General features: G+C 60.4%; 5 protein-coding genes and 1 long non-coding RNA gene across 12 annotated transcripts in view; 3 read left to right on the top strand and 3 right to left on the bottom strand.

Annotated features, from left to right (window-relative positions):
• CHST12 (carbohydrate sulfotransferase 12) overlaps nt 1-7,197 on the top strand; it is a 10,835-nt gene extending 3,638 nt beyond the window's left edge. Inside the window, exon 2 of the mRNA XM_075527603.1 lies at nt 4,859-7,197. Coding sequence (XP_075383718.1) covers nt 4,934-6,205 — 1,272 coding nt within the window. The 5' untranslated portion in view covers nt 4,859-4,933 and the 3' untranslated portion in view covers nt 6,206-7,197. The remainder of the gene's footprint in view (nt 1-4,858) is intronic.
• Nucleotides 7,198-31,588: 24,391 nt separating this feature from the next.
• On the bottom strand, nt 31,589-56,968 carry GRIFIN (galectin-related inter-fiber protein). Its single transcript, XM_075528196.1, has 7 exons — nt 56,939-56,968; nt 53,042-53,125; nt 52,899-52,978; nt 52,701-52,720; nt 32,373-32,487; nt 32,110-32,269; nt 31,589-31,756 (listed from the first exon to the last, which is right to left on the bottom strand). Exons 1-7 carry the CDS (start codon nt 56,966-56,968, stop codon nt 31,589-31,591), a joined length of 657 nt encoding a protein of 218 aa, XP_075384311.1.
• A 7,734-nt stretch (nt 56,969-64,702) lies between these two features.
• LFNG (LFNG O-fucosylpeptide 3-beta-N-acetylglucosaminyltransferase) lies at nt 64,703-71,894 on the top strand. Its single transcript, XM_075527607.1, has 8 exons — nt 64,703-65,095; nt 68,784-68,832; nt 69,107-69,206; nt 69,520-69,673; nt 69,814-69,899; nt 70,148-70,313; nt 70,626-70,711; nt 70,817-71,894. The coding sequence occupies exons 1-8, from the start codon at nt 64,703-64,705 to the stop codon at nt 70,881-70,883; spliced, it is 1,101 nt and encodes a 366-aa protein (XP_075383722.1). The 3' UTR covers nt 70,884-71,894.
• Nucleotides 71,895-76,739: 4,845 nt separating this feature from the next.
• TTYH3 (tweety family member 3) lies at nt 76,740-99,996 on the bottom strand. 2 transcript variants are annotated; one of them, XM_075527595.1, is made up of 15 exons: nt 99,740-99,996; nt 89,012-89,181; nt 88,605-88,716; nt 88,302-88,522; nt 87,819-87,914; nt 87,349-87,421; nt 87,045-87,120; nt 86,245-86,300; nt 85,659-85,751; nt 84,806-84,898; nt 84,545-84,681; nt 82,302-82,475; nt 81,343-81,418; nt 80,732-80,833; nt 76,740-79,164 (listed from the first exon to the last, which is right to left on the bottom strand). In XM_075527595.1, exons 1-14 carry the CDS (start codon nt 99,860-99,862, stop codon nt 80,753-80,755), a joined length of 1,581 nt encoding a protein of 526 aa, XP_075383710.1. In that variant the 5' UTR covers nt 99,863-99,996; the 3' UTR covers nt 76,740-79,164; nt 80,732-80,752. The 2 variants fall into 2 exon arrangements, with proteins under 2 accessions (XP_075383710.1, XP_075383711.1); XM_075527596.1 differs by lacking the exon at nt 80,732-80,833.
• A 365-nt stretch (nt 99,997-100,361) lies between these two features.
• Nucleotides 100,362-105,816, top strand: LOC142422156 (uncharacterized). Its single transcript, XR_012779054.1, has 3 exons — nt 100,362-100,497; nt 100,672-100,768; nt 105,701-105,816. It is a non-coding gene; the product is annotated as an uncharacterized LOC142422156 (long non-coding RNA).
• A 2,113-nt stretch (nt 105,817-107,929) lies between these two features.
• Nucleotides 107,930-135,795, bottom strand: IQCE (IQ motif containing E). 6 transcript variants are annotated; one of them, XM_075527589.1, is made up of 22 exons: nt 135,647-135,795; nt 131,705-131,758; nt 130,814-130,859; nt 129,836-129,967; nt 128,322-128,392; nt 124,796-124,909; nt 124,659-124,709; nt 121,111-121,181; nt 120,751-120,823; nt 120,602-120,651; nt 119,413-119,579; nt 119,238-119,293; nt 118,796-119,001; nt 117,717-117,866; nt 116,842-116,932; nt 114,653-114,835; nt 113,064-113,087; nt 111,731-111,841; nt 111,267-111,373; nt 110,730-110,866; nt 110,110-110,205; nt 107,930-108,187 (listed from the first exon to the last, which is right to left on the bottom strand). In XM_075527589.1, the coding sequence occupies exons 1-22, from the start codon at nt 135,680-135,682 to the stop codon at nt 108,063-108,065; spliced, it is 2,151 nt and encodes a 716-aa protein (XP_075383704.1). In that variant the 5' UTR covers nt 135,683-135,795; the 3' UTR covers nt 107,930-108,062. The 6 variants fall into 6 exon arrangements, with proteins under 6 accessions (XP_075383704.1, XP_075383707.1, XP_075383708.1 ...); XM_075527592.1 differs by having other exon boundaries at nt 117,717-117,845; XM_075527593.1 differs by having other exon boundaries at nt 117,717-117,818.
• Between the last annotated feature and the right edge of the window lie 1,916 nt (nt 135,796-137,711).

Here is a 137,711-nt window from a genome sequence, read left to right as displayed (position 1 = left end):
GGCACGGGACTTCCTTAGTGGCAGCCTCGGGAGAAGACTTAAAAACAATCACTACCGTACTCTTGGCATGACAGGTCCCTTGGTGCAAGGCCAGAGGTCAAACCCATCAGCTGCCCCTGGGGAGACAGATGAGACTGTCTGCCCCCATGAAGAGCTGCAGTCTCAGAAACCCCCGGGGCAGTTCTGCCCAGTCCTGGAGGGTCCCTGTGAATCAGGACCCCGCCAGGGCAGTGGGTTCCTTTTTCTCAGAAAAGACCAGTGTGCTCCAACAGAGAGTGGACAGTACAAGGGACATTCAGGAGCCAAAGCGAGAGCTCTCGGGCCTCAAAACCCCAAACTCTCTGCCCTTGAGGCAGTGCCGACTCCCAGAGAACCTGCAGGCCAGGGTAGACCCGCCAGTGGGGGTTTCCAAGACTGACTCTCTATGGAATTTGAAAGCCTCATCTTTCTCCTGAGGCACTGCTGGTGGATTTGAACTGCTGACCTTGCAGGTCGCAGCCCAATGCATAACTGCTGCACCACCAGGGCTCCTGTTCTCCCAGTTTGTTGGTGAATGAAGAACCAGAAAGGTGTCCTAGGGAGAGGCTTTGTTCCAGAGGAAGGTGAGACAAGGCTGCTGCCTGAGGTGCAATGGTGCCGGTGAGATGCAGAAATACCCAGAACCCACAGATCTTCCCTGGGAGACAGACCGTGAACAGGTCACCAGGAAGGACCCGCCCCTGGATAAGGCCATCACGCTTGGTAAAGCAGAGGGGCAGCAGCAAAGAGGAAGACTTCGATGAAGTGGACTGGCACAGTGGCCGCAGCCGTGAGTTCAAACTTAACGGGTGTGAGGCTGGCCCAGGCTCCCCGGCCAGTGTCTCATGCTGTCTGTGTGGGGTGGTTGAGTCGGGACTGACTTGAATGCATGGTAAACAGAGGTTGGCCACCGGCACCCAGCCAAGCAATGGCTGTCCAGAGGCCCTGGGGTTGACGTGTCCCTGGGGCACAGAACCTCTGGGGTGGCGATGGGGGCCCTTGGCAGAGGCAGGGCCGGATCCGTGATAAGGACTTGGAGCTCCAGGCTGCTATGCCCAGGGAAAACACGGCGTTGGGCGGAAAGAGAAAAATAATTACCGGGTGCTCTGAGCTCAGCCGTGAGTAGCCTGGACACAAGGATAATAATTTAGGTAAACACAGTGTGTCTCCCTAATTGGAGCGAGAGGACCTTGGCTGTGTGGAGAAGGTGTGGGGAGGGGGAGGGGCCGCACTGCCAGCCCTCCCTTGGCCCTGGCAGCGACCCTGTCCGGCAGAGGAGAGCTGCCCCGGAGCGCGTCCCAAGGCTGTCATCCTGCCAGAAGCCGACTGTCACGTCATCTCCCTCCGAGTGGCCCATGGGCCTGAGTCAGCTAAAGAGAATTGGGGAGGGGGACGGGGAGAGGGAAAGGCAGGCCCAGGACGTAGGTCTTGCGAGCTCCATGCAGATGTATGTCTGACGTTGATAAAAATGGCAGAGTCCCAGATAGGCCCATCCAGGGGGAGCAAAGGGGTGCAGTGGAATCAGTACTGGGCTGTGAATGGAAAGGTTGGCAGTTCAAGCCTACCGGCCATTCCGTGGGACAACATTGAGACAGTTGGTGTCCACAGAGGAAGGACACCCCTGCTCTGTCTTGCAGGCTGGCCACCAGCTGGGCCCAGCCCAGTAGCAGTGGCCTGGTGGTTGGGTTGGTCAGCTGGCTGAAGGTCTGGCCCTCAAAGTGACCTCACTGACGGAGCCTCTGAACCCTTGGAGACTAGCTGTGCTGTGCCGGGCAGCAGGCTCTCCTGTCCAGGATGGCTGAGCCAGCTCACGGGCAAGCCTCTGTGGTTGGTCATCAGGGAGGACTTCCAGCCCCGCCTTCCTCTCCACCAGTGCCATTGTTCTCTCCTGTCTCCTCATACTGCTGCCATCTGCAGCCAGTTTTTCTCCTCCTTTCACTCCGGACAAAGGCGTGTCCAACAGAGAGTACTTTAAGACCTGCCTGACCTGTCGTCCCGCTTCGAAGACAACCACACTGGAGGGGGTGTAGCAGCCTGGCTTGTTGTGCTCTGTCCCCGTAACAGCCGCTGGGCACATGTGGGGCACCTGTGACTTAGAGCTGATGTGATGGCCGCTGGTCTGTGCTGAGCCTTGAGAGCGTAGCTGTCGCACATGGCCGTGTGCCTGCCCTCCCAAGTGCCCCGTATATCGAGGTCTGAGTCTATGCCAGTCAACACACACACACTGCCATCAGCTGCTGTGGACACACGACCCTCCTGTGGGACAGGGTGGGACTGCCCCTGTGAGTTTCTGAGACCGTGACCATGGGGGTGAGTAGAAAGCTCCGTCTTCCCGCTCCAAGAGGCTGTTGGTTTCAAACTGCGAGCCTCCCTCAGCACAGGACTGTCGACGATTAAGGAGCCAGGACACAGGCATAGTGGGCCATGCAAGGGGCTGCTGCCCACAGGTCCATAGTTACAGCCTCGGAACCCCCCAGGGCAGCTCCCCTGTATCTCACAGCGTCAGAGTCTGCTGAGTGGCAGGGAGTTTGCTGTGAGTTAGGCCTTGGTCTGCTTAACTACAAGGTCAGTGGTTCAAACCCACCAGTCATTCCTCGGGCTGCGAATGAGGCTGCCTGAGTTCCCTGGACAGCGCTGCTTCTTTCTGGCCCTCCAGCCCTCCCTGCCTCCCTCCCCCCAACTTTCTCTCCATACCCCTCAAGCCCTGAGCTCAGGAATCCTTTCGGAAGCCACTTTCACCAGGCCCTAGGACATCTTTGTCCCCATGCCAGCCAGCGGCCTGCCCACAACTGTCAGTTATGTGGCTTGTTTGAGGTGAGAAATGACACGCGGGGGTGTCCTTGTACATTGATGCTAAAAATGCACCCAGCCGCTCAGGCTCTGGGCAGCTGAGCCAAAGCTGGGCCACCCTGCTTCCAAGACCCAGCCCCGGCCCAGGAAGGCCTCTCTCTGCCTCCGGGCACTCTGCACGACCAGTCTTATTCCTTTCAAGTTCAGGGTTGGTTTAAGCCACCAGTCATCCCGCCTGCTCCCCTTTTGGGGACGCCTGTACGCGTGAAGGCGACTGGGCTCCGGCAGCAGCTCTCCACCAGCCCTCCAATGGGCCGAGGTGTAGCTAAGCACCCTTTGCTACTACTGTGTCTCTTTAAAACTGGAAACTGCCTTTTTTATAACAAAGCCACCAAATTCTCAGTGTCAGCAACCTTAAACACAGACGGCCGTAAAAAGGTCAGCTAAGCTCACAACTTGCCGCTGCCACCTGGCTCTGACACTGGAGCTGCTGCCCGGTGCCCCCCAACCCCAGGCTGCACGTCTCTCATCCTGCAGAGCAGCTGCTGGGTTTGAACTGCCCACCTTCAGGTTATGTGACAGTGACCGTCCTTCCAGAGGTGGGGACTCTGACCTGCCAGGTGGTGGAGAACTAGAACACGTGTGGGCATGGGAGTGTGTGTGTATCTGTGTTTCTGTGTGTCCCTCTGTTTCTTTGTGTGTATATGTGTTCATGTGTATCCCTCTGTGTGTCTCTATGTGTATCTGTTCATGTGTGTCCATGTGTGTATCTGTGTTCATGTGTGTCTGTGTATCTGTGCTCGTGTGTATCTCTGTGTGTATCTGCGTTCGTGTGTGTGCCTGTGTTCATGTGTGTATCTGTGTCCCTGTGTATGTGTATACGTGTACATATTCATGCGCGTGTGACTGATGCCTCACTGTGACCTGTGGGCCCTTGCTTTCACAGGGAGGCATCGCTCAGTCAGCTGCTAGGGCTGTCGAGTCGCAACCGAAACTCGGCCTGGTCCTGCGCCCCTCGCCATTCTTGGCACGTCTGAGCCCCTGTTGTGGCCGCCATGCCTGTCCACCTTGCTGAGGCCCCTCCTCCTCATCGCTGCCCCTTCACTTTACCAAGCACACCTCCTGCTGGCCTGGCCTCTCCTGCCGGACTGGCCCCGTGGGCGAGGTGAAGCCTGGCTGGGCTTCTGCCAAGACAGGCGCGTTCATTCTGCCAGCAAACCCAGCATCTCCGTCCTGTTTCTTGTGTACGCCTTGGAACGCCCTGGGTGTTGAACACGCTCAGCCGGCACCATTGTCGGCAGTGCCCCGGCCTGTTTTGCTCTTCCTTCATCCTTATTCTCGGGCGCCTGCGGGCAGAGTGGCTACGTGCCGGGCTGCTGACCTCAAGGTCCGTCGGAGGGAAATGAGGCTTTTTCCTCCCATAAAGAACCCCAGTCTGGGGAGCCCACAAGAGCAGGTCTGCCCTGTCCTGTCGGGGGGCTGAGTCACTCGATGTCCTCTGCGGCAGACTGGCCTGGTGCAGCATGGCGTGGGTGGGGCTCTTGCTTGGAAGGAGACCCAGGACTACCCCTGTCCTTTCTCCCCTTTTCTTGATGGTGCTGACTGGGCCCCTTGGGAGGGTCTTTGTCCTCTGTGTGTGCGGGGCTGCTCGACCCTGGTCGCTCTCGGCAAGTGCTTGGCAGGCTGCCGGGGGCACTTGGGTCAGATTTTGTAAGAAGCCACGGACAAGCGCGCGACCGTGTCTGGGAAAGCATTCTGGGAGCGTTGTCGGCCCGTACCCACACCCAGAGGGTGTGCTAAGAGGGCAGAAATGCACTCCTCTCCACACAAGTCCCTGTGCGCTGATGGCAGGGATCCTGTCCACAGCCTCAGTCACCTCTGGGCCTTTCCAGGTAGCAGCAGTCCTCCCTCCCACAAAGGCTGTGAGTAAGCTCCCCCAGGTTAGCTGCTGGCCTGGACAGGGGGACGGGCGGGGGCGGGGAGGCAGGAAAAAGGGCCCTTGAGAAGCCAGCCTGACACCTCTCACTCCTTACTGTCTCCCCCCCCCCAGGTTCCTGGAACACCATGGCCCGCCCGCCCTGGGGCCTGAAGTGAGGGTCCGGGCGGCTGCGCCCACACGCACAGGATGGCAAAGGCGCGACTGGTCCGGTTCTGGCTGGCCCTGGGCTCCGTCTTCATGATCCTGCTGATCATCGTGTACTGGGACAACGTGGGCACTGCTCACTTCTACCTGCACACCGCGCTCTCCAGGCCGCGGGGCCCCAAGCCCCTGCCCACAGGCGGGCCTGAGCGGGCCCAGGGTCTCCAGGCCGACAATGCAGACGCCTTCCTGGACGTGCTGCTCGGCTCAGGCCAGACACAGAGCAACCCCATGACTGGCAAGAAGAGCCAGCCACCACCACCGCCTGCTTCCCATGGGCCCCCTCTGAGCAACATGGAGGAGAAGGTGAGGGGCTACGACTGGACGTCCCATGCAGCAGCCACCGAGCAGAGCCAGGCGCAGGCCACACGGCAGGCCCAGCGGCAGCGGCTGCTCAGGGACCTGTGCGCCAACTCGAGCTTCGTCTTCCCCACCAAGGAGCGCGCCTTCGACGACATCCCCAACTACGAGCTGAACCACCTCATCGTGGACGACCGCCACGGCGTCATCTACTGCTACGTGCCCAAGGTGGCCTGCACCAACTGGAAGCGCGTGATGATCGTGCTGAGCGAGAGCCTGCTGGACGGTGGCCAGCCCTACCGCGAGCCGCTGGCCATCCCCCGCGAGCACGTGCACAACTCCAGCACCCACCTCACCTTCAACAAGTTCTGGCGCCGCTACGGCAGGTTCTCCCGGCACCTCATGAAGGTCAAGCTCAAGAAGTACACCAAGTTCCTGTTCGTACGCGACCCCTTCGTGCGCCTCATCTCTGCCTTCCGCAGCAAGTTCGAGCTGCAGAACGAGGAGTTCTACCGCCGCTTTGCTGCGCCCATGCTCCGCATGTACTCCAACCTCACCAGCCTGCCCACCTCCGCCAGCGCTGCCTTCCGCGCCGGCCTCAAGGTCTCCTTCGCCCACTTCATCCAGTACCTGCTGGACCCGCACACCGAGCGCCTGGCGCCCTTCAACGAGCACTGGCGCCAGGTGTACCGGCTCTGCCACCCCTGCCAGATCGACTACGACTTCGTGGGCAAGCTGGAGACGCTGGACGCCGACGCCGCCCAGCTGTTACGGCTGCTGCAGGTGGACCAGCGCCTGCACTTCCCACCCAGCTACCGCAACCGCACTGCCCGCAGCTGGGAGCAGGGCTGGTTCGCCGGCATCCCGCTGGCTTGGCGGCAGCAGCTGTACAAGCTCTATGAGGCCGACTTCGTGCTCTTTGGCTACCCCAAGCCGGAGAGCCTGCTGCAGGACTAGGGGCCTGGACCCCCAAACAAGGCCGGAGAGCTTTCTGCCAGGCCAGGAGGCTTAGGGGCTGCCCCTGAACCCAGGAACATGGCCGCAGAAGCTGCTGTAGGACCAGGGGGCTTTGGGGCTGTCCCTGAACCCCCAAACATGGCCAGAGAGCCTGCTGCTGGACCAGGATGCTCAGGAACTAGCCTTGAACCCCCAAACAAGGCCAAAGTGCCTGCTGCAGGACTAGGGGGCTTAGAGAACTACCATGAACCCCCAAACATGACCAGAGAAGCTGCTGCAGGAACAGGGGCTTAGGGACTTCCCCCTGAACCCCCAAACATGACCACAGAGCCTGCTGCAGGGTCAGGGGGTGTGACTGGAGGCACTTGTATCAACAGCATCAGTGGTGCAGCCAGTTAAGCACTCAGCTTCCAACCGGAAGTGGACAGCCCCACCCCGGGGCTCCCTCCATGCAGCCTGCTGGCCGCACCTGCTATCAAGTGTTATTGTGACTTAGGACAGGCCGAGAGTCTGTGGAGCCTGGGACAGGCCCTCCCACCTCTCACCCAGCCCAGGGTCACCCGCTGGGAGTGCCAGGGGAGCAGCCCCACGCCGGCCTTTTGAGCACGGCGGGCTTCACCATCCTGACTCCTGGAGACTACCTGGGCTGCTCCCTCTGGCACTGTCTGCGAACTGCCTTTCTAAGATTAATATATTTCAGATATTTAATATGCTGCCGGTGGGAGTTAAACATGCTCTGCCGTCAGCCCTCCTGGTTCTTAGCAGCAGTGCATGGGCTATGGGGTCCCAGCGAGACCCCCACCTGACCTCTGTGACAAGGACAGGCACCGTCTGAGCTGTCTTCACAGAAGAGAGGAACCCACATTTCACCTCGGGCCGGCCTTTTTCTTAAACAGTGTTATTGGTTTATTGGTCTCATATCCTACAATTCCGTAGTTTGGTCACACAAAGACTTGTACCATCATCATCATGATCCGTTTTAGAGCATTTTCCTCATTCTTGTTCTCAGCATTATTAGCTCCCCTTTCCCCCAGCCGCCCCCCGCCCCCCAGTACACCCACAAGGAGATCTGGGCCCACCACACTGGGTAAGCTCTGGCCTGCTGCTGAGATTGGCGTGTACCTTCCCCCGCTCCATTCCCCACCCCCAAGTCCTGGAAGGAAGCCCTGCTGGTCTCCCACAAAAATGGCAGCTGAGGGACCTACAGATGCAGCCTGCCACGTGGGGTGCCACCGGCTCAGAATTGGTCCCTGAGGATGCCACTGGGCTGACAGGCCTTCAGGCTCTGCTGTCTGGTAGCAGGTCTGAGCCTCAGCCCCTCCCTCTGGTTCACAGTGGACTTCTCACCCCCCACTCTATCCGGCTCTGTCCCCGCCCATCCTCTCACTGGGAATGTCTTTGTAGAAACAGGGGGAAGGGGAGAATGTCAAAAAAGTTTGTGGAAAATTTCCTTATCTCCCGGTTCTGTCCCATGACCGTCTCAGACCCCCCTCAGAGTCCCAGCTACAAGACAGACCCTCCTAGGAGGCCCAGCAAGGGACCGCTGCAGGCGTCTGTCCCATCCTGCCCTGCACACTGCAGCTGCCGCCCAAGAATCCCTTCCAGACCTTGAGCCCTGGCCCTGCCACCCCAGGGAACAGGAGTGTCTGACACTTGGAGAGATGCTGCTACGAAGTGTCCCCTCCCTGCTGCTCCAGTCCCATGGCCATGACCGCTGGGCCAGACTTGGTGTGAGGCCCACACCGTGACCACACTGCTGCCCCTCTCACCCTGCCTTCGCCCAGCCCCCACTCCCCTTCATGGGCCTAGGCCGGGCCTTCGGTTATTTAAATACATAGAAAGCAGAACTGGAGAACCAGAACTGAAAGTAACACGCCACCCATCTGCCGCTGCCGTGTTTTGTGTGGTAACGCGAGCACCTGAAGCTGGGACATGCTGGCTCCTTGTGGGAAGCTGGGAGCCCCAGCGGGAGCCCTGTGTGGTCAGGGGCTTTCGGAGCCAGGTGGGCTGCACAGCCTCCACTTGGCAGGCTGGGGACCACTGGAGGCCCTGTGGGGGGATGTGGGGAGGATGATTCTTGAGAAGGAGAGTTTACAGTGCCGATGAGTCGGTTTTGACTCAGCACCTCCTGCGTCAGGACAGGACTGCCGGCTGGACATTTGCACCCAGTGGGGCCCACAGGCAAGCCAGTGTTACGTCCAGCAATTCACACCCACACGACCCCGGACACGCTCACCCCACCCATGGCACCCCTTGCTGTGCCTGCATGCTCCTCCTTCCTCCCCCCCACCCCCCAATGGTCCATTTGTCTGTCCCTGCCCTCCTCAACCCCTTCTTGTCTTCATGCACCAACAAATGGGCCTTTTGGTCTCTAATGGAGCAGGTGGCCCACCAAAGCCACCCAGTGTGTGGCGTTCCGGGGCTCATTACAGAGGCCTCCACAGTTGTCCCAGAGCAGCCCCTGTGATGGAGCCAAAGGGCCCAGACCTGCCCCTGATCTTCTGGCACGTGTGCCCACCCCTGTCTCATGCCCCTGCATGTCCCGCTCCTGCCCACCTCACCTTCTCAAGCCCCTGCATCCCCTCACACCACCTCATATCCCCGTCATGTCCCCTCACACCTCATGGCCCTTCACTACTCCTCATGCTCCCCTGTACCCCTCACCCCTGCACACCTGCCAGACCCCTCAAGCCCCTTACATCCATGTGCCTCCCAGGACATGAAGCACCCACCGAGGGGCATCATCCAGGGTCTCCCCTCCTGTGGCCCTTCTGGAGGGATACTCCCACCTCTGCTCCCTAAGGGGAGAACTGGACTCTGTCCTCATGTCCCCAGGCCTGTCCCCATGGTGATGTGGGTGACCTCAGACCTGAGGACACTGGCCCCATGTGAACCCCAGGCCAAGTGGACTGTGTGGACACTGTGCCAAGCAGGCCATGGGCCGACCCCCCCCAGAGGGGTCCCGGGGTTGGGGGGACGTGTATGGTACTCATTCAGGGACTGGATGAGGGACATTTGGACCAACCCAGGAAGCTCAGGGGTATATGCTCCCCTCAAACTAGAACACCAAACCCCTGCCACAGGGTCAGTCCCCCCATGAGCCCCAGCAAAGTGTTCACAGGAGCAGCCCGTCTGCCTCGGAGCTGCTGCTGGGTTTGAACCGCGGCCTGTGAGCAGCCAAGGCTGACCCGACAGAAGCACCACAGACAGGTGGCTTTGAGGAAGAGAACTTGACCTTGTCACGGTCAGGAGGCCAGGGGAAGGCCCTGTCTGTCCATCATCGTCTGGGATGGCCCTGGGCTCTGAGCAGCTGCCTGCGGCAATACTCTTTGCCCCACTGCACAGGGGTCCTGCGTCTCCTATCCAGTGAGTCTCACGGGTGATTGAGGGCCTGCCCACCACACGTGGCTTCCTCCTTGGGTGGGTTGGCTGGAGAAACACCCAGGGACACTCATCTGCTCGTCGGAAAGAGCTTTGTGTCCAGAAGTAACTGTACCAAGCCAGCCCAGCCCAACTCAAGTCCATGGGTCCGACTGATTCTAGTCCCCAAGACCCTCTTCCAACTAAGAATGCAGGAAGGCCACGGGCCGGTGGGTGCAGAGACCGTGGATCTAAGGTCGATGTGAATGCTTTCAGGTTTGGGTGCCCCACATGGGGCCGGTCCTGGAGGCAGCACCGAGTCCAGTGTCCAGCAAGGAGGATGCTGTAGGGGCAGAGAGATCATCTCTGTTCTTGCTCTTACAGAAAGGCTCATGACATCAGGGCGGTGTCATCAGGCTGCGACTTGATTGACAAGTCTGACTCCACCCCTAGCCAGGAGTGTGCTTGAAGAACCCCTAGCCACACAGTCTCCCTGCCCAGCAAGCCTGGCCTGTTCCCCCGAGGGGTCACAGCCACAGGCCACAGCAGCCCGACACCTAACCATGATGCCACCAGGCTCCTAATCAATCGGTAATCATCAAGTCTATTTTATCATGATAAAAGGAATATAATCCATTAATAAACTCAAAAACCAAACTCACTGCCATCAAGTCAGTGCCGATGGGGCCCCGCAGGCCAGGGCAGAACTGCTCTGAGAACATGGAAGTAGACACCTCCTCTTTCTCCCCAGTGGGGCTGCTGGTTTTGAACTGCTGACCTTTCACGTCACAGCCCAATGCATAGCCACTAAGGCACCAGCGCTCCTCTGGGGAAGTGTGTGTGTGACACAGGTCACCCCGCTAGCCATTTCCTGGTGTAGCAGGAGTCACATTGACCAGGTTGCAAGTGAGCTTCATGACCCCTAATGGTCACTTCCGCTCCCTTCTGCCTAAGCCCTTGTCACCGGGCATGTGCCGCAGGGGGGCTTCCACAGTGCTGACCCCCTGAGCTGCAGGCCTTCCGTTCGGGGCAACTGCCCATGCTGTGGACACTTGCGTGGTGCCCACCCTTCATCATGGGCTGCCCCGCCACTCAGCTCTGTGGGCGGTGCTGTGTTGACCGCAGGGTCTCACGTCAGGTCACAGCAGCCTCACATCACCACGTGACTACCACGTGACGTCACTGCGTAACTGCCAGATGACATCGCTACGCAGTAAGGAAGATCGAAGAGGAGGTGATGGCTTTGCGTGGCAGTGCTGGGGAAGCATGTAGAAAGTTCCAGAACAAACACATCTGTCTCAGAAGAGGTGCGGCCAGAGGGCTCCTTAGGAGCTAGGGTGGCAGGCTTCCGCTCACAGACTTTGGGCGTGTCGCCAGGAGAGACCAGTCCCTGGAGAAGGACCTCGTGCCTGGTGAAGTGGAGGGGCACAGGGAGGAGAAAGGCCCTCGAGGAGATGGACGGACACGGCGGCTACAGCAGTGGGCTCCCACCTGTGGCCATTGGGAGGGTGATGCGGGACGGTCGAGGCTTTCTCCTGTTCTAAGTGGTTCTCTGAGTCAGAGCAGACTCCCCGGCACCTGGCAGAACCCACTGCCGAGAGACAGCATCACACAACTTCTGCAGCTGTGATTGCGTAACTGCCCAGCTGAGAACTCATACCATTACACAACTGCTGGGCCCAGCCGATGACACAGGACCTTCATATCCCAGCCACGCACATCTTGCACCTCCGTGCCCACTGCTGCCAGTGGGCACCGTGAACAGGCATAGCCCTCAGTAGACATTGCCGGATCATGAGGTGGACCATAAGCGAGCTGTGGCAGTGACATCATCTCCTGTCAACTTAAGCGAAGGGGTGGAGTCTGGCCTGTCAAGCAGGTCATAGCCAATCATACCTCTGTGTGGTCATGGCCTTCTCCTGAGGATTCTGGGAATTCCTGTCTTCCTCCCTGGAGCCGGGAGACATTCCTGTTGACAAAGCCACATGGAGGTATGCTGATGGAGCCAGAGCCCTGGAGCTAGAGGAGCCATGTGGAGACCCACGTAAGCTCTGAGATGCTTCCACCACCACTGGATCCACAAGACCCGCTGGTCTGTGATCTTCCTGCATTCAGCATCATTGTATGTGCTGCATGAGTCTGAAGAGGAATTTATGGATTGGTATCAGGCATATGGGCTAATATTGGACTTATGGACTAGACCTAGACTGAGCTGGGATGTTTTCTCAATATACAACTGCTCTTGGTTATGAAGCTCTCTCTTATGCACACACCAGTCTCCCTGGATTTTTTTTCTGTGGTCCACCTGGCCTCATACACAGGGAGTCAGCTCTGACCAAACCCCAGCCACTGAGTTGATTCCAACTCACAGGGAGCCCCTGTCAGGGAGCAGTCAGCCTCGTCCTCCTCCCTCGGAGCCGCTGATGCACTTGAACCACCACGTTTGCCTGTCCCTCGGCATGAGCTCAGGGGACATGGACGTGGCTGCTGCGAGTCTCACGTGAGTGGGATTCGTGCTTGAGCTCTCCTTGTCCCCATTCTCAGTGCCCATGCAACCACCAGTCTCTGGACTGTCCACACCTCCTGCCCATCAACCACCCACGAGAGCCCTGGCTGGGGAGGGGCCACACTTGAGGCCGGAGACGTGGGCCCCTCCCAGTGTCACAGCAAAACAGGAGGTCATTCTGCGCCTTCTGGGAGCCAGGCTCTGGGGCAGCAGGGACGGGGCAGGAGAGCAGGTCTTCCTGCCTTCCCAGACACTCAGGTGGAAAACTGTCCCCCAGAACCCCGTGTGGGCCTGGCCATCTGCTCCCACATAGAGAGCACCCCAGAAAGCCCTGTGGGCGAGTTCAACTGTGTCCCACAGGGTCACCGTGAGCCAGAGCCGACTCCCACAGCCACAGGGGTCCATGACGGAGCGTGGGGTGCATTCAAAGGAGCCCTCGTGGTGCAGTGTGCTAACCAGTGGGCCGCTAGCCACAAGGCCTGTGGTTCAAACCTACCAGCCTCTCCTCAGGAGAAAGATGAGGCTGTCTGTGTCTGCTCCCATGAAGACTGACAGCTTCAGAGACCCCGGAGTCAGTTCTACTCTGTCCCTTAGGGCAGCAGTGGGTTTTGTTTGGGTTTGAGGGGCTGGTGGTGTTTCCAAGGTCTTGTGCTAAATAAACAGCGTCCAACCCTCAAGCGTGAACAAGGGAGCTAGCTCCACAGGGTGGCCTTCCGTGGTCAGTGCAAACCTCCTGGCAAAACCAAAGCCAGCGTGCTGAGAGCCTGAACCAGCCACAGCCGAGACCCGGTCCCACACGTGTCTGTCTCCCTCCGCCCAGAATGGGAGCACTAGATCCAGCACACGGTGGTGACTCATGGGGACGGTGGGGGAGTGGCATCAAGGTGCATGCCAGCCCGGGAGGGGGTGTGACCCTGTGGCCACAGCACTGAGCTCTGACAAGCCCACAGCCAAGTGTATCACATTCTGCTGGTGCTGGTCCACCGTGAGCCAGAGTCGACTGACTGGCCAGCAGCGGACAAGAGGGGTGGGAAAGCAGGACGGGGGGGCCCTGCCTGCTGACAGATTGGGGGTATCAGGACCCTGCCTTGCCCCGGCTCACTGAGCTGTCTCAGCCTCCCCCTCCCATCAGCAGCCTGGGGCTGGCACCGTCCTCTGTGGGCAGCTTAGGCAAAGACACCCACCACCCTCGCAGCCCTTGGGTCAGTGCGGATCCACCAGGGCCCCACAGGCAGCTCAGCGGGCTCCCAGGCTGTGCAGCTTGGCGGGAGCAGCAGCCTCCTCTTTCTCCCAGGGAGCAGCTGGTGAGTCCATACCCCTGACCTTGTGGTTCCCCGCCGAGCACTTGAACACTGAGCTATGAGCGCCTCCACAGGCTTTGCGCTCACTCACTGCCACCCAGTGGACGGGGACTCCCAGCGACCTCACAGGACAGAGCGGGGCTGCCCCGTGGTGTCCTGGTGTCTGAGAGCATCACTCTCTACAGGAACAAGGAAGCCCCCTCTCTCTCCTGAGGAGTGGTGGATGAGCAGCCAGCGGGGAGTGGGCCAGACCAAGCTTTGTTTACAGCTTGGTGGCCGCTTCCTGGGAGATGAGTGAGGCTTATGGGAGCTTTTCCAGCATCAGGTAGTGGGTTGGGTGGGGTTGGGTGGGGTGGGGTGGGGTGGGGTGGGGTGAGAACACCAGGAAAGTCCTAGGGAGACACTCTCACATCGGCACGGTCCCCACACAAGCTCTCAGTGGGTGGTGACCCTGAGTCCAAGCCTCTGACTGCCTGCTGGGCCTCCTCCAAGGTGTGTGCTTCCAGGATGTCAGAGAAGGCTCTGGCTCCAGGATGTGGGTTTGGAAGGTGCTGGATTTCAAAGGAGGCTGGTCCTAGAAACGTCTTCTAAAATGTCTCAGAAACGTGGCCCACTCCACAGAGTTGCAATATTTGGGGGCTGCGCACGGCTGGGCTGGGCTAGGGCTAGGGCTAGGGCAGGGACTCATGTAGGGTGAGGCTGGGCTGGACATGGCAGGGCTGGGCAGGTCAGGAGCAGGGTTGGCACCTCCTTAGAGGCTGTGTGGCAGGCCCTCAGTGGGGGACCCCGGAGGGCACGCCCTGGCTCCTGCCGGCTCTGTGTGAATGAGTCTGTGTCTTCAGAACTTGGCTATGGTGTCATTTCTCCCCAGTGTCCCTTGCTGAGTGCTCGGACAAGAGTCCTGTGTCTTTGAGGAGGCCGCCGCCTCTCGCTCCTTTGCCCCCCCCCCCCCCGCCTCGCCTGACCTCAGCCTGCCCTGGCTGGCTGGTGCCTGTCCACAGTGCCACGCTTCAAGCAGAAAGCAGGTGTGGGTCCACCTGGACCACAGAACCCAGGGAGAGCTCAATGGGAGGCAGAATGGTGGGAACACATTGGAATGGGCACCATGGGAGTAGCCTCGGAGAGGGGGTGGATGCTGGAGGAGATGGACACTGGGGAGATGTATGCCGGGGTGATGGACATGGGGAACAGGGATGGATGCTATCAGGATGGACTCGGGGTGAAATGGACGTTGGGGCAATGGGTGCTGGGGGGAATGGAGCCTGTAGCATCTCGGGGAGGAGTTCTTTGGCCCCGCTTCCTAGATGGGGAAGTTCTGGCCCAAAGATCCTGAAGAACTCCTGCAGCAGGTCCGGCCCCAGAGTCTTTCTCCAGCCCTCCAAGACCCAGGCACCGGGGTGGTCTAAACAGTTAACACAAGTGGCTGCGGACCAAATGCCTGGCCAACCTGGACCGAAAGTTCTACCCTCTGAGATGGGGGTATGGCTACCCTCTGACCCTGAGGCCTCCAGGAGGCACAGTCAACTGGATGGCAGCTGGTCTGTCCAAGGCCCCCTGCCATGAACCTGGCATCAGACCTGGCCCCTGGCCCTGGATGCCTGCTGGCCTGAGCAGAAGGGGTCTGTAGGGTCCCGCTCCACTTTCTCGAGGGCTGGTGGCCAGGAGCTGTGGCCAGGCGGAGGACAGAGGCGTGGCCCTGTGTCTGGCTGGGGCTCAGGGATGTTGGCGGAGGGAAAGTGGGGAGGTGGCTCGGAGGGCAGCCTGCTGACAGCCCGCCCTATGTCCCCGGGTGGGGGACTTGGGAGTGTCCACCAGATGGGTAGAGAGGCTCTGCGCCAAGAGGAGGAAAGAGGAAAAATCCAGCCACGTAGGAAAACATCTCCAACCAGGGAGGGGCCGAGCCCGAGCCCGAGCCCAACCCCACCATCCCTGCAGGAGCTGCCCTGCCCTGGGCAGCACCACGTGGGGGTCAGGGGACAAGGCCATTAGCTACAAGGGGGCTGGGAGCTGTTGGGCCAGGGTCTTGTGCTGCCCTGGGAGCTGGGGGTGCAAGGGCTCAGCTCTGAATTCCTTATCTGTCCAGGAGATCTGTTATCCCAGACCCTTCATCTAATGCTCTGCAGACCTGCGAGCTTGGAGCAGGGGCATGTGCTGGAAGACGGTCCTGTTTTCCAGATGGGGAAGATGAAGGCCCAGAGAGGTGAGGCCACTGAGCTGCCGGGGTCCGGGGTCCCGAGCCCCTCCCCGATGTTGTTTCTGACACACAGGACCTAGGGCCCCATACCATGCAGACTGCCCAGAGCCACAGAGACAGGGCAGTGGTGGGCACCCTGACCGCACCTTCAGCCCCTCCTGTCCCTATAGGGAGTTAAACATAGCCCAAGTGCCCAGCAGCCACTCACCAAGGCCTGCCTCAGGGCCACCTGGCCACTTACTTTGAGCTGAGGTCCATCCCTGACTCTGGGGCACCTGGCATTGGCCTGGTGGAACGCTGGGTCACTCCCGACAAACAATGGGGTCCCAAAGATGCTTGCTCGCTGAGCCCTTCTACCCAGCCCCCAATGGCCCACACAGGCCTACTGTCTCCCAGGCACACCCCCAGTGTCTCTGGTAAGGGCTACCCACCCACACAGGAAGTCCCTGTCCTGCCCCCCACACCTGGGTTCCATGCTTCAGCCTGCCTGGAGGCTCCTGTTCCCAGAGCCAGGAGTATGCTCAGAATCATGGGAAATTCCTACCTCATCTTAATCAACAGCTGGGATGTACCCGACACACCTCGGAGCTCAGGGAGAGGTGGAAGGTCCCAGGCCCCCTGATGCTGACCGGCCGGTCCCCCTCTCTCTGGGCATCGGCAGAAGAGGAGAGTCCAGGGGCTGCCCCCCCCCACCTAAGTCGGCAGTACAGCCCCTCCGGGCCCCATGCACAGGCCCCTCTGTCAGGGACTCAGCTTCTGTGGCCCATGAGGAGGGCACTGTCCCGGCCACTGGTCCCAGGGACAGGATCCTGTCTCCACTGACACTCCAGAATTCAGTCCCCAGTGACCTGTCCCCTACCATACCCCTTGCTCTGAGTTCCACAGGTCCTCTCCACGCCCAGCCTCATCCTCCCCTCGCTCAGTGGAGGGGGCTACCCTGCCCCAAAGCTGCACAAGGCGGCTGGGGCGGGGTTTTGCTGATGATGGGGGGTGGTCCATGTCATTCCTCCACCCACAGGTGGCATCAACTCCTGAGAGCCTCAGCCACAGCTGGGTGCACAGAACCCCTCCCCGCCCATGGCAAGCGTCCCAGGAGCTTCCCCGTGGCTCTCATGGTGGCCTTGGCTGAGCTCTGCTTGCCTCTCCTCTCGGCAAAAGCCCCGTGAACCGCTGAGACTTTATTTGACTCCCATACAGTGGGTCGTCCCGCCTCCAAATACTTGGGGTTTTCCTGAGATCGATCTCTGAATTGATCTTGCCAGCTGGGTGTCGGGGTGCCATGCAATCCTGAGTGGGGTGTATCGCTGTGAAGGCCCCTGTGAGCTGAAGAAGGCTCTCCTGCTGCTGACTGGCATCCTGGAGGGTGAGGGAGCCCTGCCCATCTGTCCTCACCCATCTCCCTGGCTGCCAGCCTTGCTCCTGCTGGTGGTGCGGGTGCAAGGTCAGTGGTTCAAATCCCCCAGCCGCTCCTGAGGGAAAGATGAGCATTTGTTCCCGTCAAGCTATGCAGTCTCAGGACCTGCGACAGGGGTCACAGGGCATTAGAAACCTCTGGCAGGGTTTTGTTTTGGGGGCCCCACTGCCTCTCAAGGTCAGGCTTTCCCCCGCACCTTCATGGTGCCAGCCCCTCCAGGAGGCCCCTCTGGTCTCTCTCAGGCCTCTGCTCTTCCAGCTGCCACCTCACTGCCCTGTGCAGTTTGTCTGCTCGGGTGTGGTGTTGACTTGTCCTGGGCCATTGGATCCGGAGCTGGGATGCCACCTCTCTATCAGCACTTTTATGTCTTTATTCATAATCATTTTATTGGTGTGTCATCCACATATCAAACAGCACAGTTGTCCAATCATGTCTAAAAGAGTTGTATGATCATCCCCAGTTGACTTTAGAACCTTTTCTTCTTTCTTATATCACTGTTATCAGCTCTCTGTTTCTCCCTGACCTCCCCTGACACCCCCCCCCCAATAAACCACCAATCCAGGACTGTCTTTAGATTCACCTATCCTGGACAGAAAAATGCACCAAAAGGAACAACAACAATAGCAACAAAGCAAAGCAGAGGAAAATCTTAAGCAAAAAGGAACCAAAAACACATTCAAAGTTAGAAGGAATTTTAAAAGGGTCGACAGGGAGATCCAGTGATCAGGTGTTGAGTCGTGAACTAACGGCACTTGCAGTAATCCACTTCCTGGCGCACTGGGCGGCAGCCCGGCTCGCCCCAGCCCTGTTCTGCAGACAGAGGGCCCTCCCTGGAGTCTCCACCCACGGGCATGTCCCCTCCATGGCTTTTCTTAAATAACTGAGTCAACTTACAGTGGGCCACAGGGGCATTGTGTTAGTCTGGGTACTTTAGAGAAATAAATCCACAGAAACTCATGTATAAGAGAGAGTTTCACGTAAAGGGTAAGTCCATATCAAGAAAACACCCCAACCCAGTGCTGCCCAAACCCACAAATCAAACATTAATCCATATGTCCAACACCAATCAACAAAGTCCTCCTCCATCTTACAAACCAGGCACAATGATGCCGACTGCAGGAGGAAAGCCGAGTCAGTGAATGAGTAAGCATTTCAGCGCTGGCAGGGGTCTCCACATGGCTGCTCCAGCACTCAGGGCTGCATCAGGGTAGGTCCATGTGGCTTCTCCTCAGGGATGTTTTGCAGGAAGTGAGCCTTGCCAGCTGAAGCAGGGAACTGCAGCTGCACCCTGGTGCAACCATCACAAAGCAAGAGACCTGAGAACTAGAAAGGCAAGGCTCACTGAGCCATTTATCCTTCCGCCCTTCAATTAACCCCACTTGTGTTTATCAGCCAGGTTGGCACAATAAACTAACTAACTCAGGCATAAACTGCTTACATTGTAAACTAACTGCATCTGTCGTCACCAACTTTACAATGCTCTCTGAGAACAAGGCTGCTCACACCCCTGGCCCATGGTCAGGGGCATTCACTGTCCCCATGGGGACCCTGCAACTGGCTTTGAGGCTTCTGCTGCCGTCCACAGTCTTCTACAAACCAGGTGTCCACAATTTCAGCTGTCACCAGGTGCTTTTAGATGGCATCGCTTTCTGGAATGGATTCTATAACTGTCCCCTGCCCCCAGATTTCCAAAGCAACCTTTATTTCTTTTCATTAAAAATTGTATGGGGAGAGGGGGAGGGGGGAAAAAAGGGAAACCGAGCTGATTCCAGGAACCCAAGTGGAAGGTGAATTTTGAGAATGACGAGTGCAACAAATGTATGAGTGCTTTGCTCAATTGATGTATTATGGATTGTGATAAGAGTTGTATGAGCCCCAATAAAAAGATTTATTAACAAAAAATTGTAACAGTTTTTTGGTATAATTCACACACCATACTATCCTGTGGCTTAAACATATTAAAAAGGAGCCGAGTCATCGCCACAATTAAATTTAGAATCTTCTTCCTTCCTGTATTCCTTATCATAGCTCCCCATTTACCCCAACCTCCCCCGCGGTAATGCTCAGAAACTATTAATCCAATCATTAGCTCTATTCTGGAGTTTACGGAAAGAACATACCCCCAAAGGCCAAACCCAACAGAAATGACAAAACAGGAAGACCTCAATGGAAAAGAGAGCAGCAAACACTAGAAACTAAAGCAAATTTAAAAGGCATCAAAAGCAAGAGCAACTGCTAAAAGGTTACATTGTAACCTGCCCACATCTGCAATAATCAGTGTTACATTGTAACCTGCCCACATCTGCAATAATCAGTGCTACATTGTAACCTGCCCACATCTACAATAATCAGTGTTAAATTGTAACTGACCACATCTGCAATAATCAGTGTTACATTGTAACCCAACCACATCTGCTATAATCCACCTTCTGGGACGCAGTCTGCCTGACAGCAAGGCGGCTGCACCCACAGAGGGACCCTGCAAATAGTCTGCAAACCAGGTGCTCAGAGTTTAAGCCTTAATCCAACTCCTTACTTCTGATTGGGATCACATTGTTTACAACCTTGGAGTACACATGCTGGTGTGCTTCTTCCATGTGGACGTAGCTGACGCCTCACTTTGATGACTGCTGTTTTAAGACGAGCCTTTAAGACACACACACACACACACACACACAGCCGGTCACCATCTGGTTTCTTCACCACACTTGGCTATAGCACCCTTCTCTCCGGTGATCTCCTGTCCCATGTTATGGGTGAAGAATCAGGCTCAGAGAGGCTGACATCCGTCCTGAGGAGGCCCTGCCTCAGTGTCTGTCCCAGGCAGCGGACTGCTCAGGCCCTCGGATTCTGAGCCCATCAGCTGTCCCCTGGCAAACTGCCCCCACTCTCCCCTGACCCTGCCACGTGTGCAGGGAAAGCGAGGGCCAGTCAGGCCTCCCTTGCAGCCCCGGGAGCCGGCGCCAGGGGGCATCCTTGGCTCAGGGTTGCGCGGGGAGCACCCACGCTGGCCGGGACCCAGGTTCACAGGAAGGAGAAAGGAAAGGATGTCTTCTCGCCGTCTCCCCTGCGCGCAGTTGGTGGTGGTGCCACCTCGTCGGGTCCAAGCTCTAGTGACCCCTGCGACAGCTCGCAGACCTGCGCAGGAGTGCATGCGCGTATGCGAGTGAGCGAGCATGTGCGTGTATGTGTGCGCCCGCGCGAGTGTGCGCACGTGTACTGACACATACCTTCTCCATTCAACAACTTAGATGTACACATTTCCTTCCTTTCGATAGCCACTCAAACTGTGTTTAGGTCTGCAGTCCGGTAAGCAATAGGCAGGGTTTTATTATTTTTTTAATGAGTATTTTATTTGATTAAAACAATTTTTTGATCATTTTATTGGGGGCTCATACAACTCTTATCACACTCCATACATACATCAATTGTGTAAAGCACATTTGTACATTTGTTGCCCTCATCATTCTCAAAACATTTGCTCTCCACTTAAGCCCCTGGCATCAGCTCCTCATTTTCCTCCCTCCCTCTCCACTCCCCCTCCCTCATGAACTCTTGATAATTTATAAATTATTATTTTGTCACATCTTACACTGTCCAACATCTCCCTTCACCCACTTTTCTGTTGTCAGTCCCCCAGGGAAGGGGTTATATGTAGATCCTTGTAATCGGTTCACCCTCTCTACCCCACCCTCCTTTCAACCTCCCCGTATAGTCAATCTCAGCACTGGTCCTGAAGGAATCATCTGCCCTGGATTCCCTGTGTTTCCAGTTCCTATCTGTACCAGTGTATATCCTCTGGTCTAGCCAGATTTGTAAGGTAAAATTGGGGTCATGATAGTGGGTGGGGAGGAAGCATTTAGGAACTAGAGGAAAGTTGTATGTTTCATCATTGCTACACTGCACCCTGACTGGCTCGTCTCCTCCCTGCGACCCTTCTGTAAGGGGATATCCAGTGGCCTACAAATGGGCTTTGGGTCTCCACTCTACACTCCCCCTCACTCACAATGATATGATTTTTTGTTCTGATGATGCCTGATACCTGATTCCTTCGGCACCTCGTGATCACACAGGCTGCTGTGCTTCTTCCATGTGGGCTTTGTTGCTTCTGAGCTAGATGGCCGCTTGTCTACCTAATAGGCAGGGTTTTTAAGGCTGTGGCCTGTCCCGTTCTCTTTCAATTGATGTTCTTCGTGTTTATTACAGTCCCCTCTATGTGGAACGACGGTACTGCTCAGGTGAGCGACTGACCTGAAGAAGACTGCCCTGCACGCACTGTCCTTTTTAAAGCTCTGTTGACATAATTTGCCCCACACTGGTTTCTTCCCCTCGGAGCCCCGTGGGCTCCCTGAGGGTCAGGGGACAGGCTGCACTTCACTGGGGGTTTGTCAGAGTGTAGAGACCTGCCACAGGGCTGTAGAGGTCACCAACCCAGCCAGACCTTCAACCAGACCTGCCCCCAGCCCCCTGCCCCGCCATGGCTGGATTTGGGTCCCCAAAGGGCAGTGTGTCACCCACCTGTGGGAGTAGAGGTTCCTGGCTACGTTTGTCCCCTGATCCCCAAGTGTCCCATGCCTGTCACCTTTATGGGACCAGACACTGGAGTCTTCCTCTTGGGGAGTTGCTGGGGATGGGGGTGCAGCCTTGGTCAGCAGCTGAGCACTCCACTGTTGGGCCAAAGTGAGCCCACTGACGTCGAGTTGATTCCACTCCTGTCTGCCTGCGTAGGCTTCTGGAGCCTGGACATCACTACGGGAGCAGACAGCCTCGTCTCTCTCCAGCAGGGCAGCCGGGGGTTTGAGCTGCCAGCCTCTCGGTGATAGCCCATACCTCCTTACCCACGGTGCCTACATGTGCCACGTGACACGAGGCGAGTGATTTGCTGATTTTATTATAAGATGATAAAATATATAAACGTGATTGTGTGTACACAACTCAGTTTAAAAGCGGCTTACCCATGAACCACCAAAGAAGACTTGGTGCTCTAGGGCTGTTTGGGGTGATGATTGTACAACTCTTCTGGCTCCAACTGGGCTGGTGACATGTGTGCTGTGTGGATGATGTGCCAATAACACTGTACATAAGTAAGTAGATGACCTGGAACAGCCTTGGGGATAAACAAGTTCATCTCAAACAAACAAGACGAGGACAGTTGCCACGTTGGCCACTTTTCAGCGTGCAGTTCAGCCGAGCCCATCACATCGCCGTGTGGTTTGGTTTCAACTTTTCATCTCGACCGGGGGAGGTTGGAGTGCACACTGGCTCTCTATTCAAACGGCTCGTTCCGGTTCCTGTCCTTGATTGCAGTGCACACAATGTCACAGCCCCCTGCCCACTCCCCCCCCCAGCTTCCGGCTTTTATTCATCCTCTTTCCTGTCCCGTCTGCCTCTGGGCCCTGGTCCGGGGTGGGAGGAGGGGGCCTCCCTGGCGTGACTGCGCACCTTTCAGACCTGTCTTTACCTTCCGCTGACAGCTGATCCCGGGAGTGGCGAGCTTGATCCCAGGCTTTGGGGGTGTCTAAGGGCCAGAATTCTCAGGGTCCCACCTCCATCTTGATTGGGCCAGGAAACCTGTGGTTCTTACCGATTGAGTTTGGGCCCACCCTGCCCAGGAACCCTTAAGGTGATCCCACTCAGAGCAACTCACCCCTCCGAGGAATCCCACCATCTCCTAAGCCCCCTCCATTGTCATCCCTGGGAACAGAACTCACCTTCCTCCTTCTCCTCATCCTCCATTCTCCTCCTCACCCCCGCTCACAGCCCACTTGCCATCTCTGCCATCTCGGATCTGAAGGGCCCATTGAGTGTGGCCAGACGGCCAGGGACCGCTGGGGTCCAGAGTCTTTCTCTCAGAGCCGTGTTTCCAAGGTCCATCCGAACCATGGCATGTCAGGGGTCCTTTCTCTCTGTGCTGGGAAAGTCCATGTGGTGGGAAGGCCCTCCCGGCCGTGATCTGTCATCTGCTATGGGCCCGTGGGTATGTCCCCCCTCCCGCTGTGCTGCTGTGAACACTACAATAGTCCCTTCCAGTGTCCAGCTCAGTGCCGCCCTGTCGTCCTCTGAGTGGCACGGTCTCTGTGGAGGGGCTGTGGGGGCTGGGCTGACTAGTGCCCGCTCTGACCAGTGCGCACACAGGTGCATTTGCAGAACCCTGGAGGTTGGAGCTGAGGGGCCCATGGTCGAGTTATCTCACACCCTGCTCTCTGAGATGCTGCCCGACACCCCAGAACCCAGCACAGGTTGGCTGGGGGACCAAGCTTGTTCTTGACAGACATCTGGAGTCCAGCAGGGCTGGCCAAGCAGGGCACCCCCAGCAGGCTCAGGCTCCAGCAGGTGCTTCTGGGTGTCCTTGTGGGAGGTTGATGCCCCGGAAGGCCCACAGACCTGTTCCCCAGGGCACGGTGTCCTGGGGGCATCCTCTCCTCTGGGATGACCCTGATTGATAAACTCGAGCAGCCAGCCCTGCCTGGAGCCCTGCCCTTAAGTCCCACTTCTTCTGCTGAGCCGGCTGCTGAGGGTCTTCCTGGGGAGGGAAGGGAAGGGTCCTTGTCAGAGAAAAAGGCTCCTCCAGCCTGGTGGGGGTGGGGTGGGGGCAGAGCTGTGCCTGGTCCCAGAAGTGCAGCCCCCCCAGTGCAGATTCATGAGTTCCACTCTACAAACGTCTTCTTCTGGAATATTCTGTGCCCCCATGACCCATAGCTCCAGAGGTTTGTGAACCCAGCTTACCCACAGATGGCTCCTGGACTCGGGGCTGCCTGCCCCTCCTCTCGCCCCACCCCACCCTAGGCAGCCCTCCTCCCCCTGTAACTGCTGGCTGCACCTGAACCTCCCTCCAAGAGCCCCCTCCCCGAGATTCGTGACACCTGGCCTAGAGGGTCGGCATCACTGTTCTGAGCCCCAGGAGCCTGGTTGGTGCGGCTGTTTCTGGTGACGTTCGAGGCTTTGAGGCTGTCTACGCCTGCAACACCCCTTTTGCGCAGAACCTCCAGAAGCAGGAGGCCCAGCAAGAAGCCCCCCACCCCGAGCTGGCACTCTAACTCCCCAAGTCTCAGTTGCAAGAAGCACTGATGGCCAGACTTTGGACGTGTGGCCCCTGAAGAAGGACATCATGCAGGGGCGGTGTGAAAGAGAGGAAGGCCCTCGACTGGCTGGATGGACACAGAGGCTGCTGCAACCATGGGTCCGGGCTGGGCAGTTGCTATGGGTGAGGATTGACTTGAGGCCCTACCCACCACCAGTGGTGAGTGAGGGAATGGGCTTCTGCTTGTTAACGCCTGCCTCCACCCCCACCCCCGTGGGGCAGCTGTGTTATAGCAGCGGCTAAGAATCATGGCCCACAGGGGAGCCCAGGCCACATGAAATCAACAGTAGATGGTTCCCCAACTCTATGGCCGCAGTAATCAGCCTCCCCTTCCCCCTCCCACCCAGCCACGCCCTCGATCTTCCGACCATTCAGGACAGTGTCGGGGTGGAAGACCAAGGAGAACCCCCTTGTGGTGACATTGGCATGGATGTCTCTGTTGATGACAGATGGTCCCAAGACCCCAATGGAGGGGTTTCCCAGTATTAGCAACCCAATCCATACTGCACACACTATACTATACACAATCCCAAACTCTCCGCCACCCAGTGGGTGCTGACTCACAGCGCCTCTACAGGACAGGTGGAATTGTGCCTGGGGGGTTCTGAGACCAACTCTTTGCAGAAAGACAGCCTTGTCTTCCTCCCATGGAGCGGCTGGTGGTTTTGAACTGCTGACCTTGCTGTTAGCAGTCCATCTGTGAGGACCCACCTAACTCCCTAACATGCATCTTCCCCGAGCTCAGTTTCTCCATTTGCTGAGGCCGGTCTTGTCCACCCTCCTGGGGCCACTAGAGGCTGGATTGTGGGAACTCACTGCACCTGCACCCAGGCCAAGACAACTGTGCTGCCAGGGCTTGGGCCCGACCACGCAGAGGCGCCCAGACAATGCCTGGCTCTGAGGGTGGGCACTTGGTAACCATGGCAAGAGCCCTCCTGGCAGCGCTTGCCCAGAGCCGACTGCCTGCCTGGGTCACCGGGCCTGCAGCCTGGTTACCGCTTTGTCCCCTAGCTGGAGCCGGTCCCACACTAAGGGGCCCTGAATGGCTGTGCTCAGGAGGGGCGATGCTTACCACCGGGAAGCAAGAAACGGGGCTCATGGAGAGAGTTTGGGGCGACAGCAGGGCAGTGGAGCTGTCTGGGGTCCTGAAACGGAGCATACAGGGACTCTCCTTGTCCATGTCCCCCGCCTAGGCTCTGAGTGTCCCCTGTGGAAGGCACAGACTTGGTCCCAAGAAGGGGCAGGGGCCCTTGCTCCAGAGTTCCGGATGTCCCAGGCAGGTGGCCAGAGCACACTGGGACCCTCCTGCTCTGAATACCATCCTCCAGCCTCGGCTTTGCCCGCTCCCATCATCCTGTGGTGCCCCCTCCATTGCTGGACTGGGCATGTGCAGGGGTCTCTTCTGGGGTGGACAGAGCTGTCTGTGGGGGTTACAGTCTGCCCCAGAATCCTTTGAGCCAAGCCAAGGCTTATAAGCTCAAGGCAGCATCAAAAATTAACAAGGATGGTGGGGGCAGCAGTGTGAAGTCCTCAGGCTCCCCTCCAACTCCTGTGTCCCAGCAGGCCCCCTCCAAGGGAGCCCTTACACCCCATTCTCCACCAGTCCCCATCATCATCCTGTGTCCTGGTCCCCACCATCTCTCCCCTGTCCCCAGTGTCTTAGTCCCCATCCCCTGAGACTCAACACCTTACTGTCATTCTCACCTCCACTGCCCTTCCACCACTCTCTGACCTCTAGTTCCTGGGCCTGAACCAGCAGCCTGCTGTCTGACCTGCAGATCTGGACCCATGGGGCCCTGCTATCATGTGAGTCAGAGATGCCTCCAGCCTGATGCCTGGCCCATGAGTTTGGGACTGCCCAGCCTCCACCACCTACAACATGTGAGCTACCTCCTGGGGATATGTCTGCCGTCTGTCTGTGTGTGTGCACTTGCTGGTTTTGCATATCTCTAAAACCCAGTCTAAGACATTAGAGAAAGCATTCTCCTAGACATCTAGCCTCCTAATCTGTGAAAAATAAACCTCTGTTTATTGGAACCACCCCCTTGTGGTACTTCCGTTGCAGCAGCACCAGATGCCTGAGACCAATGCTCATCTGTCAAAACTTTGAGGAATGGGGAGTGGGTAAAAACGAGGAGCTGATGCCAGGGGCTTACGTGGAGAACAAATGTTTTGAGAATGATGAGGGTAACGAATGTACAAATGTGCTTTATACAATTGATGTATGTATGGATTGTGATGAGTTGTATGAGCCCCTAATAAAATGATTTTAAAAACTTTGGGGAGCATAAAGGAAAGACACAGGCTTTGCCTGTGGTCCCCAGCCCCCCTCCTGGGGACTTTACAGGGAGCCTTGGCAGCCATTATGGAGACAGAAACAGGAAATAGGTGGCCACAAGGTGACAGTCCTGGGGTGGTGGTGTGCACGCAGAAACCCTGGGGCACAGGGAGCTCTTGTAGCCTGGACGGATGTGGACGGTCCACTCATCATCTTGTTGAGGTGTCACTGAGGGATCCTCCCCAGCCCGCACTGTGAGCGACGCTGTCCGTCCGTCGGCCCCTCGGTCTGTCAGCCTGATGTCCTGGAAGCGGGTCACCAGGTCTTTCTTACTCTGCTCTCTCATGCAAGGTTTCCAAGGATGCAGACAGCCATGCCCTTCTCCCTCTGAGAACTGCCGACCTTGCTGCTGGAAGTCCAAGCCTGACCCCACAGCACCAAGGCTCCATCTGGAAGCTTCCAGGGAAGATGGGGGGCGGGAGGGGGCCTGCGCACGAGGTGCTCCTGTGTGGAAGGCATTAGTTTTTCACCTGAGCCGGTACCTAGGTGCCTGGTGATGCTGACAGCACCCTGCTTTGGCTCCCCTCCATAGCATCCCTGCCTTAGCCTCTGACCCCAGACCCAGGCTGCCCTGTGGAGGCCCAGAACACAGACCCTGGGGGATGGTGTAGGGGCTTGGGTGTTCAGAAAACTCTCTGCCGGCCAGTCTGTTCCTCACAGGCCCCAGCAGGCCTCAGAAGGAACTGGACTCTGGGAAGGGGCCCCCACCAAGAGGGGGAAAGCAGAGACCCTAAAGGGGTAGGAGCTGGCTACAGTCCCAGGGGACAGGCACCTGCTGGCTGGCCCCTTGCCAGCCTCTCAGAGTAGCCACCAGTGTTACAACAGGTCACAGACAACAGTGTGTTCAGACTTTTTTCAATCAGAAAGACTTGCCCACCTGGGACCCCACGTTGTGTGCTCAGAGGTGGAAGTCATTGAGGGGTGCGGCCCACACTTTCCTCCTAGCTGCCAGTCCCACTGGGCCCTCATGCCCTCCCCTCTGAAGGTCCCTGGGCCTGCCCTTGCCCTCCCACCCTCCACCCTCAGGTGCTCCATGGGGGCTGGGAGTCCACAGGCCCGGTGCGCTGGGGATCATGTGAGTGGTGTGTGTGGATGTGTGAGCACTCGCACATGTGTGTGTGGATGTGGCATGCATGCATGTCTGGTGTGTGTGTGTGTATTTACACGTAAGACTTGCATATTTGTGGGTGTGTGGTGCATCTGTGTGCTGGGTACATGTGTGCATTTACCTGTGAAGATGTTGCACACTGATGCATGTGGGTGTGTGTGTGTGCATGTCCGTGTGTGTCTTACACAGGGAGAGTGTGTGCACGTTTCTGAATGTGTGCTTGTGTGTGTGAACATGTGTGGTCTGCCAGACTAGGGGTTGGGGACAGCCCTCCTCACTTGCCGAGTGGCCTGGGCTGGTTCCTTAGTCTCTCTGAGACCTCTGGTTCCACTCCTGAAAGGCAACGGAGTCCTGGGGGTAATGGCCCCCTTCAGTAGACCCAGTCACCCCCAGGCTTGTGGTATCACACCCCTACTGTGTACAGGAAGGATTGGCTAGCATGTACCCCACCACCACGTGTCCAGGAGGCTCAGCCCCAAGGAAGGGGGTTTTTTACCTGCGAGGAAACGGAGGCCCAGCTGGGCCACAGGGCCACACAGCATCCCACCGCACTTGTTGCTGCCACACCGGGTGGGAGCCTTGCCTGAGCCCATGGCTCCCTGGCCGGCCCCCAGCCCTTCTGGACACACAAAGGCCAGCCTTGGGAAGGCTCCTGTGCCAGCTGGGCCATGGGCTCTGGCGGGGAAGTGAAGGAGACAGGAAGGAAGGCCCGCACAGCTGGAGTCTGGGCCCATTGTCTCACCTTGTCTGCCTAGACCCCTGAGGGGTTCTGCAGGAGGAAGGGGGAAGGGCCCTCAGCCTGCCTCTCTGTGCCCCAGCCTCAGTTTACTGATCTGTGTGACCTTGAGGTGAAGCCTTCCTGGGACATCAGCCACTGCTCCAAGCCCTTCCCCTGGGGTGATTCACTTGAGCATTTGACAGCCTATGAGGGCAATGAGACCCCCCACCCCCCGGGGTTCATTAATCCCTACTGTGGTGAGGTGCCACTTAAGCCTCACCCTAAAAGATGACACCATCCATTTAAGATAGATATACAGAGTAACACAGACACACAGAGGGTCAATATGCATAGATAACAAATAGATACACAGTAACATAGCTAGGTAATAGCACAGATTCATCCATGGTAACATAGATACATTGTAACACAGATAACTGGAAACATAGTAACATATATAGATAGTAATGTGGACCAATAGACACCTGAATGGTAACATTGATAGATACATTGTCACGTAGATAGTCACCGATGCGTGGATAAATAGATAGATAATAACACAGCTACTTGCTGCCACATACCAAAAAGAGCTAGTGGACATTCCACCATTTCAGGAGGTACCAGGAGCAAGAGCCAATGGGGCTGAAGGACACAGCCCACACTGCACTGAGTGCGTTAGCCACACACAAGGCTCCAGGGCGTGACAGAGTCTCTACTGAGACGTTTCAGGACGCTGATGAAGCACTGGAAATCCTCCCTCGTCTGTGCCAGGAGAGTTGGAAGACAGCTACCTGGCAACCGACCAGAAGAGATCCATATCCGTGCCCATTCCAAAGAGAGGTGACCCGACAGAATACCCAGCGTGCAGGACCATGTCCTGGATATGGCGCACAAGGACAACGCTGCTGACGATCCTCCAGCAATGGCTACAGCAGCTCACTGACGGGAGCTGCTGGAAGTTCAGGTCGATTCTGACGAGGACGTGGAACAAGGGCTATCCTTGCTGATGTCAGCTGGATCTTGGCTCGAAGTGGAGAATACCAGAAAGGTGCCTCCTTGTGTTTCATGGACTAGGCAAAGGCATTTGACTGTGGGTGACCCTGAGAAGGATGGGGTTCAGGAACACTGTATGGTGCTCACCAAGCCCTGGTACGAGGATCGAGAGGATTCTAGCCCCCGTGTGCATAGAACGAGGGAATCCTGCCTGGTTTAAAATCAGGAAAGGTGGGTTGTACCCGCTCGTTATACTTGTTCAATCTGCCTGCTGAGCAGATCATCAGAGAAGCTGGATCACATGAAGAAGAGTGTGGCATCCGGAGCGGAGGAAGGCTTGTTAACCTGCAGCAAGCAGAGGACACAGGCTGGCTTGCTGACAGGGAGGAAGACTTGAGGCGCCTGCTGGTGAGGATCAGGGATCTCAGCCTTCAGCGTGGATGGCAGCTCAGTGTGAGGAAGGCCAACATCATGATAAACAGGGAAGAGGCTGAAGTGGTCCCGGATTTTTGTCTTGGTTGGCTCCGTAATCAATGTTCGTGGAAGCAGCCGTCAGGAGATCAAACAACGTCTTGACTTAAGTGACTCTGCTGCACAGGATGCCATTGTGAGGACACAGCCCTGGCCTTCTCCACTGTCTCCTGTGCACGTGATAGTGGGGGACGCGGGAATGAGGAGACCGGAGAAGAATGCGTGCGTTTGAACTGTGGCGCTGGAGCCGGATCAAAGGACAAACGGATCTGTCCTGGAAGAGGACGGCCAGAGTGCCCTTGAGGGGCAAGGGTGCCAGGACTTCATCTCACAGACTTTGGCTGTGTTGTCAGGGGAGACAGGGTCATGCCTGGTACAGTGGAGGGGTAATGAAGAGAGGAAGGCCCTCATCGAGATGGACTGACCCCGTGGCCGCAGCAATGGGCTCAGGCAGAGGAACGATGGCGCAGGACTGGGCAGTGCTTCCTTCTGCATAGGGTCACTATGGGTTGGAGCCCAATCAGTGGCATCCAGCAACATCTCACAGCGACCCTACAGGACAGGGTGGAACTGCCCCTGTGGGTTTCTGAGACTGGCACTCTTCATGGAAGGGGAGAGCCTCCTCTTTCTCCTTCAGGGAAGGTAGTGGCTTTGAACTGCTGACCTTGCTGTTAGCAAACCAATGCACCACCACCAACCACCAAGGCCACTCCTATAGTGCAGATGGCACCACAGATAAATAGCAACCACCCCGTGAGACAGATACATAAAGGCACAGAAAGATACACAGATAATAACAAAAGACAGTCCCGGGATCCTGTCCATTCTGTAGAGGTGAAACTGAGGCACGGCCAGCTAAGGGTGTGTGGCAGGTCTTGAGGCCAGTGAGGGGCAGCTCCCGACCTCTCCCTACATAGACTGAGAGCCCAGCTCCTGCCTGTCCTTGCCCTCCGAAGGTAGGGATGGAGGGAGAGGCCTCCAGGTGGGACGGGAGGATGCTGCCCCTACAGGAAGCCAGGAGAAAAGAGAGAAGCTCAGGTCAGCAGGGAGGCTGGGGGACAGGGCACACAGGGCAATGGGCACCCACAGGGGTGCAGCCTCCCCCTTGCAAAGAAGGGCCAGCCCAGGTCAGGGACCCTCCCATCACCCACTACCCTACTGACCCAGTCCCAGCAGGCAGCGTCTGTCTGCCCTGCTGCGTGCAGGAGTCAGAGTGGGGGCAGTGCCAGCCTCTTCCCCGCACTGCCCTGTGCCAGTGTATCCTCCCCAGACTGGTGGCCCGGGCGAGTGGGCTCAGATAGCCCTGGGCCGTCCATCTCGGAGACTCCTACCACAGCCCCAAGGTGTGTGCCCACACACCCCGCCCAGCCCACAGCACACCGCCCCACCCCAGACACCGCCCCACCCCAGGCCCCGCCCACAGCCCCACTTCACGATGCCCCGCCTATGCTCACAGCCCCACCCACGGCGCCCGCCCCACCCAGGCCCCGCCCATTTCGCCCCCGCCCACAGCCGCATCCCACTGTTCCCTGCCCCACCCACGCTCAGAGCCCCCACGCTGCTGTTGACACTTTATTGAAGGTGGAGCTGGGGTGGGGCGCCAGTGTCTAGTGACCCCTCTCCCTGGAGCCTCGACGTGCAGCGGCCTTGGCTGAGGTTCAGCTCCGGGTGCGCAGCTCTGCTCAAGGCGCGCCTTCCCTGCAAGCAAGTGGCATGAGCCTCAGTCGCGCGCCCACGCCGCGGGGTGCAGCCTGAGTTGCGGTGGGGCTGGGGCTGGTGGTGGGCAGTGGACCCGGGGGCAGAGAACGGGCTCATAGCTGTACACACGCACGCACGCACATGCACGCTGGTCAGGATCCTGAGGTACTGGGGGCGGGGGTAGGGTGGGGGTGGGAAGCCTCACCCCCAGCTGGAGCCCTTGGAGAGCTGGATGCCGGCCAGGCAGTTTCCACTCAGCACCTGAACCCGGGTGACCTCCGCCAGGGGCCAGTGGCGGTGCGGGAACCACAACACTGGCAGCGCCTGGGCCTGCACGTGGAAGCCTGCCACATCGGAGTGGACCTCCAGCTGGGGGGGCAGTGTGTCCACGTGAGCCCAGGAGGCCCAGCCTAGGGACATGACTCCCATGATGATGCTGTGCCCTAGTTGGGGACTCCCTCTCTCCGAAGGGACTCCCCAGACTCAGCAGAGAGCGCTCTCTTGGGGAGCCCTGCCCCCACTGCTGCTTAACACTCCCCCACCCCCCCTATACCTCACCCCCCTGCGTTCCTGCGAGTGGCAATTCCCCCACAGACAAGCTGCATGTGGGTACTCCTGGGGTCTCCCTGTAGATGGGTTCCAGCACCTTCCATCTCCCCTTTGACCCGCCACAGGCCCTCCCTGCCCCCAAGGACCTCCCCCATTTCTCTGGACCCCATCACCTCAAAGGGCTCCCCCAGGGTCAGCGGGAAGATGCTGGACACCTCCTCGGGGCCCCAGTGGCCGCCCTGGCATGCATTGGCCACCACAGTGGAGCTGGAGAACCGGGGCTTCACGTGGAAGGTGATATCCCCCGACTCAGCCATGAAGTTGATTTCAAACCTGGGGCGGAGTGGACCATGAGGGCAGCATGTGGCCAGTCCACCCCCACCCTGGGCCTGGTCAGCCATCAATCCCCACCCCCACCCCAGCACAGAGCCCTTACTTGTCCTCCGCGGAGTCCTCCTGCCCCTGGACCTGCAGGCTCCAGCCGGGCACCAGGCCCCCCGAACAAAAGGCTTCAAACTTCAGCAGAAGAGTGAAACTGCAGCTGTGGCCCCCTGCCCAAAGGGCCCAACCTGCCCGGCCCCACTGCACCCCCTGTGTCCACGCAGAGCCTTGACCAGAGGGGACACTCCCTTCCCAGTGGCTGAGGCTGGCTAGTGGTCCAGCTGGCCAACTCTAGGCCCTTCCCAAAGCCCTTTCCTTGGGGGGAGGGGGAAGGAAAGGGGGGTGCTGAGAACATGGGACCCACCAGTCCACCTCACCCCACACCCCCCAAGTCCTGTGGAGATATTGCTCCTTCACCCACCTGCACAGACATCTTCCTGGCTACTGCCGGTAAGATGGGGCACACCCAGGGTCTGGGCAGTGCAGGCTGGGCAGTGTGGCCCCACCCACAAGGCGGGGTGGGCTGACAAGGTCTCACTGCCACCCATTCCTCTCTCCATCCTCCAGCTCCGCTGCCAGCTGGTTCTCCAGCCTGCCCCCTGTTCACCTGTCCCCCTGCATGACCTCACCTCTTAGAAGCTATAGATGGGGGGAGGCGGTGGGGGGGGGGGGAGGCGGGCAGCCACTCCCTAAACTGGCTAGAAAGGTTGCTCAGACCAGGCCTCTCCCAGGGGCCCAAGCCTGAGTGTGTGTGTGTGTGTGGGGGGGGGTAACCCTGCTGCTGGGGGTCTTTTCTGTCTGTTCCAGCCCTCAGGGGTCACTAGCTTATCCCCTGCAGGCTTGAGTCAACCCACCCCCAGCCCCTCCTGCTCTGCAGGCCCCATGTGCACAGGGGGATTAGGCCCAGGCCTCTGTCAGCACATTCCAGGCTGAGTGGTGGGGAAGGACTTTTCCCTCATGGACACCCCCTGGTGTGGCACCTCCCCCTCTCAGAATAGGTGGCAGGGAGGGAGGGGGCAGCCAGGCTGGGTCCCTGGCATGAGTGAGTGGGAGGGGGCCACATACTCTCTGGCAACTGCAGGCTGGGAGCTGGTTGGAAGGGAGTATTGGGGGGCAAAGTGTGTGTGTGTGTGTGTGTGTGTGTGTGTTGTGTGTGTGTGGTGTGTGTGTCATGAGTGTATGTGTGGTGAGTGTGAGTGTGTGTGTGTGTGTGTGTGTCAGGAATGTGTGCGGTGAGTGTGCAGTCAGCCTGTGGTACATGGACCTGGCCCCCTTGCCTGTGGCGCTTTGTGTGCAATTCAAGGGGGGCGTCCATCCAGGGTGGTTCCAGCAGGACTGCCACTGGTCCACCAGCCCCTAAAGCTGCCCCCAAGGGGCTCCAGTCAAGATTCTGATCTCCATGTGCCCTGCCCTGTGTGTCCACTAGGCCCACAAAGTGTCCCTTACTGTGCTCCAAGCCCGCCTGGCCAGCCTCTCCCGCCATCCTAGGCTCTGTGTATTGGGGTTAGGGCTGACCTAGCAGGGTGCGAAGGTCCTGGGGGCCTCCAGATGGTCCTGACTGTTCTCTGGGCCCTGACCTGCAGCGTCGCCCCGACCAGTATGGCCTGCAGGGGGCAATGCTACACAGCAGTGGCTCAGCAGGGCTGCCTGTATGGGGAGGGTGGGACAGGCAGACCCAAACAGTCTGAGTTCTGCTGGCTTCATGGCTTCTCCCACCAGGTACAGCAGCCCAGTGGGAGGGGCATCCCGACCCCCCTGTCCCCTTCCAGTGGGAACACTACTGGGGTCAGGACTGGCTTCTTCCAGCCAGTGACCTTGAGCTGTTGGCCTCCCTCCGCCCAATCTTGGCCCCTGTATACAGGGCCCTGCGATGCCCATATCCATCCCTCAAGCTGCTTTCCTGGTGGCCCGACCCAACGTCCCCTCTGCTCTGTGAGCACTAATGCAGTGGCCTCGGGTGGAGGGAGCTGGTGTCCGGACCCCAGCCAGATGGAGCCCCCGCGCTATGGCCTGGGGGCCAGGTCCCAGGGGTGGAACTGGCTGAGGAACCCCTGTAGGGCAGCCCCATCTGTCTGCATCCCAACCTTCTGTCAAGGCCAGCAGTGGGGGAATCTGGGGGCCCAGCCTGGGTCTCCACTGCTCTGGGAACCCTGGTCAAGCTGAGGCCTCGCTGTGGACCTAGAGCCAGGACTGGAACTCCCACCTCCGGACAACCAGTGCTCCTCGCAGCGGTCATCTGCTCAGGGCCTCGCCTCGTCCTCCCCCAAAGCCCTCCTCAGACTCCAAGGCCTTCCCAGAAGCCTCCCCCGTCCCGGCCACATCTGGAAGAGCTCCCTGGGCAGTGAAGTCAGTGCGGAAGTTATGGGCCCCCTGGGCCCCAAGAGGTGTTGGGTGGCTTCCACGGGGAGGGGTGAACGCTCGACCCCCACCAGCTGGCTGGGGCCAGCTTTCCCCTCTTCCCTGCCCACTCATCTCCTTGGTCAGTCCTGGGTGGGGCCTGCTCGATGCATCAGAGGGCACTGGAGCCCCGCACAGAAGGGTCACTGCCCTGCTGACCCCGGGTGTGCAGAGAAGTGGCCCTCCAGCCTCCAAGGCCGTGCCCTCCAAGGTGGTGACCTTTGGGAAGCACACAACCTGGTCTTTCATCTGCAGCACCCGTGGGCTGATTTGAACCTCCAACCTTTCAGTTCGTAGTCCAGCACCTGACCGCCCTGGAGGGAGTGAGGTTTTGAAAGCCTCCTGTCACCATTACATAGATGGGGGAACTGAGACCCAGAGGGGGACACTCGGAGGTTGACCTTTGAGACCCTAAGTAGGACCTTGGCAGGGTGCCCACCTCCAGGAGCTTCCTCACCTGTTCTTTTTCCCAATGCCCTCACCCACCATCTGTCTCCTTATCCTGGCCACATGAACCCCGTCCTCTCCAGCTCAAGCCGGGGGAAACTGAGGCCAGCCTTCATGCCAAGAGCTGCCTGGGACCCTATGGGAAGGAGGCAGCTTTTTCCCTGGTAGGGGTGGCCCTCCGTCCACCTGCCCACACTGGTGGGTGGGGTAGTGCAGGGGGCCAGTCCATCCTGACCACTGGACAGCTGAGCATCTGTTGTGTGTGCATGGCACTGGTCGGGGGCCCCCATTCACCCCTTTGCAAGGGGAGTGCTTTCTCACACTGCTGCTGAAGCAAGCAGCCAGCTCCCATTCACTGCCCCCTGGTCCCAGGGCTGGTGGGGGACAGACAGACGGACAGACCATGTGCTCACATGAAACAAATGAGCCCAGTGGTCCCCCACAGTCAGATGGAAGGTCTGGGCCTGCTCTGGAGTCAGGGAAGACTTCCTGGAGGGGCTTGCACTTGAATTCAGTCTGAGAGGACGTGGACATGGAGGACTGGCCGGCTGGAGGGTATGCCATGGCCTTGATGGAGTGGAGAAGCTGCCTGACCAGTGCTACTGGGACTCAGGGGCCCCAGCACCCTGCAGATTCTACCACCACCCGGGAGGGGACGGACCAGGACCACTGGCCCCGCTTCAGCCCTCCAGTGCTGCATTCCAAACCGTGACTCTGCGATGTGGGGTCCTGGCTCAACGTTCAGTGACACACCAACACTTGCTTGGCGGACTCAAAGCAATGTCCCATCCACTCTCTCCCTGCAGGGGGAGGTCATGCGTTCCAGCTATGACAGTGGGACTCTGTAGGGCCATGGAGAGGTGAGACCAACCCCCGTGGGTCTTGCTGAGCGTAGGACTTAGGAGAGTGTAGGAAGCTGGCCACAGGGGTGCCTGGGAGACTCCTGAACCCTGGTTCACTGTTTGGCTGCTTCAGAGACCCAGGCAGGGTCCTGTCTCACTGCCCTGAGAGGGGGCAGGGGGTGTGTGTGGCAGCATTTGCTGGAGGGGGCTCGGAATCTCTTGGGCCCTGACCCAAGCTGGCAGCCCCCTATGCAGAGGCCTATGTACTGTAGGCCAGGGCTGGGGGCAGGCAGAGCACAGCCAGGACAGGGCCTCGGGTGGGGCAGAGGGACAGTCAGCTGACATCTGTGTTGCTGGGGACCTTAAAGGCTTCTCCAGATGGATGCCCATCTCCGGCTGCCTCCGGCCACGGAGCTCACCAGGTTTATAAACAGACAGGGCCACAGGCTGCAGGAAGTCCTGGGAAGGCCATCAGAGGAGCAGCGGTGGATGGGACCAGGGTGGATGCAGCAGAGGATGGACCCAGGTGGACCCAGAGGCCCTTCCTTCCTGAGCGCTAGAGGCCCGGCGGTGTCAGAGGGAACATGGGTCAACCGGCCCAGCCCCCCATACCCTCCTTGTGACGTAGACCCCACAGGAGGCATTTCAGACTCAGAAGCCTCCAGGACAGAGCAGAACTGCCCTGCGGGTGTCTGAAAGCGTAATTCTTACTGGGAGTAGAAAGCCTGGCGGTGGTTTTGAACTTCTGACCTTGAAGTTACCAGAACCCACTACGCCAACCAGACTCATTCCTATAGACCCCTCCCATGTCCTCAACACCCCTCTTCACCCCTCCACTCCCCATCTAGCAGGTACCTCCTGCTTTATAAGGGGCCCTGGTGGGGCTGTGGGTCCCATGCTGATCAGTGATTTGAATCCACTGGCAGCTCCACTGAGAAGCGACATGCTGGAGGGGGACTTGTGTGACCAGGCTGGGTGGGGGCAGGGCAGGGTCTGGGGGCATGAGCTGGTGCAGGCGTGCCCCCGTCACATTTCTGCTTCCTGGTCTGCTGTCCTGGAGGGGACTCTCAGACACAGGGCGCGGGTCCCTCTGTCCTACACACTGAGCAATCAGGTTGTGTCCCCGCCACCCACCCGGACACTAGAGGGGCCTGGTTTCAAGTGCTCCCGCCAAGACTGTTGGGAAAGACCCAGGGGAGCCAGCAGCTCCCAAAATAGCCCTTCTCCTGTTCCAGGCCATCTGTTGGGGCAGACTCGGGCCCTGGGGAGGGGGTGGAAGTGGGGTGTCAGGGGCAATCAGGGGGGACCCCAGGAACCAAGAGCTGGAAGAGACTGGGAGACACACAGAGGGGCACAGAGAGATGGAGGGAGGCAGACAGATATAGAGGGGCACAGAGAGACAGAGGCACAGAGAGACAGAGGGGCACAGAGAGACAGAGGGGCACAGAGACAAAGGGAGGTAGACAGAGACAGAGGGAGGCAGACAGAAACAGAGGGAGGCAGAGGTGTGGAGAGACAGAGATGGGACAGAGACCCGAGGGAGAGATGGAGATAGAGACAGAGAGGGAGAGAGATAGAGCAAGCACACCCCAGCTGGGCTCTGCCCCCCTCGGAAGGACATCTCCCTCCAGACGCCCCAGGCCAGTCACTCCCTGAGCATGGGGAGGAAGCAGTTGGGGGTCTGGTGGGGGGACAGTCAGAGAGATGAGGCTCCACAAAGACCAGGTTTCAAGGGCCCTGCCCGGTCACACTGTACCCTTCTGAGAGTTGGGGTGCCTCTGTTCTGTCAGACAGGAAGCAAGGCTCTAGGAGGCTGGTTGCTAGGCTGAGCAGGGACACAGCCTGGCGGAGCCCCTCACACAGTGGCCCCACTGATCAGCTGGCCGGCCAGCTCCACTGAGGGCCCCTCCCCTGGCCTGCTACCCCAGGCTTGGGAAATGTCTTCAGACGGGTCAGCGGGGGAGACTCTGGATGCCTGACCAGTCACAGCACTCCTGGGCCTAGTTCAGCCAGTGTCCTCAGTCCATGGGGCCAGAGTTCAGCGGGAGGCAGTGGGGCTGTGGAAGGCTGGGGACCTTGGGAGCTGTTGGGTGTGTAGGCGGCCAGAGGGGGGCCATGTGGAGAGCTGTTGATAGTTGTGGGTGCATAGAGGACAATGGAGGCTTTGGGGGACTATGGAGGGGGACTGTGGAAGACCACAGGGCCTTTGGGGGCTGTAGGGGGACTACAGAGGGCTGACTTACAGAGAAGTGGGGGTAGCTAGAGGGGATTCTGGGAAGTGGCTGCCAGGATGGTGGGCTTTCCAGAGCCCCTCCCGAGATCCCCACCCATCCGTTGGTTCAGCAGGATCAGCTGAGTGCCCCTGGGTGCAGGGAGCTGGAGACCCCAGTGGACAGGAGAGAGTCCAGACAGACAGGCAGAGAATGGGTGCCCAGCAGGGCCCCAGGTGGGCAGAGGGAGAGGAAAGTGGAGTCAGTGTTACAAGCAGGTCTAGAGGGTAGCATGCCCTCCCACCACCATCTGCCCGCAAAGAAGGAAGCTTCCTTCGGAAAACCAGGAACCCTGACACAGGGGCTCGCCATCCCTCCAGGACCTCTTTTGAGATGGTGCAGACACCGGGATGTGTTTGCGGAGCCAGAACTTCCAAGCAGGGCAGAACCACGTGGACGCGTGGCTCGGGCAGCAGACCAGGACCTTTCCAGGATGGGCCCCTACTGGCGCCCACAGCCAAGCACTCACTCGAAGGGCACACTGGCGTCTGAGCTGGGGAAGTCCTGAGGGGGAGAGAGCTCTAGAAGGAGGGGGGGGACCAATGTGTGTGGGGGTACAGGGAGTTTGGGATGTCTCAGTGGATTCAGAAGCTCCTGAGAACAGAGGCTGAACTCAGGGCATTCCAGAGTTGCTGGGGTTCCCCACTCCATGGGCTGGAGGAGGTGGGACCCATAGGCCAAGAAGCCCTTAGGCGGGGCAGGCAGAGCCTGAGAAGTAGAGAGGGCTGGGGGGCAGACAGAGAAGTGGAGGGGGTCGGGGGATAGCCAGAGGTGGGGGGGGAGCAGGCAGAGAAGTGGAGGGGGTGGGGGGCAGGCAGAGAAGTAGAGGGGGTGGGGAGCAGGCAGAAGCGGAGGGGGGCAGGGGGAAGGCAGAAGCGGAGGGGAACGCTGGGGGGGGGGGGGAAGGCAGAGGCGGGGCTTCCAAGTACAGTCCTGTGGAGACCCTTCAGGGTCAGCGGCAGAGGCCCCCCTGATTTGGCAAATGAGGGGTCAGATATGAGGAATAGGGTCTCTGCCCTCACCCACAACTCCCCCCTTGTCCCACCCTCCTCCACCAACCCCAAGCCTTCCCCCTCCAGGGCCCCAGCAGGCCAGAGGGGGGATCTGGACAGGCATCCAGCAGGCCACCAGGGGCCACCCCCATCCCTGTCCCCACCCTAACTTCGGCCCCCATTTCCCTGGGCTGGAACAGGACGAGAAATTCTTTCAAAAACACTTCCTTTGCAAAATAATCCTTCGAAATATGTTTTTGGAAACAGACGCTCCTGACCCGGACAGGAAGACGTTAATGACTGGCCCTCCCCAGAGGGGAGTGAAGGAGGGGGCCATTGGTGCAAGCCTGAACTCCGGCCTGGAGGGGCCCAGCTCCCGTCCTGCCTCAGTCTCCCCTCATCGGCCCTGCCTGGAACCAGCAAGCACGGGCTTGTGAAGGTCCAAGCTCCTCGGCCCACAAATAGGGAGACCAAGACGAAACAGGGAGGAGCCCCCATCTGTCCGCCACGGGCAGTCTGTGTGGGAGCGTGGGCAGGCGTGTGGACCTGTGTGTGAGACGTGGGTCTGTACTGTTAGATCAAGTTGGGTGGGTCTGGGCTAATGGCTCCACACCTCCTCTAACCCCAGGCCCACCTTTGCCCCAAGGAAGAGGAAGACTTGGACCCCCACATGGAAAAGGAAAGAGGTAGGGTCTGAGGGACCTCTTTGTCCTCCTGCCCTTCAAACCCTGGCCACCTCCTTAAACAAAGGCCCCCGAGTCCCCCTGGTCTGACCAGTGCTGGCTGGCGGCTCCATCTCGGTGCCCTCTGCAGCTCACGCTCTGCCTCCTCACATCTGACAGCAACTTGGGCTTGTCATCATCTCGGAAATTTAGGGTTCTGACCGTGCTTAGATATCCCACCCCCTCCCCAGCCGCAGCACCAGGTCTGTCTGATTGTAAATCTAAGGGAAGAGTTTTAAGGGCCATCCTTCCACCTATCCATCCTCTGACTGTTCTTCCCTCCGGCCCTGTGAGTCCTCTCTGTGGCTGTGCTGCAGTGGGAGCGTGTCCTGAACCAGACAAGCACAGCCCGACAGTTATTTTGAATGGATAATGGATGCCTCAGCCAATGAATAAGAAGATGGATGGGTGGGTGAATAGATGGATCGATGGGTCTATGGATGGATGGATGAGTGCATGACCCAGTGGGTGAAGATGGATGGATGGATGGATGGATGGATGGATGGATGGATGGATGGATGGGTGGATGGATGGGTGGATGGGTGGATGGTTGTGTGTGTAGGTAAGTGCGTGATCTGATGGATGAAGATGCATGGGTGGGTGGATGGGTGGATGAATAAATGGAGGAGTGAATGGATGGATGGATAAGTGAATGCATGGTCTGGTGGGTGAAGATGAATAGATGGATGGATGAATATACATGGGTGGGAGAATGGATGAATGGAAGGTGGGTGGGTGATGGGTGGGTCGGTGGATGGGTGAGCTTTCTCACTGACTCTAATTCATTCTTTCATTTTTCTGCCCCTCCCTCCCCAGCTCCCCTCTGCTGAGCCCTAAATTTGGGGGGGGGCTGTGGGAAAGGCCCACAGAGGGCCCCTCGCGGGCTACAGGGTGGGTGGGAGGGGTTGTTGTCTGAGGACTTTGGGAGGGCCCTGGACTGAGACCAGATGACTGGATGGGGAAAGAATGCCCCAGAGGAGAGGAGCGCTCTGGGTTCGCCCGGAACTGTGAGCCGGGGTAGCTTATCACAGCCTTTCCCCTCCCAGAGCCTCCCCACAGGACAGGGGCGGCTCTCACTCACGCTTCTCTCTGTCTCTGTCCCTCACTGTCTCTTTCATTGTGGCCCTCATGGTCTCTGTCTCTCATCTCTAGCTCTGCAGTCTCTGTATCTTCATGTCTCTCTCTCTCTCTGAGTCTTACTCAGCAATGTCTTTCCCCATCTCTCTATCTCTCTGTCTCTCACTATCTCTGTATTTCCACTCTGCCTCTGTCTTTCTGTCTCTTCATCTGTCTCTCTTGGCTTCTCCTGTCATACACCCTCTTTCCATCTCAGACCTGGTCCTGAGGGCACCTGTGCCTCCCCGCACCTGCTGTACCCCATCTCAACCCTGGGCACCAGGATACTGTCTCCCTGCATCCCACCCACTGACCCAACAGCCTGACTTCTATGCTGCCCTCTGACCTCCCTGGCCTCCCAGGCCCACTCAAGCATCACCCTAAGACCCTTCCTTGGGAACCACGCCCACTGCCCACTAGGACCCCTCTAGCCAGAAAGGCCCTGGCCGACTCCTGGCGCGTGCCCATGGGCCTGCAGGAAGGGTGTGCCGCCCTCATCAGGGCCTGAGGAAGGGGTGGGAGCGGGAAGGGGGCGGGCCGGTGGGCAGCACTGGGAGGCCAGGAGGAGGGCAACAGGCGGGCACCTGAGGTCAGTGGGAGGTGGGGGCAGGCTGCCAGCGGCACCCAGGGCAGCTGAAGCCCTGCTGCCCTCCTATCAGACCCCAGCCTGCCTCCATCATTGCCAAGGTCCCGCAGGGTCCCCGCAGTCTCCCCACACTCCAGCCAGCTGAGGGCCGGCCTCCAAGTGCCCTGCTCCCTGGAGCCCCCACCCCCTAGCCCAGGACCCCTGCTCACCCCCACCACGAATCCTGCTGTTTGTGTGCCCCTCTAGGCCTCGGGGTTCCCAGCTATGGCATGGACACAGCAGTAACCCTGCTCAGGGACTCCTCTGTGACCCCTGCCTCCTACCACGAACACCCTGTCACCCTTGCCGATGACCCCTTCGTTCAAAGGGGGTGGAGAGGCCTCCAAGAAGACCACCTGTTAGCCTCGCCTACATGGACAGTCCGGGACAGCCCCTATACTGCTACCTGTCCTGGCTCAGAATGACCCCACTTGTCAATGAGCCTTCAGCCTGTCCTGCCTTCTCGGCCCACACAGCAGGCAGACCCCGGAGCGGGCAGCCCCCAGACATCCCTGGCAAAGGCCAGCAGGGGGTCAGAAGCCCTGAGGCCCTGTGTTCAGCACCTCTGGACCACACATGCCACTCCCAGAGTGGAGAGCTGTCCTCTCCATCCACTGTGCGGGGGGGGGGGGGGGGGAGGGGCGTGGAGGTGGGGCTGGACCGGCGGTCAGGGTGGGGTCCCAGTCACTGCAGGGCCTTTGGGGACTCCTATGAGTAGGGCCTTGCCCTCAAGTCAGTTCCAACTCAAAGCTGACCCCACGTACAGCAGAGGGAAACCCCTGTGGTCCTGCCTGGGCCTCCCTGTTGCCCTGTGTCTGAGCCCATGGCCAGCACGTGTCCACCATCACACGGAGGGTCTTTCTCTTTGGCGTTGGCCCTGCACCTGACCAGAGAAGCCCTGGTGGCCAGGCAATCTGCATCGTGACAGTTTGACCCAGCATCTGCTGAGGGAGGAAAATGGAGCTTTCTACACAGGTATGGTCTTGGTTGACTTTCCGTCTCCTGGGATCACATGTCTAAGGGACTGGTGAGCGGAGGCTGGGCTGGAAACCCCCTCCTCCACCGACAGGACACAACACCCATCCTGGGGTAGCCCTCTGGTGCCAGGGCTGCAGGAGCCTGTGGAGGCAGACCTTTCACCCCCTCCTCCTGGACTCAGGCTGCCTGGCTGGGGCCTGCCTCAGCCTGTTTCCTTCTCTGTGTAGGGGTCTGACCCCCACTCGCCCTCCCCTGTCCCCCTACAGAGCCGGGCCAGCCCTGGGGGCGTCTCAGCAATGGGTCTCCAGCCCCTTTGTCCAAAGTGCCCTGCTGGGTTCCCTCAGTCTGAGTCTTCTGAGTAGTCTGAGTCGCCTGGGAGCAGGGAAACTGAGGCTTTAGTTCATAGGAAGGGGGTGGGGCGGGTGCCTCCAGGCCAAGTCTCCACCCATCCACTCAGTCAGGAGTGTCCTGTCGGTCCCACATCCATTGTCCGGACCCCACTCCTCCCCCACACCAGAGGGGAGGGACGCCCAGGAGGAGGGGCTAGAGCTGTTAACAAGCTCTTTCCCAGCCTCGCCTTCCCTCCCAGGCGGAAAATTCAATTAGTCTCGAGCAACTGCCCCGCTGAAGAGCCAGAGAAAGAAGCAGGGGGACCCGGGACCGCCAGGCGGCTGTTGTGTGTGGAGAGGAGGAGGGGAGAGGTCTGGGGTCTGTGAGGGGAGGTGGGGGAGGCCCAGGAGAAGGGAGTGGGGAGAGGGGGGAGCAGCCATCTAACTGCCCTCCCTTCTGCTCCTCAGGTTCCCTGGCCCAGGAAGCAGCCAGCATGGAGGGTACCTGCCAGGAGGCAAGAGGCAGCCCCTCTCTCTGTTCCCGAGCCCTAGAAATGCAGGCAAGTGAAGGCAGTTCCCAGGCGGGCCAGGCCCACACAGGTGTTCAGACCTGACCCTGAGTCCTGCCATGACCCCCGTCTCTGGTCTCTGTCTGCTGAGCTCCTGTGCACCCTGCTAGGGCCCGGCTTCTAGTCCCCCTGCAGGAAAGGGTTCTCAGCCTGGACTCAGAGTCTGCGCTTTCCTCGGGGACCCCAGCCTCCCCTCTCTGGCCTGTGGTCTCCATAACAGACCGATGACTGGGGGACCACGGCCTCTATTCCCCCTGGGACTCCTAGTCCTATGTCTCCCCTTAAGCCCACAGTAGGGGCTCAGATCACAGCGCTGTCCAGCAGTAGGTCAGCACCTCTGTCCAGGCCAGTAAATCTGCTCTGGGTGCCTGGCTACCACCCAGAGGCCTCCTCAGAGACCACTCATCACAAATCTCTGAGAGGCTGGGTGGGGGTGGGGGTCAGGTGGCTGCTTCTTTATCTGTGCCCACTCCCCACCCAATAGGTACCAAGTGGGGACAGGGTCGGGAGGCCTACTGGGGAAAGGAGGGGCTGGGAAGGGCCAGATGGGGGAGGGGCTGTGTGCAGAGGAATGTGGGCTGCCCCTCCCCCCCTGAGAGAGACAGGCAGATGGCGCCTGGGGGCCTGGGGCTGAGGGGGGGGAAGTCCAGCTATGTTGGCAGCCCAGGAGCACTGCCTTCTCACATTCTAAGGGGCCCCCCACCCCCACCCTCCTGACCAGCTGTGTGCAGCTGGGGAGCTGCCCTGAGGACATCCAGCACCCCCACACCCCTCTCAAGAATACTAGCCACCCCCACATTCCCCAGCCCCTGACCATGTGGGCAGGTGAGGGGATGATGTGGGCTCATGTTCAGGCATGGGCTTGAAGGCCAGTCAGGTCCCCTGAGATTAGGCCCTGGAAGGTCACGTTGTCCCTTGGAGACTGGGGTCCAGTGAAGAACCCCACCAAGTCAGAGGGTGCAGATAACAAACAGCTCCCTTTTTTTAGGGACTGCCAAGCCTCATGGGGCTATAGCTGGGCAGGGAGTGCTCCTTGGCCCCAGGGGGTTCCATGAGTTACCCCAGACTCCAGGGAAAGACCCCATTCAGGACTCTCTCTACTCTGTTTTCACATGGGACCTTCACTGCCTCGTGCTTTAAGGGAAAGGGGCCTGGGCTGGAGACAGGGTCTCTCCAGAGACCCAGCTACCCAACCCCCTCAGACTCCCCACAGACCCACATTCCAGAGGGGGAGACTGAGGCCTGTTGGGAGCCCCCACTCTACCTGGCTCCCTGTTCCTGCCCAAGGGCAGCAGGTGTTCCTAATCCTGTGTCAGCAGGGGCTACAGCACCTGCTCAGCTTCCTCAGCCGCTGTCTGCATTTCTGCACATCCGGAGGCCTGTCCCCCTCCCCTCCCCGTAGCAGGCAGAGCCCCCAAATCCCAGGAACAGCTGGCTGTGGCAGGCAGGCAGTTCCTGGGCTCCTGGCTGCTTCCTGCAACACGTCTGGATCCCGGAGTACAGGCCTGCTCCAGCAGCAAGGCAGGGTGGGCAGGGGCCCGGTGTCAGGCTGGGGGCTGCAGTGTGGCCCCAGATGGAGGGGCAGAGCCTGAGGGCCAGGAGGACAATCAGAGGCATAGCAGTGAGAGACCGGGCACTGTGGAGTGGGGACCCTGAAGGTCTGGCATTGCTGATAGAGTTGGAACTGGACACAGAGCTGGGGGTGGCCTGCAGTGAGGTCAGGACAACCTGGGGGGGTCCAGCTGCCTGCCCCCCTCATCCAGGCTGCTCCTCCCCAACCCCAAATAGTTGAGGTCCACCTGCCCTGAACTGCCTGCACTTTGACCCTGCAGACCAACTGGGCCTGACTGACCCAAGTGCATTGAGGTGATTCCAATGGAAAAGCCCTGAAGGACAAAGCAGAGCTTCTGGGGAGGGGAGGGGAAGGGGGGCACTCACAGGTCTCCAAGAAGGGGCTGGGGGCTTGAACTGCCAACTTTAACCATTCCATTCCACTGACTGGAAAATGTGACCTCTGGCCAGAAATGCTTCTCCCTCCGAGGCCCAGGGGTTCATCGATAGCGCACACACACCACACCCAAGCACCCCACTTACTCCCTAACCAGGGGCCCCAAGCTCCCCTTATCAAGGGCCCAGGTACTCCACACCCCAGATCCTCACAACTGGGCCGGAGGGTTCCCTGTAGTCAGTGGGGACAGGTGCAAGTTGTCAAGGATTTCGTCTGGCTCGGTGCCAGCAATGCTGCTGGAAGCAGCAGGCAGGAGAGAAAAAGATGTGTTGCATTCTGTAAGCCCCTGCACAAGGCCTCTTGAGAGGGTTTGACAGGCATGCCGCTCCGAACCAGGGTCTTCTCCATGGCTGCTTTCCAAGGAAGACCCAAGAAGAACCGATGCTGGAGAACCGCGATGCTGGAGAACCACAGTGGAAGTGGCGCACGCGCTGCTGGGGGTGCACTCTGATGGCAGGGTGCTTCTGAGTGGCAAAACGTGGTCTGGAGCCCTTTGGGCACGTGGTCAGGAGAGACCGGTCCTTGGAGAAGGCCCTCGTTTCTGTAGAGGCCCCGAGAGAAAAGAGGAAGACCCTCAAGGATATGGATGGACAAGGTTGGTGGGCGATGGGCTCAGCCCAGGAACCACGTTGAGGATAGTGTGCAATGGGGCGGTGCTTCTTTGTTGTGTGTAAGGGCGCCCCCTAAGAACATCAGGGACCCTACATGCTTCAAAGCCCAGGACCCTAGGAACCCATTCCCAGGGACCACAAGTACCCCATACCCAGGGCCCCCACAGCCCCTGCTGAGTGAGTGGCTAGAACAACTCCCAAACCTGTGCCCAGGCCCAAGAATTTGGGCCCCAGACTTGAGCATCTGCCCCCAGCCCCCTCCTTATGGGCTCCTTTCTGGGGTCTGACAGTCCCTTTCAAGCTGAAGGACAGAGGGCTGGATTTCCATGTCAATGGCTAGCCTGGCCTCCTCGTAAGCTGGTTAACAAGCCCCCAGCCCCGTCAGGAGGGGCTCTGGAGGGAGGGAAGCAAGAGGGTGTTAACACAAGTCTCATTCTCCCAGGCGTCTCCCCGCCCCCCTCCCCACTACCTCCTCCAGTTGCCATGACACCCTGGTGGACCTCAGCTAATCCCTTCTCCAGCCTTCCATCCCCCAGGCCCTGGCTGTGGTGACTCGGTCACGCCCAACAAGACCAACTTCTCAGCCAGGGTCAGGGGAGGCCTTCAATCCAGCCCCCTCAGCTGCCAGGTTCCACCCTCTGTCCTCACATTGTTCCCTGTTCCCGGCCCACCCCCTCTGGGGACTAGCCCTGCTCATGGAGAAAGTGGCCCGGTGACCTCCATGACGGCTCTAACCCCCAGGACCTTAGCCCAGGTGTCCCCAGTGCTCATCCCCTCCCTCCTGCCCCAGCCTGAGCCACCAGACCGAGAAGCCAGCTCACTCTTAGAACCTCAGTGCTGCAGGGGCGGGGGGACTGTGCACATGAGGTGTTCCTTATGTTGTCACCATCGTCGGGTACCTTCACGTCAGCGCCAGCCCACAGAGGCTCCATGCCCTGTCCTGTGCCACGCTCACCGTGGTCATGGGTGGGGCCATTGCTGCATCCATGTCAGCCCCTGTCTTCCAAGGCCTTCCCTCCACTTCCGCCGCCTCTCTGCTGGACGTAGTCTCGCCCTCCTCGCTTCGAAGGAGCACTTTGGCCGTGCTTCTTCCAAGAGAGTCTCTTGTCCTTCTGGCCATCCGTGGCCTTTCCATAGTCTTCTCCGGCACCATCTTCCAAACGCATCAACTTCTTCAGTCTTCCTGAGTCGGTGTGCAGCGTCTGTATCTACCCACACACCTGCCGCTTCATCTCGTACAGCACTGGATGTTCTGTCTCTCTCTCTCTCTCTCTCTCTCTCTGTCTCTCTCTCTCTCTCTCTCCCTCTCTCCCTCTCTCTCCCTGCAGAGTTTAGCCCTATCTATCTTTGGGTAGAATATGCTCTGTGGATGCATCTAGTCGTTGAGAAAATGCGGAGCAAAGCACACAGGCCAACAGCTTCTGCAGGGACTTTTGAGAGCCATGCAGGGGGGTCTCCCCATCCTTGGGGGCTGTTCCTCCTTCACTCACAACCTCCCAAGATGTCCCTCTAATCTTACCAGTTGCTGTTGTCAATTTGACCCCATACACAAGGGGGTACCGCGCCCCTCCCCTGCCCCCAAACAGCAAAAAAGCCCCACTGACTCGCTCTGAGTTGGGGTGCCCAGTGGTGTCTCCTGGGAAGGTTCTCTCTGGTCACACTGAATTTTTTCATAAAAGCAGTTTCGCTTGAACCTTGTTTTGGGGGACGACTGATTTAAGAGAACACTGTGGGACTGTGAAATTTTGCTTCCTGTTCAGGAAAACTGCTGCAGGAACTGCTGTGACGTTGAACACAGCTTGTAAGGACAGCACTACGGGGAAAACTCAAGCGTACCAGTAGTTTTCTTCTTTCAAAAAAGGTGAAACGTCGATTGATGACAAGCCTTGCTCTGGATGTCCATCAACTTCCTGAACATGATTCCTAATCTAATCTGTGCGATGTGTTTCGTAATCCGTGTGATGAAAATGTGGACAAAACTCTTGTCCTCATGGCTCGGAGACTGATGACAGCCCGTTGAAGAGATAGGGAGTTCTCTGGACTATTCTCTGTTCAGCGAATTTTTTTGTTGTTGTTGTTCAGCGAATTTTAATGGAAGATTTGGGAATGAGAAGGGTCGCTGCAGAACGTGCGCCTCGGGCTCTGACTGACCAGGAAAAAGAGCGTCCAGTGGAAACATGCCGTGCGTTGAGAGAACAGCTCTGAAGCGACCCAGACTTCTTTCCTGAGGTCGTTACTGGTGACGAGGCAGGGTGCTATTCTTACAACCCCGAAAGCAAGCATCCATCAAGTCAGTGGGAGTGCCTCCATCCCCTCTCTCAGTAAAAGCTCGTCAAGTGAAATAGAAGATCAAGATGATGCTCACTTATTTTTTTGATGTGAGGGGGATAGTGCATTTGGAGTTCTTTCCACCAGGTCAGACTGTTAACCAAGCTTCGTATTTAGAGGTCATGAAAAGATTGCGTAGCAGTGTGTGACAAAAAAGACCTAATTGGTGGCTGATGGGGAACTGGTTTTGCGACCATGACAATGCACCTGCTCATGCAGCCATCTTGGTGCGCCCGTACCTGCCTCACCTTACCTCCCTCCATGTGACTTTTTTTATTTCCTGGAATGCAGAGGGACATGAAAGGACAGCAATTTAACAACTTAAGAAGAGATGAAGAAAAAACTAAGGAGGTGCTGTCAGCTATCCAAACAGATGAGTTTGAAAAGTGTTTCCAAGACTGGAGTCACAGATTTGACAAATGAATTAAGTGTATAATGGGGAGTACTTTGAAGGTGATAAGGTTGTTTTGTAAAAAATATTTAAATACATAACATTTGAGGAGGTGCAGAAATCCGTTTTTGGGGGGATACCTCCTCATAAACAAGAGACTTCAGAACATTTGTGGGAAAATGGGATACAAACCCATGTATCGCTTCCATACACCCTTTGAAGCCCTCCAGGAGGGAGGTCTTAGAGTATCATGTTCAAGGCAGACCTTCAGAGGAGGTAAGATAAACTGTAACCAAACTAAAGTCACTTCCACCGAGCCTGTTCTGACTCATAGTGACCCTGGAGGACAGGGTAGAACTGCCCTTTGCTCGTCACGCTCTCAGGAGTAGGAAGCCCCATCTTTCTCCCTCAGGGCACCTTGGTTCCGAACTGTTGACCTTGCAGCTGTCAGCCCGTGTGACCACTGCACCGCCCGTGCTCCTAGCTGAACCACTGTTTGCCTTTAAGGAGACTTCTGGGATATTTTTTTGGTTTAAGATTTCAAGATCATATCGGACAATCATTTCAGGAGTTCCTCCACCCTCCATGGACCTAGGAAGCCTGGAGTCCACGAAAACGTGAATTTATGCTCTGGATCTGCCCCCCACTTTTGATCAGGATTAGGCTCTGGAATCATCGGTCAGAATGTCTGATGATAACAGAAGCTGGACACCACCTGGCTGGTCTCGTGGCAAATGAGGCACTGGTTTCCCAAAGGGGAAAGCCACACCTGCTCTCCTTGTCTTGTTAGTGGCTGTGGCATCAGCTCCAACTTGGAACAAGCCCCCACCCTGTCCCAGAGCTGATCCCTCCTCACAATCCTACTTTTGAGCCCATGAGTGGCAGCCACTGTGTCACTCCATCTGCCGGAGGGTCTTCCAAACAAGACACCCTCTGTCAGAAATGGATCCCTCCCGGCGGCAAGTGCCATCCTGGCCCCATTCCTGACTTCCCCTTCCCCTGTTGCTCTAAGGCATGGAGACCCGCTACTGGCCTGGGGGCCGTGGTGAGCTTTTAAGGCCTCTGGTGCTGTGCCATGAACTAGCAAGTACCATGGAAGCACCGAACACATTAGGCCAATTCACCGGGATGATCCAGGGAATCGTGACCCTGAGCCCTCAACCCAATGCAAATCTATCACAACTTTTGCCAATTCAGGCTTTTACAGGTGGAAAATTAATTGACAGCAATTGTGATCATCTCTGTGTCATCAATTTCATAATCCATGCATTATTTCCATCACCAGTAACCTCCCCCCTCCTCCTCACTCCCACCCATCAACCATTTCATCAACTTTGCCCTCTCTCTGTATTTTCATATCAGTGAATCAGAGATCATGTGTCCTTCTGTGGTTGGCTTACTTCACTCAGCATCATCCTTGAAGTTCCGTCCCTCCTGTGTGCCCATGAGCCAAGGCCTCATTTCTCGGCTGGCTGAGTCTGGTGTCCTGTCCCAGGCTTAGCAGCCAACCTCTCCTCCCTCCTTGCTGAACTTGCATGCTCCTGGTGATGGGGAACTCATCACCTGACCAACCAGGCTGCTGCCTTTTAGGGTGCTTGGATGGGTAGAAAACGCTGCCCTGTCTGGGGGTGCACACAGGCCTTGGCTCGGATGGGCCTTGGGCTGGATGGAGCTGTGGTGACCACTGCCTGCTGCCTCTGGGACCCTTGGCTGCACCATGGGGGCTTCCCTGTGCAGGGGTACAGCCCACTGGAAGTCTGACCTCTCTCCATCGTCTGTGTCCTGGCTCTGGATCTTCTGATGGCCCCCACAGGCACCCATTCGGGAGAAGGCCAGGAGATAGCTCCATTTCAAAGACAGGGTGACTGCTTCTGGCAATAAATGGCTTAGCTGTCCACCCTGAGGTCCGAGTTCCTTGGCCCTCTCCAGCCCCACTGCACTGCTCTGAGCTGATGGCCCGTTGACCAGGGACTCCTTTCTGAGCCTGGATGGCCCCAGGGCTCTGGGAAGAGGGGTTGAAGAGGGAGTGGCTAGCATCTCTCACCCTGTGAGCAGTCCTACTGTGGGAGAAGTGCTGGTGGCAGAGAGGAGGCCTGGGCACCAGCCATGAGACTCTCCGTGTGCCCAGTATGGACCTGGGGGAACAGACAGTGGGTAGTCCCAATCATGTATGGTGACGCCACGATTCTAGGGGACTGAGGGTACCCATCCTCAAGCCCCCAACTACTGTGCTCCATCCTCCTGAGGCCCCCATGTGGTAGGCAGGAAGCCCAGGGAAGTGCAGCTCAAGGGGATGATGGGGTGGAGTTATGGGGGGGTGGTCACAGAGGGGGGCCACCGGAGGGGGAGCCCCAGGAGGCGGGGCTTCAGAGGAGATATGTGCTATGATCACACCTGCTGCTTGGGGGGGGGGCGCATCTGGGAGACAGGCTGCACTGGGAGGCAGAGAGGGCTCAACAAGGCAGCCCAGCCCTGGCAGGTGGTGTTCCAGCCCTCCAGTGCTGTCTGCTTGGGAGAACCCGTGCCAAGCCTCCCTGCCTGGCCCTGCCCCCACCACCAGGGCGCTAGCCCAAGGCCACCTTGGTGGGCAGGCCCCAGCTAGCCATCTTTCCAGCGCCCACACGCATCCCAGCTGTGCGCCAGGCGGGTCTAGGGATCCAGGGCCCCTTCACCCAGAGCAGGCGGTCCTCACACCATCCAGGGGAGGGCAGATGCTGGAGCCTGGCATCCAAGGCTCTCACACACACACACACACGTGTGTGTGCACGCAGCATGCCCATGAGCATGTGCCATCCTGCACACCCATATCACACATGTACACACATGTGCACACAAAACGAGATTAAAAAACACATGTGTGTATGTGCAGCATGCATGCACATATGTGTGCCCAGAGAGAACACACACATATCACCTACTCGCATGACCGCACCCATACAGCATGCATACACACACAGGAGTCACTCAACATGGGCACACACGGGTGCCCACAGAAACTGTGAATGTACAAACTTGTGTCCTGTGCACACGCACACGTGTGGGTACACACTACGCAGCACACGCATGTGTGCGCACCCCCAGGCCTCGCTGTGTGGATGCCTCTGTCTGGAGCAATGCCGGCCAGCGCGTCAGGGCAGGCTCACCCACACACCCAAGCCAGCATTGTCTGCTTGCCTGCGGGGGGTCCCCAGCCTGGCCCAGCCCACCGTGATGTGGGGAGTCCCCTCTCCCCAGGTTTGCCCTCTCTGGACCTCAGTGTCCTGGCTTGTGACACGCAGGGCAGATCCATGAGCAGCCCCAAAGTGCGGGCCCAGGGGGAATCTTGTCTTTTTCTCCAAGGGAGGCCCGGGTTTGAGTCTTGGCCAGGGCTCCTCCTGATTGCAGGCCCTTCCCCTCTGTCCATGAGGCTGGTGTGTGGCGCCGGGGCTTCCAGACGAGGAAGAAAGGCCTGGTGGTAGACTTGCCTCCACGGGTCCCTGCGGTGCGATCTGGACCCCTCCTGGGGTCGGCATGGGGCTGGGCAGTTTCCTTCCTTCCAACTGAAACAGATGGTTGGACCCTACAGGCAGGACTGGGGCCCAGAGTGAGGCGGACTCCTCACTGAGGAGTGTGGCACCCAGCCTGGTACCAGCCGGCAGCCCACCCTGCCTCACCTGAGACCCTGAACCCCCATGCTGCCTCCCCAAGGGCATAGCTTGGGGCCAGGGAGGCTGTAGGAGCGTGGGAAGGGGCTGAGGGGGCGTTCCCTGTGGACATACCTGGGCGGGCCAGCCCGCTCCTGGGACACAGGAGAAGGTATCAGAGCCAGCCCAGTCCACCTGCAGCCAGACGGCCACCCCACCCGCCGCCACTCTCGCAGGCTGGGGCCAGGCCCCCTCAGCCCCCAGGGATGACCCTCCCTCTGACTCCCCGAGATAAGAATGGGAAGAGGCCGCGGAACCGGCTGTGCTGGACACCTGAGCCCGCTGACCAGGCCTCCCAGGGGGCAGCTGCCTGGAGCCGGGAGGTAGAGACACAGCCGGTTCCCACTGCCTCCCTGGGGGCGGGCAGAAACAGGTCAGCAGGTGGCAGGCCAGCTGGGGCCCAGGCCTGTGCTGACCTGAATGTTCTGGGCAAAGGCGACCCGGCCATTGCCTGCTGCTTCAGTTTCTATGGCTATGGCTGGAGGCAGCGTGGCACCTCCCTACAAGAGATGGAGTGGCTGGACCGTGGCCCCATTTCACACACGAGGTGGCTGAGGCTGGAGCAGCCAAACCACAGTGGCCTCACTGCCTGGCCTAGCTCTGCCCACTTTGTAATACGCCCCGAGGGGCCTCAGAAGGGTCAGGGCCTGGTGGCTGGAATGAGCCAAGGCTCCTTCCAGCTGGTGGGGCAACCTTGGGGCAAGCCTGGGACCTGATTCAGGGGTGTCCAGCAACCCTGCCCAGACCTGCGGGGGACCTGTGGGGAGGGGCTCAATAACTCCTCTGATCTCATAAGGAACCCTGTTGGCACAACGCTAAGCGTCCGACTTCCAACTGGAAGATGGGTGGCTCAAATCCACTGGTGGCTTCAGAGAAGAACAATGAGGCGGTCTGCCACGTCATCCCCGGGGCAGCTCTTCTCTGTCCTGTGACACCGGTGACACCGGCCCCCCCTGCCACTCTCAGTGACCCTACAGGAAGGAGCAGAACTGCTCCCTCTGGTTTCAGAGACTCGCCTCTTTACTGGGGTGGGAGGGGGCCGACAGTCTCATCTTTCTTCCTCAGAGCAGCCAGTGGGTTTGAACCGTTGACCTTGTGGTGAGCAGCCCCCTCTGCCATGCAGGCTCCTGTAGAGTCCCTGAAAGTTGGGATCCGTCCAACAGTCATGGGTGCTGTTTCTGATGATGGAAGATCTCTGTTGGCATATGGGCTCAAGTGTCCAGCTTTGAGCCCACCAGGCGCTCCTCAGGAGAAACATGGGGCTGTCCCCCTTGGTCACGACTGATGGCCTTGGTCGGATACCCCATGGGAGTGGGGGGGCTCCTCTCTCAGCTCCAGGGCCCCTCTGCATTGTCATCGACTCCGTGGCAGTGGATGTGGTTTGATTCAGCCCAAACACCACCCGAAGTGAGGGTCCCCTGTCCATGGCCCTGGACAGCGCCCAACCGGCACACTGCTGCTGGTGCACCATGGCTGCTCCCAGGGTCCCCACATGCACGCGGGGAGGGGGTCTGTGGTCAGGAGGCCCTCCCTAGGGTAGCCTGGCTCTCCTAGCAGCCTGCCAACACCTATCGCCTTGCAGTTCCACCTGGAACCCTGAGAGGCCACAGGTCTGCCTGCAGAGGGTGTTCTGGGGGTGGGGCAGCCCTCAAGGAAAGTGTGCTGGGGTCAGGGGACCCAGGGTGCTTTGCAGGACCCACACTCCAAGGAGGAGCCTGGGTGGGTCATGAGCCAGGCTGCTAACAGGAAGGTTAGCCGTTTGAACCCCTAGCTGCTCCTTGGGAGAAAGGTTTTCTGCTCCCATATGGATGGGCAGCCCCAGAAACACACCGAAGCTGCTCTGTCCCACAGAGCCACTGTGAGTCAGAATCAGTCAGTCGCCTGGAAGGCTGGGCATCTACAGAACGTACCCCACAGTGCCTGGAGCCGGGGCGCTGTGTCTGGTTCCCAGATCCCTGCTGGGGCAACGAGAACACAGTAAATGCATCCACTGAGGCTTAGGCAGGGTCGGAGAGTCGAGACCCTGCCCAGGCCAGCAGCTCATGGGAGGCTGCCAGCTCAGCTCTCTCTGAGGATGGAGGTGGCTGCAGGGGTTGGAGGAGGCTTGCTGGAGGAAGAGACGCAGAGGTGAAAGCTCAACATGGGGGAAGCTGAGTCTGCTCCCAGGAGCCCCACGTGGTAGACAGTGCACTCCGGCTGCCGGCCAGCCCCGTCCAAGGCCACGGGCTGGGCAGGAAGCAAGAGTCGGGAGCCTGGCTGCCCTCAGCCCCACCTTGGCCCCCGCCGGCCTCCTTGGGGACCGAGGATGTGGTCAGCAGGCCCACCCCCTCCTTCCCGAATCTCCAGCTGTGCCGGAGGTTAGGAGCCGGCCTGGCTCGGGGCTGCAGGAGGGGCCAGGCGGGCGCACACCCAGAAGCACACGCCCTGGTGCACGCTCGCACGTGCTGCACATGCCCGCCGGCTCCTATGGGGCTGCTGCACCCCCCACTCCGTGGGTGGAACAGGTACACACGGCTCGGCGCCTGTACCTCCACCCTGCAAGCCTGGCTGTCTTTCCATAGCTTCCCCACCCCATGTTCTGGGGATCCCCGACACCAGACCCAAGCCTTCTGCTATTGGGGCAGCCCCTACTCACAGAGAGTCCCGTGGGCACCCAGCATCCTCGCAGGCACTCCTGTGTCTGAGCCCCTGTGTCTGTCTGTCCGTCTCTCTCCTCCATTTCCCCAGCTGGACGAACGTCCTTTTCCAGGGACTGCTCTCCTGGCAACACGTCCAGGTCGCATCCTCCTGGTTCCAAGCAGACGCTGGCTGTCCTTTCTCCAGGCAGATGGTGTGTCCCTTCCTTCAGGTGCCGAGGTGCTTCCCACACTCTCCACCATTCCCCTCTTTCCAAGGCAGAACAGTCTTCTCTCTGCAGCCTGGCCTCACCGTCCAGCATCCACAGGCCAATGTTTCTGTTGGGTCCCGGGAGGCGGCTCTGGTCACAACGACCTGTGTACCACTCACTGGGCACACACGGCCCGGCCTGCACCGTGCCCACCATCACTGCTGTTATGCAGGCCCGTGCCACCTCCCCTGGGTCCAGGCATCTCTCTGCGTCCCCTTGTTGTTCCACTGACACCCCCCCCACTTCACGACACTCAGGGTCCCTCTTGGGGACAGGACAGCCTGGTTTGGATGCCGCAGTGTCACACTCTTGGACCCCTCTCGGTGCAGGAGACTTGGAGCAGCCAGCCTCTTCTGTGTGTGCTTCCTAGCAATAAACAAATGGTCCCAGCGAAGCAGGGGCACGGGGGGCGGGGGGGACCCTGCCTGGGTCACCACTCGGAGAAGGGATTTCCAGACAGCAGGGATGGGAGGAGGATTGGCGAAGAGGTGGGACATGCTGGGGGCTGCGTGGGACAGAGGCCTCAGCAGCCTCAGCCCTTCCCACCACCAGACCAGAAAAGCAAACACAGTGCTGGCGAGTGAATTCCAGCGCATAGCCCCGAACCTTGAACCTCCCTGCCATCGAGTCCATGCCGACTAATGGCGACCCCCAGGGTCCAGGAGGAACTCTCTCCCCGTGGGTCCCCAAGGCTGTGACTCTGGGGAGCACACAGCCTCATCTTGCTCCTTTGGAGCGGCTGCTGCCCTTGTAGTTAGCAGCCCAGCTGGGAACCCTCTGACCCACCAGGGCTCCTGCGGCACCTCTGGGTGATTTTAAGCGGAAGTAAACATTTGCACCCCCCAGTGACCGCAAGAGAAGGGGCGCCCCTTTGACTAAGCGGGGGAAGCTGCAGATTCAGGGTCCCTGTGAGGACCTGTGGCCTGGGGGATAGGAGACCAGGATGGAGGTCCCAGGCTGGGCTGCCAGGTGCTGTGGGCAGAGGGAGCATCCTTGCCTCACAGAGACCTCCATTCCCACGGCCGCCACAATGCCGCACAAGGGGAGCCCCCAGGGACGGAACCTAATCTGGGGCTATTGAAGGCCTTGAGAGCCGTGGCCCCTGCCCCCAGCCAGCAGACGAGTCTGCTGCCCCGCCCAGGACACCAGATCCCCTTGCCACCCCGCCCTCAGGGCAGGACACTGTCCCCTGAGGAGCCCACCTCTCAGCCCAGACAAGGAGGGAAATGGGGCATCAGGATAGAGTGACCACTATGGGCGGGCAGGGACCAGACAGTGGGCTGCGGTGGGGGGATGGAGCTGCCCCTAGGGACCCAGGCTGCTGGATACTTGAGACCACACATCAGCGGGGGGAGGGGGGGCTAGAGTCCCTCACCCAGAGAGGCAGACGCCATCCTGCCACAGGCTGGGAGACCAGCTGCCTCACCTCCACCTCCTGTAGCCAGGCGGTCACCATGGCCTCAGCTCAGTGCTTCCCTGCCCGACTTACCTTCTCAACTTGGACTCCTGCGAGGAGCCCCCACCCACCGGGGTTGCTGTTATCTGCTCCCTGCACCCCAAGACCGCTATTGCCTTCTGCCCAGAGCCAGCATGAGGCCCTCCTCCCGGAGGCGCTGGGACCCTGAACTTCCCAGGGAGAGGCATTAAACAAGGAAACACAACCGCCCCGCCCGGGGCCTGCCCTCCTCCTCACTGTCCCTGGCAGGCCTGTGTCCATCCAGGCTGTGCAGGACAGGGCCAGTCCTGTCCTCTGGTCCTCTGTCTCACTGCCCCTGCACTTCCCTGAGCAAGATGTCCTTCTCCAGGGACCAGTCCCAACTAAACACATGTCCAAAGTATGAGAAAGCTATCAGTCTCTCCATCTTGGCCTCTAAGACACCTCCAGGCCATCCTACCTGCAGGACAGAGAGGGAGGCCCAGGAAGCCCACCTACGGTGACCTGGAGGGGGTCACTCAGGTCCTGGTTCCACCAAGTCAATGGTGGCTGCCAGGGGCAGGTGCAGCCAGGCAGACACACAGACTAGATGCTGGACCAGCCAGCGCTTTGGGGTGGTGGGGCCCAGAGTGTTCTCAGGGTGCCCCCATCCCCACTACTGTCTCTGGCTTTGGGGAGCCAGGTGGTGTCACTGGCATGCTGGGCAGGGAGGAAAGGGGCAGGTGGGTCCTCCCTCCCCACACAACCAGGGCAGGGCTCGGCCCACCCATGGTGACCCCCAGCCATCACATCTCCTGGAGCCTCAGCTTCCTCATGGAGACCCAGAGCCCCCACCTCCCCTGGCTGCCCGCCTAGCCCTCTCTCCCTCTGATGGTTCGCTGGGGTGGGCAGGGGGTGGGTGTCCTCTCTCTCTCTCTCCCCACCCCCACTGGACCCTGCTGGCCTGCGGGGCATAGCCTAGGTGGTGGGGGCAGGGTTTAGTTGGAGCCCAGGGCAGGGGGGCCCAAAGCTGAACCTGGCAGGCCTGCTGCGGTCACTACCCGCTTGTCTTCCTGTTTTGGAGATTAAAGCACAGTTCAGCAAACAGCTCTCAAGCAGGGCCCTCCCTCCACTCCCCACCCTGCCCATCCCTGTCCCTGTCTTGTCCCTGTCCCCACCCCTGCCTCTGTCCCAGGCCAAAGCTGGGCCTCCTGGAGGGTGGGGGCTTGGAGAATGGGCTGAAGCTGTGTCGTCCTGGTCTCCACCAGGGTCTAGACCATACCCCCACCCCGCCCCCACTCGCCCCCTCCCTGACACCACAGGAAGCTCGCTGAGGAGCACACTGTCCCAGGCGGCAGCCCTGCCCACTGCATCCTCTGCCCCCACTTAACCTCCACAGGAAGGCCTGGGCCCGGACCAGGCCTCAAGCCACCTTATGCGGACGGCAGACAAGGTCCCTGTCATGACACCAGTCACTCAGCTGGACACCTCGGCCTCACTCCCTCGATGTCAGTGGCAGCGCCTCAAGACCTGTGACCCCTCAAACTGTCCCTGACATCCCAAATGCCCCCGGGTCCCTGCAGCAAAGCTGGGCGTCTGGGGAAGCAAGGCCAAGAGTCTGGGCCCTGTGTTCCAACCCGATCCTGCTCACCCCCTTCCCCACAGCAGAGCTTCCCAAGACCAAAGTTCTAGGGGCTCCCACCTGTGTGGCCAGTACGCCGGCCAGAGGGACGGATGGACAGGGAGAACACACCCGTCCCCACATCCCCAAGTCTTTCTGCGCCCCACCCTGCTGTGGCTCCCCAGAGCCTCTGTCTGCCTGGGCAGTTCCATTCCCAGTGCCCACCCCACTGCCCGGCCACCCCGTTCCACCCAGCACTGCACAGTCAATCGCCTCCACCTGCCAAGCCTCTGCCACCTTGTCCTAGACACTTTCCCACCTGGGGCCCTGGATCCCTCCCCCAGCACCCAGCACCCTCAGCCTCCACTGGGCACATGCTTGCCTGTTGATGCTGTGCAGGAGCTGTCCAAGACCCGGAGCGGGGAACATGTTAGGTGCTCTGCAAACTCTCCCTGCCCTGGAGTTAGTCCTGACTCCCAGGGACGCTGCAGGACAGGGGGAGCTGCCCCTGTGGGTTCAGAGACTGTCACTCTTTACAGGAGGAGAAAGCCTTGCCTTCCTCCCTGTGAGGGCCTGCTGGTTTCAAAACGCTGACTTAGAGGTTAACAGCCCAGCTCGGCATTTGCTGAGGCGCCTCCGCTACCACATTAGGCCTGTACCCCCTCCCTGCCCCTTAAAAAACCAGACTCACTGCCTTCAAGCATAACCCGACTCACAGGGACCTACAGACCGACCCTGTGAGTTTCCCAAACTGGGCCTCCTATGGGAGTAGAAAGCCTGGTGTCTTTCCCTTGCACAGGCCGGGGGTTTCAACTGCAGCCGGCTGCCGGACCCTCCCCACCACCAGGACTCCTGCACCAGGCCTGCAGGGATGGCTTCTCCCTCTGGGAGCACAGTTTGTCCCCGTACTGCTCTCACCCCAACTTCCAGGGCAGAGAGACGGGTAGACAGAGCCTTCAAAATGGGCTCGGATTACAGAAAAGGGCCTGACAGGTCCTGAACCACAAACTAGCAGATCCTGGCCCTGCCGCCACCCACCGCCCCAGCTGAGTATGCCCCCCCCCCTGCCCTGGCCACGAGGTCATGACTGGGGCGGGGGTCGTGCCCGGGTCTGGCATATCCAACCCCCTGCTTCTGTGGCTGCTGCACAAGCCGGCTATTCTTGGTCAGACAAAGGCTTCCAGGCAGGCCCGCTCTGATGTGTCCCTGGAGAGGACTGGCTGGCCCTGCAGGCTGGTGACAAGCAAGCCATGGTGGCTGGGGCTCTGCGGGTGGCCATTGCAAACCTGGCTGGGCCCCTCCAGCTAGTGGTGCTGCAGCTGGTGCTCTCGGGGGAGTAGGTGGACCCTGGCTGCCCTTCTCCAATCCGGGTCCTGTCCCACCCTGTGAAGCCACAGCTGCATGAGGCTGCTGGTGAGGCAGCACGTGGGGACAAGCCCACCAGGAGCTGGTATGCAGCCCGTGGCTGCTGGGGTTCTCACAGGCTTCGGCCCTGACACCATGCGCCACCCCAATTCCCACCCCTTGGTGCCCGGCCACACCTTCTTTCCGGGACACCCTGTTCTCCTGGAGAGGGGCTAGGGGACAGTGGCATGGGAGCAGCTCCTTCAGCTTCTCCTCGTGTTCACCCACTGCAAAGCATGCCAAGAGCCCAATAAATGCCAGCCCTGTTCCAGACACTGCCCCAGCCAGCCACATGCCACCTCTCTCTCCTGTCTACCTGTCCATCATCCGTCCTTTATCCATGCATCCACCATCTATCCATCTTATCATCTACCCACTACCCATCTATCCATCCCCCATCCACACACCCACCATCCATCCATCTTACTATCTGTTCATCCAACCATCTACCCAATATCCACCCGTCCATCCATCCAACCATCTACCCACCATCCATCCATCCATCCAACCATCTACTCACCATCCATCCACTATCCATCTATCCAGCCAGCCAGCCCACATCCATTCATCCATATACCCACTCTCAATCCATCCATCCATTCACCCACTCACCCATCCATCTTCCATTTTTCCACCTGTTTGTCCATCCATCTGCCCATCCTCTATCCATCCTTCTCCGCCCCCCCACAACCCACTATTCATCCTTCTGTTGACCTGTCATTCATCCCCCTCTTTACTGAACCCATCCTGGACTTCAGGCCCTCCAGGAGTGGTCTTACCCTCCTGGAGTGCCCAGGTTAGGGAATGCCCAGGTAGGGAAAGTACAAGGGCACTTGCAACCTTGTATGACCTGTGCCAGGGTGCAGGCTGTCCCATAGGGAGTTGAGCAAAACTCTGGTATCAGAGAAGAGAGCACTGCAGCACATGTGGGAGGCTATACCCCAACAGATGGGTACCGCCTGGACCCCATCAGTTGGTCCCTGGAGACAAACCCTCAAACCCAAGAGAAGACTTGTGTGGGGTGCCCAAGGCCACCCAGGATGTAGGGATCTGGGGAGGTAGATGGGCAGGAATGGGTGGGTGGGGGCTGTAGTCACAGCCTATTCTCTCCTGGGGCAGCCCACACCACCCCCCCTTCCACCCATGGTAGTCATTGGAATCAGCTGTGGCTGGGAGAGCCCCGCTTTGTGGCTTCTCTACACCAGCCCCTCTCCATCACCAATTCCTCATCCCAAACTCCAAAGCCGCCCCAGGAAAACCACAGACACCAGGACACTTGGGAGTCCCTCCCACCCCCACAGATGGGTCCTTCTCAGGAGGGCGGGCATCTCTGTCCCTCTGTCCCATGAGGAAGGATCCTGCTGGGACAGTGAGAAGGTGGCTACAGGGACAGCTGAGTTAGTGGCTGAGCCATATGTCTCCACACATCTTCCCAGGGCCTGGCCGAGGCTGGGTGGGCCCTGGCCCCTCCCAAGAAGCAGACTGTGGAGGGCAGAGAGGCTGCGGCCTGCAGCCTCAACCACAAGGCCCAAGACCATGGGGCAGAGTCCCACAGAGCCCATCTTGGAGGCCCTCAGTGGACCAACAGAGCCTCTGCTCTGGCCACTCACTGTCCCAGTCAGTTCTCCCTGACCCTCGATGGGCAGGTCTCTCAGGAGTCTTGGGAAGGGCTGTGCTGAGCGTGCCCCTGACCCCAAGCCAGACTGTGCCTCTTGTCACTCTCAGCAATGGAAGTGATAGGCCCATTCTCAGAGCCTCGGTGAGCAAACAGACTAGGGGCATCCCAGAGCTGAGGTCCCAAAGCTGAGAAGGGTCTTCTGGGATTCAAAGGCAACAGTTTGGCTCCTGGTGGGTACCAAGGCCCCCTCCTGCTGTCTCCATGTGCTCCTGCCAGGGGGTCCCCCACCCTGGCCCCTTCCTGAGGGCCCCAGGGCAACTGGGCCAGCCCCTGCTCACCCATCCCTCCATTTCCCATGCTGGGGCTGAGGAGCCTTCTCCTATGGCCCCATGGGTCTCAGGGAGGGGCTCTCTCAGCTCAGCTGAATTTGGGGCAGGGCTGCACAGCACAGCAGAGCAGAGGTGGTTAGCAGGCCACCTCCTCCTCTGCAGACCTCAAGAAGTCACACGAAATTCCAGTCTCCTGACAGCGAGGAAACAGACTCTGGCCCGCCAAGGTCCACAGGCCCCGTGAACAGGCTGCCAGGCCTTACCCCTCTGTGCCCGCCAGTGCTGGGCTGCAGAGAGGTGTGTGAAGCACCCCACCCCTCAACACTCACACCGCCTGGCTCCAGCTCTTGGGCAGCAGCCCTCCCCAGCCTCACTTTGCCTTGGTGCAACAGGGAGATGCCCGGCTGTGCAGGGCAGCCGCAGCTCCGACGCCCTCTGCTCTAGCACCAGGCTCTCGTGGGGTGCACACCGTGGTGGCCGCCAATATCACTGAGCAGAATCCCAGCTATTGGGGGGCCTGGGGGTACGCTGGGTCACCCCAACAAACACTCGACTTGCTGAAGTCCTAACAACACAGGGTCTTAGGGGGCGGTCTCCCTTCAGATGACATCACAGTTGACTCCCAGCCACCCCAAGGGCAGAGTAGAACTGGGTTGGGGGGCAGGGGAGGCGGCAAGGGAGGCTGGGACTCTCTAGGGAAGCCTGGTCTTTCTCCTGTGGACAGTCTGGCTTGTGGGTTTGAACCTCTGACCTCTCAGTATCCACCACTAATCCACCAAGCTGAGTGCTGTACTATACAAAAGGGAGAGGGAGAGAGACAGACAGACAGACAGACAGAGAAGACCATCCCATAAACTGCAGAGACTGGAGTGCCTGCCAGCCTGGAACACCTCCCCCCTCAAAGTCCCCAGTAGGCTTCCAAGGACTGTGGTTTCAGACCCCCAACCTCAGAACTGCAGCGTACATCTGTCTGTTCCTAGAGACACTTGGCTCGTGGGCCCTCGGAGAGCCAGACACGGGAGGTAGGGGGGTCCGGGGGGGGGGCGGTACAGCCCATCAGACAACAGTTTCGGGGCCACAGACTGTTTAGGGGCAGGGCGAGTGGTGGGAGGGCTGGGAACAGGTCACCAAGTCCCAGAATGAGAAACCAGAGTTTGAGGTCAAAGGCAGTGGGGCAGCATGGTGATAGGTCTGGGCAATGGGCTCAGGGTCAGCTGCTGAGAGCAGAGAATGTCAGCGCAGAGAAAGCTGGGGACTGGGCAGCAGGGTAGGACTGAAAAGTGATGGGGTGGGGGGCGCGAATCAGGAACAGCTCTGCTAAGGGAGGGATAGACTTTGGGAGTGGGTGGGGTTCAAGGGATGTCTGGTCACCCAGGCCTGAGAGTCCCTCTCCTGCCATACCCCCAATGGCCTCTCCAGCTGCCTAGAGGCCCCAGGCTGGGGCTCTGGCAGTGGGGGAGGGGTCGACATGGGAGGCCTTCCATGGGAGCCTTGTCACTTGGGCACAGCCTGCACCATCTGCTCCAGCCCCACCACCTGCGGTGCTGCCTGCTCATTACCTGGGTGGTGAGAGCAGGAAGAGGCTTGGGAATCCCCCTCCTCTCCTCTTTCCCACCAGAAGGGGAGCTAACCGTAGGCCACCAGGCCCAAGAACAAGTGGCCCCCCACAGCTTCTTTGGGGGATGGACCACTGTAGTGCTAGTGCGTATCCCTTTCCTGGCAGTTTGGTGATAGAGGAGGTCCGCGTGGGGGTGGGGAGAAAGGACATCTGGGGCAGGTCCCTAAATGTGGCTGACAGGGAAGGGGTCGGAAGACCCTGGGCTTGGTGGTCTCAAAGGAATCCTGGAGGGGATGGCAGTTGTGGAGGAGTGGAGAGCCACCGCCGCGCGCGGGCGTCGGCTCGGATCATGCTCCTGTGGGGGTTGGAGTAGGGGGTGTAACGGCTACTTCCGGGCCGGGGGTCGCTCCCACCGCCACCCCGGGCCGCATGCCCGCATTCCTGCCGCCTCCGCTCGTGCGAGGGGCGGGTCAGGCCCGTGGGAAGGCGGGGAGGGGGCCCGCCTGGTGCCGGGAAGGCGGGGCAGGGGCACAGCTGGGCCACATCTGGCCATAGTGCAGGGTGACCAAATGGGACGAAGCGTCCTTTCATCTCGCGTCCGGGAAGGGGCGGCGGCAGTTTCCCCACCCGGCGGGACACCGAGGGAATTCCCACGCCCCTCTCCCAAAGGCCCCTGACATAGCGGCGGGACTGGAGGGCCTAGCCCGACGTCGGGGTGAACATAGGGGCGGGTGCATTCCCCAGGAAACTTGTTTCCCCACCTAACTGAAGTCTCTTCCCATTTCACCAAGAGCCGCCCGGGACAGGGCCGTGCAAAGTCCACTCGCTGCCCCGGGGGCCCGCCGCTCAGCCTGGAACTGCGCCAGCCAGGGTCCCTGGACGTCTCCTCGGAGTGCCTGGCTCGCTGGCCTTGTCCTCACGCTCGGGCCACCGCCCCGGAGCGCGCCCTTCCTCCTCGTGCCGGCCGCCTGGGTGCCCGGCCCCCGGCTCCAGGGCAGCCCGCCGGCTGGGCGGAGCGCACGTGCGCTGGGGGCGGACGCGGCGCCACTAGGCCGTTCCCAGCCCCCCGCTGTGGTCCCACGTGGGCGCTGCCGGGGCGGGGGCGGGGCTCAGTGAGTGCGGTGGGGCGGGGCCCTGGGGAAGGGGCGGGGCCAGGCCCGCGGCTATAAAGGGCGCGCGCGGGAGCAGGGACCCAGACGGCGCGCCTAACGGAGCGCGCGGCCCTGGGAGCGGGCGCAGCTGCACTATGCTCCTGCGCTGCGGCCGTCGGGTGCTGCTGGCCCTGGCGGGCGCGATGCTGGCCTGCCTGCTGGTGCTTACCGCCGACCCGCCGCCGCCGCCACTGCCCGCCGAGCGGGGCCGTCGCGCGCTGCGCAGCCTGGCGGGCCCCGCGGGGGTGGCCCCGGCAGCTGAGCTAGGGACGGCCCCGGCCCGCGAGGTGCGTAGCCTGTCCGAGTACTTCGGCCAGCTGGCCCGCGCGCGCAGGGACGCCCCTCGCCCCGCCGACGGTGCCCCGCGAGCCCCGAGTGAGCCGCTGGGCCCCGAAGACGTCTTCATTGCTGTCAAGACCACCAAAAACTTCCACCGCGCGCGCCTCGACCTGCTGCTGGAGACCTGGGTCTCGCGCCACAAGGAGATGGTGAGCGCGGCTGGGGCTTGGGCTTGGGCGTATCGCCTGCCGGTTGTGGACAGTGCCCCGTGGGGGCCATGCGCCCCGTTCCGCCATCGGGAAAGGTTTCGCGGTGTGCGCGTGTGTTGGGAGGGGCACAGTGATATTGGGTCACAGCTGGCCGGGCAAGCGCATGTCCCCCAACCCCCCCTCCCCCGCCCAGCCCCGCATACGCTCAAGGCGGTCCCCAAATTGTGGCTCGCATTAATGGGGTGCCATGGTCTCCAAGTCTCAGTGTGGCACCACGGAGTCACTGTCCCCACCCCAGGCTCCCGCTCTTTCTTAGGGGTGGGTGAACCGGGGGCCAAAGAGCCCAATAGCCTCTCTTCAGTCTGTTCAGAGGGGCAGACAAGCCACAGCTGAAGCTCATCTGAAGCTGGGTGTTTTAGGGCTGTTGGGGGTCACACACCTGAAAATAGAAGGCACTGAGCTTTGGGGTCCCCGCTTTGGGGGCACCCCAACGCTGCAGCTTCCCTCCAAGCAGGATTTTGCACACATACCACAAGGGCACGCCCCACTTCGAAAATGGGCCTTGGGGCTGCAACGGGCCGTTTGAGCGGGAGGGGCGGGCCTGGGCGAGCATGAGCCCTGCAAGGCGGGGCAGTGGACAGCACCCTGGGCTGTGAGGCCCTGGAGACTGGCTGACCATTTGGGATGAATGTGGGGAGCTGTGGATGAGGGGTGGGGCTGGAGGGCTCAGGGGTGACCCCCCCACTCCCCGCTGTTCAGAGCCTGAGGTTGGCTTTGAGGGCAGGATCCTGGCTCGTCTGGGGGGCCTGGGAATCCAAGGGCACCCCTCCTGGGAATACAGCGGCCCCTTCCCAGGGGCCTGGCGGGCGGGGCCGGCCATGGGTTTTGTTTAGTGCTGGGCCGTTAGGGTTCTCAGCGCCAGCCGCTGGCTCTCACCGCGGACCCCTTGGGTTGGGTAACAAAGCCCCTTTCTCCGGAGACCAGCCTCTGAGTGCAGAGCTTCCTCCATGGGAACCGCCATCCACTCAGGTTGCCTGGAGATGAGGGGCCTGCACACCCCCTTCCCTGAGTGACAGCCCTGAGGGGCCCTGTTCCTGAACCAAGCCGACTCCCTCCCCAGTGCGCGGTGGCCTCCCCACTAGGTGACCTTGGACAGCGTCCAGTCCTCTGTGTGGCCCTGCACTAGGGCACTTGGGGACTGCGTGCAGCAGAGGGTTGTGGTCCAGAAGGCCTTGCGTGCCAGTGCTAGCTGGCCTGGGGCTTCTGGGGAAAGCCCCCTGCCCTGGGCATCTCTGACCCTCTGCCTCTCCCTCTGACATGGCCTGTTCAAGGGAGTGAGATCCATGAAGACCTGGCAGAGCCTGGGGGAGGCGCCGTCACCCCTAGACCCTGAGGCCCCGTAGTTCTGTCTCCCACGAGACCCCAGCCTCAGGTACCTTACCGTGTGCAGCAAACAAGAGTCCCTCTTGGGGTGATGTGGGAAGGGGCCCTTGAAGCTAGCTGTTCCTGCTAAGGAGCCAACCCTCAGGACACCCCCACCCCCACCCCGGTGGTGGTGACTCAGACCTAAGTCTGAGGGGGGAGGCAAAGGGAGGCCGGAGAGGGTGTGAGCCCAGGGTGGGCATCTAACCCCCGGAGAGCTCCCTGGAAGAGGTGCCATGCCAGCTCTGTAGAGCCAAATTTGTCCAGATAGGGAACAGTGGGGCTGCAGGCTGTGCAGGGGGACTTCCGTCTGCAGTGAAGCAGGGGAGGGGGCTGGCAGGGCCACTCTGGCCCACAGACGGTCCCCGCCCCCTTTCAGGGGCAGCCAGCCGGCTCTGGCTTCGCGGCTGCCACCTCCCTCGGCAGCCACAATGGGGGAGGCGGGGGCTGGGAGCTTGGCATCCTGTGCTTCTTTGAATTGCAGCTCCAGGAACAATGCCGCTTCCTGTGGGTGTCCACCCCCCTTCTGAGCACCAACCGCCCTGGCCAGCCCATGCCCCATGCCCCCTGTTCTTCCTTCCCCAGACCGGGGAAGTGGGTGGGGCTGAGGGTCTTTGTCCCCAGAAGGAAGGGGCCTGAGCTGGCCTAGGACTGGTGCCTCGGTTTCCCTCTTTGGATAGCTGCCTGGAAGAAAGGGGGCCTGGGTGTGGGCACTCAGGAGGGCCTGCTGTGCCCACTTTGCAGAGGAGACTGCTGGGCGGTTCTGGCTGGGGGACCCGGGCCCCGCCCGCCCGCCCTTTGCTGCCGGGTGCCTGTCTCCTGGCGGCCTCCCTGCGGTTGCTAAGAACAAAGGTGACTTTAATCTCCGTGGCCCTGGGCTGGGTCTTGAGGGCACCTCCAAGCGCAGGGAACAGGCCGGGCTTGATCTCATTAAGCAAGCATTCTCCTGTTCATCCTGCGGTGCGTCTGCTCCTCCGGCCTCGCCTCCCACGGCATTCCTGGGCTGATGGCGGGCGCGGGCTGGGGGCTGCCTGCGAGTCTGTGCGTGCGGCCGCCTTGGGGTGTCTGCTCAGCTGGTGGGCGGGGGGAGGCGTGCGTGCGTGGAAACAGTGCAGGGCTAACCCGACACCCCCCTGGGCTCCAGACCACCGTATTCAGAGTCTGGGGTCTGCAGGGGCCAGGGGCTGGAGCTGCCCCGAGAGGGTCTCCCTTTCGGGGGGGGGGGGGGGAAACTGAGACCCAGCAGGCGTAAGGTGCTGCAAGTGGCTGCCGTCTTGGCTCAGAGCCTCCCCCGCCCCCGGCCCAGCCATGCCAGGGCGGGCCAGGCGGCACGCGCTGGGCGGGCGGGCAGAGGAAGAACATTCCTGTCCTGGTGCAGACGGGCCCAGGCGGGCGCCGGCAGCTCCTGGCCCCGCCTCCCTGGCCCCGGGTCTCTGCCGTGGAGGGAGCCTGGCAGAGGTGGCCAGGCGCTGGCACAGGTGGAGCCCGGATCTGGCCTTGGGGGAGGTTGGGTTCTGTGCCGTGCTGCAGAGAGGTGTGGGCTGGGGGAGTGTGCAGTTCTCTCGCCCTCCTGACCACTGGCATTCCCAAAGAACAGCCCTGGCCCGTGGGACTCAGAGAGGGGACCTGCCGCTGGCCACGCCGTCAGAGGCGCAGGGCAGTGCTGGTGGCCGGGGACTGGTTAACCAGGCCAGCTGTATGGTAATGCCCAGCCGGCCACTCCCGCTTAACTCGGCTGCATTAAGGCCGCTGGACAAAGCCGGCCGGCCTGGTGATCCATCCTACTGCATCCCTTTGTCTGTTCTGCTTGGCGGTTGTCCAGCAAAGCCCTTTGTCCCCAGTCATTAAGCCCTGGCTTCCCAAAGCCCAACCCACCCCCAACCCCGCATGTCCCCACCAGAGCCCTCCCCTAGCCTGCCTCCGGGCAGGGCGCTGTGTCAATAAGGGTGTGTGCCCACCAGGTGCGCAGGGCTTGGGGAGCATGCTACCTGGTGAGGGGGGGGCGGAGGGGAAGGGGGAGGCGCCCCACCTGACTCCTGTGGGTGCAGCTGCCTGGGCGACCTTGGAGCCAGCTGTCAGAGACAGGGCTGGGGGAGCTCAGCGAGGCCCTGCCTGGCCTTCTGAGGGTGGGTGGACACAGGTAGCCCCCACCCCCACCAAGTTTCCTCATCGTGAGCATGTGGGGGTGCTGAGGCAGGGAAGAGTCAGGGCTAGTGACACCACAGTGGGGATTCAGGGTGCCACCCAAGGTGCTGTCTCCCTCCAGACCTTCATCTTCACCGATGGGGAGGACGAGGCGCTGGCCAGATACACAGGTGAGCCCCCACCACTCCCACTGAGGCTGCCGGGGGGCTGGCAGGAGGACCTTCACTCAGGGCTTGGCTCAGTGTCCTGTCCCACCACTCCCCCTAGTTCTCATGCAAATGAAGCCCTGTCAGTGAGCGGTCCTTTGAGTTCTGGGGCTGGACCTGTGGCAGGTGCTGAAAAGGCTGGCTGAATGAGCTGGGTGGCAGCGCCTGGGGTGGGGGCATGGGGCAGGATCCCCTGCTGTGTGACCCTCAGGCCCACTCACACCTCCCTGGCCCACAGACAACGTGGTCAACACCAACTGCTCAGCCGCGCATAGCCGCCAGGCGCTGTCCTGTAAGATGGCCGTGGAGTATGACCGATTCATCACGTCGGGGAGGAAGTGAGTTCCGGGCCTGTGCGCTCACACATGCTGTTATTATCTGCACGCTTGGACTCACACAAGTCGCGTGCAAGACAAGCTCGTGGACATATCAACACACACAGCTTGCGCACCCACACGCACACTCAAATGCACAGGCACGAGCACACACCGTGCAGTCACACGCATGCAGACTGGTGCACGTGGACGCACACGTGCACATCGTGGCGGGAGCACACCTGTGCTGCCACGTTCACACACACGTGCACGTGTGTCTCACACGGGCCCACTCCCACACAGACCTATGCTCCCCCACCCCCCGACTCGCCTGCAGGTGGTTCTGCCATGTGGACGATGACAACTATGTGAATGTGCGGGCACTGCTGAGGCTACTGGCCAGCTACCCCCACACGCAGGATGTCTACCTCGGGAAGCCTAGTCTGGACCGGCCCATCCAGGCCACGGAGCGCATAGGCCAGGGCCAGGTGGTGAGTGCTGGACGCCCCTGCCCGCGTGGTCCTGCAGCCTGTCCAGGGCAGAGGGAGGGCTGGCGGTGCCTCTGTTATCTGGGGAGGGGCCAGCGGCTTTAACAGTGTGGACCTACCCCTCTCCACCCACCCCTCCCCAGCGTCCTGTCCACTTCTGGTTTGCTACCGGGGGCGCTGGATTCTGTATCAGCCGTGGGCTAGCCCTGAAGATGAGCCCATGGGCCAGGTGAGTGCCCCCTAGTCTCAGGGTCCCTCTCTCTATAGAGGACACCCCCCCTGCATGTGCCCCCAGTCCTGTCCATCTGCTCCCTGGGGCCTCGGAGCAGCTCCCCCGGCCACGAGCAGGGCCCTTGCAGCCTCCAGAATCACCAGGTGCAGGAGGGGAGGGCACGTGGCTGTGGGCTGCTGGGATGTCTGCCGGCCAGCCTAAAGGCCCTGCTGACTGGTCCCCTCTCTCCCTCCCTCCCTTGGTAGCGGGGGCCACTTCCTGGACACGGCCGAACGGATCCGCCTGCCGGATGACTGCACCGTTGGCTACATTGTGCAGGCGCTGCTGGGGGTGCCCCTCACCCGCAGCGGCCTCTTCCACTCACACCTGGAAAATCTGCAGCAGGTGCCCGCCTCCGAGCTGCATGAGCAGGTAGGCCTGTCCCTGAGGCGGTGGCGCAGAGGGGTTGTGAGTGGGAGAAGTGCGTTGGGAGGGCCCTCCTGTCCCGCCTCCTGAGGGCCATGGGGTTCCCCCTGTACCTCAGAAGGTACATCCTAGCTGTAGTCTACACTTTGGACTCTCTGTGCAGGTGCAGCCTAGCAGGTGGGAGCGGCCAGGTTGTCTTGGCAGGGAGGGCAGTGGGTGGGCAGGTCTGTTGACTGGGGCAGCTTTGGGAGGGGCCATGAGCTGCAGGCTCTGTACTTGCCCACCATGTAACCACGGCCTCCGTCCTTGCTCCCCCAGGTGACACTGAGCTACGGCATGTTTGAGAACAAGCGGAACACTATCCACATGAAGGGGGCCTTCTCCGTAGAGGCAGACCCGTCCAGGTGTGGAAACTGAGGCCAGGGAAGGGAGGAACAGGGAGGGGCACCCTGCTCTGGGGTCTCCGCACCCCGCCCCACACAGACTAACGTCCATTTCTTTCTCCACAGGTTCCGCTCCCTCCACTGTCACCTGTACCCGGACACGCCCTGGTGTCCCCATCCTGCCCGCTTCTAGAGGCCACAGCCCAGACCCCGTCCCCGCGCGCCCCTGGTATCCAAAGGGCTCGGGGACCCCTGTCCAGAGGTGCTGCCCCAGCCTCGGCGTCCAAGGCTCCCGGGAGCAGTGTGTCGCGTGTGCGTGTGTGCCCGTCGGAGGAGCAGTCTGCTGGGCAGCTCTGCTTTGAGGAGGACCGGTACACTCCACCCACACCGCCCACCTGCCTTTCTCTGCCCCTGACGGAGGGCACATCTGTGTGTCACGTGTTTGGGATTCTTCTTTGCGCCCTGCTGGTCTCTCTGATAAACACCTGACCCTGCCCTCCCTGCTTGGGGACCGCAGAGCCCCCCTCAGGCCAGGGCCGCTGGGTTGGGGGCTGTGGCCTGGACCTTCCTCCTGGCTCTGCGAGGCAGCCAGGTCAGTTCCTGGTCTCTCTGTCTCCCCTCCTCCCTTGGGGGGGGCCGGGGGCAGTTTATCCTCTCTCGCTAGTAGAGAGTCACCCACAGTGGGTGTGTCTGTGAATACGTGACAGTGTTTTCTACTGTGCTGTGTGTGGGAGGGGGTGGGGTGGGTAGATGTGGGGTCAGTTTGTCTTCTTGTGGGGGGAGGGTGTGTGTGTGATTTTATATTTTCTGTGGATCAGAAAAAGCAGAAGTTCACCCTGGCATGTGCCCTTCTCGTCTGCAGCCAGAGTGACTGCTTCTCTGTGCTCTGTGTATTTATATGTTCCAGCATCTGGAATGTTCTGACTGTGTCCCCCACACTGTCTCTGTACCCCTAACCCCACCCCACCCCGGGGCTTGCCTAGCCATTGGGGCGGGGCTTTGTTCTCTTTCTTTGGGCAAAGACTTAGCTAGGAACTCTGTAGAGGAGGAGGGTTTGGGCAAGGGACGTGCCATTGTTATGGGGATGTCTTTCAATTGGAATAAAAGTGCTTTTTTGGCAGCCTCTCCTAGTCCTGATCTTGGCTGGAGGTGGGGCTGGACCCTACGGCCCCAGGGGCTCCAGGGCAGGAGGTGCTGGTTGCCGAAGGCGTGAGAGGAGTCCACCTTTTCTGCATACAGGCCTGAGGAGGGATCAAATTGAGGAGGAAGAATAAAAACAACCAAACGTTGCTCCGTGACCCCTGACTCACAGTCAGTGCTGTCTATAGGCTCCTGGGCCTACAGGGTTCTCAGTGTCTGGGGTGGGGGTGGGGTATTGCTCACCAGGCCTTTCTTCTGCTGTGGCCTAGTGTGAGCAGCCCAGTGGGTGTTCCGTCTGTACCACCTGGAGACTACCTGGGGTCAAAATAAAACCCACACACACTGAGAGGAGTCTGTTCACCTCATAGCTGCCCCACCCCACCCCAGAGGACAGAGTAGGGCCCCAGGGGCTCCACCTGACTGTCCCCTGGAAGTAGTGGGAGTGGTCTGGCAGGCAGGGGACATGGTCTGACAGCAGGAGTGGCCTGGTTGTGAGAGGGCCCCAGGCTCCTGCTTTGCTGTGGGTACAAGGCCTGACCTAGAGCCCACCCCTCTGCTGACCTCACGGGGCGGGGGTGGGGAACCCGAGCCTCAGACTGGGAAGGGGCTCCCCTGCTCAGCCAGCACCCCCCCCCCCCAGCTTTCCCTGGTCCCCGGCAGGAGAGCATTCAAGTCCCTCTTCTTGTGTGTCAAAGAATGGGTCCGAGCCTTTTCTTCAGAAAAGACCGCCTTGGAGAATGGCCTGAGGGAGTGGGGCCCTCCAGCTGGGCGTCCCTGGTGGCACGGGGGTTTGGCACCAGGCTACCGAGCGCTGTGTGTCTTCTGCAGTTGGCACCACCACCACCCCCCCACCCCCCCGCCATGACGTCTGGGCTCGTTTTGAGGAAGCACCTCTGACTGAACAAACAGCTCACGAGGAAGTGGAGAGAGCCACATGCTGCCAGGAAGTAGGGTGCGGAAGGGGACTCCCCTGTTGGGTGCCCCAGCCGCCCTCTGAGATCAAGAGGAGGCGTGTGCCCCCTAAAGAGCTACCCCCTCAGAAACCCTGCGCCCCCCGGGCCATATCTGTCCGACCGTTCCGGTACTATGAAGTTGTGTTGTGCTGCTAACCGGCAGTCGGGGGAGACTGAGGAGGCCGCGTGACCCCCTAAAGATTGATGGACAGCCGGGGAAACCCTCAGGGGCAGTGTCCTGCAGAATGGACTCAGGGACAGTGGGGCGAGTGGGTTTGGGTTTTACCAATATGAACCCAAACACAACGCCCCCTACCCCCAGCGTCTCATCTGCCCCTGCAGCCGCCACCGTCAGTCTGAGCACATAGCAGGCGCCCTCCCAAAGAGCACAGTGGTCCTTTCACTCCTTACCCTGGACTATGGTTCTAACTAACCCCGGGGGGCAGGGGCTGCTAGCTTCAGGGTCAGCAGGTCAAACCCACCACCTTTAAACCTGAAACCTTGTGACTGAGGAGCTCCCCAGAAAAGGAGGAGTCATTCCACTCCTGAAGAGTCTCAGAACCCGCCAGCACAGGTCTCCCCTGTCCTACGGGCTCCTGGGAGCCGGCATCGCCTCGAAGGCAGTGAGTTTGGTGATAGTTTGACCGTATGTACGGTTTAAAGATGGTTTCAGGGAGAGGTTTCAATGTAAGGTTTAAAGGTGAGCTCAAGGCTTCATCCAGCCTCCGTGGCTCCAGAAGTCGAGATTCCATGAGAACTTGAAATTCTGTTCCATAGGCCTTCCCCCTTTTAAGATGCTTCAAATAGAATGTTTGCTCAGAAGTTCAGTAATGGCAGAGCCCTGCCCTGGGCCTGGGCTGCCCCCCCCGCCCCCCCCCCCCCCGTCACCCCCGGGCCAACTGAAGGCCTCCTCATCTTAGGGAGTCCGTTTTTTGCCTCTGTGTCCCCCAACCCCCACACACTTCCCCAAACTGGACGAGTCAGCACGCCGGAAAGCAGACAAGGCGTTGGAAAGTGTGACATCTGCCCAGCTCACCCACTAGGCTGCTGGAGGCAGTGCCAACCAAGCCACCTTTCTCTCCACCCCCTCATGCAGTGGCCCAGGGCAGGCAGTGACCAGCAGGGGCAGTGGGGAAGCCCTCTCCCCCTGCCATGAGGGTCTGTGTGACCAGGTGCCCTTTGTTCTTCTCCGGGGTGCGGGTGGGGGCAGCCCAGAGGTCAGGCCAGGGTCTGAAACCAGTGGGTGCTCCCTCCACAGTCTGCTGATACATGGAAACCAGGGAGGGGAAGTCTCTGGTAAGCAGCTCCCCAAGAGTGGGCAGGGGCAGAGGACTTCCTGTCTGCGCTGAGTCAGAGGGCACGGGACCCCGGGGAGCTGGAGGCCTGGGGCCCTGGGGTGGGGAGGCTGCTTCCTGCGTGTGTCTGTGGGGTGGCGGCACGGCTGGGCTGCCCCATGCTCCGAGGTTTGGAAAAACATGGCCCTTGGAGGCTGTGACCTTTCCAGCTGAGCAGGAGGACCAAGGAGCATGCTCTAGGCCAGGGGGTCCCAGCCCTCTCCTCTTCCAAGGGAGAAGTCGCGGTTTCTCAGACCCAGAAGGGGAACTGGGGCCCAACAGGAGCCCCGCCCATAGCCTGCCAGCCCCCTCTGCCCTGGGAGCCAGGAGGCAGGGCCGGACAGGAGCCCCGCCCACAGTCCACCAGTTCCCTCCCTCAGCTCACTGAGGAGAGTGGAGGAAGGAGAGTGGTTGAGTGAGAGGAGGGGGTGCCTAGTGGAAGGCCCAGCCCACCACCACCCTAACCCCACCCACACTATCTCTGACACAGGGTGTGCGGATAAAGAGGGGGAGGCCTCATGCTCTGTCCCCACACACCCACCCATTCTGGGCAGCTGTGTCCACTCTGGGCCCAACCAGTCATTAACACCCCAACTGCCAGCTGTCTGTGAGGCTCTCAGAAATACCATAGGTCAAAACAAACAGGTACTCCTCGCGGAGGACAGCAAGGCCCCCCTGCACCCCTGGGAGCAGCGGGGCCAAGTTACGGCCCACTTCCCCTGTCCAGGGTGAGCCGGCCACTTTGTCAAGATGGAGTCGAGGGAGCAGGGGCTGCGGTCATCAGGGCCCGGGCAGAGGGGTGTCTGCAGGACAGGTGGGCACCTGAGGCTGTCCACTTGGGCACAGAGCGGGCTGGCCTCCGGCTCCTGCTGCGACACTGGGTGGCCTCCCTGACTCCTAAGAGGTTAGTGGGGAGGGGGTCAACCCACTTCCTGAGCCAGGCTAGACCAGAAGGCACTCGATTCATCTTTAGGGGTGCACCTGGGCCTGGGGATGCCCCATCTCAGCCCTCGGAGATGGCCCAGATGGTGTTCCCACGTGGACTTTGGGGGTTCTCTCATGTGACACCCCCCCCCCAATCCCTGCCAAGTCTCCAGACTTCATTCCCTCCGTGATGGTCCTTGGGCTCCGCCTGGTGGCAACACGTAGTGGAGCCTCTTCCCTTCTCTCCTGCAAGTTCTCACCCCGAATTTAAAGTGTTACTGGATCCCAGCCCCCCACCGCCTGCCACAGGGTTGGCCCAGGTCACGTGTGCCTGTGTCCGAGTCCGAGTAGGAACTGTCGCCAGGCCTTTCTGCAGAGACACCTGTGCGTGGTCTGGGACCTCCGGGGTCTGTGTGTGGGCGGTTTGCTTGCTCCACTCAGGGGCTCCTGGGCTCATGAAATTTCACCCTGCTCCCCCGGATCCCCAGCCCACCCCCCACCTTGTCTGGGAGTGACTTGTCCTCTCCTTAACACCATGGTCCTGGGTGGCCACAGAACTGCGGTGGCAGTAAACCATGGTGCATGTCCTCATGGCCCCGAGGCACCGCTCACAGTGTCCCCACTGTGTCCCCAGCCCAAAGGAGCCTGGCGCGGCTGTGGGGTAGGCGTTGGGCTGGTGAGGGCATGGTTGGTGGTTCTCTGAGAAAGACCCGGCTCTCTGTTCCTGTAGTTACCCACTCGGAAAGCCCACGGGGGCAGGGCTACAAGGTTCGGTCCCTCGTAGGGATGTGCCCTGGTGGTGTCATGGGCTGTTGGCCGTGGTGGTCTACAGACTTGGTGACTCGAATCCAGCAGCCGGGACGGTCCCACGGGGGCAGGTCTACTCCACCCAGCAGGGCAGTGAGCCACAGTGGAAGCCACTGATGGGGGTTCCTTTGCCATTGGCTCCGTTCAGGGCTTCAGGTGGGCAGTGGTTTCCGCATTTGGGCGGGTGGAGCCTCAAGGGTGCTCCTGGGAAGAGTCCTGCTTCTGTGAAGAGGTGCAGCCTTGGGACCCCATGGGGTTGCTCTGCCCTGCATGGTCTGGACCCTGCTGCCCTTTCTTTCCCATCTAGCTGCCCCCCACCCCCACTGCCTCATCTCAATCTGTGAGGCAAGGATCTGAGCTCTCACGGCCACCCCCCACACCACTCCTGCCCGCATTCCTTCCTGGCAATTTGAGTGCCCCAGCCCCCCACCCAGGTGGGCAGCCCAGTCTCTAATTAGGCAACACTGCTCCACACACGCCTGCCTCCTGACTTCACCCCACCTCCTGCTCCCTCCCCAAAGATCCAGAGGTCCCCCACCCACCAGGAGGCAAACAGCAGACAGTGACGGTAAGCAGCCAGTACCAAAGGGAGCTGCACGGGGAGGGTGCCTGGAACCCGCTTGGGTGGAGGGTCTGCAAGGAGGGGGCATTTCCACGATGGGGGCTGAAGCTGCTGTACCCATCCCCCCTGCCTGACCTGCTGCATGGCCTATGGGGTACAAGGTGGCATTTAGGCAGGGTCCAACCCTCTCGACCCCACCCCCCGGGGCAGCCCTCTACACCTGCTGCCCTGGATCCCCCACTGGTCGCCTGTGACCCTGGCAGGCAGTCAGGTGGCTGCCAGCCTCCCCTGGTGAACAAGGCTCAAACCCCCCAGGGAGCAGAGGCCGGTTTTCCAAATGTGTTTATTTGAAAACATTCAACCCAAGCTGAATAGAAATCACAGAAATTCCATTGGCGAGTTTAGTATTCACCCAGAAAATTAAAGCCCCAAACCCCAAAACCAGTTAAAAATAAGATAAAAAAAAAAAGTCGAAATAAACCCAGAAACACAGCGACAGAATCCGCAGCTGCGGCTGGAGGGGTGAGGCAGATGGTCTGCACCTCAGTTACTGATCACAATGGCGGGGTGAGGGGTGGAGATGCAGGGTGCGGGATGGGGTGTGTGTGAACCAGGCTCAGGAGTTGGACTAAATCATATATATGTAACAAACATGGTGACGGCCAAATACCGAGAGAAACAAACTCAGAGGGTCCGTCCTCGCTCTCCGCCGGACCCTTACAGCCATGGTTCCCGGGCGGGAGGGGCACGGGCGGCCGGATATGGGCATGGGATGACGTTGCATAGTGAGATGGTGGGGTTAGAGGCAAATGGCCAGGGCCACCTCACTACTGGCCTGGCCTCAGCAGGGCCAGGGAGCCCCTCCCCATCAGTGGCCATGCCCCACCAGCTTGTCTGGCCCTGCAGGGGGTGGGGTCCCTGGTATAGGGAGGGAGATGGTGGGGGACGTGGGCATCGCCCGCTGTGAGGACTCCAGGTGCGAGGTGACGTGGACTCAGGACATCGGGCACAGAACACATGCGGACATGTTCCCCCCCCCCAACACACACAGGGTCCCCCCCGCGGGGCTGAGGGTGGTGTCTGAATTAGGATTTCCTTTCCCCACCCTAATCTCTCCAGAGCTGGAACTGAGGGCAGCGGGCGCCAGGGGACCCCCAGCCACACCCGACGTGCAGTCCAGTGGGCGAGGCGGCTGCTTGTGCTTCTGGGCGGAGGCCCGCTGTCCAGCCTCACCACCCTGCAGCCCGCGGGAAGCCGGGGCTAGGCAAGGTCTCGTGGCCGACTCTGCAGGGTCTCGTCCGGGCGGTCCGTGGGGGTCTGGGGCAGAGTCCACCACCACGGGCCTGGCTCCTCCCAATGCAGGGCAGAGCTGTCTCCTGGAGGGGACCAAGTGCCCCCTCCCTCATTTGGTCCCAGACACCAACACGGAAGGGGGGATTGTGGAGGCTTGGCTGCAGAGGTGGGGGGGGGGCTCTGGTCGCTTCTGGACAGAGGGTGGCTCTGTAAACCTGGGCTCCAGCCCTGGGTATGGGGGGTTGCCCTGCCTGACCAGTAAGGTGTTAGGGAACCCCCCTACACACACCCAGGTCAGGGCTGGTGCTGCCTTGGGAAGCGGGGCAAACATTGTACGCTAAAGCCAGGAGCACCGTCGGGAAGCATATTCCCACTTCACAGCAAGGAAGACTGGGCCTGGCAGGGCCGCCCACCCAGGGACCTGGGCCTCCCGCAGAGGGCCCTGCCTGGGGAGGGGTCTCCGCCCTCCCCTTGCACCTGTTGGGGCGTGGGTCTCTGCCCTGGCTCGCACCAGCCTCTGCTCTGGTCTGGACAACACAGTCCCCTGGCCTGGCATTCGCTGTGCTGGGAGTGAGGTTAGTGGTTAGTACCGGGAGGGGTGGCTGGGCTGAAGGGACATTCGTGGTCAGCTCGGTGCCACCCCAGAGAGGGTTCCTGGGCACCATGTCCGCCGGTCCTGCATGAAGATGGAACCGAGAGGGAGATGGGTGGCCAGCCCTCAGCTCCCCACCTAGAAATGACAGCTTGGTTAGTGCAGAGGACCTGTCCGCTGGGCGTGGGGCAGGGCAGAATGAGGATTTGGCACCAAGAACAGAGGCTGGGGACCCCAGCACAGGGGGCCTGGGAGTCAAGCAGTCAGGTGGGTCCTTGAGGGTGGGGAGGCTGTGGGAAGAAGGGAGCAGCAGGCAGCCTGGCGGGGGCTCAGAGAGAGGGGAAGGTCAGCCATGGGGAGGGCACAACCCTTGACCCAGATGCCCCTGGCCAGCTGCCAGGTGGAGACGGCGTGGGTATCCTCACACTGGAGGGTGGAGAAGTGGTGTGCTCGGGCCTGAGACCCTGGGCCCAGGAGCGGGCTCGAGGCTGGGAGAGGCTGAGGGGGTGTGGCCACAGGCAGGACAGTCGGGGTCCAGCAGGCGCTGGGTGGCGAGTGCGGCAGCCAGGCAGACAGTGTGCGGGGGTGCCAGGGACAGAGCCCGGCATAGCCAGCTTGGAAGGCCTGGGGCGGGCAGGCATGCCACCATGTGGGGCCAGGCATGGGTGCAGCGGTGGCCCCAGCAGCTGGTGGCGCCTGCGCCCTGCAGGAAGGAAGGAAGGCAGGGCTCCAGCGGCCCTCCCGGTGAAGGGCGGCGTGGGATTGGCACGTGGGGGTGGCGCTGGGGGCACGGCCTAGTGCCCGCTGCTGCTGGAGTCGGGGCGGGGCTGACTCGTCGCCAGGTACTTAGCTCTCATGCTGGATGTGTACTGAGGGAGAGAGGGACACGGTCAGGAGGGCTGGCCAGCGGCCGCAGCACCATGATCCTTGGTCCTGGGTCCTGGGAGGCAGGATACAGCAGCACAGCTGGGAGCTGTAGTGCAGGGGCCGCTGGCCTGGGTCTGGCCCCCGGAGAGGACTGTCCATTGGTGGGTGGTATGCATCTGCCAGGCTCAGGCCTGGGGGCACCCACCTCTCCTGGTGAACCCCCTGTCTCTGACCACCCTGGAAGTCAGGAGCCCTCAGGTTCTCCAAGCACCCACGGCTGGGCACAGCCAGGCTAGGGCGAGGAGTCTCAGGAAGAGAGCCATCTGGAGGGTAGGAAGGCCCACCTCAGCTTGAGAGAGGGGCCTGCCTGGGGCACCTGCCCATGGTCATGCAGCAGCCCCTGCAAGGCAGCACCCCGGAGCTGTAGCAATGCTGCAGCCTCTCTAGTGGGCACAGGCAGTCCGGTGGTGGGAGACCCTGTCCCCTCTCCCCCACCCTGACCAGCCAACCCATCTCCCACCACCCTCGTCAGACCCACTGCTACACACACACACACGTGAGAGAGCACCCACACACTGGGCTGAGTGTGATAAGGGTGTGAGCAGGAGTAGCTGTGCGTGTCCACACAGGGGTCTGAGTGTCCTGGCGTGTGTGTGACGGCACGTACAAGAGAGGTGTGTGCGTGGGAGCCTGCGTCTCTGTGTGCATGTGGAAGTACAGCACAGGAGTTCACAGAGACTGAGGGTGTGTGTAACTGTGCACATACATACAGGAGGGCCCCGTGCAGGGCAGGTGTATGCTGATGGTTTCACAAGTCTGTCTGGGGTCACGCAAGGCTAGGACTCTAAGGTGGGGCCTGCAGGCTGGAGGCTCGAGGCAGCGGGCAGAGGGCCACAGCCCCCAGCGCAGCGACCAATGCGGGGACCAGGCAGCCAGCCAGCCAGTTTGGTCATCCGCTGTGGGGGGAGGGCCGGGAGGAGCTTGTGCGCAGGTCCACATGCACCTGTCCACACGCACCGCACACAGTCTGCCGCACACCTGTCCACGTGAGCTGAACGCATACACCTGCTCACCCGTACTCGTCCGCACACCTGTCCACACATCTCTGTGGCACCTGCTCAGACATCCCTGTGCCCATGTACACAGCGGCCCCCATGCATGTGCCCTTGTCCACACACCTCTCTGCGTGAGCGGGCATGCAGGGCTGTGCCCCTAAGGGCAGGCTCTCTTGGCAGGGAGGCCCTGTGCCCCGAGCTGCTGCAGCCCTTCTGAGCTCCCTGAGCCCGGGTGTAGGGGTGCAGGCACCCACAGGGGTCTAGGGTGGTGGTTTCCTGACTGGGGGTGACAGAGGGGCTGGGCTGTGGAGCTGGGGCCTGTATGGAGACTCCAGCCAGCTGAGGGACGCTGTGCCCGCCCAGGGCCGTGGGATCGGGATCAAGAGCCACATGACTGAATCAGGCAGGGCAGGAGGGCAGCACAAGCCCGATGCCAGGGTGAGGAGGAGCTGCGGTGTGTGGGGCGAGGTGCAGAGGCAGGCTGTGCAAGTTGGCGGCCGTGGGACATCAGTACCTGTCGCTGAGGGCAGTACAGCTACCACAGCGTGCGGGCACTGTCCGAGGGCCTAACCCACCAGCCCGAGTGGCCGCCAGAGTCCAAGGTGGCCAGGTAGCACTAGGAGGGCCCGGGTGGGGTGAGAGAGAGAGAGAGGGCCCTGAGCGCCGGCCCCAGCCAGCCTTGGGTCTGGGGGTGACCAGGATCAGATGCATGGCCAAGAGGCTGCCGGGGCCCCGCAGGTCTGAGGCAGGGCCGACTTCTGGCTTGGACCATCAGGAGGCGTCCCCTGTGCCTGCAGCCCCTCACCGCCACGGACTCCTCTGACCCTGGGGTAGTAGCCCCCTGCCCAGGTGGAGCTGGCCTAACACAGGGCCTCATGGAAGGGACCGGAAGGAGGACCACAAGAGACCACACTCAGAGCCCTGGGAATGCCCCACCTCCCAGGACCCCAGCCAGCCTATAGGGGGGCGGAGCCCAGACGAAAGAGCAAGTCTGGGGGACTGAGCCCCTGAAACCCTGAGCCTCATGGTGCATCAGCCTGACGAGACACCAGGGCCCCACACCGAGATGAGGGGAGGGGCCCTCGGGAGGGGCCCTCCCCACACCCTCCCTGCCCTGAGACTTACTGAGGGTGGCGGGGACTCGCGTCCGATGAGGGGGGTGTTCTCACAGCGAGGATTCTGGAAGTTGGCATTCTGGCTCCTGCGGGGAGCAAGGAGGCAGGGCTGGGTGACGCTGGCCACTTGGTGCTATGACAGGGCCCCTGTCCCCAATATGATGTGGAGGGCAGGCACACAGGGCTTCCACAGGGCACCCCCGACACACACACACACACACATACACACACACACGGGCAGGCATACAGGGCTTCCACAGGGCACCCCCGACACACACACACATGGGCAGGCACACAGGGCTTCCACAGGGCACCCCTGACACACACACACACACACAAGGGCAGGCACACAGGGCTTCCACAGGGCACCCCCGACACACACACACATACACACGGGCAGGCACACACACACACGGGCAGGCACACAGGGCTTCCACAGGGCACCCCTGACACACACACACACACACACACACACAAGGGCAGGCACACAGGGCTTCCACAGGGCACCCCCGACACACACACACATACACACGGGCAGGCACACACACACACGGGCAGGCACACAGGGCTTCCACAGGGCACTACACACACACACACACACACACACACACACACACACACACACACAATCCCCTCCGGTTCGCCCTTGCCCTCGCTACTCAGCACGCTGCTCAGAGCAGACCCTGACAGCCCTCTGGACAGTGTCCAAGTCTGAGTGCCCCGGGTCACCATTTCCTGGTTGACCTACACAGAGCCCCCACCTGACCGCATGCCCCCACTCCACACAGCCCCCTGACCCAGGAGATTGACCTGGGAGCAAGGGGCACTAACAGTGAGATTGGACCAGCTGTTCCCGCACCCACCCTGGCTGACCCTCTCACCCTTTAACACTACCCCGTCCCCGGCCATCCAGCTACACCTACAGCACCCGGAGCAGCCCCATGGCCCTGCCCCTCCCCGGAGCCTCACATGTACTCGGTGACAGGGGCGTTGCTGACGGTGTGGGCCGTGGCAGGGATGCTGGCCTCGCTGCCGTAGCTGCTCCCACAGCTGTACAGGCTCGGCATGTGCACGCGGTACAGGCTGTCGGGCGCCTGCCGGGGCCCCGGGGCTGTGTCGTCCTCCCCATCCTCGTCAGGGCCTCTGTGTGGAGGGCGGGGCATGGGCTCAGAGCCTGGGCCACTCACCTGGCTCCCACCTCTCTGCGTCTCAGCTCCCTCTCCTGTGGCCTCAGGGGCTTCCCTGAGACAGCCAGGTGCCCTGACTGCACCATGGGATGGACAAGCACGGCCCCCTATGCCCACCTGGTCCCTATGCCTGGTGGTGAGGGGCAGCTCAGGCAGGTTCCCAGACCACTGCTCACCCCCCAGGCCACCAGCATCCCGCTTGGAGTCTTTACTCAGAGGGACTTATGACAGGGATCTCTTTTTACAGTCCCATTTTAGAGTTTGGGAAACTGAGGCCCAGAGGGGTTAAGTGGCTGGCCCACACTACACAGAGAGTGAAAGTGGAGTCAGCATATTAATGCAGGCAGTTTGGTTCCAGGGCTGTGCCCTAGACTAGCCTACAATTACCATCTTTACATCATATTTCCATGATCACTACTGTCAACATGACCACCATGTCTACCATCATCTCCATCACCACCATCACTACAACCAACATGACCACCATCAGTACTGTCAGCATGACCACCACCACCATCGCTACTGTCAGCATGACCACCATCACCATCACTGTCAGCATGACCACCATGCCCATCACCATCACTACTGTCAGCATGACCACCATGTCCATCACCACTGTCAGCATGACCACCATGTCCACCACCATCACCACTGTCAGCATGACCACCATGTCCATCACCATCACTACAACTAACATGACCACCACTACCATCATCGCTACTGTCAGCATGACCACCATGTCCATCACCATCACTACTGTCAGCATGATCCCCATGTCCATCACCATCACTACTGTCAGCATGAATGACCACCACCACCATCGCTACTGTCAGCATGACCACCATGTCCATCACCATCACTACAACCAACATGACCACCACCACCATCATCGCTACTGTCAGCATGACCACCATGTCTACCATCATCGCTACTGTCAGCATGACCACCATCACCATCACTGTCAGCATGACCACCATGTCCATCACCATCACTACTGTCAGCATGACCACCATGTCCACCACCATCACCACTGTCAGCATGACCACCATGTCCACCACCATTACTACTGTCAGCATCACCACCATGTCCACCACCATCACCACTGTCAGCATGACCACCACCATCACTACTGTCAGCATGACCACCATGTCCATCACCATCACTACTGTCAGCATGACCATCACCATCACCATCACTACTGTCAGCATGACCACCATGTCCACCCCCATCATCCTAACTTCTCCCACCATCATCACCATCACCGCCACCCCTGCACTTCCACTGTTAAAGACTCACATCCTCTCCTCCTCACATCATTCCCTACTGCACGATCACCAGTATAACTTTGTCCTCTCTCAACACCACCACCATCCTCCCTGGCACCTCCACACCTACCACCCGTCACCCTCTCCTTCAATATGACCCCATCATCACGGTCACCTCCACATCAACACTATCCCTCCACTTGCACCACTCCAACCACCAGCCCTGCAACAGCACAACGTTCACCACCGCCATTTCACCTTGGCCATCGCCACCCTCAACACCACCACCACCACCACCACCACCGAGGGGAACAGAGCAGAGACAGGAAGGACGGCAGGGATGTTACCTGCCAGTCAGTGGGGCCATCAAGCACGGCCCGAGTGGGAAGAAAGGTAGTGAGTCTATGGGTACACCCAGGGGCCGGGCCAGGTAAGGGGTCTGTCCTTCCCAGCAGCACACCAAGAGCAGAGGGCGGAAGTCAGGGCCATCTTTTGAGCCACTAAGAGCTCCTAGGGCCACACGGTCCAAAGCTGGCTGGGGACATGGAGCCAAGCAGGGACTACCAGTAGGACCCTAGCTCATAGATACGGGTGAGGGGTCTTCCCCCTCACCGACCCCCACAAAAGCCTAGTGCCCTGGGGAGGGGATACCTGCCGAGACTGGACAGTGGTCATATGTCTCCTGACCTTGGTCTTTCCCTTGCAAATCGAGGCCGCTCCCTCCACCGAGGGCAAAGAGGTGCAAGTGCCCTGGCCTCACCTCTTAGACTGCCAGGTGTGCGGGACGCTGCAGACGATGGAGCTGAACATGAGGGCGGTGATGAAGGAGAACAGAGCCAGGTAGATGAGGCCCTCCACGCCATCGTAGCAGAAGCCGGTCAGGGCCTGCACGTAGTCCTGTGGCGGTGGGGACAGGGCAGGCACGTGAGCTCCGTCGTGCTGGACCACCAGCTGTCCCCTCCCTGGGCCCCCACCCCCAGACCCCCATGACCCCTCCCCCGGCCCAGCGCCCAAGGCTCACCAGGTGTAGGCTGCGACAGTCCACCAGGGCCGTGAGGTGCTGCAGGTTCACCTCCGTGCCGTTCAGCACCTCTTGGATGCGGAGCAGGGGGTCCTGGAGGCAGGGGCCCCACACCATTGTACTACCCCAATGGGGCCTGTTAGGGCCCTCCCCTACCACTTCCTTGATAGCTCAGCCTGGGCCCCAGAAACCCAGGACCTGGAAGGCTGATTGGGGTGATAGGGGCAGGGCCTGCACGTGTGTGGCTCAGGGGGTTTGGCCTTAAGGAGGCGGGTTCTCACCTCCCACTGGTGGGGGCTGTGTGTGGCACAGCCACGGGGACAGGGTGTTGGTGAAACACCAGGATGGAGTGTATGTGTGTGTGAACCTATGTGTCTGTGCAGTCTGTTCTGTGTACATAGGGGTGTGTGTGTGTGTGTGTGTGTGAAAGAGAGAGAGAGAGAGAAACGCTTGCAGACTTGTGTGTGGTCTGTCCTGTCCTGGGTACACAGTTGTACCTGTGTATGTGTGTGTGGTCTGTCCTGAGTACACAGGTGTCTGGATCTGAGTGTGTTGTGCGTGTCAGCTGGTCTCTGAAGCCAAGCAGAAGCCTCACCGGATGGCCTGGCAGTGACAGAAACAGGCATAAGCAGCTTCTGGGAGGTGGAGACCCAGGCCCAACCCCTCCCCAAAGGCTGGGCCCATCTCATTCCCAGGACACCCTCAGGGGAGCCTGGGAATCGTCCACTGCAGTTTTCTTCTTCCATTAAAAACCTGTTTTTAAGAGCTCATTGAACAAATCTAACGAGTCTGTGTGGGGAAGGAGGAGATGCAGATGCGTCCCTGGTGTGGCCCCACCCCCAGCACGCCGCACCTTGGTGGCCGGGGTCTCGCGAGAAGTTGACTTGAGGAGCTCGGCCACGGTGTCCTGCATCTCCACCAGAGCCTTGTGGCTGCCCGACAATTTCTGCACACAGAGGGTGGTGTTGGCCAGGGGGAGGGGCAGCCAGGTGCCACAGGATGGCAGCGAGGCTGTCAGGGTGGGCGTGCAGACAGCCCTGGGGACAGAGGTTGTCCTGGGCACAGCCCTGCCTGTTGGCAGCTGCTGCTGGCTGCCAGGACAGCTCACTTACTGTCCCCCAGAGGGTGTAGTTCAGCACCCACTCCCCGTCAAAGCAGACTCTGGGACCCTGATGAAGGTAATGGTGGAAGCACAAACAGTCCCCAGACTGGTCCCCAGTGTCCCTAACCTGTCCCCAGACTGCCATTCCACAGAGCCAGCCTCAGTAACCACCCCTGACCCCCAGTACACACACCCTTCCCTGCCAGCCAACGCAGCCTAGGGGAGCTCCTGGTTGCAGGTGACACTCAGATGTAGGGCATTAACCATTGGCAATGCCACAGTCTTCCCCAGCCCCCTACCTCCAAGAAACAAGGTGTCAGACCTCTCAAGGGCTCACCTGCTGGAAGGGATTGGCGGCTATCGGGGAGCAGGCCAGGTAGTACTGTAAGATATCTGTGGAGAGAGGCGGGAGGATGAGCTAGCGCTGGTGCGTGCGTGCGTGCGTGTGTGTGTGTGCAGCCTCTCTCCTCTGCTGAGCTGGATTCCGAGGTGTGCGGGGCCCCTCCCAGGGGCAAGGCTGTCCCCTCCCCAATCTTGGGACCATGAAGTAGAGTCCAAACCCACCTCAGCCAGGACACCCCCACCTCCCAAGCCACCTTGGAACATGACACGCAGCCTGTGTGGGACACAGGGCCCAGCTCAGAGCACCATCTAGCTCACACCATGCAAGCATCTTTCAGTGTGCACCCTGGTGTTTTCAGAGGCCGATTACCCACAATCCTCACTCCCCAGCATCGGTGGGGACCACAGACACTGGCCACCTCTTGCTCTCAGCCATCGGCCACTGCCAGAGCTGCCCTTCCCCTTCCCGTCGTCACAGGAACCCCTACTCTGAAGCCATTCTCAGGGGCCCTCTGGAGGTCCAGCCTTGGCAGGTGACCCAGCGCCCACGTGCAGACTCTGCTTTGTGCCACGTCGCAGGAATGGGGGAGGGACAAGGATGGAGCATGGCCCTACGCAGGCAGCTGAGTTCCCCCTCCGTGGTCTCCACAGTGGCCCTGAGCCCAGCACCCCAAAAGTACCTGTCAGGGGCTCCTCTCCCTCCTGGCTGCTGACAAGCCCGGGCCAACCAGCCTTGGCTCTGGCCCTCACCCCCTGGGGTCCCCAGAGGCAGGGGGCCTCCCTCAGCACCCTCACCCTCACGGAGCACCGAGTGATCCGCCACCATCTTGGATACGAAGGTGTCAGGGTCCACACAGAAGTCGCTGGAGCCCTGGGGAGCCGTGAGAGGAAGACAGCTGCTATCCAGGGGCTGGGGGAGGCTGTCTGCCCCCCTACCCCACAACCAGCCTGTGAGGAGAGACCTGACATCTGGGGGTTGCTATGGGCTCAGAGGTAGAGTGACAACCTGTGGGTGACTTGCTGGCGGCCCCCACCCCCCTAGGGAACCACTGTGTCCCTGGGGAACATGAGAGGGGAGAGCAGAAGGCTGTCCACTCACCACAGACACAGCCAGCTCCAAGCCCAGGGAGGCCCAGCTGATGATGAGGGCTACTACCCCCAGCAGGCAGACCCTAGGGGCAGGGAGTGCGGTCAGCACCTCGTCTGGGGAGGTGCTGCCACAGTGGCAGGGTGGAGGTCAAGTCCAAGGCACTGGCCCTCACTACCGAGGCACTGCCCGCCACCCCCTAGCGAGCTGGTCTCAGGTGGCCAGCCCTGGCTTCTGCCCTGCCCTGCCCCTCAGAACCACCTGAGCACCTCTCACTCACACAGTTGTCCTGTTCCCCCCACCCCATACACACATACCCCTACCGCTCAAATGCCAAGGGCATGGGGAGGGGGGTCTCAGAGTGAGGCCTTGTCCATGGGAAACCCCACCCAGGGCAGGGCAGGATGGCAGCCCAGGTCTATGCAAGTCCCATTGGAGGTCCTGTGGTGGGGGAGGAGCCAGGAGCCCCCATCCAGACTCACCCGACCAGGGTGCCCTTGGAGCTCCGGATAAGGCCCACTAGCACCAGGAGGCAGATGATCACATCTAGCAGGAGCAGGCCCAAATACCCCAGCCACCTGCAAGGATCCCAATGCAAGGTGTATAAGGGGTGCTAGAACCCAGACACCCCAGCCACCTACAAGGACCCCAATGTATGGTATGAGGGAAGAGGGGATCCAGATACACCAGCCACCTGCGGGTCCCCATCCACAGGCAGGATGTGAGGGGACAGTTATCTGAGTACACTTCCTGGCATTCTGAGGAGGGGCAGGGTAAGCATGGGTGTGTGTGTAGGGGGGGGGAGGGCTAAACTTGGCCGAACAGGCTGGGCCCCAAGCAGCAGTTCTGGGATGTGTGCAGGAAGGGTCTGGGTCTGGGGGTCCCTCCCTGTGTCCTGACCCACAACTAGAGGAGGTGCAGTGGGCGCTGGGCAGGGTGGGGTGGGCAGGCAAGGGGCTGCTCACCTGTACCAGTCGTAGAGGTCCACCAGCTCGGCCAGCGCCTCCAGCGACACAGCGGGATTCCTCCAGAAGGGGACAGCAGCCGTGTGGCCCAGAAGCACGCTGAGCAGCTCCTGCAGGCGCTGCACTGCCCGTAGGGGCTCCGGCCGCCCGGCCAGCTGCCGCTCCAGGCTCTGCAGGTTGGGCTCCGCCGTGCGGTTCAGGGCCGCGGCGGTGTCCCACACCTGCCAGGGGGAGCCCGGGTCAGGTGCAGCCCCACCCACTCCCCAGCAGGCCCCTCCCCACCCCCAGGACAGCCCCACTCACGCGGTCCTGGACCCCCGCCACCGTGCGGTTGGCGTGGCGCAGGGAGTAGGTGGTGCGGTGAATGCCGTCGCTGGCTTCTCCGTTTCCATAGAAGCCCACCGCGATGCCGGCGCTGGGCGAGAGGGGCCTGGTGAGCCTCTGCTTGGGCCCTGCCGGCCGAGGGGCCACCCGCAGGCCGCAAGAACGGGGCTAGGGGCCCCTGTCCTGGCCGACTTGGGATCCAGGAACCGCGGGCCCCGTGGGCTGAGGTCGCAGGAGTCAAGGCCGCCCCGGCCTGGAACCCTCCTCTCCCGACGCTCAGCTCCCACCAGTCTCTCCTGGGCCCCATCCCCACTCCGCGGCCCCGCCCCTCCCGCGCAAGCCACGCCCCGGTCCCGCCCCGCCCCTTCCTGCCCGGGCGCGCTCACCTGCACACCAGCGTGGCGATGATGACGCACCAGGCGGTGCAGCAGCAGTCGGCGTCCAGGTGCTCGTCGCTCTTGCGCCGCCGGCAGCACAGCCAGAAGGAGTAGAAGAGGAGGAAGACGAGGTCCAGGGCGAGACAGGCCAGCGCGGCCGCCCCCAGCAGCAGCAGCGCCTGCGGGCCAACAGCAGGGCTGCAGCGGCGGCCTTCGTCCCTAAGTTCGTCCCTAAGCTCCCTGATGGAGGCGAGGGCGCCTCCTACTTGGCCCTCTCCCCGGACCTGGATGTCAAGGCTGACTGCCATCACCGGGGAGACGGGGGGGGGGGGGGGGGGGAGGGGGGGGCGGTGAACGGGGGCGAAAGGGGTGGGGTGGCATTCAGACCCCAGCCCCGTGACTGGCCTCCCAGCCAAGGACAGCCCTATTTCTCATCTGTGAAAAGGGGCAGTTCTGGGCCCCCAACCCCATCCGGAGAGGGCCTTGGGAATCCCATCAGGACCCAAAGAAGGGCCACAGGCCAGAGGCCAAGCCCCTAGCCCACCACTGCACACCCCATACGCCCCCACCCCCTCCTGGCACAGGCTGTGGGAACCTGGCCAGGGGGCTCATCTCGGGTGCTGAGAACGCGGGGGAGCTTGCTGGGGGCTGAAAGGGAGAGCACCAGGCATGCTGGCCAGTTCCCACCCCAGCAGGGCACCCCGCTCCAGCCTGGACATTTTCTGGGGAGCTGTCTTCAGGGCTGGGCCCCCCATTGAACTGTCCCTGGAACCCCACCACTCAACACTGGTCAGGCTGGTCGGGTCAGGGCCTTGAGCCTCCCCCTGCATCCCACACAGCAGGGCACAGTTAGCCACACAGTGGACTCCCGCCCCCACCCCTCAGTCCTGCCACCCTGAGCTCCAGCACTGGCCCGTCCTGTTATGTGACGTGGCCTTGCTTGTCCATGGGGTGGGAGCAGCTGGGAACCTCAACATCCTCTTGTGGACTAGGATGGGCTGCAGACTTGGCCAGGTGCCCAGGGCCCCATCAGGGAACATCAAGGCTGCCACATGACCCCGAGCACCCTTTCCCCTGTTGAGCCCCAGCAGTTGCACTGTCCCTGGCTTGGAGCCCGGTCCTCTCCCACCCCCCTCCCCACCCCCGGGGGGGATAAAGGCTCAGCATCCACTGGCAGCTAGGAACCCAGCGGCAGTCTCCCAGGAGACAGTTGCCAGGCAGCGGGGGGACGGGTGCTCCCCAGTGCCCGCTCATGCCCAGCATATCAGCCGGGCCAGGGGCTTGCATCCCCAGGCTGCATGGGCAGGGGGACCTCCGCAGCCAAGACACAACAGGTGCCTCTGAGGCTGTGGGGGAGGGGGGCACTCGGCCTAGCCTACAGTAGCGGTCCAGGCTCCCCCAGCCGCGCCCTCCCACTCCCTGCGCCCGGCAGGAGGAACCTAGCCTGGGATCCCTGACGCCATGTCTCTAGCTGGGGGAGGTCGGCTGAGGTTCCCCGGGGATCAGAGTGCACAAGTGCCAGAGGGGAACTCCACGTCCACAGGAAGTCCTGGGCAGCATGCAGTGGCTGTGGCCAGCTTGCAGTGGCCGTGGTTCGCCTTGGGTCACCCCTGCCCCAGCCAGCCTGGCTCTGTTTCGCTCAGTCAGTCCACCCTCATCAACAAATCCTAACAACCCAGATCCACTGCCCCTAGCTACCCTACAAGAGGTTTGAGAGGAGCGGATATCTCTTTGCTCTGGTTGGAAGCAGCCAGTGGGTGTGAACCACCCATCTTGTGGTGAGCAGCCTGATGCCTGACCCACAGTGTCATCTGGGTGCCTTGTGTGAATCTCCAAAGTTGCTAAAAGCTATGCTGGGGTGGGGGGTTGTACTCCAGAATCTGCCTGCACAGGCTCGACCTGCCTAGCTCACTTGAGCAGTAACCACGCAAGTGTATCTTCAGGGCCAGCAAGGCCACCTGTGCACAGTGGACCCTCTCCCCTCGAGCCCCCACCAGTGACTTCTAGACCCTGTAGGCCAGAGTGCCAGAGGCAGGCATGTATTTGCAGGTGTAGGCACCCAGGACCCTGCAGACCCAAGCCCCTCACTGGGCCACTTGGCTGTCTCTGAGGCTTCTGATCACCCTACCACACCCCCATTCTTCTCCCCTCCCAGTTTCAGGCCCAGCCCTTGCTTAAAGAGGCCCTCTATCTCCAGCTCTCCTGACCCATTCCCCCTTCTGTGGGGCGCCGACCCTCCTGGGAATGGACACCTGGCATGGGGTGGGGGGAGTCCCCACGGCGTCCAGCACTCCCCTCTTAGAGGGTGGGAACCATGTACTCATCCCAAGGAGCAGCGGGCACGGCCTGGATGTCCCACGGCCTGGTGCCACTAGAATCACCCACTCCCATCTGCAGATAGGGAAATGGGGGCAGAGGAGGTGAGGACAGGAGGAAGCCGGCGCTTGGCCTACAAACTGGGGGTGCCCACGACAGGCAGAGATGAGCACATGGGCAGAGCAGGGTGCACTGTCATTGTCTATAGAGGGGTGGGGGAAGCAGGGTCAAGCTGTAGCGTTTCCAAGGCTTGTCCATCTTGTGGGAGGAGACAGCCTCATCTTCCTCCTGCTGGGCAGCTGGTAGGTTTGAACCCTGGACCTTTTGTTTCGGAGCCTGCTATAACTGGCACCAACACAGTGCCTTGATAAAGGGCGTGTGCTAGGAGCAGTGTGACAGGTAAGGCAGTGGAGGGGTCGGGGTGAGCACTCAGGGCCGGCCCCAGAGGACAGCATGTGGCTCAGGGACTCCGTGCTGACCGGGCAGTACTGAGAAGCACTGGGGAAGGGGTCAGGGCCAGCTGGAAGTCGGCGGACGAGGAACTACTTGCACTGGTCCCTGGGCCTTTTTCACAGCTGCCTCATTAAGAGAGAGCCCTCCTCCCCTGGCGCAGGGTGTGCGCAGACACGGGGGGCAGGGCCCCTGCTCGCAGGGCTTCCTGGATAAAGTGGGGAGACCGTTCTACCAGCCGCAGGGCTGTTGCAGGAGGACTGGGCGATAGAGTGAGGGTCCAGGTGAGGACATGGCCTCACCCAGGGGCCCCGAGGGTGAGGACTGTTTGGGGCTCAGTCGAGGGGATGCCCAAGGACAGAGGCCACTGGAGCCTCTGGGGCAGCTGGAAGGACAGAGGCATACCCTCTCCTGTGCCTGGGCCTTCTGCCCCTCCCCTCACGGTCACCAACTTAGGGGCAACACCACCTGTGGGCCTCAGCTCTGAGTCTGCGAGTAGCCCAGGCTGCTGTGCTCAGGACGATGGTCAGCTTTCTCTCCCGGCCCCTAAGCGGCCCTGGCAGGCGGCACACTTGCCCATTTTGCAGACGGGAACACAGGTTCAGGGGAGAGGGGGTCTCTCCAACGCTTGCGTGTCTGAGTGAGCCAGGTCCTGGGGCACCAGGCAGACTAAGCACTGTACCCTTGCCCCGGAGTGGCCAGGCTTCAGGCCTGCAAGAGACCCAGAATAGCCGGGGCAACAGAGGGCCTGAGGAGGCCAGCCCTCTCTGCCCCTGTGCAGGGCTCATTCACAAGGCCCAGGAGTGGCCAGCTCAACTTTGGAGCTCAGACCGAACCAGGAACTAGCCCAGCACTTGGCTCTCAGACGAAACGGGATCTTCCGTCTCAAGCAGAGGGAACCTGCCGCCTGGCCAGGCCAGGGGAAGAGACCTCCTGCTGAGGTCTCAGCTGCTACTCACTCCTGCCCACTGTCCTGGAAGTGCCCCAGGCTGTGGACTGCACCCTGGAGGGACCCCCTTCCCCGCCGAGGCCTGAGTCTCATGCCCCTATCCCTCCTGCAAGGAGCCAGGGACCTCGAAAATCACATGCACAAGTGGGAGTCTGGGCGGCTGGTTTCACTCCTCTCGCCCAGCCAGGGGCAGGGGGGCTGATACAGCACAGTGGCCCCTATGTCTGAACACCTCCTCCCCTCCAGAGACATGCTGTCTCCCCAAACTCTGCACAGGTCACTGGCACCAGGATGTCCCCAGGGTAGGGGCTCCGTGCCACCAGATGTCTCCAGGGTAGGGGCTCCGTGCCACCAGGATGTCCCCAGGGTAGGGTTCAGTGCCACCAGGCAGAGGAGAGAGCTAAGGCTTAGAAAAGACATGGTGGGAATCAGGGAGGGCACCACCCGCCCCTTCTTAGGCCTGTGCCCCCACCATGCCTGCGGCATCCTCATAGCCCTGGTGGCATGAGGTCTGTACATGCTGGGGACACGGCTCAGACACCTGAGCTGTCGGCATCCTGTCCCTCCCCCACCCCCACCCCCGTCAGTCCTCCTGTGGCCGCCCACCTGTGGGCACCTTAGGGGCACTGTCCTCAAGCTGGCAGAGGGGCCCAGGTGCTGGCCAGGCACTCGGGTTGGAGGGGAGCAACCTGCACCCCCAACCCCCGGACTCAGGGGGAGGGACCTGCCCTGGGAAGGAGACCCAGGGCTCCTCCTGGGCAGGGAAGGCAGCGGGTGGTCCCTCACTTGCCTCTGGGGTGGGAAGGGGTGTACTGAAGTCCTCCCCCTACAGGGGCTGGCCTGGCCCTGTACATACTATCCTTGGCTGGAGCCCAGGCTGGGGTCTCAAGGCTGAGTGTGTGCCTCTGTGGTAGGGGCCACACATCCCACACCACGTTTCAGTGCCCCAACTCCAGGACCCCCACCCCCAGGTGCTCCCCAGCACAGATGTGGGAGCGGAGGCAGGCAGTAGATGGGTGACACAGAGGAGAGGGCAGTTGAGCCTGGCCTGCAGCTCTAGGGACGCGTCCAGAGGGGCCCTGCTGCCGTGGGCCAGGCTGAGTCCAGTCTGTCTGTGTCTAGGGAAACTGGTGAAAAATTAAAAAAACATTCTCCACACAGGGCCTGGGGTTCAGGATGTGTGGTGTGTACCCATACACCCAGTAGCACACCCTCCCCTGGCTGCACCCACGTGGTCTGCACCCCAAGACTGCCTGGGCCTCCAAGGACCACCTGGAAAGTTGCCCGGCTCCCTGGGGGCACGCCAGCCAGCTTCCTCCCATGCGGGCACTGGCTGGGGTGCAGGGACCACGTCTGTGTCGGCCCCACCCCTGCACATGGCCCTGCGTGAACACCCCACCCCGCAGCGCTTCCTGAGCTTGTCCACAGTGCCCAGGCCCTGCCAAGGGCCACCAGGGCTTTGCCCAGCCACAGAGCACCCCCAGGCCCTGCCAGAGCTCGCTGAACCCCAGACACACCTCGGGCATGCCTCCTGGGTAAGGGTCAGGATCCAGCCCAGAGCGGGTCAGGGCAGAGAGAGCAGAGGCACAGGGCGCCAGCCCCTTCTCAGCAGCGGAAGGAAGAGGTCACGAGGCTCTGGGCAGCCTGAGTGCAGGGACCCACAGACCCAACTCACCACCAAGGTCCCGACACACTGAGCCCCCAGGCAACCTGGAAGTGACACACGTGTGTGCTCAGACATGTATGCACGTGCACAGGTCCCACCAAGCCTTGGTGCAGGACACGTAGGCCTATACACACCCTCTGTAAGTGGCTTTGTGTCCCCGTGGCCCTGCCCCCAAAAGCCACCCAGGCAGGGTCCCCCAGCCTGCTAGTCCTCTTCCCCTTACTCCAGACACAAGCAGTAGATTCGGCCATGGGCAGCAAGGACTGACTCCCCCTTGGGGCCCCAACTCCGGGAAGGAGGCCCCACCGCTTGAGCCATTGGGGTCTCTCCCCATTGCTCCCCAGGATGGAGAGGAGACCCCCGGGGTCCAGGGTGACAGCAGGTCCCTGAGAATGACTTGGGGGTGGGCACGCAACACTGCTGAGGTAAGGTCCTCTCCAGGGTCCTGCCACCCCTGCCTGTCCCACCCCAGTTCCCCAGCGCTGGGCACATGCCAGTTCCTCTTCACAAGCTGAGGCCCCTGGGAAGGGCGTGGGGGTAAGGGGGCAGATTCTGGGCCAGCCCTCCAAGCTTCTCAGAATCAGACCAAAGTCCCTGTCCACTTCCAGCCCCACTGAAGCTGGCAGGGCCATTGGCCTCAGTCCCTGCTTTTGTAAAACTGGGGTGGTGGCCCCCTCCCCCTGTCTCCCCTTCTCTGACCTCCCCGGAAGCCCCGGCGGAAGAAGGGGAGATGGGAACTGGTAGAGGACACCGCACGTGTATCCAGTGACCTCCCCGAACAAGGGGCTCCTGAGCCCTGAGCCCAGAACTAGATGGTGCCCAGCCAAAGAATCCTCATCAAGAAGGGGCGGTGGGGCACAGAATTCTAAATCCTCAGGGAATTCAGAATGTTTGAGGCCATGGAGGCCGGATGAACCCTGAAATGACTGCCCTGAGGACATCTTCCCGTCTCAGACCCAAACAAGCCCCTGAGCCCCTCCCTGGGGCAGGCAAGGACTCTGCTTGGAGCTCCGCACCCTGGAAACACTTGGCTCCAAGATGTATCCCTTTCTTTTATTTATTTATTTATTTATTTATTTTTTCAAGATGTATCCCTTTCAGAGCCACCAGCTACTCTGACTGAGAGAGACGGGGCTGTGTGTCCCTTAGAGAATGACAGCTTCAGACACCCGTGGGCCCTGTCCTGTGAGTTGCCGACGTCAGTAAGTGAGAGGGTGGAGCATTCTACACCGAAAGGATTCTGATCCACAGTGACCCTGTAAGGACAAGGGAGAACTGCCCCCTTGGGCTTCCGAGATGAACTCTTGACAGGAGTTGAAAGCTCTGTGCATCTCCCACCGAGAGGCTGCTGGTTTCAAACTGCTGACCTTGCAGTCAGCAGCCCAACCTGTGCATAACCACTCGGCCACCTGGGTAAACAGGTGTTATCCATAGCTCACCACCATTGAAAACAGCATGGACGCTTTACCCACAAGCTCCTCACCCCCTCCTAGGGATATACCCCCAAAGCCCTGACCGCGGGGCACAGACACACGTGGGCAATAGCGCTCACCACTCACAGTAGCCACGAGGCATACACGAGGTGGACATGGGTTCAACACGAGGTCAACACAAGGTGGACACAAGGCGGACACGAGGTCAACACAAGGCAGACGCAAGGCGGACACAAGGTGACACGAGGTCAACATGAGGTGGACATAAGGTGGACACGAGGAAGACGCGAGGCGGACACGAGCCCAGCACCCGGCGCCAGGTGATGGCTGGGCGGCCAAGACGTGGCCCCCACCCTGGAGAGAGAGAGGGGTGGCCCTGTGCCTGTCTCCTCGTAGGGAGCCCCCAGCAGCCAGGGCGGTGTGAAGCGGGCCTGACAGGACAGACCCTGCAGGAGCCCGCCGAATGAGCAGCTCTCTCTGGCCAGCATGCCCAAGAGGCCGGAAGGCAGTGGGCAGCGGGCAGGCGGCGTGAGGGGCTGCTGCTCCGGCGCTGCCCAGGGCCTGTGATGGAACCGCGCTGGAAACGGACAGGCAGGGTGAGCGAGTGAGCCTGGAGAGCCACACCGACTCCCGCGAGCAGCCTGCGGATGGGGAAATGCCTGGCCGTCTACGGAACCTCACGCCAGCCCACTGTCGTGGCTCACAGACATATCCGAACATAAGGAGCCCCGGGGAAGGGGGGAAGCTGATGCGTTGGGCTGAGAGACGCAAGGCTGGCAGTTCGAAACCACCAGCCACTCCTTGGGAGAAAGAGGGGGGGCTGTCTGCTCCCACAAAGAGTTACAGTCTCAGAAACCCACAGAGGCAGTTCTACCCCGTGGACCGGGCCGCTGTGGGTTGGCACCACCTGATGGCTGGCACCGACTCCCTGGCAGCCCCCCGGGCATTTAAAGGCCGGAAACACCAATGCCCCCAAGAAGCCCTCCTGGCCTCTGCCCTCCCTGCCGCGAGGCCACACCAACCCTTAGCTGTCTGCCTCCGCCACGTGTCAGGGACAGTGGGCCAGGGTAAGAGACAGGCAGATGGGCAGCAGGGCCGTGCTGGGACCTGAGTGGGGACACCCCCACGTGAACCTCAGAGGCTTCCCGGCCAGGCACCAATCCCCCAGGGGCACCAGTCCTGACCAACAGCCTGGCAGGACCAGCCCAACTGGAAAATCAGGACCCACACCAGGTCCATGGCCACCTGCCCCCCATCCTGCCTGGGGACCCAGGACTCCTCCCCAGGGAAGTGAGGTGTTCCTGAGGCCCCCACCCCCTGGGAGGGTCAAGTTGTTGAAGGCCAGGGTGTACACACACACACACCCCACCCCCCACCCCTAGGGAGACAGGTGTGTAGACAGGCCCTCTCCCATCCTTCCTTCTGTCAGGCCAGCCCCCTCCTTGAGCCTGTCCAATCCACAATCGCCTTGGGTCAAGGAAAGGGCTCCAAGACCCAGACAGAGGGTGGGGTCCTTCTCACCAGTAAGGGGGGGCGTTGGGGGGTTGGGATGGATATGTGGGAGGGGCCAGGATTCCTGCAGGGGCCCAAACTCCCAGAGACTGGCAGCTCTGGTCCAGCGGGGGCGGGGTGGAGATGGTGGCTGGGGGCCATGATCAGCTTTCAAGGGGCCCAGGACACCTCTTCATCCATCGCTCCATCCACATTGCCACAGGGATAAATGCTCTAGCTTGGCCTCCCCAATGGAGCCACCGAAGTCGGGTGCCCTCAAAGCAGTAAACTTGACTGTCCCACGAGTCCCCAGCTCAGGCTCTAGCTCCTAGCTGGGGACTCCGGGAGGCCAGCCCATGCCACCCCCTCTCAGAACCTGCTTGCTAATCTGTGCAGTGGTCACCAGTGCGCCCATCTCCCAAAGCCAAAGTGGTCACCACACATGCTGGTCCGAGAGGTCTCCTCGGGGAGTCTTCTCCAGAGAAGCATGGGGGCAGAGGATGACAGAGGTGGAGGGTGGTCCATGGTGGGGTAGGAGCTGCCAGGCCTTTTGGGGCAGGAGGGAGGGGACACAGAGAGGTCCAAGAAGGGTGAGGGGCCAGGTGCACCTCAACATGTCATGGTGGGGGGCAGGGCAGTCACCATGCAGCAGTGGAGGTTAGAGACAAGGATGCCCCTCAGGGCCCTCCACCCTCACAGGGCCGCCCACCCACTTCCAGGAGACTGACCCCCATAACCCTGCCAGGGCAGCCCCCAAACCCAGACGGCGGCATGCTGAGACACAGGCCCAGAGAGGCCTCTGGGGCCCCAGGACACGCAGCCCTGCCTTCCCACAGCCCCCCACTGCCGCCTCTACTCGGGCCCCGGACATGCAGCCAGGCCGGGCCGAACACAGGATGCCTTCCCACAGCCCCCCGCTGCAGCTGCTGCTGCAAGTGAGCGGAGCGGAGGCGGCTGGCCTGGAGACGCAGGTTTCCACGCTGTGAATTATTCAGCGGCTAAAGCGGGAGCCGGGGGAGGCAGAGCCACCCACGGCAGGCTCAGTGCTCGGGGGACACCGGGGCTCCCTCAAACAAGGCCCATCCATCACGCCCCTGCAACCATCCTGAAATTCTAGGCCTGACAAGCAGGCACTCCGGAAAGCCAAGGGGAGACCAGCAAACACCTTGGGGTTCACACATAGGCAGGCCCAAGCGCTCAGGGCAGAGATCTGGGCGGGAGGGGAGATGACCCCTCCTCAACCGCAGGACGACCCCACTTGGAGGTTCCTGGGGTGCTTGGTGGAGGTGGATGCCCCCCACCAAGCAGTTCAAGGGTGGAGCTGGACCGTGGGAATGCCTCCCTCCCTCCACCTGGGTTCTGGGCATGCCTGGGCTGGTCCCAAGGTGCTCAAAAACAGGGGGCCTGAGCAGCAGGTTAGCGCCCCCACATAGCCCCGGACCTCCATCCTGTACTTCTGGGGTCCCGCTGGGGGGGCAGGCTACAAGAAAAGTATCCATGGACTCCCAGCAGCATAAGTCCAGCCCCAGCCCACCCTGGGGCCTCTGAAGAGTGGGGGGAGGGGGTCCAGTCACCGGCCCCCCAGGCCATAGGACTTCTTTCTAGAGTTGGATGCCCAGGCAGGAAGGACAGAGCCACCATGGGCTCCCTGCCCGGATGCCAGACAGCAGGCCAGCCCCAGGGGTGGCTCTGGGCTTGGCATGCAGCCAGGCCCTGGAGGTGGACGAGGAGAGCTGGACCACAGGCCTCCAAGGGCTGTACTGCCAGCTCAGACCCCACCAGCCTGGCCCAAGGCTCACCTCAGTCCAGGACCCCCAGACATGGGCAGCCTGCTCTGACCCACCTGGCTCACGTGCCAATCCCACAGAGCAACGGGTCACTGGCGGTCTGGCATGGGCACAGGCCACTCACCTACCAGCACAGTGGGAGGATTCCCTGACTGGGGGGAGGGGGGCTCTTGGCTAGCAGCACTGTGCTCAGAGACCCCGGGCCCCTGGGAAGTAAGGAGGGGGCCAGATGGAACTGACAGCTAGCTTGCAAGGAGGGGATGTGAGGGGTGTCCAAGGTGGAGGGGGGAGGTCATGACCAGAGAGGGATGGAGCCTGGAGAGGTTGTGAATAGTGGGGGGCTTCAGACCATTGAGAAGAGGGCTGTAATCTCTGAGGAGGGCCGTTATCCTTGGGGAGGGGGCCAGCCTGGGGGGAGGGCGATCCTCAGAGGAGTGGAACCCTAACCCAGGGTGCTGGGACCCTTGGAAAGGGGGTGCAATGCCACTGGGGAAGGGAGTTACATAGTGGTCTTGGGGGAAAACACCTAGTGACCCCAGGAGAGGGGGTGAAGTGGCAGTGGAGGAGGGGTTAGAGTGACCCTGGGGGAGGGGGTGCTGTGACCCTGGCGTGCAGGGATAGGACCCAGGGACCAGGCAGCCTCACCTGCTGGTAGTCGCTGTCCTCGGGCCGGAACCGGCTGCTGGTGGCCTCCCACTGCAGGTTCAAGTGGGGGAGCCGGTGCAGGAGGCTCACCCACCAGGGCGCCGCGTAGCTGACCCCGGCCATGGCGGCCAGCCGCTTGGCGTTCGGTGATCGCGGGGCTCAGGGGTCCACGGACCCCGGCCCGGCCGCCCGCATTGCCCGCCCGCTCCTGGGCCCGGCCCGGCCCGGCTCGGCCCGGCTCGGCTGCGCTCGGCTCCGCTCGGCCGCCCGCGCCCGCCGCCTCTTTGTTCGCCGCCGCCGCCACCGCCCCCTCCCGCGCCCCCGCCCGCCCCCGCGCGGGCCCCGCCTCCGAGGCGCGATTGGCGCGCCTGAAGAGGCCCCGCCCCTAGCCGACATTTGCCCGCCCACCGAGGCCCCGCCCCCGAACTACCATTGGCCCACCCGATCCGATATACATTCTCGGGTCTCCAGCCCCGCCCCTCACCTCCATTCGCCCCCCTCCCCCGACCGGGACCCCGATCCCGCCCCCTGACGACTATTAACATCTGACCCCGCCCCACCTCGTCACCGGCCCGCATGCAAAGGCCCCGCCCATGTCTGGGAGGAGCCGGACCAGGCTGAGTTGGGGGCGGGCGCCTGGTCCTCGCACCCCGCACCCCTCACCCCGCACCGGCGCGGCGGCCTGGCTTTCCGCGGGACACGTGGACTGGAACCCTGGCTGTACCAAGCGTCTCGCGCCTGTTTGTGGCCCTGGAGAGGTGGGCGGGCCTCGACCCCATTTCCTCCCGCAGCCCTGCGGGGGTCCCCGCACCCAACTCCCGGCCGCGCTACTTCCGCTCCGCGCTGCTTGCAGGCGGGGTGATCGGGTTCGCCGGAGCCGAGCCGTGGGGTCTTGGCGGCGCCGTGGCTGAGCCTCTCTGTACCTCCTGCAGGAGCCCTGGTGGCGCGACGGTTAAAGCGCTCGGAGGAGGAAGGACGTGGAGGCCGCCCCCGCAGAGGGTCCCTGGACTCGGAATCCACTCCGTAACAGTGGGTGGTGGTTTGTTTTTTTGGGGGGCTTGGGGTCTCCATTGCTCATTGTAAAAGGGGGCCACATAGGACAACGGGGGCGTAGAGTGCTCAGAAAGCCCCCACACACACCGCAGGCTGTCAGCATAGGCATGGAGACAGGTCCAGAGCTTAAAGATCAACGGGGCCCCACCTTTAGGAATGTGTCATCTTATCCAAAGGTAGTACCAGGGGCTGCCAAAGGAACAAACACATCTGTCTGGGAAGACCCTTGACCAGGATGCTCTGTAGGGACAGGCGAGATGTCCAGACTTGATTTCACATACTTTGTGCTGGTGGTGTCAGGGGAGACCACTCCCTGGAGAAGGACGTCCTGCTCGGTGAAGTGGAGGGTCAGTGATATGGCACAAGACCCTCCAGGAGATGTCCTGACAGTGACTGTCGCCAGTAGCTCAAACAGGACCAATGGTGAGGATGGGGCAGGAGCTGGGACCCACTGCAGGCACCTACCAGCAAGGCAAGGGTCTCTAGCCCAAGTTGTTTTACTTAAGATGTTAAAAGAATCCCCCTCACAAAACACATTTAGCCTCAGGTCCTTCACCGAATGTGGTCTCCAGGGAGGTTGTGACCGGCTACATTGCTCAAAAGCAGACAGGTTGGCTGCGGATGTCACCTGCTGAGAGTCTCCTCTTAGTTACCTGACTGTTGGTGACGAAAAGCTAGGCCCTGCCATCTGGTCACTCACAGAGCCATCCTGAGACTGGCCCAGGACCTAAGGAACCTTATGGTGTTGTTTGTTTGGTCACGGTCAACAGTCGTTCCCCCCTCACCCTCACCCCCACCCCGTGGTTCCCCTGAAATCCGAGTTAGCGTAAAACATCTGCACGTGATTCCCCAGAGCGTGCGTGCATTCCAAAGCCAAAGGCCTGTTTGCTCGGACTTCTGATGTCAAACAGGACACCACGCGGACGGTGTGTGTGGCCCCGCCGTGGTCTCCAAGCTGGTGCACCTTCTCCACAAACACTGCTGTCTGCCTCTGGCGACTTGGTGTGGGGACACTGGCTGCGCTGCTTCCAGGTGTAGTACCTGCATTTGGGGCAGCAAGTCACCCCCAGTGCCCCTCACTCTGCTGTCTGAGAGTGGGGCATATACCAGCAGGGTCACCTCCCTCATCAGCAGCCACCTCAGCTCGGCTGTGAGGTGTCAGCTCAGCCTGCGCCCTCCCTGGGTGGACTCTGACCAGGGGGGTACCCACAGAGACATAACCCTGTGCGGATTGTGTCGCCCATATCAGTGAGAGCTCGCCGGAGGGGAGTAGTTCTGGTCTTTGCTGTTAGCTGGGGTCAAAGGGCCACAATAGGTCCCACAGGCTCTCTCCCGTTTCTGGGAACCTGGAAAGGTCTCACAGGGAAGCCAGCCCAGATGTCGAGTGCGGTGGATGGCTCAGGTCGTGCCGGTTGTTCCACGTGTCACTGGGTCTTGACCATGGTCAGCACGAAATGGAAAGGGGCTACGAGTTGATAGGGGTTTGCTGGAATCCTGGCAACGTAGTGGGTTACTTGTTCAGCTGCTAACCCCAAGGACAGGAGTTCAAATCCACCAGCTGTTAAGCGCTGGGTTGCTCATTGCAAGATAGACAGTTTGAAACCACCAACCGCTCTGTGGGGGAGAGAGGCGGCTTTCTACTCCTGGCAAGAGTTCCAGTCAGAAGCCCACGGGGCTGAGCTAGCCGTCCTGCCAGGGGCTCTGAGTTGCCGTCCACTTGGGGGCAGTGGGTTGTTCATGCTGAGGACCAAGCGACAGATCAGAGCTGATCAGTTTCCCATCTGTTTCCTCTTTCCTCCCTGTACCCCCTCGCAGCTCCACGTCCCACTTCCTCCCTGCACGGCCAGTTCCCTTGGCGCCTGACCCTCTGAACTTTGCCCTTGGGTGACAACTGGGTCTGAAAGGTTAAGGAGTCAAGCAGCCCTATCTCCCCAGTGTCATTGTGTCCCCTCACAAACCTGGCCTGTTGGCTGAACATGGGAGTGGGGAGGTGAGGAGTGATGGAGGGCCATCGTCCACTGTCTCTGTGGAAGCCCAGGAGCGGCTGGTGGGTTTGAACCGCTGCCCACCCTTCAGTCAGCAGTCCAGTGCTTAACCCCTGCACTGCCAGGACTCTTCCCGTGGTGGTGGAGAGGGGACAGTCCAGGGGGCGGATCCCTGGGCTCTGAGCTGAGCTCTGGGATTGACACTGGGGCTGTGAGCTGTGGGCTGGAGGCTGGGGCCGGCCAGGCCCACTTCCTGGACTCAGCCCAAGAAGAGGCCTTTTCTGGCCTTCAGATGCAGCCTGCAGCCGGGGGAGGGGCTCGAGCCTCCAGGCCCACACAGGCCCTTATCCTGACTGTTCCTCTTCTGGTGGCAGAGAAACCAGAAGGGATGTCAACCCCCTGACTCAGCACTCCCCCCCCACCCCCAAGCTTCCTGAGGGCTCCCGTGGGTGGGGCCTCACTCACAAGCAACCCCAGCTCAGCAGGGGGGGCTCTGTCCCCTCCCCTCATGGGGGCTGGAGGCTTCCTCAGACTGTTACTGCTCTGTGTGTGTGTCTGTGTGTGTGTGTGGGGGGGGGGGGTGTCCGGAGCGGCAGGGCCTCTTCTAGGCCTGGAAAGAAGGTGCCCCCACCCCATCACAGGGCCCCTGCCTGCCTGCAGATTCCTAAGCAGAGGGTGGGGATAGGGGGCTTGCAGCGTGGCCTCTCCTCTCAGCTCAGTGCTAGAAAGCCCAGGGAAGGTTCTGGAAGTCTCTCCAAACAAAACAGACCCTCGCAGCCATGGAGTGGACTCACAGTAACCCTGCAGGCCGGGGTAGAACTGGCCCTGTGGGGTTCTGAGGCTGTGACTTTAGGGGAGCAGGCAGCCTTGTCTTGCTCCTGTGGAGTGACTAGTGGGTTTGAACTGCTGACCTTGCAGTGAGCTACACACAGCAGAGGAGGCCATCTGCCCTGTGTAAGGGGACCTGGTGGCACAGTGGTTACGAGCTGGCTGCCAACTGCAAGGCCGGCGGTTCAAATCCACCAGCTGCTCTGAAGGAAAGATGAGGCTTTCCATTCCTATAAGGAGTGGTGGTCTCAGAAACACACAGGGCAGTTCTACCCTGTCCTATAGGGTCGCCACAGGTCAGAATCAATGACAGGTTTTTCTGGGTAGTTTGGGCTCTGGGGTAGATCCAGTTCCCTCCCAGGGCTCAGGGTCACGTGCTTGGGGACAGGGTTTGCACCAAGGCAGGCCTTTGCCCGAGGTGGCCAGGTGCACCCTGCAGCCCTGCTCAGCTCCCAGGGCCTTGGGACCAAGTCCAAAGTCCCAAGAGGTGGGGCAGACCTGGCCGCTTGCCCCCATTGAACTCTGGAAGCCAGGCTGGGCTGGCTGTGTGTGACTGGGGACTCTATGCCAGGGCCCCACAGGTGTCCCCTGCATGAAGATGTCCAACTGCTGGTCCACGACCACCAGAGTGCACAGCACCCTCAATTACAGATGAGGGGCTTGGGCTGAGCCCGGGGTGGGAGTGAGGGGCACTGGAGCCAAATGGTCTGCAGCATGAGGGACCTGAGGCCCCGAGGTTCACCTCAAAGTCAGCTCAGGGCTGGGGCCACTTCTGCAGGGTGCAGACTCACCCCTCTGCCCATAACTGAGGGGTCCTGGAGCCCAGAGAGGGGTTCTAACTGGGCTCAGAACTAAGCTGCTGGTCTCATCCTCTCTCCCAGGGATTCCAGGGGCTGGGCTGGGTTAGCAGCCCCTGTGTCACAGCCATGGGTCCCAGGCTCAGCCCAGCTGCCAGAATCCCTCTCCTTCCTCAAATGCAAATCGACCCCTCTCCTGCTCTCTTGCCAAATAAGTCCGTTCCCACGACTCAGCTCGCTGGCGTCCTCTTGGTGAAGGCCAAGGCCTCTTCCCCACCCCACCCCCGCAGGCCCTTCTCTGGGGCTCCTATGCTGCTGGCCTCACTGAGGGAGTGGGACTCTTCCTCCCAGCTGATGGGGACCTGGAGGGTGGGGGTGGGGGTATCCTGGCAGGCTCAGCCCAGCAGGAGACACACATGCTTGGGAAGGGAGCAGACCAGCATGTCACCCTGGCCAGGGCACCCACAGTGGCACAACGCGAGGAAGGACCCACACCAAGAGAGTGCTGGAGGGGGCCTCGGGGAGTGGGGGAGCACAGGCTCAGGGCTGGAGAGTCCTGTGGGGAAGAGGGGTGGGTGCCCGGCTGGGCATCAGGCAGAACCCCGGTCAGTCTACCGTGTAGGGGTAAGTGCCCACCTATACCACCCCCCTGCCCCCGAGGTCATCTCAACTCAGTGACCCTGAGGGACTAAGCAGAGCTGCCTGAGGACTTTTTCTAAGGCTACGGGTCTCATGGAAAGACTGCAGCATCTCTCCTGGTGGCTGCAGGGTGGAAACACGCGCACACATGCACTCCTCCCCGCCCCCGCCACGAACCCAGACTGGTCTGGAGGTGTGGGGAGGGCATTTTCCAGGTGAGCTGGAGTCAATCAGGAATGGCACGTGGTGGTTTAGAGCAAAGCTGCAGGGCTGCCAGGTGAGGGGCGCACACTAGTCGGGACAGAAGCAGCCAGCGGCTGCAGAGCAGCAATGTCTGCACACTTTCAGCACACGTCCAAGCAAATTGATAGACTGTTGACCCGCTGGGGCTTATTACCACCCTCCCCACAACTGAGCTGCTCCTAGCTTCAAGCTGGGGGAGGAGGAGTCTTCAGCATGCGTGGATGTGCTGTGAGGCGTGATGTGGTATATGGTACGGGGTATGGTGCAGTGACATCATCTCTTGTCAACTTGAGCGACAGGGAGTCGTCTAGCCTGTCAATTGGGTCTCAGCTTGGTGACCTCATTTGGAGGCATGATGGCTGTAAGTAGCTCACTGGGAGACCCACTCTCTCTGCCTTCCCTTTCTTGCTGTTGAGACATGCAGAGCGCCGAGGAAGCCACGTGGAGACCCACACCAGCGCTGAGATGCTTCCACTGCCCCTGGATCCACAAGACTTCCCACCCACTGGCCTGTGATGATCTATGTCTGAAGAGGGATTGACAGGTTGGTATCAGGCTTATGGACTACTGGGGTCGAGCCTCGCCCACATCCTGCTATCCACACCCCGTCCTTCAGGGGGAGGGCAGGCACATGCAGGGATTTTAACAGCGACCCTATTCCCGTTCTCCCCTGCTGGGCTGCAGACCTGTGGGGCGGGTTAGGACCTCCACTCTGCTAACCCAACCATGTTGGCTGTGGCCCTGCGGTCCACTACAGCTCACTCTGCCCTTAGGCCCAGGGGTGTCTCAACGAGCCCATAGGCAGCAAGGATCTGGGGAGCACAAAGCAGCATTGCAGACAAACCCCCACAACCAGTGGGCACCTTCCTGACCACTGCCTTGTCCCTGCACTGGCCCACCCACGGGCCAAAGCAGTCCTGCCATCGTGTTCTCAGATGTGGAGGCGTTGCTGTGGGAACCACCAGGGCCACCAAGTGTGGGAGAGCCATGCCCACCCTCCGGGGAAGGCACTTCCCTCCTCCCCATCCTCACCCTACCTGCAATTAGGCAGAGCTGGGAGGGCAGGGCCTGAGGTCACCCCCTCACTCTGGTCCATGTGCCCGCTGGGCCAGGCCCTGGGAGCTGGGAGCCCAGCAAGGTCACAGGGTGAGGTGGCCTCAAGGCCTGTGGACCTCTGATGGAGGCGATTTGGGCCTGGTCTCAGAGACCAAGGCCAAGGCTGCCCACGCCTTCCCCTCCTCAGGACTGCTGGGTAGGGCCCGCAGGACAGTGTACAGGAGCTGGACCTTGCCTGCCCTCAGGAGGTCAGAATGGGGCTGGCCCCCAATGGGGATCAGTGGCAGCAGAAATGGATGATAAATCTGTTTGGGGGTGGTGGTGGTCAGGAATGGTGCATGTGAGGGGTGTCATGGCTGAAATGAAGCCTATGACAGTGTCCTGCAGAGCATGGCACCCTCCTGTCACCTAGTGCCCCGTGAGTGCTCTCCTGGAACAGACCCCGTGTCCCTGAAAGTGAGTCTCCCTCAGGCATGGGGGCAGCCCAGATGCCTGGGCCCCAGTAGGCAGACAGAACAGGTCCAGTCTTTGGCTCTGAGTGGGGTGGGCTGCATTCGTTCCTCTGGGCCTGGGTGGATCCTCGGGGAAAGGAGGAGAGCTGATTTTGCAGCCCATGAAACCACCTGAGGCGGCGGGCCCCCGCTGGAGAACCCCGCAGAGCACAGGGGCCAATGGCAAGGGTCCAGGGGAGGGCCTGCCCTACACTGTCCCACGGGGGACTGCTGCCAGCGAGACCTCAACTCAGGGTGCCCGACAGGCAGGTGAACTCTGGTCTCAGCTGCCCCACACACCCTGCAGGTAGACAAGGGCAGCTGCATCTGGGTGAACATGTGGGGTGTCCCAGAACACAACCCATCTGTGTTGGAGGATGGGGCGCCAGGGCACTGCCCAGACAGGAGGGCAGTGGGCCTTCCTCATGACCCTGTACATGTCATCAGAAGGGACCAGTCCCAGGAGGACAACAGAATGTCTGCAAAACAGGGTATCAACAAAACTGGGCAGAGCCTCATGGGTCCCTGACCATGGGTTCACATGTAACAACTGTGGAGACAGCACAGGGACCAGCGGATGTGCTGGAGCTTGCCTGATGGCACCTGACAGGCAGGCCAGTCCCCACCCTACTCCACTCAGGTCCACTATCAGGAGAACGCAGCTGATGAGGGCTGGGTGCCCTGCTGGGAGAGGCCTGCTCAGTCAGAGAGCTGGGTAGCACCCAATCCCCCAGCCTGGCAGAGGAGGGGTCTCCAATCCCGGGACCCAGCCCTGAGCGTGTGACCTGGGGTTCTGGCTACTTGAAGTGGCCCACCTGCTGGGCCAGAACCAGAGGGGCTCCACAGAATAGCAGGCCTGGTCCCTGGGAGTCCCATGGCCCCTTGAGGACGCTACGGGCAGCTTGCCCTCCATGAGACTACTGGGCTGTGGACCTGAGCACCCCAAGAAGGGTGGCATGGGATGTAGGCACGCCCTGCCATGGGGAGGCCTGTGTCTCAGCTGGGCTACTGCCCCTCCCCACCCCACCCCCCTGCACTGTGAGGTGGCACACGCACGCAGAAGGCCCATGAGCACAAGGAGGTCAGAGCAGGGCCAGGCAGGGTGCTGGTGGGGACTGTTCTTTGTTAACAAGATAAATTATTTCTCCAACTTCAGGGGTCCCGTCGCCTCTGCAGGCCCGTCCCTGGTGCCCGCCGGGGGTGGGTGTGGGTAGAGGGGGCGGGCCCGGGCCTAGGATGAGCAGCTCTTCTTCCCGGGCAGGGACGGGGAGATGATGTCATCATCAGAGTCCTCCGAGTACACTTTGTCCACCAGGGGCAGGGCCCCTGCAGGTGGGGATCTGCAGAGCATGGGACCTGTGGGGAAAATGGGGTTGGGGACACTGTCAGGAACATTTGCTCCTGGGGGCCGAGGGCAGCCCCCTCCTCATCTGTCCGTCTCCAGCGTCAGCTCAGACATCGCAGGCCCGTCTACCAGCTCAAAGGCCGGTGGTTCAAGTCCTCTCAAGAGGTGGCTCGGGAGAGGCCTGCGGACACCCCTGGGTCTGTGAGGACACCTGGCCCGACCCAGAGCAGCCCCTGAGCAGAGGGCGTGGCAGGGCCTGCCCCTCATGCAGGTGGTCGTCCTTGTGAGGCTTTTCTGTGGCTCTTGAGAAATGAATAGGGGTGCGGAAGCTGGTGAGGTCAGAAGCTTCCGGGGTCTTTTCCTTTAATCTCCTGTACGAGGGTGGCTGCTCACGACCCTGGGGGCCCGGCAGGCCATCCCTGCACACCTATAGGCCTGCCCACGCATGCTCTGTCATGGGGCTGTGGTCAGGGAGGAACCGGCCGCTCTGAGCTGGTTTCCTGTCCACAGAGGGCCAGGGTCCTGGGAGTCAACAGGCCAGCCTTGGCGCTGACCACCATCAGGTGGTGACCAGGAGGGCTGGGCTGAGCTGCGGCACTGTGGGAGCTTTAGGGTTCCTGCCCCAGAAGATGGCCCTCAGGTGAAACAAGCCCCTTTGAGGGACACTTGGGTCTTTAGCAGCTCGAGGCACCATCCCCCCAAAACTCTCAGGACTGACCACTGGCTGCTTTTCTGCCCCAGAGGTACTGTCACCTGTGTCCTGGGGGTGGACTTCCCACCTGGCCCTAAACCACCCTGGCAGGAAGTGGTCTCTGGCGATGTAAATGGGTGACCTGGGACTATGGGGACTCACACTTAGGGGGCCCACTGCCGCCTTTTTAGAATATCAATGCCCGCCCCTGGGCAGGTGAACATTTGTCCCCCAGCCCAGAGGGCAGGGTCTGTTTCTGCAGCCCCCACCAGGGCTCCCGCTCAGGCAAACACTGCCCTGGCTAGTGGGCTATGCACATGAGCTGTCTGCAGCCAAGGTGTCAGAGAAGTGCCCGTGACCCACGGGGGAAGGAGCGCTCCGTTTGTAGTCCAGGCGGGAGGGCCCAGCCGGCCGTGAGTCTGACCAGGAGCATGCTTCCCTATGCACCCCCACCCTTCCCCAGCACCCCAAGTGAACGAGGGTGAGGAGAAAGAGAGAGGAGGGGAACTTCTCTGGGTCTGTGTCGGGAGCTGTGTCCCTGAAGTCAGCCAGAGGAGACCGGGAGGGGCCCTGAGGCAGAGCTGGCCGTGAGCAGGCCAGTCAACAGTGGAGAGGCTGTAGTAGGGATGCTGAGGAGCCCTGTCCTAAGGGGCGAGGCATGGGGTACGCTGTCCTGCACTGGGAGGAAAAGGAACCTTCTAGATCAGTGGTTCTCAACCTTCCTAAAGCCTCGACCCTTTCATATAGTTCCTCATGTGGTGGTGACCCTCCCAACCCTAAAACTATTTTGTTGCTACTTCATCACTGTAACTTTGCTACTGCTATGAATCGGGTGACCCCTGTGAAAGGGTCGTTCAACCCCCAAAGGGGCTGTGATCCCCAGGTTGAGCACCGCTGCTCTAGACTTTGCCGATGATGTTTACTGACCCTGAGCTGCTGCATGTGCTGCTGTGACCCCCAGCAGACACCCTGTGAAAGCGCCCTGGGGCCACTCCATGTCACCTTAGCCAGCCAGGAAGCCAAGAACCCGCCAGGAGGGGACGCAGGTGGCATAGGGGACAGGATGGCAAGTGAGGGGGCCATCAGCCTTGTGCTAGTCCTTGACGCCTCCTAGCACAGAAGCCCCGCGGGCCCCACAGAGTTAAGACAGGCCTCTGACAGAGTGGGAAATGCCCACTGATGCAGGACAAGTGCCCATGGCGATGGGCCAGCTCTCGGGGCAAGCCAGGGCACCCCACGTACCTACATCTACGTCGGGCTCGCCTGGGGTCAGGACCTCCTCCTCAGCCGCTGACTCCTCCTCGGACTCCCCACTGCTGGCTTCGCTGTCGTCCTGGGCTGCAGAGACCAGGCGGTCAGCACTGACCAGGCGGAACGTCCCTCTCGCCTGATGCTGTTTCAGCCCTGACGGGTGGCCTCCTACTGGGGTCCCCTTGTGTTCAGTGCAACTCCACGCCTTTGTCTGCCCTCCGTCCCTCATCCCTCTCTGAGCTAGTACAGTGTCCAGCCCTCATGGACAGAGCTCTCCCCAGTTTGGAGTGACCCCAAACTCCATACTGGGTGGCTGCTCTGGTCCTTGTCAGAGCCTGGGCCACGCAGGCTGACAGGACACCCAGGGAGGGATGGAGTCCATGTGGCTTTCAGGGTGTCGGGCCCAGGGCCAGAGCCCCAACACCCCTGAGGCGCCCCTCTGCCCACTCCCAGAATGCCACCAGGTGGTTGGTTTGGGGACTCTTATGAAGCAGCTGATGTCTCCTTTGCAGAAAGCCCCACCCTCAGCGAAGCCGCCACCTCTGCTGCTGACCTCTCGGTCCTCCCCTCCCACAGACAGCTCTCCTCGGGCACTGCAGGGGGCGGCTCACCCGTGTCCCTTACACAGCCCAGCCCCCATTCAGGAGGAGGTGCCGTGGCGTTGCCTTGGGGGGCCAGAGAGTAGGTGTCCTTGATGGCTGAGGGGGTCCATGTCCTTGACGTGGAAGCGGTGGCGGCCACTGGAGCCCTGGGAAAGAAGGGATGCTGTGGCTGACCAGGCTTCCCTGAGCAGCGTGCCCCTCATGGCATGGGGACTCTGAGCCCTCCTGGTTCGTCACTCTCCAGGTCACGTCCATGTGCCAAGAAGAGAGAAACCCGGAGACGGAAACAGACAGACTGGCTAACTGCCCAACTGGGGGAGGAAGCCCTGAGAGCCTGAGAGAATATAGTTCTGCTCTTAACAGCCCGCAGACAGGCACCCCAAAAAGGGGCCCACAGCCGCCACCTGAGGGCAGCTAGGCACAGCTGACGTCACAAGGAAAGCGTGCCCACACAGCAGCAGTGGGGGCGCAGCCCCAAGGGGCCAGAGCCCCACATCCGAGGGTACAAATCCAGAGATGCTGTTTGTCCGGGCCCCCCAGACTCACCCTGCCCTGGTCCTTGCCAGGTGTGCGCGGAAGACAGACTGGACCAGCACCACGGCCTTCTCCAGCTCCAGGCCAGCGGGGTTCTCACTGCGGGGCGTTTGGGGGTGCTACAAGGACAAGGTGGGTTGGGAAGACGGTCCTTAGCCCCAGTCTCTCATGTCAGTCAGAGTCTCTGCAGGGGGTTCAGCGCAGAGTTCCTGGGTGTGTGACATGTGGTTCCCGCAGAAACGTCAGAAAGCACAGAGGGCTTGCACTCGGTTGCTAAACTAAAGGTTGGCGGTTCAAACCCGCCCAGAGGAAGGTGGGCACCTGCACTGCTGGGCGGGCACGAGTCTGGCCATGGTGGAATCAGGGTTGGTTTGAACAGTGCATCCTACAGCAAAGTGAACCTGCAACTGTCTGGTGAGGGACCCCCACCCCACCCCAGGCAAACCTGAGTGCCCTGAGAAGTGGGGGCTGTTCACCTTCTGTGGGGGGCTTGGTGAACGGGGATCGGAGGAGCCTCGGGCCATCTGGGCCAGGAGCTGTGACCTCACGAGGTGGCCCCGGAGGGCTGCCTGCAGCACAGTGGCAGCCTGGTGGGAGAGGGGAGACAGCGTGGTGAATTCCCCACTGCAGGCCAGTGGAAAAGCCCAAGGGGGGCGGGTAGTCCCCATGGGGGTGGGGGTGGGGATGAGGGTATGGGGAAAGCCATGATCCGCACTCAGCGCTGCTGAGGACCACTCTTGGCGGTCACCCCTGCGCCTGAAGTCCCCGGGGTGAGCCATACAGGGTGCGTTCTTCCCTCGGAGCAGCAGGCCCCAGAGCCACCTTCCCAAGGGACACATGGAGCTCCTGAACAGGATGCCACCCTCCTGACGGGCCTGCTCTCTGTTCACTGCAGCGTGAAATACCCCCTCCGTTTCAGGGCCAGTGCAAGGGCTGGGGTGGGCAGAGCTGTAGCAATGGCCCTGTGAATGGCAGGAGGTCAATGGACCTGGGTGGGGTTGGCAAGGGAACCGTTTTAAAAGGGCACTTCTGGACCAATCAGGTCGAGGGGGCAGCCCTGAGTGGGCAGTGAGACCTTGGAGTTGCTGCCTGTGGGAACTGTGGGGGTTATCATCTCTGGGGGAGTTGTGTGATGGGCCTGGGCCCAGTGGCCATCTATCTGGTTATGGGCCAGGTAGTGTGGCCTGCATCCAAGGTTCACTGTGACAGGGGGGAGGGGAGGCACCTGGGCAGAGGCCTGCCCAAGGTTTAAAGCCATCAGATGGGAAGCCAGACTCAATCTGTCCTGACTGTACATCAGCACTGTCCCTACCCCACTTAGGGAGACTGGGAGTCCCCCACCCCTCAGGAGGGCGGTGGGGAAAAAAAGGGCCAGGAGCCCTGGGACCTGAGGCTCACCCTCAGAGCCAGGGTGGGGGTGGGGCAGCAGACGCTGAAGCAAATCAAAGGTGTGGGGTTTCAGCTGCTCACAGCACAGGGCCAGGCCTCAGACAGCTGGTCCAGATCCCGTTGACTCACTAGGTCAGCTCTACCGTGTGCTCCCTACCGCCTCCTCCCCTTCCACCCCATGGACTCCTTCCTCCTTAACCTGCAGGGCCCTGGCCTTGGGCACAGGGGTGGGGACAGCATCCGTGAGGCCAGGTACACAACGCGAGAGCCCTGTCCACTGTCTCCCTCTGGGAGTGAACCAGAGGGGGGTTTGGAAGGGAAGCCATGTGTCTATTGGGTGTCTCGGACTCTAAGCCCGAGAGGGGGTCAGGTGGCCTTCATGCCCTGGGAGAGGTGGGGGGAGCCACAGCGTCTGCTTACCTCGTCCAGGGCTGCCTCTCTTTTCTGGAACAGAAACAAAGGGTGTGTCAGTACAAGAAGGCCATACCCCTGGCACAGCTGCCCTTCTGGGTCCAACCCCACCTGCACCCCACAACCAGGCCACAGGAGCAGCAGCAGCTGGCCCACTGTGTTGCCCCACCTCACTCTCCCCGTCCTCCCTGGGCTCCTGCCCCAACCTGCAACCTGCTCAGGGAAGCGGGTGCCCTGTGGGAAACCAGACCAGCACCCTAAACTAGCCATGCAGTGCAGGTCTCCATGACTCTGACAGAGCCTTGGTGGTGTGACTAGGGACACCTACCCACAGGGAGTTGCAGGCAGTTGGACACTGTAATGGGAGCAGAGTGCACCTGCAGGGCTAACTGCCTCCTTCACCAGGAGGCCAGAGGAGCTAGATGGTGCCTGGCTTCCACCACTGACTGTTTTCATCAAGGACTGCAGACAGGAATCTTATCAAAAGGGGGAAATGATTCCCTTGCCCTTCAGAAGGGGACCTGTACACTTGGTGGCGGAGTGGAGGAGGCCTTGCAGGAGCACTGTGCTCAGACAGAAGTCTGACGGGAAACCCCGCTGCCCACAGACGCTCTGAAGCCCTGATGGGAAGTGGGGGGCTGAAAGGCTGAGCTGTGACAGACGTGGATGGTGGGGGATGGTCTGAGCTGTATATCATGAAATTAAAAACACCACCGCCACTGGGGACTTTGCATCAACTGGCCGGGTTGCACCACAGGCTTCCTCAGAGAGGGGTGGGGAACTTGTTTCTAAAAGCAGATGTAGGCTGAGTGCCATCCTGAGGCCGGGAAACTCAGGGCGAGAGGATGCCCAGGTGAGCCTGTCACAGCCGGCCAGCCAGGCAGGGGAGGGAAAACAGGGTGGCCGGGACCCTTGGGGAGGTGGCTGTCGAGAGGATCTGGGTGCTCAAGGCCCGAGAAGGGCAGGGAGACGGCACCATCACAGATAGGCCTGAGCCCCAGCAGGGTGGCCACTGTGGAGGGCAGCTCATGCTGTGGGGAGCAACGCTGCCTGGCAGACTAGAAACTTCCAGAGGGGCTCAGCGGCCCCTCATCCCCACCCCACCCCATCCCATCAGCTGGAGGGCAGGCCGAGGGGTCCCACTCCTGCTCGGATGGAGTGCGAGTTGGTTACTCGGGGCCGAGGTCTCCTCCACATCCCTGGTCCAGCTGCCCCTCCCAGAAAGCAGGGGGAACAAGGAGAGGGGGCATGACATGGTGAGGACAGTCACTTTCACCCCACCAAGACAAGTCGGCCTCACTGATGGCAGACGAAGGTGCTCTGGAACACAGCCCCAAAGTGCACCCCAGAGGGGACAGAAATGCCTGCAGGGCCTGCAGCGGGGCCAGTGACCCAGGTGGCCAGGGTGAGCCACTGCTGTAGGCACCTATGCCCTGAGGGGCTGTCCCCTGTGATGACTTGGCCCACCGTTATGCTGAAGGTGCCTGGTGTCGGCCCCCACCTGGCCACGGCGTCCTGCCCCTCCTTTGGGGACCAGCTTCCCACACCTGTCCCACAGTCCTGCCTGGGGTGAGGCTCTGTCTCACTTGCAGCCTCACCTTACGGCTGTGCACCCTCCAACAGGCCTGCAGGAGGCGGGCTGCCGCCTCCCGCCTAGAGTCTCCTCTCCTCCCCTCCGAGAGGGCTGACGGGGGCCGGGAGTGCACAGGGCCGGTGTCGGGCTCCAAGTCTGGCCAAGAGTGGCTGCTGGTGGGCACGGGTGGCTGGGGGTCCTCGAAGGCCTGCAAAAGAAGGGAGGTGGGCAAGGTGATGGGATGGCGCTTGGCACACGCTGCGGGCATGGCTTTTCATGAGAGGTTGGCAGAGGACGGGCACAGGAGTTGCCATGGTGATGTCAGAGGAAGACTCCTTCGTACCATAGATAGGCACAAATGTGCTACAAGAACATTAAAAGGTCTTGGAGAGAGACAGGCCCCAGACCATGGTCTGTCATGGACAATCGGGCTCAAGGAGGAATCCTCGGTCATTCCAATGAGAAAGGCTGAATGTGTCCCCTGGACCCAGGTCCCTGTGCTGAGAACTTCCTACACCCAGGAGAAGCCTGATGCCCAGAGCCTGCCCGCAGAGACTCCATTGACTCCTGGACAGGGAGCAGGGGGGAGGGAGGGGGGGCGGGGGGGGTCTTGTCTGTTGAGGCCGCGCTCCCCAGGTGCTCTGACTCCACAGCACTAGGCAACCAAGCCCCTGCCTGCCCCCACAGGCAGTCCTCCCCCGCCCCACCCCTGCTGCCACCGGGTGGCTGGGCCAGCGCTCAAGGATGGGCCAAGAAGCTCTCCTGAGGTGCCTGTACATTCCCAGAGGCGGGGGCTCCTTAGGCCTGAAGTTAGTCATCCACTCGCAGGATTCGGGGCTTCTCCCGGACACATGCCTCCAACCAGCCCCACCCCGCTTCTCGAGACAGGCGTGCCTTCAGCAGGGAGACCACGGTGATGGAAGCCCCAAAGCAGACAGGCTGAAGGAGGCCACCTCGGGCAGGAACGAGGGCACACGCGGGGCAGGGGCGAGGACGTGGGGCCACAGCCACCTGCTGGCACTGTCCTTCATGCAGGCCTCCGCCCACCGACCCACCCACCCACCCATCTATGTCTTGTGGGGTGGTGGCATTATTTTGTTTCCCACATGCAACAGGCCCCGGGCACCCTTCCGGCAAGCAAGGCCCGAGGCTCTGTGCTCCCTGCAGGGCTCCCGTACCCACGGCTCACTCAAACCAAGGTTGTCAAGTCGATGCCGACTCACAACAATCTGCAGGCAGGGCAGAGCTGCCCCTGCAGGTGTCCGAGGCTGTAACTCTTCACAGGAGTAGAAAGCCCTGCCTTTTGTCCACGGAGCAGCTGGTGGTTTCAAACAGTGGGCCTTGTAGTTAGTAGCCTAACACGAAACCCATGCACACAGCACCCTTAGAGGCAGAAAGACTCCCTGGACCACCTCTGCAGCTGACACGGAGGGCTGTTTTTGGAGGGACACAGGCTCGAGGCTATCACACGTCTCCCCTAGAGACCCGAGACGCCAGACCCAGGGCGGACTGATGCCAAGCCAGCTCCAGTACCAGGCCACCTGGGAAACCCACTCCCTGGAGAACAGGGGCAGGGGAGGAGCTTTCTGGGTTCTGCCACTGAGTCCACAAACCAAGGGCCACCCAGTCACCTTCACAGTCCGAGGACTCTGGCTGCCTTTAGGCTGTGGTCATGGGTGGAGCCAAGAGAGAGAAGGGCGTAGGGAAGGGGAGGGGGAGAGAGAGAGGAACACTGGTGGATACTGGTTAAATGCTGAACTCCTGACCACAAGGGCAGTGGTTCAAACCCACCAAGTACTCCTCAGGCAGAGGACAGGCTGGGTGCTCCTGTGCAGTCCCCGTGTGTCTCCCAGGGGTGCCATGAGTCAGAATCGAGGGGAGCACACAGCCTCTTCAGCTGAGAGAGTACGCATCTGCTGCTCAAGTCTGTCTGAACCCAGCTCTAGGACCTATGGCTGGGCAGGAATCCTAGAAGTCCTTGCACTGCCAGTCCAGGGCTCCCCCCCACCCCCCACTGTCAGAGAGGTGCAGTGGGGGAGGCAGAGCTGGAGTGCTGGTGCAGAGGGAGGGGACCACTGCACCATCAGCCCGGCCCCGCCCCTAATGCCCCAGCCCTCAGGGCCCCCACAGGCAAGAGCAGAGCCCCTGGTTGCCCCTAATTCCTTCAGCCCTCAGTGTCCCCCCTCCTATCCTGGTCAGCCAGCCGGCAGTCACCTTGTGCACTGCTTCCCCAGGCTTGTCTTCCGCTCCCGCGTCAGCTTCCTCCTGCTCCCCGAGCTTCCCAGTCAGCATGTGGACTTGCTCTCTGGAGGGGGAGGGAAAAGACAGGCCTGGCTTGTCATCTCAGCTCAGGACCTGTGGTCCCCAGGGACCCTGACAGGCCTGGCACCTGGGTGCTGGAAGGGGCCCTCAGTGGACCAAGCGACAGAGCCCCAGGGGCAAGGGCAGGGGAGCCCGCTGAACAGCTTCAATGCACAGTGAGGTGGTTACCCCTGAAATGCGTCTGCAAAGTCTGCCCCCCCCCTTCCAGCCAGGGCAGCCCAGTGCAGGTCCCCTGCGCCTCCCGGAACGACAGACAATGGACGGACAGGTGGGCAGACACCACGGGCTTGAGCGTGGGGGGCTGAAAGGAAGCTCAGCATCCCGCCTCACTCCAAAGGGCCACGAGCTCAGTGATGTGAGTCAGCGTCTGCAGCTGTGGTACGTCCACCCTAAGGGAAGGCCGCCATCCGCAGGCAGCATCTAGTCATGTTGCGCCCCGCCCAAACTCTGGAACATTCTCTGCCCTGAGGGGAGACCCTGCACTAGTTCCCCACCCTCGTTGGCATTTCCCGTGAGTGGGAGCAGCCCCCCGGGCCCTGGGCAGCTGCTTCTCAAGGCTCTGAGAGGTCGAGTGTCAGTCGCTGCGTGGAGGGCCTGACAGTGGGGCCAGCAGCAGGTGATGGAGGAGCTGATGTCCTGACTGACAAGGGGTGGGGGGCAAGGGGATGGGTCCAAGGGTGATGGACCTTCAGTAAGCACGGTGGATGGAACAGGGGACAGGGCACACTGGATGGCGGAGGCAGGGGCCGTGTCCTGTGTCCCCTTACCTGGGCGCCGCTTCGGTCTCACCGGTCTCCTCACTCTGCTGGCCGTACTGCGGCACCCTCGCCACGCTGGCCCTGGTCTGCGGGGGCTGCTTCCGCTCTACACTGCAAGCACAGAGCCAGGCCTGGGCCCTGCCCACACAGGAGGGAATGCTTGGGGAGGGGGGAGCAAATGGTCACAGTGCTGGTCCACAGGTTTCTGGAGGTCCGTTCCCTCATAGGGGACAGTAGCGGGTACTGGGGCAGGAGGGCAGACAAAAGTACTCGTGCAAAACTGCCTGGCTGCTCTTAGGTGTCTATTGAGCCCCTGCTCGGTCCATGTAGTGGACACACTCTGAAGGCATCACAGAAGACCAGCAGGGTTGCCTGACGCCTGATAGGGCTGGAGCTGGCTGCCAGGACCACCTCTAGTCCCCACCCCCAACCGAGTCAAGAGACCAAATGCCAACAACGTGTGCGCCCGGTCACGGCTCCTTCATGGTGATTCTTAAAGTCAGGGACCTGTGGCCACCTGCCTCCAACACGGTGGCCAGCGCCACTTCCCAGAAACCCACCCTCACTTCCTCCCCACCACCTCACATGCTCCTGTCACGCCACTGCCCACCCGCCCGCGCCTACTGCTCAGATCCTGAGGGCGCAGGACCCAGGGGCTGGTGGGACTCAAAGATCTGACTCCAGCGGCCCCATGGGGGAGGGAGGGGGGTCTGTCCTCCACCAACCAGAGGAGGCAGGGTCCTCTCTGAGTGGGACCCGGATCGACACAGACACAGCAGACCAGGGCCTCCATCCAGCCATCGAGCCAACGGACACCATCACAGGGCGCCTGCTCCTGAGGGTCAGAACACCTATCTGCTTCTCTCGAGTAGCCGGTGGTTCTGAACTGCTGACCTTGCAGTGAGCAGCCCCGCTGTGCTGCCAGGGCTTGGCTTCTCTCCATAGCCCATGGCGCAGACCCAGCTCAGACACTTGAACACAGTGACCGGGGCTGAGCAGGTGTCCTGCCCACTCACACCCAGCCACCCGGCCATGGGGTTTCCTGAGCTGACCCCGCCAGGACCTGGGTGGGCAGTGGGCAGACCTACTCTTTCTCCAGCTGCTGGGGCTGCGGGGCTGCACGCTCATCCTTTAGGCTCTTGGAGTTGGCCGGCGGGGGCTCGGGCCTCTCGTGGGCATCACAGCGGGGCTGCCGGGGCTCTGTGGGACTGGACACTGAGGAGTGGTGGGGTTCCACCCGGGGCTTTGCCAGTTCCGACGCCTGAGGCCTGGGGCTCTCCAGCATGCTGAGTCTCTGGGGGCAGGCACAGGGCTGTTTGTCAGGAGGCATGCCTGGTTGTTCTCACCGATCCCTCCCGCCTGTGTACACCAGACTGGATTCCAGAAGGTTCTGGCGCCTACAGGGCCACGTGTAGCAGAGGCTCCCATGTGTGAGACCAGGGCTGGGCGCACAGCTCCCAAGGCTGTGCGGGTGGGGGGAGGGGGAGGTTCAGAGTGGACCACGTATCCCCCTGGTCCACCGCTCCTCACCGTCTCCAGCTCCGTGATGCGTCTCAGCAGCCTGGGCTTGCTCCACTCCACGTACCCTGTGGGAGCAGCAGATTCAAGCAGGTGCCCCTCTAGCACCCTGCATCTTGGAGGCGGAAGGGGTGGTGGCTGGGCTCTCTCTCCTCCACACGCTCCCCTCCAGCCCCAGCCCCGGTACCCTGGATCTTGGAAGCGGAGGGAGAGTTGCTGAGCAGGCGGTCCAGGTCCTCCTTCAGGGTCTGGTTCTCCTCGGTCAGCTCCTGCACGCTGCGCGACAGGTTCAGGAGGGCGCTGCTCATCTTCTTCTGCCGGCGGCCACCCAGCTTCTTGTCCACAGGGAGCCTGCTGGCCACACAGGAGTCTGGGCACGGGTCTACGCCAGCTAGCCCAATCCTAAGCACTGCCCACGACGGGGCTGATTCCGACGCCAGTGACCCTGAGGTGTGGTTTCCAGGAGCAGCAGGCACCCATCTTTCTCACGAGGTTTCAACCACCACCCTTGGGGATAGCTTGACCCAGGGGCCACCTGGGCTCCTCCCCTCCTAAGTGCATGCCGTCAGGGGCTCTGTGTGCTGGAGCCCCCAGTCACCCCACGGGTGAAGAACAGGGATTTCTACTCCCATCAAGAGTTCCGGTCTTGGAAACCCCCAGGGCAGCACTACCCTGACCACGTGGATGCTGAACCAGACCCCCTCTGTGACAGTGGGTGTGGTTTTGGGGGTGCAGCAGTAAGCACCGAGCTGCGAACCAAACCCACCAGCCAGTCCTTGGGAGAACCCGGAGGGATCAGCTCCAGTGCTGACCATGGCAGCCTCAGGCCTGGGTGGGGCCACCCCACCTCACCCCACCCCACGGGGTCTCGAGTCAGAATCGACGCACCAGGACCTGACGACAACCACAGACCTGCGTGCACACCTGGTACACGGGGTCAGGTGCTGGGCTGCCTGTGGCAGGGTTGGCAGTTCCAGCCCTGGGCAGTGCTGCCTGTCCAGCAGGGTCACTGGGCGCTGGGACCCACTGGGCAGAGGCGGGCTGTGACAGAAGACATGCACTGACTGTGCTAGAACCATTGGGGGTAAGTAGGAAGGGACATGGGATGGGTGCCTGGTGCAGCAAGTGCCCCGAGTACTCGTTCTAAGGTGGGTACCACACAGCAGGGGTGACTACGCAGGGGACCTGAGACTGCAGCCAGTCAAGCTGTGGGCAGAGGGTGGAGCAGGGCTGCTGTGGGGCAGCCGTGGGGGTGGGGGCACCGTGTGGGAGCCCGCCCCCAGAACTACCCACATGGGCAGTGCTGGGTTCCCGCGCCAGCCCACGAGAAGGACCATACTGACCCCCCACCGCAGGGACCCCAAAGCCAGACGTACTTCTTCCCTGCAGGTTCTGATGCTGCCAAGAGGGTCTGCAGGCGGTGGATCTGTGGAGACCACGGTGGGCACGTGAGGCTGGGCCACACAGGAAGCCCTCCCTCCCTCCCTCCCCCGGCCACCCTGCGGGACGAGCGCAGCTTCGGCACCTCCTCGTAGTACGTCTCCATGGCGATGCGCATCTCCTCCAGGTTCGTGGTCTTCATGTCACTCTGCAGTTTGCTGGGGACCACGGCACAGTCAGCCCGCGGAGGCCGCACCCCAGACCAAGAGGGGTCCTGGGCCTGAGCAGCCAAGAGCCTGCAGCCACTGCATGGAGTGGCCCATGGACTGAGGACGGGCTCTTAGGGCAGGTGGTCGAGCAGCGGGGAAGGAGTAGAGGTCTCTGGGGAGAAGGCCCCACCTGGGTCCCAGCAGAAAGGCAGAGGGCGGGAGCCCATTTTCCTTAAGTCAAGGGAACTGACAGAGTGTAAGCGCCCCTAGCCCAGGCAGCATGTCCCCGGCCGTACCTGATGGTGCTGTCCTTGTCTTTGCATTGCTGCTCCAGCCTGAGGACCCTCTGCTTCAGTCCGGCCACTACCTGCAGACACCACACACCTGCACCATGGCCTCCTTCCGACTGCCCCGGCCCCAACCATGCAGGTGGGGCATCCCTGGCACAGGGAGCACGGGCCTTCCCTGGACCCTGGGCTGCGAGAGGACGAACTCACCAGGCCAGGGGCATTTGCGGGCTGGACACAGCAGTGTGCAGCCACTTTCACTGCTGCTGTCACCAGACAGAAGGTGTAGCGCCAGGTGGCCTGGGGCTGGGCAGCTTGGCACTCACCCAGCAGGTCCCCGGGAGAAAGACCAGCCCGGCCCCTGCTCCCAGAACAGCAGCCTGGGCAGCCCAGAGGCTGTTCCCGTGTGTGTGTACACGAGTGGACCTGCCTGTGTGGGGCTCCCCTCGGTGTGGCCCAGCTAGGACCGTGCTGCTCAGGTCCTTCCAGTGTTTCTCCCTCCACAGAGACATCCCAGCCCCTTCAAACCAGCTTGCCCCTCTCCAGAGCACCCACGTCCTCCTGGTGTGTGTTCAGAGCAGTGTCTGGGGTGGCAAACATGTCTTCGGCAGAAACCCTGGTTGCGCCAAGAGCCCAAGGAGAGGCAGTCTGCCTGCCAGGCTCAGGCGCTCCAGGGGACAGCTTGGCTGCGGGAATTACAATGACAAGGGCACACACCTGGGCCCTTGAGCAGGGGTTGGGGACACCGGCCAGGGAGCCGACTGACTCACAGTGACAGTGTGTCGGAGACTCTTAACTCTTTACGGCAGCAGGCGGCCTCATCTTTCTGCCTTGGGCCAGCTGGTGGTTTCAAACTGCTGACCTTGTGGTTGGCAGCTCAATGCATAACCACCCGGCCACCAGGGCTCCTGCCTATCACATCATCAGCGCCAGCAGGCCCAGCACTTATGTTAGGGGTGAGCTCATGGAATATCCAGATTGGCCAGGGCAGATATGAGGCTCCCCAGCCCCAATGCAGAGCCTGTCCTGAAAACCCACTGACCCAGACAGCCAAGGCCCCTACCCAGGCCCCTTCTCCCTGGGAGCACCCAGTAGCTAGAGGCCCGGGTGCTCCCTGAATGGCACCCTTGCGCCTGGCTGTGTGGCCCCGGTTCCTGTTTTCTTTGCAGAGGCTCTGCCATGACCGCTTTGCTCGATGCTCCCAATGCGGGGCTATAAACATGCAGTGCGGACGGTGTCTCTCTCGCTCTCTGGAGGGGTTGTTTCCCCGGAGCACAGCCCTGAGGAGCAGTGTCTCACAGACACCAGGCTCAGATCTGCCCGCCTCTGTTACAGCCCTGTCCGCGCCGGCGTGGGAGGCTGTACCCAGCCAGAGTCATCTCCTTGCCCGGGTGGGTGGAGGGGGCGTGGGCCACACTACCAACCTTCTCTGCCTTGAGCTCCAGGCCAGTCCCTTCAGCTCAGCCTCCTGAATGTTAAAACACAGGGCTGGGCCTTGACGCACACGTCACATGCACACGCCCCTCTGAGTCTTCCTTAGACTACGTATGTACTGTCTTTCCCAGCATCGGGGCAGAGGTCGAGGGGCAGTGAGCTTATGCTGGCGCGAGGAACCATCCGGAAAAGGAGCCATGGGGCTTCCTGAGCGAGTAATGCGTGTCCCTGGGGTCTGGGGGCGGGGAAGCAGTCGGGTCAGGGGTATTCTGTGGGTGCACTTTCAACAGCCGTCAGGAAGAGGGGTGGGGAGTGGGGATCCCGGGCCTCATGACAGGACACCCGGCGAGACATGACGGTGCACGTGGGCAGAGGCGACTTCTGGACGCGCTGGCTCACCCCCCCACGCGGGTTCACTGGACTGCAGATGCTCCTTCCAGGTGTGGACACCTCTCCTTGCAGGGTGGAGACCTCCGTGGTTTGCACAGCGCCCGCCTCCTCCTCCTGATAGCGTGGGGGGTGCCCTGGTTATGCGCCTCTTCACCCTAAGACAGCAGACCTGCCTGTCTGCTGACAGGGTCATTCCTATTCTTTGTCTTCCAAGGTATCTAAGGGGCTTCCTTCTGGGCTCCCCTGGCATTTTGGTGTGTGTCCGCATTTATCTTTTAATATAAACCTCCCTGCCTCAAAAATGGATCCTAAGGCCGCCGCTGCCTCCGGCCTCGGGAAGCCACTGTCAGAGCAGCACCAGCCGATGGCTTCTCCCCATCACTCTGCTTCCTGGGTTGGTCACATGTGACTGCGCAGCAGCCGGGATGTGCCTGCACCGACGTGGAGACCTTCATTCTTTGCCGCAGGTCTGCTTTGTATAAACGTTCTGTGGTCACACACACACAGCTCACCGACGCACGTAAAATGTGGTTTTAAGAGTGGCAGGCAAGTGCCACTCCATGACATCATTCCAGCGAGACCTTGGCTGACACAAACAGCCGTCGGACAAAAACCAAAAACCCACTCTGTGTTCGTAGCGGCAGAACATGGGGCTGCAAACACCTGCCTGAGCTGAGAGCGCGTCTCCCGCCGCAGTGCTGAGTGGTCTCGCCATGGCGCGCACGGTGACGCTGCGCTCAGACCACACGGAGTGCTTGTGTTAGTGTGTTAGAACTTTACCCCACGCTTTATTTGTGTAAAACTGCAAAGAAAGTCCGTGACAGCAGCAGAGAAGCTGAGATAGAAACCGTGAGAACCACAGCAAAGTAGCACAAAGACATCGCTGCCGAACTTGGATTGGGTCGCTGCTTGCCTGGTTGGCGGCTGCATACAACATGGCAAAGTCAACGCTGTTGTCAGTATTTTGGGGAAAAGAAATGTGGTTAAAGGGGCTAAAATTAGTGAAAGGTGTGAGATTGTTAACCAGGACACAAAGAAGCCAGAGCACGGAGAAGGGGGGATAGTCCCTGTCATGGGGGTCAGTCAGCAACTATGCCGTGGAGACCGCGATGTGCAGGGAGGTTCAGGGCCTCCAGGGATTGAAGTCCCGGAAAAGTGGATTTATAAGTGCAATTTCAGGGCCAGGGAGCCAGTCATTTGGTTTTCCATAATTTCTTTTTTTTCCCATAATTTCTTTTTTTGTGTGTTTGTTTTCCATAATTTCTTGTGGTTAAGATATGCTCCTTTCTCGAGCTTCTGGGTGCTTGAGCACAAATTTAGAATGAACTGAATTGGATAACCAAGATACCTGATAGAGTATCTTCTGGCCCCTGAGGGAGGCAAGTGGCTCTTCTCCCCTCAAACTCCGCAGGCCAACTCAAGAAGCATCTTCTCAGAACTCCTGTGTTCTCACGGAGGTTCTAGAATGTTCTGAGTCCTTCCTACCTGTTACTCTTCTTGGAATCCCTGTGGTCCCATGGAGAAGGGTTCCAGAATGTTCCAAACTTCCACTCTCTGCTACTCTTCTTGGAATCCCTGTGGTCCGATGCAGGGCAGCTCTGGAATGTTCTGAGCCCTCCCCGTGTGTCTGCCACGGGTCTTGAAGAAGTGCTTTAACCAGACAAGGCGTCTCCCAACGGCAGGTGGTTTTAGAAACAGAATCCCGCAGGGGAGGTGGGTCTTGCTGTACTCACCCAGCCAGTGTCAGACCTTTTCTCCGCCAAAGTCCGAACGAAATCGGGGCCCTGCGACAAGCAGATGGAGAAGTCAGACATCACCATGCTCTGCCTGTCCCCCACCCCTCACGGTGCAGAGCCAGGCCAACACTCACTCGGGCTGCGTCCAGAAGCTGCTCAATTTGCCGGTCCTTCCTACTGTTCTCCTCTTCAAGCCGCCGGAGCTTTGTCCTCATGAGATCCACGTCCCCTTTCTGCATGTGTAACGACTGACAAGAAAGGACCACACGCAGGTGCGCATGCACACACACACACAGCGGGAAGCAGACCTGGACCACAGCGAGAAGACCTACCTGGGTCCTCCTGCATGGGGTGGGGGGGGCTCGTGAAGAACATGACTGTCACTAGCGGGGAGTAGGCCAGGGCTGTTGACTGCCCCTCACGGAGTGCTCCCTGCCAAATGCCACCAGAACCCACCAGAGATACACCTCTGCCCCACACTCTGCAGGAAGCCCACCCCACCCTGTACATGGATAATGTGCTCAGTCGGTACCATGTAAAAATAATCCTCCACTTGACTCCACCTGCCCTAGATTAATACTCTGCCTCACAGAGTGTCCTGACTCCCCACTGATAATACTCCGCCTCACAGATTGTACTTACTCTCCCAGATAATACTCCCTCCACCTCAGATTGTACTGACTCCCCTCAGATAATACTCCACTCATGGAGTGTACTGACTCCCCCCAAGGTAATACTCTACCTCACAGAGTGTCGTGACTCCCCCAGATAATACTCCACCTCTCACTGTCCAGACTCCCTCAGATAATATGCCACCTCACAGAGTATACTGACTCCCTCAGATAATACTCCACCTCACAGAGTATCCTGACTCCCCCAGATAATATACCACCTCACAGAGTATACTGACTCCCCCCAGATAATACTCCACCTCACACTGTCCAGACTCCCTCAGATAATACGCCACCTCACAGAGTATCCTGACTCCCCCAGATAATACACCACCTCACAGAGTATACTGATTCCCCCCAGATAATACTCCACCTCACAGAGTATCCTGACTCTCCCAGATAATACACCACCTCACAGAGTATACTGACTCCCCCCAGATAATACTCCACCTCACAGAGTATACTGACTCCCCCAGATAATACTCCACCTCACAGAGTATACTGACTCCCCCAGATAATACTCCACCTCACAGAGTATATTGACTCCCCCCAGATAATACGCCACCTCACAGAGTATCCTGACTCCCCCAGATAATACACCACCTCACAGAGTATACTGACTCCCCCAGATAATACTCCATCTTACAGAGTATACTGACTCCCCCAGATAAAACTCCAACAGACCATACTGACTCCCCCAGATAATACTCCACCTCACAGAGTATCCTGACTCCCCCAGATAATACTCCACCTCACAGAGTATACTGACTCCCCCAAATACTCCACCTCACACTGTCCAGACTCCCTCAGATAATACGCCACCTCAGAGTGTCCTGACTCCCCCCAGATAATACTCCACCTCACAGAATTTAGACTCCCCACAGATAATACTCCACCTCACAGTGTCCTGACTCCCCCAGAAAATACTCCACCTCACAGACTATACTGACTCCCCTAGATAATATGCCACCTCAATGTCCTGACTCCCTCAGATAATACTCCACCTCACAGAGTATACTGACTCCCCCCAGATAATACTCCACCCCACACTGTCCAGACTCCCTCAGATAATACGCCACCTCAGAGTGTCCTGACTCCCCCAATACTCTACCTCACAGAGTATACTGACCCCCCCAGATAATACTCCACCTCACAGAGTATACTGACTCCCCCCAGATAATACTCCACCTCACACTGTCCAGACTCCCTCAAATACGCCACCTCAGAGTGTCCTGACTCCCCCCAGATAATACTCCACCTCACAGAATTTACAGACTCCCCCCAGATAATACTCCACCTTACAGAGTATCCTGACTCCCCCAGATAATACTCCACCTCAGAGTGTACTGACTCCCCCCAGATAATACTCCACCTTACAGAGTATCCTGACTCCCCCAGATAATACTCCACCTCAGAGTGTACTGACTCCCCCCAGATAATACTCCACCTCACAGAGTATACTGACTCCCCCCAGATAATACTCCACCTCACAGAATTTACAGACTCCCCCCAGATAATACTCCACCTTACAGAGTATCCTGACTCCCCCAGATAATACTCCACCTCAGAGTATCCTGACTCCCCCAGATAATACTCCACCTCACAGAGTATACTGACTCCCCCCAGATAATACTCCACCTCAGAGTGTACTGACTCCCCCCAGATAATACTCCACCTCACTGATTGTCCTGACTCCCCCCAGATAATACTCCACCTCAGAGTGTACTGACTCCCCCAGATAATACTTCACCCCACAGATTGTTCTCTTCTAGAATACTCTGGAGCCAAGTAGAGACCTTGTATGGAGAGACATGCAGTCCTGGTATAAGTCCAGGGAGTGAAAGCTCCCCCTGGGTCTGATGGCTCAGTGGTAGGCCTACGTTAAGGGTGTAGGCTCCCCTGTCAGCACCAGTGGAGAGTGGGGTCACAGTCACTGGAGGAACATACAGGAGACTGTGACCATAGGGCCCTGATGGGAGAAGGGGGTGTGGCCAAGGCAATGCCTTCAGTCTCAGGTCACCTAGTGAGTGTAACACTTTGGAAACATTCCCAGAACAATGCCATCGCAAAGATGGGAACCAGGGAGAGTCTGTGCGGGATCCGGGGAGCGGAGGGTCACCCCGGTCACCAGGGGATGGGAGACTGGTCAGGTCCATCTGCTCATGGGGTTGACACGCAGGAGCACACACCACCAGCACCCATGTCACCTCCCCGGTCCCGAGGCTTGATGTGGCCGCGCAGTAGGAAGAAGAAACACTCTGTCTCTGCAACCCCTCAGAGACCTGCCGTCCGCTCACAGAGAACTCGGCACGGACGGTCTGTCCTGGCTGGCCCTGCACCACACCCAGCATGCTTTTGGAGGTGAGGCTTGTGTGCCCATGGGAGGAGGCAGAGTGAGTGCTGAGTTTCCAGGACTGGCCACACCCTTGGGCCCGGGCCCACTGCCACCTCGCAGAGCCTCAGGCACCCTCCGAGTTCAGGCTGTCCGCCTGCCCAACTGTAGTAAGACGTCCTACTGGTTGGTGGGCGGGGGGTGTCCTGGGCACCAGGGCAGCTGCTCTCCCACGGGGCCTGAGGCCGAGCTACCTGCTGCCTCTGACGCTCGGGCCATGCTCAGGATCCAGCCAGCTGACCCCTGACCCCTGCCTGCTGGCCAGCCTGTAGCCAACTCATGAAAGAGACCACCAAAGTCCCTCAGTGTAAGCACCAGTGAGGCCACAGTGCTGGTGGAGATGGTGATGGGGCCTGTTTGAAGGCACGCCCACTCTTCCGAGCGGGTCGTGGGTGGCAGAGAGCTGCCGACGAACCAGCCCTGAGCCTGGAGCAGCGGGGCAGGAGACAGCAACACCGCCCGAGGCAGGTGTGCCAGACGTCTTGTCCACACACGGGAGTAACTCCACGGGGGCTGCAGAGCCACTGCCCCTGCCGCAGACCCCAGGCTGCCCACACTGGGTCCCCGTGCACACGGGAGAGGGGCTGGGAGCCCTACCTTCTTCAACTCGATGATCTCATCATACATGTCTTCCTTCTCACGGTAGACGGGGGTCCCGGGGACACGACCTAGGGGAGACATGCCTCTTAGAGAGGACACGGAAGGGTGGACGCATTCCTGACCTCACCTTAAGGAACACCTGGATGTTCCCAAAGTCACCCTTTAAAACACAGGTGTGTGCGTGGGGGCGGAGGGGGGGATTGTAGGAGATCAGTGTTTCAGTCAGATTGAGCAACTTGCCCCGAGAGTCGACTCAGTGCTGTCATGGGATGCCCAGCTTGTCCTGGGCATCCGGAGGAAAGGGACGACTCAGAGGCTGTGACTGTGCCCCCAATACGTCACCACACTCAGAGCCGGGGGGCATGGAGCGTAGCACCTCAGCACCACAGGCGACCAGGTCTGCGGCTGTCGGTGTGCCCTGGGTGGGTTCCAACCACTGGTTCACCGCTGAGCCTGAGCCACTGTGCCTCCAACCACCACCACCAAGCCACTGCCCTCAGTCGCCCCCAGGACAGAGTGGGCTGTCAACTGTTAGGGGAGCAGGGAGCCTCACTGTTCCCCTGGGAGCAGCTGGCAGGCTCGAGCCACTGGCCACGGCACCCCAAGGCTCCTTTTCCAAGAAGCAAGGCAGTAAAAGGTCACAGGAACAGGCAGGACAGTAAGGGAAAGGAGGTGGGGCTGGGAGCAGGAATGGGACGAATGGGGTTGTAAGGAGGTGACAGACAGAGAGCAAACGTCAGGGCATGCCACCTGCTAGGCTTCAGGGAACCTTGGACACGGCGAGCCCAGCCCACGTGCTGTCTGCATCCCCCAGAAGCCTCAAAAGAAGGGTCTGGCAGCACTCAGGGAACCCTGCAAGGGCAGCCGTGTGGAATAGCAGGGTGTCCAGCATGTTCTGGTAAGGCTCCTGAGAAGGCTCAGATGAGAGGGGAGGGTGCTGAGGGGGAGATTCTGCAGGAGCGGGAGGAGGGCTGCGGAGCCAGGCTCCTGGTCGGAGCGGATCCTGGGGGCCTCGGCCCGCGGGCTCACCGTGGCTGGCAGGGCACCTGGGCTGGGCCCTCTGCACGCTCAGGGCTTCAGTCAGGCAGTCAGAGGCACTGCGGAGGGGGCTGGTCCAGGCCCGCTCCCGGGTGAGGGCTGCTTGAGGGGGCTGGGTCAGACTGCCTGGTGTGAACGTGCACAGGTGTAACCCAGCAGATATAAGCAGACACCACCTCTAGCGACCAGCCTTCCTGAGCACCACAGGCAGGGCCCAGCAGATAGCACCCTAGCTCTCCAAGGAGGAGGGCCCGGTCTGAAGTGCCGGCAGCTGGTGCCCGACACGGCCACACGGTCAGGGCGCCCAGTGAAGCCAGGAGCAGGGCCAGCTTCAGCCCCCCACGCCAGCAGGGCTCAGACGGTAAAAGGAGACAAACCCACGAGGGCCCGAGGAGCTCAGGCCACTCTGTCAGTCCCTGTCCATCTGTCCTCCCCAGACACACCCCAGGCAGGCCGGTCCGGCCACCACCTACCTTGTTTGGAGGACCCCAGCCACAGCTTCTGTGGGGTCAGGGACACCCTGGTGCTCAGAGGCATGGTCTCGGCCGACCTCAGGGACCTCCAAGATGCCACTGTGCTCTTCGGCTTCGAGTAGTACGGCGACTCTAAGACCAGCAGGGGTTCAGAGCAACGCCACACACCTCCTTCCCAAGGGCAGGGACCAAACAACCGCGGACAGGGGCCTGGCGCCATCAGACCAGGCAGTTAGGAGGCACGTGTGTGTGAGAATTTGCTAATCTCCATCGTGGGGAACATGAGGGGGAAACGTGAAATCCACTCGGTTCACAGCCAACTGCTGTGACCATGCACAGCTACAGTGCCTTTCCACCCGCGGTACACGCACGCACACCCACAGTGGATCGACTCCAAGCACAAGACTCACTGATGATGGGGACGCCAACACTGTCAGGGCACGGTCACAACCACGTCCCCACCAGCCGCCCAGACCAGCCCAGCTCTGCCAGCTGGCTCCCAATCTGCACCAAGGAGGATGCTCCTTCAGACTGAGCTGCAACCTCCCTCCTTGTGAGGAGCCCCCTCGGGAAGGGCACCCAGCAGGACTCTAGGAGGAAACCATCGCAAACCAGCAGGACAGCGCCCCGTCTCACGGTGGCCAGCCTGCTCCCTGCGGCCCCTGGGTGAGCAGCCAGGCCCTCGGCATGGGCCCTAGGGCTACATGGGCTCTGGTTGGGTTACAGGTAAAATCCAGGTGGCGGAGGGCATGCTGAGGAGCCCTGGATCAGCAGGTGAGGCTTTCCACTCCCATAAAGGGCTGGAGTCTCAGACACCCCGAGGCAGGCCTGCCCTGTCCCACAGAGCCCGGCGTTGACATCAACTTGACGCAGGAAGAAAGGCAGAGGGCACCGTCTGATCTGCCCCCAGGACATGGGGTGGGGGGGCAGCCGTGAAGACAAGCTCTTGGGGTTCACACGGGCCACGGGGGTACTCACTCGGTGACACGGGGAGAAGTCTATGGCCAGTTTTCCTTTTCGGTTTCTGAAACAAAGCAGTAGCTCTGGGTGGCGGGTTGAGGCTGGCAGGGGTGGGTGACAGCTGGGCCCCGGGGGAAGTGATGGAGACACTGACACCGCTGGCACCGGGCAGAGGTGGCAGCACCAGTGAGGGGTCTCTGACACACCCTGTGGCCTACTGGTCTACAGCACAGGTCAGCCACCCCAGGGAGGATGACGAGGCTTCCTGCTCTCCTACAAATGTCCCGCCTTGGAGCCCCCCCAGAGTGTCCCTTCAGGGTTGTGGAGACAGCCCGCCCCGGCCGGCTCTAGAGCGGTTAAGGGCCCGACCCCCAGATGGGCTTGGCAAGATGAGGCCTGGAGTCAGAGGCTGCTCAGCCTGGATGCCCATGGGATGGGTGGTCTCTCTGGGAAGGCTCAGCCCCATGTCTTCAGCAGGGCGGGGCACATTTACACACACACACACACACACACACACTCTCTCTCTCTCTCTCACTCTCTCTCTCTCCACAATCCACAGGGCTCCATCCCAGCTTAGACCATAGGCACTTCCTCATCCCTCCACTCCCTGCCCTGCTGTCTGCACCCTTTCCATCCATCTAGCAAGCTAGGCCAGCCCCTCATGCCAGCCAGAAGGTCTGCCTCCATCCCAGGGGCGCCTCTGAGAACTTCTCCCCAGTGTGTGGGGACCAGCCTCCAGCTCAACGCTCTGCACGCAGTGCTGCTGGCTGCACCCCAGCTCTCCCATGGTGCCCGGGCCTGTAGACTCAACAGGGCAGGAAGCTTGGGCCCTAGACATGGGGTTGAGGGGAAGGTGGCCGTCAGACCCAGGGAGGGGACAAGTGGTCTCTGGAGGTGGGGAGCACTCACACTCACGGTCTCAGGGTCAGAGTCGAGGGTAGCCGCAGAGAGACTCTCGTCACCCTGGAAGGAGAGAGCGGACACCGCGGTGCTAAGACACACACCTGGTCCCCAATGGTCGGGCGTGCAGAAGGGACAGACAAGTCAGCTTTCGAGACTGGAGCCCCCAACTGGAGACGCTCTCGACACCAGGAAGCAGGTATTGGCCAGCCGGTAAGGGGGGGGGGGGCGAGTCCTGGCTGGGTGGCCCCTGCACCTGCCCCCGCGCAGGCCACGCTGCCAGGGAGACCGTGTCTGGCATTTAAAGCTTGCTCTAGCTCTTAGGCCTCCCTGTGTCCTGGAACCATCAGCAGGGGCAGTGTCTTCAGACCAGGCTTCTGGCCCTCACTGGCCAATGCAACTCCAGGTCCTCACACACAGGGCCTAGTGCGTGATCCGGCCACTCAGCAACTCGCTGCCATCGAGCTGATGCCCACAGCGACCCCGCAGGGCAGGGCAGGGCAGGGCAGAGCTGCCCGCGTGGCGTGGTCTCCGGGGCTGGGACCCTCAGAGAGCAGCCAGCCTCTGGATGTCCCTGCAAAGCACTTCTCCTCCTAAGTGCTTGTTAAAACTGGTGGGAGCCTGTTTCTAGCGGCAGCACTGTTTTCTCACATGGAAACCAGTGCGCTTCCGAGGATAAAAGCCGGGAAACGTGAGGGGCTCCCAAACGCTGGTGGGAAGATCCTCCCCTCCTTCCACGGCTTTTCCCAGATGCAAGCTCGTTTGTAGAGACTTGGCTGCTGTCAGTGGCTGTCGAGCTGGCCCGACTCTTGGTGACGCTGGGTACAAAACGGACAGCCGCCCGGTCCCTCCTACTCCCTGGGCCAGATCTGGAGCTTCTGGGACTCACAGGACTGCTCCCGCTGAGGTCGCCAGGGCCTTCTTCCTGCTCCTTCTTAGCCCAGAAGCCCTGTGGGAACCTGTTCAGTATCCCAGCCATGTGCAGGCCTCCACCTGAGGCCAATGGAGGGTAGCTGGTAGCACACTGGGCGTCATCAGCCAGGAAGTTTCAACAGCTCTCCTTCTGGGCACCATGCGGTTAGGGTCAAGGCTACCACCAGATCAAACGGCAGAGGCTAATGAGCCATGTCAACATGAGCTCAATTTAAAAAGTCAGAAAAGTTGTGCCCAAGAGACCTGGGAAGTACACCATACCGGGCTCCTCACTTATCGCTGGCCTCGCTCTCCAACCCTGCTCATGGACACACAGCAAGGGGGCCTACTGCCCCACTGCTCAGAGCACGGACGACTCGCCAGGCAGTCATGAAGGCTGCCAAACACTGGCTGCAGCGGTGACCGACCTTGATATACCAAGTTGGTGGGGCCACGATTCTCCATTGGGCAGTTACACAATGATACCATGTGGCTGTTACACAATGATGCAACTTAGCAGTCATATCATGATACCATGTGGCAGTTACACATGATACAACTCAGCAGCCATATCATGATGTCATGTGACAGTTACACAATGATACAACTTGGCAGCCATACCATGATGTCATGTGGCAGTTACACAATGATGCAACTTAGCAGTCATATCATATCATGTGGCAGTTACACAATGATACAACTCGGCAGCCATACCATGATGTCATGTGGCAGTTACACAATGATGCAACTCAGCAGTCGTATCATGATGTCATGTGGCAGTTACACAATGATGCAACTCAGCAGTCGTATCATGATGTCATGTGGCAGTTACACAATGATACAACTCAGCAGTCATATCATGATGTCATGTGGCAGTTACACAATGATGCAACTTAGCAGTCATATATCATGTGGCAGTTACACAATGATACAACTTGGCAGTCGTATCATGATGTCACGAGGCAGTAACACAATGAGGAAACTTGGCAGCCGTACTATGATGTCATGTGGCAGTTACACAAGATGCAACTCAGCAGCCATACCATGATGTCATGTGGCAGTTACGCCATGATGCAACTTGGCAGTCATGCATGGGTGCTGTCATCTTCCATTTTTCCCGTCACATAAGGACCTGGTCTTTGGAAGGTAACTATGTCGATCAGTGAAGGCTGGGGAGCCTCACAATGCTGATGGTGGTTTTCTGAGGTGGTCAGATGGCAGATGATTAGTTTTCCAAGTTTTCTATAATGAGTAGGGATGTGTTTTCAATTACAAAACAAGAAGTTTAAGTGTATAAATGTCCCAAAATGGGAAGCTTTTGTTGTTGTTTTTTAAAGATGAAAAGTAGTTAATGAAGGGTTAGTGTAGATAAGGCTAGCCTCGGGCCCCATGCTGCAAGCCCTGGGAGCCCTCCTTGGGGAGTTCTGTGCAGCCTGCTGGGCCCGGAGGGTCCCGGTGAGAAGGAAGCAGTGAAGCAAGCTCACTCTGCTGAGAGCCCACCAATGACTCCCACCACGTGAATCCTTTAAACCCAACAACAGCTCAGCTAACTAGTAAAGAGGGTCAGGGGCCCTGGTGGTCCAGAAGGAACACATCGGGCTGCTGACCACAAGGTCAGCAGTTTGAACCCACCAGCTGCTCTGCAGGAGAAAGATGAGGCTTTCTGATCCCCTAGAGATGGACAGCCTGAGAAACCCGCAGCGGCACCCTGTCCCATAGGGTCACTATGAGTCACAATTGACTCGATGACAGTGAGGTTACTGAGTTTTTTGGGTGGGGGCTGCTCACCACCATGTGGTGGATGATTAGAAATCATCAGCGGCTCCTCGGGAGAAAGATGAGGCTGTCTGCTCCTGTCAATCAGTCCCAGAAATCCACAGGAGCAGTTAGTTCCACTCTGTCCCGTGTGGCAGCTACGAGTTGGAATCACTAGATGGCAGTGTCAGTAACCAAAGCCAGCCTTGAGCACGGTGCTCTTTGAAGATCTATCTATAGAGGACCAACGGTCCCGGTGGTGAGAGGTTCAAGCACAGGGCCAGTCAGCAGCCACCCATGGGGAGAAAGATGAAGCAGCCTGCTTGTGTTATGGTGTACAGTCTTGCAAACCTCATGGTACGAGTTCTACTCCGTTCTACAGGTAGTGAGCCAGACCCCATGTCAGAGATGGGGGGTTCTGATTTTGGGGGTCTGCGCTGCCTTGCATCCCACCCACCCCATGCCCAGTGGGATGTGTGTATTCAGGCCTTGCATCAGGTTCGGGGGGTTACTGACTGTGCATGGCTATCTTCGCTGGGGCTGACAGTCCTTTCTTATGCAAAGCCGCGGGTGGGCTGCACCGAGGTTTCCTCCCAGCGCTGAACTCCGACTTTCATGGGAAATAGGGGCGGCTGCCCAGTGGTTGGGCACGTGGCGAATAACCTAACACCCCCCACACCCCACCCCCGGCGGCTCCAGGGAAATTCAAATCTCAAGCCAAACTCACTGTCACCAAGTCGATGCCGACCGGGGCGACCCTAGAGGGCAGGCTGGAACTACCTGCCCGGGGGACTTCCCAGACTGAAAGCCCTCTCCGTCCCCCAGAAGCGGCTGGTGGTTTCCAGGAAAGGTGTGGACATGTCTTCCCGTCAGTCACTATCTCGGGGCGGGGGTCCCCAGGCGGGCAGTTCTGCTCAGTCCTGCGGGGCTGCCGGGCGCTGACCGCCAGACGGGACGGCCTTACAGAGCTGACCGCCAGGCGCTGCTTCCGCAGAGCCGCCGGCAGCGCCCAGAGCACGAGAAATAAATGGGCTCCTACCCTGCGGACGACGCCGGGCTCCCGGCTTCAGGAAGCTTCTGGGCGCCCCGGGCCGAGCAGCGCCCCAAGTCCCTGGTCGGCGGGGTGGGCGCGCTCCCTCTGGGGCTCCGCGTCCGTCCGGGGATGGGGACCCCGGCGGCGCTTATGCGCTAACAATCACCTCAGCGGTCGCTCGGGCCGCGGGGCGCCTCGCAGCCGCGCGCGGACCTCAGGAGGCCCCGGGACGGCCCGTCGCCCGTGCTTACCGTCTCCGAGGCCGGCTCCCCGGGGCTGAGGGACATGGCGGCGGCCACTCCGCGCCGGGCCGCCGCTCCGCGGGCTGCCCTGGCTGCCCGCAGCCTCCGGGCCTGCCCGCGCGCTGCGCCGCCGACCCGCTACCATGGCGACCGCGCCTCCGACGCGCCGGGGCCCGGATGCGGGGCGACCGTGCGCATGCGCCGCGGACGTGGCCGCGAGCGGGCCGACCGAAGCCCGCCCGGAGTTACGTGGGCGGGGCGACGTGCGGAGGGCGGGGCTAGGCAGCGGGGACGCTTATAAAGTGGCATGCCGGAAAAGAACAAAAACAAGCTCAAACTCACCGCAATCCCGCATAGCCACCCCGTGTAGGGCGGACTAGGGCTCTTCCTGTGGGGCAGCCTCCTCTTCCGCCCGCGGAGCAGCTGCGGGGCTCCAACAGCTGACCTTGCGTTGGCAGCGCGACGGGAACCTGTAACCATTGTCATGGAACAGTGTGTCCAGGGGTGTGACAGACAAACAAGGTGCTGGGTGAGCCCTCACCAGATACACAGACACCTTATGAAATAAATTACGAGTAATTATTGGTTGCAACTCACGGTCTCTTGCAGAGCCGCACGCACTGCCCCTCTAGGCTTCCGAGGGCGTCTTGGAAGAGTTCCAGGTCTGGGAGGTTGGGACCACGAGCTTTGCAGCCAAGCGCTTAACCACTGCATCACCAGGGCTCCTGGGTAATTAATTATTAAGCAGAGACGAAACCGATGTGGGAAGACAGGAAGTGGCTGATCCAAGTACTGCTTCTGATTGCCGTCTATTTAGAAAAGTACCTCGCTTGAAATTTAAGGAGTTCTGCTGGCAGAGTTACAATTTCAGACACTCAGGGGCAGTTCCACCCTTTCCTTTAGGGTCACTATCAGGTGGCATCGATTCCATGGCAGTGAGTTAGTAAGTCTGATAAGATTCTCCAATCTAGAGGAAAAACGAAGAGTCTGACAGCATTCAGTGTGTACTACGAAGGTATTTCGGTGAATGAGCACATGTTTCTGTTACTGTCATTATTGTTAGTGCTGTGTTATAGGTACAAACTCCAAACGCAATGCCACAGGGTCTCTCTTGACTCGGCGAACCTATAGGACAGGGTAGAACTGTCTAAAACGAACTCTTTATGGGAGTAGAAAGTTCCCTCTTTCTCCTGCTGAGTGGCTGATGGTTTTGAACTGCTGATCTTCCGTATTACAGCCCAATGTGTAACCACTACACCGCCAGGGGTTTTAGGGTACAAAAGAGACCCCCCAAAAAAAAGGAAAAAAAAGAGACCCCAAATTTCAAAGATAAATTTAGGAAAACTTAAGTCTTAAATGGGACAGGGACACGACAGAGACAAAGACATATTCATCCAGACGGGAGAAACCATTAGCAGTAGGCCACACATTGGACTGATGACTTAAACCAGACACGAGAGAACAAAGAAATGGTCATGGACCATGATTGGTGGCAGATCAATAGATTACACTTGCAGGGAAGCCTGTAGACATGGGTCTGGGTCTACATGGGATATACATGCTATGTTGGACAGAAGCCCTGACAAGGCAGTTAGGCCATGGTTCATGACTAAGGGGCCCCAGTACCCCCATCTCCATCAAGGACACACCCAAACAAGCCTCTGCAGAAGGCTGCCCGGCCTCTAGGCTGACAAGTAGTAATCCACTTTCTAATGCCCTCCGCTTGAGAGCCAGACTGTGCACATTCCCCGTTAAAACCAAACTCGCTACTGTTCAGTGGTTTTTGACTCAAAAGGCCTTTGAGAACAGCATAGAACTGCCCCTGTAACTCTCTAAGGGGGCTGACAGACTCATATTTCTTCCTTGGAGCGGCCAGTGGCTCTGAACTGCTGATGCTGTGGTTAGCAGCCCAAGGCATAGCCATTATGCCACCAGGGGGCTTAATCCACGTGGAGAGTCTTCAAATGGATTTTGGAGTTTCCCTTATCCCGAGCCCTGCGCAAACCTGGAGCTCAGAACTTAAGCTCTAATACACCTGGAAAAGGTGCCAACTCAAGGGGACCCCATTATCTCC

This window comes from Tenrec ecaudatus, chromosome 12 (genome assembly GCF_050624435.1).
Source record: "Tenrec ecaudatus isolate mTenEca1 chromosome 12, mTenEca1.hap1, whole genome shotgun sequence".
Lineage (NCBI taxonomy): Eukaryota > Metazoa > Chordata > Mammalia > Afrosoricida > Tenrecidae > Tenrec > Tenrec ecaudatus.
Note: the sequence above shows the minus strand (reverse complement) of the source record. Positions and strands in the feature narration are given on the sequence as shown.

Bases quoted from the DNA above. Each gene is read 5' to 3' on its own strand.
- GRIFIN (XM_075528196.1), bottom strand. From the start codon at position 56,968: ATGGTGACCGCCTGGCTACAGGAGGTGGAG. The intron at 52,979-53,041 runs GTCAGCACAGGC...GCCCGCCCCCAG, and splicing joins CCTTTGCCCAGAACATTCAG to GGAGGCAGTGGGAACCGGCT. The intron at 32,488-52,700 runs GTATGTCCACAG...CCCTTTGGGCAG, and splicing joins GAGCGGGCTGGCCCGCCCAG to GGGGCCACAGCTGCAGTTTC.
- LFNG (XM_075527607.1), top strand. From the start codon at position 64,703: ATGCTCCTGCGCTGCGGCCGTCGGGTGCTGCTGGCCCTGGCGGGCGCG. The intron at 65,096-68,783 runs GTGAGCGCGGCT...GTCTCCCTCCAG, and splicing joins TCTCGCGCCACAAGGAGATG to ACCTTCATCTTCACCGATGG. The intron at 69,674-69,813 runs GTGAGTGCTGGA...ACCCCTCCCCAG, and splicing joins GCATAGGCCAGGGCCAGGTG to CGTCCTGTCCACTTCTGGTT.
- TTYH3 (XM_075527595.1), bottom strand. From the start codon at position 99,862: ATGGCCGGGGTCAGCTACGCGGCGCCCTGGTGGGTGAGCCTCCTGCAC. The intron at 88,523-88,604 runs GTGAGTGGGGCT...TCCCCCTGGCAG, and splicing joins TGGCGGGGGTCCAGGACCGC to GTGTGGGACACCGCCGCGGC. The intron at 87,121-87,348 runs GTGAGTGGACAG...ACGGCTCCCCAG, and splicing joins TGGAGCTGGCTGTGTCTGTG to GGCTCCAGCGACTTCTGTGT.
- IQCE (XM_075527589.1), bottom strand. From the start codon at position 135,682: ATGTCCCTCAGCCCCGGGGAGCCGGCCTCGGAGACG. The intron at 124,910-128,321 runs GTAGGGCTCCCA...CTTTCTTGTCAG, and splicing joins AGATCATCGAGTTGAAGAAG to TCGTTACACATGCAGAAAGG. The intron at 111,842-113,063 runs GTAAGCAGACGC...CTCTCCCACCAG, and splicing joins GAGAGGCAGCCCTGGACGAG to GCTGCCACTGTGCTGCAGGC.